The sequence below is a fragment of the Fundulus heteroclitus genome, chromosome 2, assembly GCF_011125445.2.
Source record: "Fundulus heteroclitus isolate FHET01 chromosome 2, MU-UCD_Fhet_4.1, whole genome shotgun sequence".
In the NCBI taxonomy this organism is placed as follows: Eukaryota; Metazoa; Chordata; class Actinopteri; order Cyprinodontiformes; family Fundulidae; genus Fundulus; species Fundulus heteroclitus.
Genome location: NC_046362.1, coordinates 3,842,943 through 3,987,121, shown reverse-complemented (window position 1 = coordinate 3,987,121; position 144,179 = coordinate 3,842,943). Strand labels below are relative to the sequence as shown.

The window sequence follows — 144,179 nt, the reverse complement described above, 5'->3', positions numbered from 1 at the left end:
TAAGGACAATTCTCACATTTAAAACCAAAATGCGTTCCTTGGTAAATGTTTTTTTTTTACTAATGTTAAAGCATTTTGAGAAAATGTATGTGAAAAAATATCTGAGCTTTAAATCTAAGATTAAAACCCACTCCTTAGTTGACAGGTAATGTGGTCTGAATCTGTTTGTGGGGATTATGTCAATCTGCTTTTGGGAACACAGAGCTGCATTTTAAAGTTTTAACTTTATATAGTTGCATGTTGCCCTTTCAGATGTAGTGAGCATACTTTTAAACATTGTTATATAATTTTTTTTTATATTAGGAATGTCCTGATTGGATACTTTGGATCAAATCAGTAAATTGTTAAATAACTGGCATTAGATTGTTTGAAAATTAAATCAACTCTCGATCCCTGTCATTGGTGCTGTCTCTGATTTTATACCAGTCTCTCCTTTGGTGTTAGCCAATGAGCAAGTTTTCAAAATTATGGCACATGTTCATTTCTTGCCAAGTGTATTAGATATATATTTTTTTTGTTCTGACAAAAATGACTAAAAGAAAGTGGAACACCCCTGATGCCAGAATGCTGACATGGAAAGTAAGAGGGTCTTTACCAAACCAGGCTGCAAAATGGCATATCACTGCCAAGAAATGTTTTGCCAAAGGTATTCACTCACACATCCAAATAATCCAAATCAGGTCTTCCAGTCATTATCATAGCCACAGGTATATAAAATCCAGCACTTAGGCAGGCAGACTGTTTCTCCAAACATTTATGACAGAACGGGTCACCCTCAGGAGCTCAGTGAATTCCAACATGGTTCTGTGATAGACGTTTCCACTCGTGCAACAAGTCCAGTGGTGAAACTGCCTCTCTCCTAAATATTCCACATTCAACTTTCAATGGTATTATAACAAAGTGGATTGGGAACAACAGCAACTCAACGCAGAAGTTGTAGACTGCATAAATTGACGGAGCAGGGCAGTGGATGCTAAAGCCCATAGAGTGCAGAGGTCGCTAACTTTTAGTAGAATCAATCGCTACAGACCTCCTAACTTCTTGTCGCCATTGGATTAACTCAAGAACAGAGCGTAGAGAGCTTTGAGGAATAGGTTTCCATGGCTGAGCAGCTGCATCCAAGCCATACATCATCAAGGGTAATGCAAAGCGTTGGATACAGTGGTGTAAAACACTGCACTCTAGAGCAGCAGAGGCGTGTTCTCTGGAGTGATTAATCGCCCTTTTGCGTCTGGTAATCTGCTGGACAAGTCTGGGTTTGGTGGTAGCCAACAAAGTGGTATTTGTCTGATCATTGTGCCCAGTGTGAGGTCTGTCACCCCCTACTGAGAATCAAATAAACAGCCTAGTTCAGAGTCTGTTACATGCTTACAAACTTCCTACTGGTTCCACATGTTCTTGATCTGATGGGAATTATTACTATTGCTATTATTACAATCTGTCTTTTTGACTCGAACATGAATCTTATCTTAATGCTAGGGACTATTTCTATGCTTTGAGCTTCTCATGAAGGGTTGTTGGTGCAATCAAAAAAGTAAAAGCATGTCTTGTGTCTCACAAAGTGCCATTATGGTAACACATAATGTCAAATGTCAATGTCATAATGACAACAACGACTTTTGATTCTTGATAATTGAAGTGTAAAGTTTGTTCGAGGGAGGATTCGGTGTAGGATTGTTTTTCAGAAAATGGGCTAGGCCCCTTATTTCCAATGAAAGGAACTCTGAAAGCTTCAGCATACCAAGTGATTTTGGACAATTCTATGCTCCCACCTTTGTAGGAACAGTTTGGAGATGGCCTCATCTTCTTCCAACATGACTTTGCACCATTGCACAAAGCAAGGTCCATAAAGATGTGGATAAGAAGGTTTGGTGTGGATGACTTTGAATGGCCTGCACAGAGTTCTTACCTCAACCCATGAGAGCACCATTGGGATGAATAAGAGTGGAGACTGAGAACCAGTTCTTTTTGTCCAACGTCAGTGTCGGTCCTCACTAATGTGCTGCCTGAAGAATGGTCAAACATTCCCATAAACCCACTCCAAGACCTTGTAAACAACCTTCCCGGAAGAGTTGGAGCTGTTATAGGTGCAGATGGTGTACAATTGTCTTACTGAACACTAGAGATTAAGAATGGGATGTCACTTAAATTTAGATGAGAGTCAAGGCAGCTAAGCAAATACTTTTGGCAATATAATGAATAAATGTAGTGAAAGTTGCAGTAGTAATCAGTTTATTTGGACTGAGCAGGTTGTGTATCAATAAATAAGTCACACATAGTAGCCTACTGTACATAGCCCTGTACTAATAATAATTAGTCTGGTGAATGAGAAAAACAATTTCCAGTTTCCAATGGCTTCTTTGCTTCCAATTGGAATGCTTTGAAGAGTTTTAGGACCTAATGGTGTGTCGTTCACATAAGATATACAAAGTATGCTACTCAGTCAAAGTTAAGCTGTTCCTTGAGCTATGTCCGAAGAAAGAGACAAACTTGCAAACTAGCTTTTACTTTCATAGCTTCTTAGCTAACAGACTGCAAGAAGACATTTTCTACTTCAGAGCTTATGATAAGACATGGTGACATCTCTCACATCAAGCTGGTTTGGCTTCAAGATGGAAGATGTCAGCCAAAACTCAGTCTAGCCCTAACCCTACCCCTAAGATGGCAACCAAGTCAACCAGAAGCAAAACAGTTTTACTTTCTCTGAACCAACTACAGTAGCAACTACAGTGTTACGTCTGTTACACACTCTGCATCAACCTCAACATTTGTTCTTGTTCTCGAGGTGGCAAGAAAAAGAAAACAGTTTGTTTTGGCTGTGACTATTCATAGGTCATGAGAAATCCAGCTGCTGAACTCCTAGAAAGCCCTGCCCACTGTAGCGTTTAGCGTAACACTCACGCTAAGGTTGTGGGAATTTGACAGACAACACAACAACACCACAATGGCAGCGAGGGCAGTTTTTGAATCAATGAAGGAAGCGCATGAGGAGAACAAAACGTCTGAAACGGCACAGAAAGATGATTTCCTCATTATATGTGATTGCTGGTGGCATGTGGCATGTTCGGCCACTCGAAAAGCAGCCACCAGAATTGAACAGGGTGAACACTGTGTCATAGTTTGAAAGATGTGTGAGGCATTTTCCACTTTTCCAACTTAAAGGTAGAGTAGACGATTTTTCCAGAAATGTATGTAAGAAATACCAAAATCTCTTTTTGAATAACTGCACATACGCAAGACCATTTAACATGCTCTTCCGCCTCTCAGGGGGCATGGCGTTAAAGAATCTCCAAAATACACTCTGGTCTTATTTCTTTCTTCTGAGGCCTTCCTCATATTCTCATAAACTTGTAAGACAGTTTGCTTCTTAAAACTCTCAGCCATTTTCAAAGTATTCAGTGAGAGCAGTGGAGCTACAATGAATGGCTGAAACAGAAGCCAACTGGATACATAAACACTAGAAGTGCAGACATGCACAGCCAGCAAGTGAAAGCTAACAAGGAACGCACATTGGGGTTAGGTGAGTGCGTCACAATGATTGGCATGTGGGACAACCAAGCGATAAGGTGATCCCTCTCGGAACTTGAAGCCGAAAAAGTTTGTCCACTATACGTTTAACCACACCCATCCAAATCCTGACCAATCACACAACAGCTGCAGACACCCTGTGAGAAGAAATTTCTGCCCAACTGATCTGTTAAGAACAAGCAGTGAGGTCTACCATAGCAGGGTTGCAAGAACAAAATTATATATTTTGCTGTGTGAGTTAGAACAGGTTTCTCGCTTATGCATTGTATGTAACAGTCTCTACTCTTTGCATGGTTTCCATGGAAACAGAAAGTGCTGTTCAGTGCACTTCAGATTAACAACTGTGCGTAAACATCTTACTGTCAGTGAGTTTGCGTCCGCTGTTTGTGCTCGATCTCTTGATCTGCAATAATGCTGTTGTGCGACTGTTTTGTGTAACATTTATCACTAACGAACACCCCTAGAGTGACCTCCTTCTAAGTAAGGATTTCTAAGATAATTATAATTCCCCGTTTAAACCAACAACTCTGTTCTTGGAACGAATGTGAAGAAAATTGGTACTCGTAATCATACTTTAACCAGTGTTACACTGGCTTTAAGCTGTTTCTTTCTCCAGGCCAAGTCAGAATCCATTGCCTTCTTATTATACACTGCTTTATGCAGTTTAGCTGATACCTGATAAGCCTGCTAGCATTAAGCATATTTTAGATTTTTTTGAAAAAGTATCTAAAAAAATCTGACCAGCAGAATTACCTAACAGACTCTAGCTGAGCTCGGAGATAATCCAAAAAGACGGTCAAGATGGGACAATCATGTAAAGCTCATTGCTAGAAAAAGTTGAGAACCATCACTTTAGATTGAATTGTTGACTTTTCTGACTTCAGTAAACTGTAACTAAGGGAATGTTAATCTTTTAGTCCTTTTGTCAACAGTATTGGACTTTTAATAATTCAGTCAAGTGTTTGCTGACATCTTTCACCTCTCCTTCTATTCAGGTGGACTTTGAAGACATCATCGCAGAGCCTGCAGGAACCTACAGCTTCGATGGCGTGTGGAAAGCTAGCTTCACCACCTTTACAGTCACCAAGTACTGGTGCTACCGGTTGCTGACGGCCCTGGTCGGCATCCCCCTGGCGTTGATCTGGGGAATCTTCTTTGCCATCCTTTCCTTTGTGCATATCTGGGCTGTGGTGCCTTGCGTGAAGAGCTACCTTATCGAGACCCACTGTATCAGCCGTGTTTACTCCATCTTTGTGCACACCTTCTGCGACCCGTTGTTTGAGGCTATGGGCAAGTGCTTGAGCAACATCCGGGTGCGCGCGACAAAGGAGGTGTAGCATCCAGAAATGTGAGGAAATGTGAGGATTATTGGAAATTAAAGGAGGGAGGAAAGGTGATATGAAAAGAAAAATTAAGAAACGGAAAAATATAGCCCTCTGGAAAATAAGGGGTTGAGGGAGGTTTGGAGGGCAAGAGGCAAGGTCACATGGCACCTGATCCTACCCTTCTGTCATCTGATTTTTCTTGATGGCAACCAGTTGGGCACAGAAAATTCAAAGGGTAATTCTTCTGGGTTTTTTGACTATATGTTTATAGTTTTTTTTTTATCCCTCATTGTTACTTTTGTCAAGCAAGCAGTCAACCAAACTTCACATCTTCTCAGTAGTTCTGTAGAGTCCTTCCATGTAATCTGTCAGGAGGAGGTCAGGCTCTACTGTTGACATTTCTCCACTTTGTTCATGTTTGCTGTTTTGGAGCCGTGGGCTAGGGCACCGTGGTCAGATGCCGGGGGGTGGGGGTGACGGGTGGGGGGTGGGGGGATCGTCTAACCAGAGATAAAAGAGCCAGCGCTGCCGGATTCTGTCTGACTCAGCAAACATGTAACAAGCGCTCACTCCGAGCAGCAGAACAACGTCCTGCTACTTTTCTATAACACCCCCAGCCCCGGCAGAAAAAAAAGAAAGCAAAAGAAAAATCCCAATTCACCAGCCTTCACTCTCTAGCCCTCCTCCTTCTCCCCAGCAGTCTGACACACTGAACCAGTCCGTCTTGCTTGTGCACACCTGTGTTACCTTGCCGTCCGCCACGCCCACCACGCTGCCCCAAAGGGTAGAAAAACATCTCTTGTAGGCATTCCTTCTCTCCACCACCTTGTTCCTGCACCAAATCCTACAACTCCTTTTGAGCACCACAGATTTCATCACCATTGCCTTCAAAGCCACACGTGTTTGTGTGTGAGACGGGATATTTTGAATTGTGCCTGCCTTTTTCACATATTTTTGACAAACTTCCACCTTTTATTGTGCAGATTATCATAATTCCCGAGTGTTTTTTGAATATGAAGAGCTTTGAGGTTTTTTTTTTATTTTGTTTTATTTCAAATGCCATTGTTTTATATGCTACATGTGCTGGATGTGTAGTTGTGTCACAAACGATGGCCTTATATTCCAGTGCACTAAACTCTGGGAAAGTATTAACATGTCCTTTCTGTCTTTCTTTCTTTAGCACTGCAATTTGAACTTAGACTGTGCTGTATTGAGCTTGTGTGAAACCCTGTGTGCTACTTCCATAGGTTAATGCATTGGAATTGAGACAATGTGAGGCAGAATATATGCTTTTTTATGATGCATTTTTATCTGTTACATGGACTCCATGGTGCACCCTGTTTTTGTCCTCTGCTCTGCATCTTGTCTGTGGATGTGATGCGAAGAAGCATGCCCCACCCCGGAGGAGGGTGGCTCCATGGACCCGATGGGGTAACTGGACTGATGCTGGGTTGGAGTTCTGTTTTATTGAGACACTAAGCTTGCTTTCAACATCTGCCACCTTCAGTTTACCTGCTGTCTTTTCACAGGATTTGATATAGTATCCCAGCACCTGTTTCTTGAAAATGAGCTTTTAAGTTCTGAAGGGGATATTTTTTTTTTTTTGTAAAAAAAAAATTGTTTTCCTTTCTTGCTTCTTTTTATGTACATTATCCCGCTGTGCACAAATAAAACTTAATATAATCCATCGTGCAGTCGTTATTATTCTCGTTATTTTCTGTTTCATCGGCCAGCTGGACAGAGTAAGCAAAAACGTTGCCTCTTTAAGCAAGAGAAGATGGAACAGTGGCTTTTTTGTTCTCTTTTTCTTGTGATATTGAGTCATAGCAAATCTAATTGTGTGATGATTCATGCAGGATAGTTGGTGACTGTTTTTCCTTTTTTTCTTTTTTGTCCCTCTCCTATGCCACATCAAGACAGATGACGCTGCTTTGAGCAAATCCGGAGCCACTGAAAATTTATTTCACGCTGCAATCCCCTTAAAGCTGCAGCATTTGAATCTATGTCGGTTTCAGTAAGATCGGAATCCTACAGTGGCACTTAAACTTCATAAAAGATATATTTTTCAAGCCTGTCATTATATTTCCATGGATACAAGACAAACAAACAAGCATGTTGAGCAATGCTCATAGGACTGGAAGGCAGTTAGCTTTCCTCAGGTTGTACACTAACACTAAGCACATGATTATTCAGCCTGAGGGAATTCACCATCTGATGATACACTTTCCTTCCTAACATGAACATGCTAGGAATGAAATGAAGTCACCCCAATGTGCTTTGTTCTTTCATATTTCAAATTCATGTTAGAACCACTGAGATACCAGTCAGCAACAACGCTTTGAATAAAGTTTGACATCGAAGCGATTAGAAGGCTCCCCATTCCAGCTTTCATCCTAAACATGTTGCAGGGTAAGTCTGGGCACTTTGAAAGTGGCTTTAATTGCAAAGAAGCAGTTCCAAACATGGGCTTTGTGGTGCAAATAGCGCAAAAATCCAAATAAATCCAGTGAGAATAAGCTAGGAACAAACCCTGTGACAATCCAAATTATATCAGAGAGTACCAGAAACTGGTCTGAATAAATACCAAAGGCAGGATGGCAAATAAGCAATCGGCGAGGAGCAAACGGTGTCATGTTACATCTGACCTAAAACTAACACAGCATTTCAGAAACAGACCATAGTCGTAGAGCTTGTGGCCGCTTTGCTCCTCAACACCTGGACAATTTATAATAACTGATGGATCCATGAACTTTGCTCTCCATGAGAAAAACCCATCAGTACAGGACCTCAAACCCTGTCACACTTTAGCAATGTTTTGGTTAAGGTTTGGAGTGACCTAGTTAAAGTCTGAATTTAAATCTGATCCAAATACTGTAATATGGTCTAAAACTCGCTGTTCAAAAACACTCCAGCGTGGCTGAATTAAAACATTTCTGTAAATGAGGTTGGGCCAAACTCCTCCACAGTTATGGTAAAGACTGCATTCACGTTCAGTTCACATTTACCCATTGTGAAACTTAGGTATATTTTTACAGTACAACACCGCCCTCTTGTGCCACTCTTTGAGAAGCACATTTTCAACCAACAAACGATCAAGTTTGAACAATTTCATCTAGAGCAAGATTTCAAAACACCTCCGTCGTTTAAATGTTTCACATGTTCTGTGTTGCAGCGTGAGAGCAGATTATTATTCGTTGGCAATAATAATAATCTATATTAGTTTTCTATAGGTATAAAATGGAATCATGACTAGGATTTTATCACGAGGTGTGGTTGAAAGTGAAAGATCCAAGTGCTGAGTCAACATTCAACAAGGAAACACAAGCTGACTTCATATAAAAATAGATCAAGGTGCCAAAGCGGCACTTCACACACAACAAAACTGTTACAAAATAATAAGGAGGTGCACTCTGATTGAATATAGTGTGCACACCATTAAACTAACACTATTAAAGCACCTTTTGATTCAATTTCAGCTTGATACACCTTTGCCTTCTCTGCCTTGCAAATATTTTCCCTAATCATGAGATTGGAAGACGTCTCTTGCCCACTGATCTTCTCAGGTAAACCCTGAAATCAAGGATTTTCTGTCAGGTTTAGTTCTGATCATTCTAACATTTTAATTTTCTTTTGGTAAAGTCAATCAGCTGAGCTTGATGTTTGATTGGACTCACAGTCATGCTGAAAAATGAAATTCCTATTCTGCTTTCTAGCAAACATCTAAAGGTTTATGACCAAAACTAACTGGTTTTTGTAATTATATTCATTAATCTTGATAAATACCCAAGTCCCATCTGTAGAACGGTATCCTCAAAACACATTGCTCCACGCAACGATCATATTTGACTTCAGTTACAGTCCTCAGTGTACAGACATTTGGTATACATATATAAACAGTAAGCCTATATAGGTTTTTTATGTAAACAACAGGAAAAAGGAGGTTGTGAAAGTGCACTATACTTATTTGTGTTAAAGCACCAAGCTGTTCATCAGAGAAACTCTCTCTCTCTCTCTCTCTCTCTCTCTCTCTCTCTCTCTCTCTCTCTCTCTCTCTCTCTCTCTCTCTCTCTCTCTCTCTCTCTCTCTCTGGTGGCTTGTCTTTGCATATAGTGATGTGTAGTACAAACCTGAGGGCAAAAATCTAAACATTTTGAGTGCAGGGTGTGTGAACAAGTCCTGGGTGGAGGCAGGCCCGTATTAAGACAATGTGGCACTATACCTCAAAGCACCCCCCCCCCCCCCCCCCCCTTACCCGTGCTGTCCTCCGGTCAAAAACATCAGACATAATCAAGGGGATTTCTGTAATGTAATTTACTATTAATTAACTTACACAACTACATGTAGGCATATGAGCAGTGAGCAATATTCAAATATCTCATTTTAAAATGTTGAAATAAAAATTTTTTTGATTTATTTATCATTTATTATTATTGTGACATCAGTGTTCACAAAACGAATAATGCATGGTCTTTCAACAATTTCAAGTAAATAATTTAACAATTTATGAAAAATATATTTTTAAAGCATGTGTCATGTGGTGCCCCCACTGCCCCCCCCCCCCCCCTCCCCCCCATGGTTGGTGCCCCTGGGCACTGGCCCTTATGGATAATCTGGCCCTGGGTGGAGGGTAGGTCAGCCCCAACGACCCTCTCCACAGACCTAATTGTTCGTTGCAGTTTGCATGTGGCCTGTTTTGTGGATGGGCCAAACAACACAGCGATGGACAAACACTGAACAGACTAAATGATGGTAGTGTAGAAGATGACTACTAGCTCCTGAGGAAGGTTTTACTTCTTGAGTTGCCGCAGGAAGTCCAGTCTCTGCGTGGCTTTCTTCAGTATAATACAAATTACATATTTTTGAAAATAAAAGCCTATTTTGACTACCCACCTCTGTTTTATTTTATCTCAGTGTTCACTCTGTGCTAAATATTAACATGAAGATGTCTCCTCAAGAAGAGCTACTTGTAATTATTATAGTGTGGTGTTTGAAATTTTGAGCTAAGATGAGTTGTTTTTCGTCATAAAACGGACATGTTGTGTGGACATGAAGGCATACGGTTGCACTTCAGCTTAAGTCTTGATGTAGAAAAGCATCTTCTCAGTCAGCCAGGCCAGAGCATGACAAACACAGGATGATTTATCATGGTCTCATGATTTTATTTGAGATCACTGTTCTTGGAAACAACAGATTATAACTTTTCTATTATGGATTTCAGGTTTGCATACCTATCCATCTTTTGTTCAAAGGCAGAATATACTGTATTTATCATTCTTTCGCATTTTATTTCATTGGTACCAGTGTTACACTCAGGTTCTGGTAACACTTTTACACACACACACATTACCATAAAAGCCTAAAGGATGAGTGGTTTTCCCACAAAGTAAATCTAAATAGATACCTCAGATATTACCTATAATAGCTATGTAAGATAATGTATGGTTTTGTGGAAGCATATACATTAAAATGTGGATTTTTATATGGAAGGAAAAGTCAGATAGTCCTGATTTTACTACTTTTTTATTTGTACCTCGTCTTATTAAAACTGGAGGCATAATACTGATGCTCTTTACAGGAGGGGTCAGAGCAGACTTTACCTGCTGATCAGGCTGAGGTCTTTTGGAGTGCAAGGGGCGTTCCTGAAGACCTTCTTTGACTCTGTGGTGGCATCAGCCATCTTCTGTGGTGTGGTCTGTTGGAGCATAAGCTTATCTGTTGCCAAGAGCAAGCAACAGATAAGCTTATTAGGAGAACCAGCTCTGTCCTGGGAGGCCCACTGGACCCAGTGCAGGTGGTGGGAGACAGAAGGACTGTTATAAAAATAACAATTTACGGACAATGTCTCCTACCACATGCATGGAGCTGTAGCAGAACTGGAGAGCTCTTTAAGTGACAGACTGCTTCATCCCAGATGCTCAAAGGAGCGCTTCCACAGATCCTTCCTCCCAGCTGCTGTTAGACTTTATAATTTCTGCTGCTCAACTGTTTACAACTTTCTAAAAGTTCTGTGGGTTCTTAAACTGATCATCTGCTCTCACATGCTAATGTCCATTTGCACACGTTTAAGCTTTTTTGAGGTGTTTTCTTGTAAAATCATGCATATTGCATCATTTTCACACATTGTTGTGTAAATTGGCTGCTGTGTTTCCTCTATTTAACTTGAATATTGCTATTTTTATCTGAACGTGCCGTATTATCAATGAACAAATGTGAAATATTTTTTCCCTTTCTGATGTTTGTTTTCTTCCGCTTTTCAATTTAACTTTAGATTAGCCATTTTTATTCATATTACTTAATCTAGTATGTAACTCTTGTGTGTCTTGTCTATGTGTTTTTGCCACTGTCGGGCCTGAATTTCCCCATTGTGGGTCAATAAATTTAGTTATAATCTATTATATTTATCTAACTCTTTGAGTTGCATTGTGAATGACTGAACACATATCAATTGTTGTTCTGAAATAGTTAAAACAAAGTTGACCTAATTCCAAATTCTTTCAGGTGAACTTTGGTTCTCAAACATAAAGATACTCACTAAGCTAAGCTTTTTTATGGGGATGGTTTTTGAAGCGGTTTTATCTGTCCTTTTGTGTATAGATAATTAATTAGTTTATTTAATCTTAATTTTACTTAGTAGTTTTAGTTACGTTTCGCTTAACAGGCTAGTTATAGAGTAGTTGATGGAAATATGTTTAACTTGAAATTGAATTATTTCTGTTTAGAAATTTTTATATTTGAAGAGAAGTTGTCACTTATTCTTTCCATATGTATGCAGAGTTTGCTTGAGAATGCCAGAGCTCAAATCACTCTTTCACCCATGGTCCTTCTACCATCACCAAATTGAGCTGGTATTCACAGGACAATACCTGACAGAACCCAGGGTTATTTTGTTAAACGCTAAATAACTTAAACGCATTTAATTGCACAACACCTCAATTTCTTTCATTTAACAATCTTTCCAGTTTAACACTATAGAAGTAAAAAGCAAAACAATTACAATGACTGTGCCTTGATAGCATGCTGTGTAAGTAAAGATTAAGCCAAAGTTGCTCTATCTTCTGATGTGGAAGCTTCATGTGGTGAAGGAGGACGCTGGAAGCTAATGACAAATGTATAAAACATAAGGCAGACATGTTCCGTGTGTTCTTGCTACCTGAGGTCAGAACGAGTCACTCACAATCAGAGGTGTTCGTCACTGGGTTCTGGGATCAGCAGCTGTTTCTTTTCACAGCACAGACGTCATAGTCTTCGTGGGTTTGTGACATGCAGTTTAAAGTCAAGGCAGAGGTAGCGAAGGCCATGTAAACTTTTTATAAAGTACTACAACACACCCAAATACACTGAAGTATTTGGGTGTCAATGAGCGAGAGGCGGGGTACATTATAAATATCGGCACTGTAGCTCATCACCAAAGATTAATCATCAAACTACTAAACACGCAAGAAGTTACTCAGCAGTAATTAGACATGTTTAATGGCTTCAATGCCAGTGATCTACATTGGTGTTAAAGAAATGCAAATAACAGCTCGATAAGTTTTTCAACATTGTCAATCTTTTTCAATGTTTTATTCATTTTTACAGATATGCCTAGCTTATCTCCTGTCAGGATTAAATGTCTTAGTGGAATAAACAAAGCTTATTTTCATCTTATTTGCAGAGTAACATGTTGTGTACAGCTTGCTGCCTCACCTGCTGCTCATACTGGCAGCTTCCTGTGACACCACCACAAAGAAGCAGCTGTAGATACTTCATGTCCAGGTGGTGGGTTTTAATACATTGTGATAATAAATTTAGTGATTCATTTATGCATTCACTGCCTATTTTAATTTATGGCCAGCTTTCTTCCTTCTCATTGTGGCTGGATATTTTACTCCAGTGCCCATATTCAAAAATATTCTCAGAGTTCTCTCAGAGAGCTCTTATCTTAGCCTGAAAAAATCCTACCAAGGATTCAGATAGATGCTCAGAGCGACTCTTCGTAAGGAGATGTAGTTGACCCTGTTGATATGTGTGACGCTGTCTTTTAAGAGCTGTGATTTTTTTGATCGTACAAGAAAAAACATACAAATGCACTCCTGGGCCCTGTTTCAGAAAACTCGATTAATGGTTATCCAGGAGTCATTTCTGAGGTAAATTCCTGCTTATCCTGGCTATTCCATTTCAGAAAACTTGGAAGCCTTTACCCTGAATCAAATTATGACAACAAATTACTCCATAAACAACCTTGCTTAGCAGCAGGGTTGTTTGGGCAAACTCTGAGTTTTTCCTCCTTTTTTAGCTGAGAGCTACATAATGAAGGCAGGTCTTTTTCTGGAGGAGCCTGCATGCTGGGGCGCAAATATTCCACTGAAATCTGTTTGGAGAGGCTGATCAGATCATGATTAAATATCTGATCATTTTTGGATTAATTTAGTTTCAAGCGTTACCGTTTTTCACACCACTGTCATTGATTTATCTCAATATTCTGAACCTGCACATCACTTTTCTAACACAAGGGGATGCGCTATATCTGAACAATTTCTTTGTGCTCCACTTTGTTTTTATGCCAATAGCAGCTTTTTAATAACGTAGGAGACGCAGAAAATATTTCAGAGGCAGCTGTATTAATGTTACTATTGCACTCAGTTATAATTGAGTTCAAACGTGTTTCATAGTCAGAGAGCGATAAGATTAAAAGAAGAATTGCACAGAATGAAAGCAATAAACTATTTTGTATAAAATTTTAAGATTTCCAGCTCTAATTTTCCATTCATATATCTTTCCCCCAGTACCGTTATGGTTATGGCTATGGCGCATTTCTTCACTTAAATAATTTACATCAATTTAAAATATAAATATACCCTATATGATTAATATAAAATGAGCTTGGCACACATTATACACCTACACAACAAGCAACTAATTTTTAGAAGGATGGGTAAAGCCAAATTTTAGCAAAAAGATGAATGAATAATGAATAACACCCACCATCCTATCGTTAATTACAAATGTTGAACATAGCCAATTAATACTTTAGTTGATTACGGTTAAACATAAGAAAAACTTATAACTTAACCATACCTAATTAAACTGCATTTTCATACTTCATCTTGATTTGCTGCTACGTCCTTTTAATACCTGTAGGGTTGCACCAAGACACGTAATCAATGCCTCCCCCCTTCTTTTTTTGGGGGTTGAATAAGTGTAGTGTGAGAATACAGCTTTCATTTTCCATCAAATAACAATCATATCACCGATGCGTTGAGTTTTTCAGCCAATTCTCTGCAAATTCTCTAACTTGCTTTTTCTGCCGCAACAGCATTGTTTCGTTTCGTTAATATGGTTTGATATTCTCCATATGTCTTCATTAAAGATTTCTAATTCCACTCGCAGGAAACGCGCACTTCCAGGCTTCTTATTTCATGCTGTTGCCATGGTGAATCCTGTTATCTGCATTCCATTGACGAGGGCTTCTTTCATGCTCGTGATATTGCTTAACTCAGGGTTAATAGAACGCTGAGTTTAGTTACTTGTCTGATATGACTGGCTCTCAAACCGAAAATGCTCAGTATGTTACATTAGGGATGAAACGGTACAAATATTCAGATTCAGTTATCAATATATTGTATAAGGGGTTGCCAGGTCATCCGGATCCATACTATTTAGCCCATTAATGAGAACCATATTCTCTTCAGATAGGACAGTCTAATCATTTCCTCCAGCTACATTTTAGTCGAAGGGACCTCTGCGTTTTTTCCAAAACATCAGAACAAGCTTTTTTGCTACAATAAAGGCGGAAGATAAAAGATGTTTTTGACACTTGTTAAGTTGTGAAAACTGATCAGATGTCCCATGCACAACTAAAAGGGGATCCAATATCAACTCAATATTCAACATAACCGATAAATTTCTAAAAATACAAGAGATTAGTTTAGGAAGCAAGAACATAGGAATAAAGTAGAGTAGTTTCTGCTGTAATGCATTTGTCACATAGTGGTGAGGTGTTGGGACACATTTTCTGTAATTTTGTTTTGGAGTAGTGTTTTTTTAGCATTCAGGAGAGTCACAGATAAATTGAGTCATGTTTCTTTAAAAATTTCTGAGGTAAATATATTGGGATAAATGGGGGGGGGGGAAGAATTTGAGGAAGAAAACCAGTCTTTATTGCATTAATTCTACTCACAAGGGAAATAGGGACGGACCTCCAAATTTTTATTTTGCAGCTTTGCCACTAGAGGGAAGAAGTTACTTTCATAAAGTTACTGGAAGTCTCTTGTCACCTGTGCTTTTGCAAAACTGAGGTGTCACTGGTCCTAATTGGCATTAAATCACTCTTACACCAATTAATGTGATAGCCTGAAAATGTACCAAAATGAGAGATGGTGTCTAAGATGACTGGTATCATGCGTTGAAGATTGGTTATGTAGAGTGGGATGTCATCCGCATACAACAAAATCTTACTTAATAGTTCTTTAGTTCCGTATCCCTGTATACGAGAGTTGGATCAAATTAAGTGGCTCAACGGCCAAAGCAAAAAAGTACCCTTGTCTAGTGCCCCTGTGTAACTGAAATGTGGGAGAGAGTGTCTTGTTAGTGATAAAGGACTTTTAGCCATTTTTCAAATGTTTCACCAAGGCTGTATCTGTTTAGTATGAAACTAGTCTAATCAGGGGGAACAAGTTTACCAACTAATGAGTTTAATTTTCTGGCCAAAGTTTTGGCAAGTAGTTTCTGATCATATGTCAACAATGATACTGGTCTGTAGCTACCTTTTGTTGTATAAGTATCATAGAAGCTTCTCCCATGGTGGGAGGCAGCGTGTTATCTACCTTTGATTGGTTGACCATTTTTAACAGAAAAGGGAACATAATATCAGCAAAGTTTTTACAAAATTACCCATGAATGCTGTCAAGGACTGGCTACCTTTCCACATTTTAACAATTTAATTCAAAGACTGAAAGATCTGCATTAAGAAAATCCTCGTCTCACTGCATTAGAGTAGGAAGATAACAACTGTCTAAAAGCGTTTGTTTAGATGATTCATCCTTTACTGCCTAGAGGAGTACAATGTTTCATAATATTGTTTAAATCTCTTGTTGATTTTCTTTGGTGCTGTTAAAATGTCCCCATCCTCTGATATCACCTCACTAATCATACATTCACTTTCCAGTTTCCTTAGTTGTCTTCCCAATAACTTGATAGGTTTTTCACCAAACTCAAAAAAGAAAATCCTGTTGCATAAAAAATAAATGACCTTGTGATACAATCTGAAAGCAGTTGATTATATTTGTATCTCAGGGACAGGATTATATTTATGTGTTGCTGTGGAAGGACGTGCAGCATCATCTTTATCCAAACAATTAGAGTTAAAGAAAAAGTTACGATTGTTCTTTAAGGAACCTGTTAAATTCTGGTTCCTTCAACAGTTGTCGATCCAATTTCCAAGTCCTTATAGATTGATTCAATTGTTTTTAAATTTAAAAATATGCTAACAAACATAGGAATGGAATGAGCAGGTTCTTCCCTGTGGGTTAAAAATTCTTCAGCTATCAAAAATATTTCTAAGATACTCCTTTGAAAATATGTTGGCATTCGAGGCTGATGTTCTAATAGTCAAAGAACGGTCCAAATATGGGTCTAATATAGTATTTAAGTCCTCTCCTTTCATTAGGTGGAACTGTGACTGTCGGGAATTTGAGCTAAAACATGGTTAACAGTGAATCTGTGTTAGAGCTAAATACGTCAACTAGCATAATAGGCATGGGATATAATTCCCCCACTAGTGTTACATACCTACCCTCCCTATCTGAAATAGTTAATTTATGGACAAAAGGGGTGCCTTTCTTGAATATAATAGTCACTCATCTGGCTGTAATTGCACAACTGGCATGAAAGGCTTGACCCGTCCATCTACATCTCAGTTTTGTGTATTCTCTCTTATTAAGGTGGGTTTCTTAATCTCAATAAACACTAAGAAACTTGTGTTGTCTGAGATAAAAACAAAAAACAAAAAAAACAATTAAGAGCTGATGAGCCACAGCTGTAGCGCCTGCAGAGAGCTCTATTTAAGCTTCAGGTGCTGATTCACCATTCAGTTGTTGCAGGAACCATGGGAGGAATGTGGCTTCTGGGGTTTTGTGCAGTCGCATTGTGGATTAAAGGTTTGTGTAGTTTCTTTGTTTTTATTGATTTTTTGTATATTTAAAAAAGTCAGAGCAGTCAATTTGTGATCACAAAAGATTGCCAATGCAGTTGTGAAAAAATGTTATGAGAAACAAATATGCTATTCAATTCACAGGGTCTTGTTTACCAATTGATCATAATGGAGGAATACACTATGAACCAAAAGGGATTGGAAACTGTAAGCTAAAAGAGGGTTTGGATATGCAAATTGTTAAACAGGCCTACCTCTGGCTAAACTGACATTTGTTTTTTTTAGCCTTGTCCCAAAATGAGATTCCTCTAAAGAAAACAGTTGCTTTACTCCAGTCAATGGATTCCAGGTTGCTGGGAACTTCAAAAGAAGGTAATTTGCTGAAAATTCTGTCAAGCTTTTCATTACTTGGACAATTATTATAATTAAGACTAAAAGGTCTGTGACTGTCTAACAATAACTTGTTTAAGTGCAACTGGAAACAAATGAAGTGGAATTAGACGTGTCAAGCGACGCCTCCCACAACGTGTCAAGCGACGCCTCCCACAACGTGTCAAGCGACGCCTCCCACAACGTGTCAAGCGACGCCTCCCACAACGTGTCAAGCGACGCCTCCCACAACGTGTCAAGCGACGCCTCCCACAACGTGTCAAGCGACGCCTCCCACAACGTGTCAAGCGACGCCTCCACAACGTGTCAAGCGACGCCGCCCACAACGTGTCAAGCGACGCCACCCACAACGTGTCAAGCGACGCCTCCCACAACGTGTCAAGCGACGCCTCCCACAACGTGTCAAGCGACGCCTCCCACAACGTGTCAAGCGACGCCTCCCACAACGTGTCAAGCGACGCCTCCCACAACGTGTCAAGCGACGCCTCCCACAACGTGTCAAGCGACGCCTCCCACAACGTGTCAAGCGACGCCTCCCACAACGTGTCAAGCGACGCCTCCCACAACGTGTCAAGCGACGCCTCCCACAACGTGTCAAGCGACGCCTCCCACAACGTGTCAAGCCGACGCCTCCCACAACGTGTCAAGCGACGCCTCCCACAACGTGTCAAGCGACGCCTCCCACAACGTGTCAAGCGACGCCCTCCCACAACGTGTCAAGCGACGCCTCCCACAACGTGTCAAGCGACGCCTCCCACAACGTGTCAAGCGACGCCTCCCACAACGTGTCAAGCGACGCCTCCCACAACGTGTCAAGCGACGCCTCCCACAACGTGTCAAGCGACGCCTCCCACAACGTGTCAAGCGACGCCTCCCACAACGTGTCAAGCGACGCCTCCCACAACGTGTCAAGCGACGCCCTCCCACACCGTGTCAAGCGACGCCTCCCACAACGTGTCAAGCGACGCCTCCCCCACAACGTGTCAAGCGACGCCTCCCACAACGTGTCAAGCGACGCCTCCCACAACGTGTCAAGCGACGCCTCCCACAACGTGTCAAGCGACGCCTCCACAACGTGTCAAGAAGCGACGCCTCCCACAACGTGTCAAGCGACGCCTCCCACAACGTGTCAAGCGACGCTCCCACAACGTGTCAAGCGACGCCTCCCACAACGTTGTCAAGCGACGCCTCCCACAACGTGTCAAGCGACGCCTCCACACGTGTCAAGCGACGCCTCCCACAACGTGTCAAGCGACGCCTCCCACAACGTGTCAAGCGACGCCTCCCACAACGTGTCAAGCGAACGCCTCCCACAACGTGTCAAGCGAACGCCTCCCAACAACGTGTCAAGCGACGCCTCCCACAACGTTCAGCGACCTCCCACAACGTGTCAAGCGACGCCTCCCACACCGTGTCAAGCGACGCCTCCCACAACGTGTCAAGCGACGCCTCCCACAACGTGTCAAGCGACGCCTCCCACAACGTGTCAAGCGACGCCTCCCACAACGTGTCAAGCGACGCCTCCCACAACGTGTCAAGCGACGCCTCCCACAACGTGTCAAGCGACGCCATCCCACAACGTGTCAAGCGACGCCTCCCACAACTGTCAAGCGACGCCTCCCACAACGTGTCAAGCGACGCCTCCCACAACGTGTCAACGACGCCTCCCACAACGTGTCAAGCGACGCCTCCCACAAACGTGTCAAGCGACGCCTCCCACAACTGTCAAGCGACGCCTCCCACAACGTGTCAAGCGACGCCTTCCACAACGTGTCAAGCGACGCCTCCCACAACGTGTCAAGCGACGCCTCCCACAACGTGTCAAGCGACGCCTCCCACAACGTGTCAAGCGACGCCTCCCACAACGTGTCAAGCGACGCCTCCCACAACGTGTCAGCGACGCCTCCCACAACGTGTCAAGCGACGCCTCCCACAACGTGTCAAGCGACGCCTCCCACAACGTGTCAAGCGACGCCTCCCACAACGTGTCAAGCGACGCCTCCCACAACGTGTCAAGCGACGCCTCCCACAACGTGTCAAGCGACGCCTCCCACAACGTGTCCAGCGACGCCTCCCACCAACGTGTCAAAGCGACGCACTCCCACAACGTGTCAAGCGACGCCTCCCACAACGTGTCAAGCGACGCCTCCCACAACGTGTCAAGCGACGCCTCCCACAACGTGTCAAGCGACGCCTCCTTACTCCCCAACGTGTCAAGCGACGCCTCCCACAACGTGTCAAGCGACGCCTCCCACAACGTGTCAAGCGACGCCTCCCACAACGTGTCAAGCGACGCCTCCCACAACGTGTCAAGCGACGCCTCCCACAACGTGTCAAGCGACGCCTCCCACAACGTGTCAAGCTACGCCTCCCACAACGTGTCAAGCGACGCCTCCCACAACGTGTCAAGCGACGCCTCCCACAACGTGTCAAGCGACGCCTCCCACAGACGTGTCAAGCGACGGCCGTCCACAAACGGGTCAAGCGACGCCTCCCACAACGTGTCAAGCGACGCCATCCCACAACGTGTCAAGCGACGCCTCCCACAACGTGTCAAGCGACGCCTCCCACAACTGTCAGAGCGACGCCATCCCACAACGTGTCAAGCGACGCCTCCCACAACGTGTCAAGCGACCGCCTCCCACAACGTGTCAAGCGACGCCTCCCACAACGTTTCAAGCGACGCCTCCCACAACGTGTCAAGGCGACCCCCCAGCGACGCCTCCCACACTTCACCCTCCACCGTGTCAGAAGGCGAACGCCTCCCACAACGTGTCAAGCGACGCCTCCCACAACGTGTCAAGCGACGCCCTCCCACAACGTGTCAAGCGACGCCTCCCACAACGTGTCAAGCGACGCCTCCCACAACGTGTCAAGCGACGCCTCCCACAACGTGTCAAGCGACGCCTCCCACAACGTGTCAAGCGACGCCTCCCACAACGTGTCAAGCGACGCCTCCCACAACGTGTCAAGCGACGCCTCCCACAAACGTGTCAAGCGACGCCTCCCACAACGTGTCAAGCGACGCCTCCCACAACGTGTCAAGCGACGCCTCCCACCAACGTGTCAAGCGACGCCTCCCACAACGTGTCAAGCGACGCCTCCCACAACGTGTCAAGCGACGCATCCCACAACGTGTTCAGCGACGCCTCCCACAAACGTGTCAAGCGACGCCTCCCACAACGTGTCAAGCGACGCCTCCCACAACGTGTCAAGCCGACGCCTCCCACAACGTGTCAAGCGACGCCTCCCACAACGTGTCAAGCGACGCCTCCCAACAACGTGTCAAAGCGACGCCTCCCACAACGTGTGCAAGCGACGCCTCCCACAACGTGTCAAGCGACGCCTCCCACAACGTGTCAAGCGACGCCTCCCACAACGTGTCAAGCGACGCCTCCCACAACGTGTCAAGCGACGCCTCCCACAACGTGTCAAGCGGACGCCTCCCACAACGTGTCAAGCGACGCCTCCCACAACGTGTCAAGCGACGCCTCCCACAACGTGTCAAGCGACGCCTCCCACAACGTGGTCAAGCGACGCCTCCCCAACGTGTCAAGCGACGCCTCCCCAACGTGTCAAGCGACGCCTCCCACAAACGTGTCAAGCGACGCCTCCCCACAACGTGTCAAGCGACGCCTCCCACAACGTGTCAAGCGACGCCTCCCACAACGTGTCAAGCGACGCCTCCCACAAGCGTGTCAAGCGACGCCTCCCACAACGTGTCAAGCGACGCCTCCCACAACGTGTCAAGCGACGCCTCCCACAACGTGCAAGTCGACTCCTCCCACAACGTGTCAAGCGACGCCTCCCACAACGTGTCAAGCGACGCCTCCCACAATGACAAACGTGTCAAGCGACGCCTCCCACAACGTGTCAAGCGACGCCTCCCACAACGTGTCAAGCGCTGCCCTCCCACAACGTGTCAGCGACGCCATCTCCCACAACGTGTCAATCGACGCCTCCCACAAACGTGTCCAAGCGACGCCTCCCACAACGTGTCAAGCGACGCCTCCCACAACGTGTCAAGCGACGCTCTCCCACACGTGTCAAGCGACGCCTCCCACAACGTGTCAAGCGACGCCTCCCACAACGTGTCAAGCGACGGCCTCCCACAACGTGTCAAGCGACGCCTCCCACAACGTGTCAAGCGACGCCTCCCACCAACGTGTCAAGCGACGCCTTCCCACAACGTGTCAAGCGACGCCTCCCACAACGTGTCAAGCGACGCCTCCCAACAACTTGTCAAGCGACGCCTCCCACAACGTGTCAAGCGACGCCTCCCACAACGTGTCAAGCGACGCCTCCCACAACGTTCAGCGACGCCTCCCACAACGTTCAGCGACGCCTCCCACAACGTGTCAAGCGACGCCTCCACAACGTGTCAAGCGACGCCTCCCACAACGTGTCAAGCGACGCCTCCCACCAAGTGTCAAGCGACGCCTCCCACAACGTGTCAAGCGACGCCCTCCCACAACGTGTCAAGCGACGCCTCCCACAACGTGTCAAGCGACGCCTCCCACAACGTGTCAAGCGACGCCTCCCACAACGTGTCAAGCGACGCCTCCCACAACGTGTCAAGCGACGCCTCCCACAACGTGTCAAGCGACGCCTCCCCACAACGTGTCAAGCGACGCCTCCCACAACGTGTCAAGCGACGCCTCCCACAACGTGTCAAGCGACGCTCCCACAACGTGTCAAGCGACGCCTCCCACAACGTGTCAAGCGACGCCTCCCACAACGTGTCAAGCGACGCCTCCCACAACGTGTCAAGCGACGCCTCCCACAACGTGTCAAGCGACGCCTCCACAACGTGTCAAGCGACGCCTCCCACAACGTGTCAAGCGACGCCTCCCACAACGTGTCAAGCGACGCCTCCCACAACGTGTCAAGCGACGCCTCCCACAACGTGTCAAGCGACGCCTCCCACAACGTGTCAAGCGACGCCTCCCACAACGTGTCAAGCGACGCCTCCCCAAACGTGTCAAGCGACGCCTCCCACAACGTGTCAAGCGACGCCTCCCACAACGTGTCAAGCGACGCCTCCACAACGTGTCAAGCGACGCCTCCCACAACGGTCAGCGACGCTCCACAGCGTGTCAAGCGACGCCTCCCACAACGTGTCAAGCGACGCCTCCCACAACGTGTCAAGCGACGCCTCCCACAACGTGTCAAGCGACGCCTCCCACAACGTGTCAAGCGACGCCTCCCACAAACGGGTCAAGAGCGCACGGCCTCCCACAACGTGTCAAGCGACGCCTCCCACAACGTGTCAAGCGACGCCTCCCCACAAGACGTGTCAAGCGACGCCTCCCACAACGTGTCAAGCGACGCCTCCCACAACGTGTCAAGCGACGGCCTCCCACAACGTGTCAAGCGACGCTCCCACAACGTGTCAAGCGACGCCTCCCACAACGTGTTCAAGCGACGCCTCCCACCAACGTGTCAAGCCGCCTCCCACAACGTGTCAAGCGACGCCTCCACGACGCCTCCCACAACGTGTCAAGCGACGGCCGCCCACAACGTGTCAAGCGACGCCTTCCCACAACGTGTCAAGCGACGCCTCCCACAACTGGTCAAGCGACGCCTCCCACAACGTGTCAAGCGACGCCTCCCACAAACGTGTCAAGCGACGCCTCCCACAACGTGTCAAGCGACGCCTCCCACCACGTGTCAAGCGACGTCCTCCCACAACGTGTCAAGCGACGCCTCCCACAACGTGTCAAGCGACGCTCCCACAACGTGTCAAGCGACGCCTCCCACAACGTGTCAAGCGACGCCTCCCACAACGTGTCAAGCGACGCCTCCACAACTGTCAAGCGACGCCTCCCACAACGTGTCAAGCGACGCCTCCCACAACGTGTCAACGACGCCTCCCACAAGCGTGTCAAGCGACGCCTCCACAACGTAGTCAAGCGACGCCTCCCACAACGTGTCAAGCGACGCCTCCCACAACGTGTCAAGCGACGCCTCCCACAACGTGTCAAGCGACGCCTCCCCACAACGTGTCAAGCGACGCCTCCCAAACGTGTCAAGCGAACGCCTCCCACAACGTGTCAAGCGACGCCTCCCACAACGTGTCAAGCGACGCCTCCCACAACGTGTCAAGCGACGCCTCCCACAACGTGTCAAGCGACGCCTCCCACAACGTGTCAAGCGACGCCTCCACAACGTGTCAAGCGACGCCTCCCACAACGTGTCAAGCGACGCCTCCCACAACGTGTCAAGCGACGCCTCCCACAACGTGTCAAGCGACGCCTCCCCAACGTGTCAAGCGACGCCTCCCACAACGTGTCAAGCGACGCCTCCCACAACGTGTCAAGCGACGCCTCCCACAACGTGTCAAGCGACGCCTCCCACAACGTGTCAAGCGACGCCTCCCACAACGTGTCAAGCGACGCCTCCCACAACGTGTCAAGCGACGCCTCCCACAACGTGTCAAGCGACGCCTCCCACAACGTGTCAAGCGACGCCTCCCACAACGTGTCAAGCGACGCCTCCCACAACGTGTCAAGCGACGCCTCCCACAACGTGTCAAGCGACGCCTCCCACAACGTGTCAAGCGACGCCTCCCACAACGTGTCAAGCGACGCCTCCCACAACGTGTCAAGCGACGCCTCCACAACGTGTCAAGCGACGCCTCCCACAACGTGTCAAGCGACGGCCTCCCACAACGTGTCAAGCGACGCCTCCCACAACGTGTCAAGCGACGCCTCCCACAACGTGTCAAGCGACGCCTCCCACAACGTGTCAAGCGACGCCTCCCACAACGTGTCAAGCGACGCCTCCCACAACGTGTTCAAGCGACGCCTTCCCACGAGACGTGTCAAGAACGACGCCTCCCACAACGTGTCAAGCGACGCCTCCCACAAACGTGTCAAGCGACGCCTCCCACAAACGTGTCAAGCGACGCCTCCCACAACGTGTCAAGTCTACGCCTCCCACAACGTGTCAGCGACGCCTCCCACAACGGTGTCAAGCGACGCCTCCCACAACGTGTCAAGCGACGCCCCCACAACGTGTCAAGCGACGCCCTCCCACAACGTGTCAAGCGACGCCTCCCACAACGTGTCAAGGCGACGCCTCCCACACGTGTCAAGCGACGCCCTCCCACAACGTGTCAAGCGACGCCTCCCACACGTGTCAAGCGACGCCTCCCACAACGTGTCAAGCGACGCCTCCCACAACGTGGTCAAGCGACGCCTCCCACAACGTGTCAAGCGACGCCTCCCACAACGTGTCAAGCGACGCCTCCCACAACGTGTCAAGCGACGCCTCCCCAACGGTTCAAGCCGACGCCTCCACACGTGTCAAGCGACGCCTCCCACAACGTGTCAAGCGACGCCTCCCACAACGTGTCAAGCGACGCCTCCCACAACGTGTCAAGCGACGCCTCCCACAACGTGTCAAGCGACGCCTCCCACAAACGTGTCAGGAGGCCGACGATTGCCGTGGTCCCACAACGTGTCAAGCGACTCCTCCCACAACGTGTCAAGCGACGCCTCCCACAACGTGTCAAGCGACGCCTCCCACAACGTGTCAAGCGACGCCTCCCACAACGTTGTCAAGCGACGCCTCCCACAAGTGTCAAGCGACGCCTCCCACAACGTGTCAAGCGACGCCTCCCACAACGTGTTCCAAGCGACGCCTCCCACAACGTGTCAAGCGACGCCCTCCCACAACGTGTCAAGCGACGCCTCCCACAACGGTCAAGCGACGCCTCCCACAACCGTGTCAAGCGAGCCCTCCCACAACGTGTCAAGCGACGCCTCCCACACGTGGTCAAGCGACGCCTCCCACAACGTGTCAAGCGACGCCTCCCACAACGTGTCAAGCGACGCCTCCACAACGTGTCAAGCGACGCCTCCCACAACGTGTCAAGCGACGCCTCCCACAACGTGTCAAGCGACGCCTCCCACAACCGTGTCAAGCGACGCCTCCCACAACGTGTCAAGCGACGCCTCCCACAACGTGCAAGCGACGCCTCCCACAACGTGTCAAGCGACGCCTCCCACAACGTGTCAAGCGACGCCTCCCACAACGTGTTCAAGCGACGCCTCCCACAACGTGTCAAGCGACGCCTCCCACCAACGTGTCAAGCGACCGCCTCCCACAACGTGTCAAGCGACGCCTCCCACAACGTGTCAAGCGACGCCTCCCACAACGTGTCAAGCGACGCCTCCCACAACGTGTCAAGCGACGCCTCCCACACGTGTCAAGCGACGCCTCCCACAACGTGTCAAGCGACGCCTCCCACAACGTGTCAAGCGACGCCTCCCACAACGTGTCAAGCGACGCCTCCCACAACGTGTCAAGCGACGCCTCCCACAACGTGTCAAGCGACGCCTCCACCAACGGTCAAGCGACGCCTCCCACAACGTGTCAAGCGACGCCTCCACACACGTGTCAAGCGACGCCTCCCCACAACGTGTCAAGCGACGCCTCCCACAACGTGTCAAGCGACGCCTCCCACAACGTGTCAAGCGAGCCTCCCACAACGTGTCAAGCGACGCCCTCCAACAACGTGTCAAGCGACGCCTCCCACAACGTGTCAAGCGACGCCTCCCACAACGTGTCAAGCGACGGCCTCCCACAACGTGTCAAGCGACGCTCCACAACGTGTCAAGCGACGCCTCCCACAACGTGTCAAGCGACGCCTCCCACAACGTGTCAAGCGACGCCTCCCCACAACGTGTCAAGCGACGCCCTCCCACAACGTGTCAAGCGACGCCTCCCAAAACGGACGTGTCAAGCGACGCCTCCCACAACGTGTCAAGCGACGCCATCCCACAACGTGTCAAGCGACGCTCCCTCCACACAACGTGTCAAGCGACGCCTCCCACAACGTGTCAAGCGACGCCTCCCACAACGTGTCAAGCGACGCCTCCCACAACGTGTCAAGCGACGCCTCCACACACGTGTCAAGCGACGCCTCCCACAACGTGTCAAGCGACGCCTCCCACAACGTGTCAAGCGACGCCTCCCACAAACGTGTCAAGCGACGCCTCCCACAACGTGTCAAGCGACGCCTCCCACAACGTGTCAAGCGACGCCTCCCACAACGTGTCAAGCGACGCCTCCCACAACGTGTCAAGCGACGCCTCCCACAACGTGTCAAGCGACGCCTCCCACAACGTGTCAAGCGACGCCTCCCACAACGTGTCAAGCGACGCCTCCCACAACGTGTCAAGCGACGCCTCCCACAACGTGTCAAGCGACGCCTCCCACAACGTGTCAAGCGACGCCTCCCACAACGTGTCAAGCGACGCCTCCCACAACGTGTCAAGCGACGCCTCCCACAACGTGTCAAGCGACGCCTCCCACAACGTGTCAAGCGACGCCTCCCACAACGTGTCAAGCGACGCCTCCCACAACTGTCAAGCGACGGCCTCCCACAAACGTGTCAAGCGACGCCTCCCACAACGTGTCAAGCGACGCCTCCACAACTGTCAAGCGACGCCTCCCACAAGTGTCAAGCGACGCCTCCACAACGTGTCAAGCGACGCCTCCACAACGTGTCAAGCGACGCCTCCCACACACGTGTCAAGCGACGCTCCCACAACGTGTCAAGCGACGCCTCCCACAACGTGTCAACGACCGCCTCCCACAACGTGTCAAGCGACGCCTCCCACAACGTGTCAAGCGACGCCTCCCACACGTGTCAAGCGACGCCTCCCACAACGTGTCAAGCGACGCCTCCCACAACGTGTCAAGCGACGCCCTCCCACAACGTGTCAAGCGACGCCTCCCACAAACGGTCAAGCGCGCCTCCCACAACGGTCAAGCGACGCCTCCCAACAACGTGTCAAGCGACGCCTCCCACAACGTGTCAAAGCGACGCCTCCCACAACGTGTCAAGCGACGCTCCCACACGTGTCAAAGCGACGCCTCCCACAACGTGTCACGCGACGCCTCCCACACGTAGTCAAGCGACGCCTCCCCACAACGTGTCAAGCGACGCCTCCCACAACGTGTCAAGCGACGCCTCCCACAACGTGTCAAGCGACGCCCCTCCCACAACGTGTCAAGCGACGCCTCCCACAACGTGTCAAGCGACGCCTCCACAACGTGTCAAGCGACGCCTCCCACAACGTGTCAAGCGACGCCTCCCACAACGTGTCAAGCGACGCCTCCCACAACGTGTCAAGCGACGCTCCCACAACGTGTCAAGCGACGCCTCCCACAACGTGTCAAGCGACGCCTCCCACAACGTGTTCAAGCGACGCCTCCCACAACGTGTCAAGCGACGCCTCCCACAACGTGTCAAGCGACGCCTCCCACAACGTGTCAAGCGACGCCTCCCACAACGTGTCAAGCGACGCCTCCCACAAAACGTGTCAAGCGACGCCTCCCACAACGTGTCAAGCGACGCCTCCCACAACGTGTCAAGCGACGCCTCCCACAACGTGTCAAGCGACGCCCTCCACAACGTGTCAAGCGACGCCTCCCACAACGTGTCAAGCGACGCCTCCCACAACGTGTCAAGCGACGCCTCCCACAACGTGTCAAGCGACGCCTCCCACAACGTGTCAAGCGACGCCTCCCACAAAGTGTCAAGCGACGCCTCCCACAACGTGTAAGCGACGCCTCCCACAACGTGTCAAGCGACGCCTCCCACAACGTGTCAAGCGACGCCTTCCCACAACGTGTCAAGCGACGCCTCCCACAACGTGTCAAGCGACGCCTCCCACAACGTTGTCAAGCGACGCCTCCCACAACGTGTCAAGCGACGCCTCCCACAACGTGTCAAGCGACGCCTCCACAACGTGTCAAGCGACGCCTCCCACAACGTGTCAAGCGGACGCATCCCACAACGTGTCAAGCGACGCCTCCCACAACGTGTCAAGCGACGCCTCCCCAACGTGTCAGCGACGCTCCACAAGTGTCAAGCGACGCCTCCCACAAACGTGTCAAGCGACGGCCTCCCACAACGTGTCAAGCGACGCATCCCACAACGTGTCAAGCGACGCCTCCCACAACGTGTCCAAGCGACGCCTCCCACAAGTGTCAAGCCGCCTCCCACAACGTGTCAAGCGACGCCTCCCACAACGTGTCAAGCGACGCCTCCCACAACGTGTCAAGCGACGCCTCCCACAACGTGTCAAGCGACGCCTCCCACAACGTGTCAAGCGACGCCTCCCACAACGTGTCAAGCGACGCCTCCCACAACGTGTCAAGCGGACGCCCTCCCACAACGTGTCAAGCGACGCCTCCCACAACGTGTCAAGCGGAACGCCTCCCACAACGTGTCAAGCGACGCCTCCCACAACGTGTCAAGCGACGCCTCCCACAACGTGTCAAGCGACGCCTCCCACAACGTGTCAAGCGACGCCTCCCACAACGTGTCATCCTAGGCTTGCACTCTTGAATAAAGGTTATTTTAATTCATCTCGTTGTGTGACACTTTCATTTCCCTGCTTAGCAACATGTCACAATGTGGCACCTGTGCATAGGGATACCATGCAAATCTTGCACTCAACTGTCTCAAATAGCCACACTCTGGTGAACAAATCAAACTTTTCTGCAATGTACAACGTATTGATTCTGCACTTTAGAACCATTGGGGGGGGGGGGGGGACATTTTACAAATTTTTCTGACCAGTACAACATTGTAGCAATTACAGCACCTGATGCAGGGTGGCACAAACCTGGAAGTTGGTACTATACCAATAAAGATTTATACCAATAGAGTAAGGTAGAGCTGAATCCTCCAAGTTTACTTGACTTCAGACTACCAAAAGCAGTTTAAAACCTCAACAGTAAATTTTTGAAAATGGTGGTTCTGTCAGTGTAAGATTTAAGATTTTTTTTTTTTTTTTTTTTTTTTTTTCCATATCCCCTAATAATTGAGTAAAACCCTTGCTCTTGAATCCTGTAGCTATTTTAAACAGTATCTGCTTCAAGAAAATCTAACATGACCAGCTGTTGAAATTTGTGTTAAGAGGACAAGGAATCTATGTAGAGTTTTAATTTGCAAAACACAGCCATTCTCAGTTCGTTTTAGGTCTGGAGGTTTACTGCCCAACACAAATGTTATGATCAAAACCCTTTCAATGTAGCTCTGGCTGTACATTTAGTGTTCTCCTGAATTATCAGCCTTGAATGACATACAGGATTGTTCCATCGACTATGACCAGCTTCCCTCTTGCTTCCATTGATGTTCCCTTCCTTCCAGCTCAGGTGAACAATGTGGTTGTAACATGACATTTTAAAATGTTTTTGTAAACTTTTACAAGAAATTTAATTCTACAGGCTTTTCACCCATGCAGCAGATGTAGTTCTGAGTATAGATTTCTTGGGGCTTTTACTACAATCAGCAGTCTGTGAAAGAGGCCTGATCAAGTAAAAGAATCCACTTTTAATTGATCAGGATTATTTTTTTTTGGATTGACAAAATAAGGTTTAATGACATTTTATTAATCCATCCAAACTATGCCTGAGCATAATACTGCATAGCAAGATATTTTAAAAATCTGGCTAGCACAGGGTCGTTACTGATAATTTAGCTTTCAATCTGTCACACAAAACATCCATTGTTTTGGTTTGTCGTTTTACAGTTGTATGCAAAGTTGAGTGAGGATTATGGAAATGCTTTCCCAGCTTTGTTTGAGCAACAGTGGTTTCATATAGTTCAGTGATTTACCTGCTCATTAGTTTGTTTTCATTGGAAAAGAGATCATCTATATTCTTTATGTTGTGTGAAAATTACTTCTCGACATCTTCAGTGTGAGATCCAATCTTCATTTCTTTAATTTCCCATCTGACCAAAGGGGTAAAAAAATTTAATCACAATTCCAATAAGATGTTTAGACAGACTTTAAGGGCTCTTTGGTCAACTTGTTTTGAAAGATGTTGTACTGACACAACTTGCAATATTTAATTTGGTCATTTCTTCTATTGTGTTTTGTTTTTTTAGAAATGCCCCGCTCAATGTTTAACCCTGTCCCTTTCTTAGACATAGTTATTAGCAGAACTTTTACAGTGATTAACTGTATGCACTCTTTTTCATTCTCTAAACTTGAAAACTGGTTATCTGCTTAGCTGTGTTTCTAATTTGGGCGCATGCTCCATCTTCTCAAATCCCCAGTTGGTGTTCCCCATGTGTTTATGGCACATGGCCATAAACACTGAGCCTGGTTCTGCTGGATGTCTCTTCCTGTTAAAGAGGAGTTTTCCTTCACACTGTCGCTACATGGATGCTCTGTATACAAGGGCAAGCCCTCAGAATCTGTCAGCAACCACACCACAGATCCTGCCCAGAACCACCACAGTGCACCTGCTCAGATCAGTCACAGAATGCCTGCCCAGAGCTATCAGCCTGTGACCTGAACCAGGGCTTGTTTATTTTGTAAATAATTCTAAAACGACGTGTCAGACTGAATTTATGGTTCTTTGCCTTGTTGGTGCATAACAGTTTTTATAGATGCTTGTAGTAACACATTGTGAATATGGGCACTGGTGAATGACAAAGAATCCTAAGTCTAAAAGTAGTTCTTAGTGACGTTATTTCAGGGAAAATCTTCTGAGTTCTAAATTTTTTCTTAAGATTTTACATCGGCAGGATAAATGTTATTCACACAGCATCCAAGGCCTTAAGAAATATACAGCCAGAGCTACGCTGGAAGGCTTTCAATCAAAACATATTTATATGTTTGGCAGTCAAAGTCCAGACCTAAAGAACCTGTGGCCCTTGTCATCTAATCTGACTGATATAGAGCTTATATATATATATTGCACGCAGAAAAGGGCAAACATGTCAGTCTCAAAATGTGCAAAACTGGTAAAAAATACCCTCAAAAGATTTGCAGCTATAACTGCAAAGAAAGGTGGTTTGACACAGTCTTGTCTGGTACACGAAAAGCTGCTCTGTCAGCTGCTGTAAGAATGATGGAATCTGGTTGACTACTAAAAAACAGCAACACCTTAAAAAATTTAAACTGTCAGAAAAGCCAAAAAAGCTGCAACAACATACTGATTGGGTTGCTCTTTAATTTGTGACTCATGACGTTTCCTCCATTTGACCAGAAAAAAGGCTGTGCCATTCATTTTAAAGTCCTTAAATCATTTTTGACAAGGCTATAATGTTCAGCCGTTTAATGTTTTGCTGCAAAGTTCGACAAAACACTTCAAAAGGACTCAATAATATTGTTTCTAATGGCATCCAATTGATGAATCTGCCCCAGAACTATTTTAAAAAAAATTGTCTTTAGTGCCAGTTTAGATCCATGGATGGACAGGTTTATCAGCTTGTGGATCATGTTAGATACTCATTGATATTGGTGTATAGTTGGTATATCAATTTTTAACTAATTCATTTCCCTATAACTGCATCTCCTTCTTAGTGATGGTTATATTCTTTGTTCACAGAACTTTCTTACATCTCTTAGTTTCCGGTTGGCCCCACAAGTAATCAGACCACAGATACTGGCTTCCAGATTCTCATAGTGTCAGAGGGATCAGTGTTCTCATCTTCCATTACCTGTTTTTTTAGCTGCAACAAGTAATGCTGAAAAGGAAATCAAAGCTCACAATCTGATTCCTGCCAGGAAATGGGTGAGAAAACCGTCAGTCAATAAGTCGTGTGCTGCATCACTATCTGACCATCTATCAGGATCTACTAAACATAATCAAGGGAGGTCAAAATAAAATAAAGAACAAATGTTCAAAGCTTCTGAAAAGACACAGGTTGCTTCTTTAAGGTTAAGACAAGATACCCCCCCCCCCCTCTTTCTTTGCAGTGACTAGAGGGAAAAACAACTAATTTCATTTGACTTGAGTTCAAGATCATAAGACATAATAAATATTTATATTTTTTCCAAACGTATATTTTAAATATTCTCACCACGCTCGTGTTACAGATCTTATTCGCTGTAAAAAATATATATTATGCTTATAAAGTAAAGGGTTACATTATGTCAAAAAATATTATTTTAACAGCAGATGCCTGTTGACCAGAACTACCCTCACAAAAAATAAACAGTTGAAATGGATTGGTGTATGTGTTGCACAGAAGCATAAACAGGTCTCATCATAAACAATACTCCTCTGTGTAGAAGCAAATGCTGCAAGACTAGGATTTCAATTCAGCTATTAATCATCCACTTGTGTTTATCTAATTTATTATGGAGGACAGTAATTATTTTTAAATGATTTTATTTTTGTTTTATTTTTTTACTTTAATTCAAACAACAACAGGAGTTCATTTTCAGACAAAGTAAAAAAGGTTTTCTTTATATCATGCGGTCTCTCGTGATTTGGGCCGACTGTTATTGTGATCATTTGTGTGTGCTTTTGTGTGCTGATAGCAATGGATTTGGACCATATCATGAAGTCATAATTGTGTCACATAGAAGAAACTGATGCATGCATGTATTAAATGGAACAAACCATAATTTGTCTGGAATTCGTTCAGATCTGGAAGTATGATTCTAAGGCGTTTTTTTTTTTCCAGTGCAAATACTCAGTGGCATGACTCAATGTCTATTGCGCCTACCTGGCCCCAGGTCTCAACACATGGCACAGCTGTTAGGTGTTGAAAGATGATGTCAGAGGAAGCATAAAAGGTGTAGCAAGATGTTCAAAGGAACATGAATGTTTTCACATCTTCTTCAAGCTGCTACTTTGAAACAGGGAGTGAGACTTCAGCTCCCAACAGGAGAGTATTACAGCAAAGGTGTTCCGTTTCATTCTATTGCGCTTTTAATCTTAATTTAAAAACTTACTGGATTTAGAAATGTAAAGCAGCTTTTCATCAGAAATCTCAGTTTAGCAAGGATATAAATTTGTAAAGGAATTTACACAGAAACTGCTGTTTAGTTACGCTAATGGCTGATATGGAAAATGTTAAAGACAACGTTAAATGTAATCTGAAATAACTAAATGGGGTATCTTTTTGTATTCCATCTGCATCCATGGCACATAAATGATTTCCACGTATATATTATCAATATATTTTCCCATTTTCTTTTTTTATTAATGCCAATGTTAACTTATGTCTTCCTGATACATAAAAGGTTGTGGCTTTTCTGACTTTGTTAGCCCTGTTTCAGCAGCAACATTGATTCTTTTTATTTCTTACTTCCTAAAAGTTGTCCAAAACCTGATAGTTCCTTCCATGTCAAATTTACAAATTGATAGATTTACAGTAAATTTAAAAATCTTATTTTTGTTGAAAAATATTTAATTTTGAAGGGATTTCCATGCCAAGACAGGACAAAAGGAACATAAGTTGAACCAAATTGCAACGAAAAGATTGATCACAAATGCATTTTCAGTAGTAGTCATCTGCCAAACGACACAGATTTCCCAGGTAAGTTTAAAATGCATATGAAAGACCTGAAAAGAAAATTATGAAAAGCCTAAATCCATGCTAAAACACAAAACCTGGCCAAATTGTATACCAATTCCTTGAACACAGCTAAGGTATTGCAAACCACTATATATATATATATATATATATATATATATATATATATATATATATATATATATATATATATATATAGAAACCATAAAAACTCTTTTGGTATCAAAGTTTTTATGGATGAACCTGTAAATGGGCAACATGATATATATTAAACACTTCTTGAATTATATGGCATTGTCTCAGGAGACAACATAGACAACATAGCAGCCATAGATAAAGACCTCACTGATTGATCACATTTGGTTCTGAGGCTGTTGGGTTTATCCACAGACTTAGATCTGGCTCCTACTACATCCATGTCTCTGGTTGAGTTGAGCTGTTATTTCAGAGTGCAGTCGTCGACTGGGAGAAGCAGTTGTTTTGAAGGGAAGAACATCTGGAAAGGTCTCCAGAGGCAGACGTGGAACCAGAGGAGATGGATCTCTGCCAGGCTTCTCCCTGCTTGATGTTACAGATTGCTTCATTAGTCTCAGCATTCACTGCTGCAACAGCTGACAGAGACAAAGGCCAATAGCTCAGAAAACAACTGCATGTGGGTTGTGTATGAAAAGGCATGCATTCTTCTAAGGCCTCTACACATACGAAACTTTATACGTAGCATCGTATCAAATATATCATGTAAGAGCTTGTTTGAATTCCTTTTAGGTACAAAGCTGTGAAAAAGAATTTGCACCCTGACAGTTTTCTTCTGTTTTTGCTTTTTTTCAGCTTTACATTGCCAAGTTTGTCAATGTAAAGTTCTTAAGTTGTTGCAGGAAGTCTAGTGTCTGCTGGGCCTCCTTCTGAACAGTGTCTATGTGAGGATTATCTCAGGTCCGGAGAAAGAGTGGTTCCTCGGAACTGGAAGTGATCCACAGCAGACGCAGTGTTGTTGAGGGTGGTAAGGGGAGGGAGTGTGGGGGGTCTCCTCTGCAAGTCCCCCTTATTCTCCTCTGTCTTGAGGTTTGGTTTCAGGTGATTCTGACTGCACCGTTGGACCAACCAGCCTACCTACTTTCTATAAGCAGACCGTTACCATCCTGAATCAGACCAGTAACACCTGGTGCTGCTGGTGAGTCAGGCTGCTGCTGATCCACTGACAGGTGGAGGCCGGCTCTATGAGATGGGAAAGCTTCTGGTGGAGGATGTCTCGGCTGACGGTGTTAAAAGCTGAGCTGAAGTCCACAAACAAGGTCCATGCGTATGTCCTTGGGTAGATGAGCTGGTGCAGGATGAAGTGCTGTCCCAGGTTGCCAACCGGTTTTGCCCATTAAGCAAACTGAAGAAAGTCCAGCAGGGGGCCTGTGATGTCCTTCAGATGCTTCAACGCCGGCCACTAAAAGTATTTCATGACGACAGATGTCAGGGCTACAGGCCTGTAATAATTTAACCCCATGGTGGGGCATTTTTCAGGGCCCCCATTTTTGTTGGTCAGCACAAGCTCTCAGGCATGAGAGGGTAACATTGTCTGGTCTTTGAGTTTTCCTGGTCTTCTGACACTGAAAGACCCTATAAACATCTTTGGATCTTCAAAAAGATTGTCATATCAAACAAAGATAATGTGAATAAATGTGAAAAATGGCTTTTGAATGGATTGTGATGGTTTAATTTATTGAAACCATTAAGTGAAACAGCTATCAAAAGCAACTTAGGTCTAAATAATTGTGTAATTTGTTACCACACAAATTAGCTTTTCAACCAATCACAGGATTATGACCAGTCCTGTACAATCAAGAAAACTGCATATGAAGAACCCATGAAATAGGCTAAAAGACACAACCCACTGTAGGCAAACAGTCTGTGAGTTTGTTGTGGGTGAGATCATGGTAAACAGCCTACTCCCTGAGGGTTTATTTGTTGAAATCACACAAAATGAGAACATGCACAGGAACACAGAGAGCATTGTATGGGATCTGACTCAGGAGAACGAGTTTCATGAAAACCCTCAGATGTTACAGCTGCAGATGTCTGTCAAGAAACCAAGATGACTTGAGGAGGCAAGAGCTCTGAGGCTGATTGCTCATGTTCAGGCAGTCAGCAACAAACTGAGGGCAACATGAGAAGCATTAAAAAAACAATGTAACAGCTTTTTCAATGCATGGACTATCAGACCAATGGCAACCTGAGCTGTAAAAACACAAAAAGATGTGGCAGTATTACATAACGCAGCATTACAAAGACAATGCCATCATTGTTCTTTAATGAGCATTTAGAAGTATAGCATAGATAGAAAACAGTAAAATTCAAAGTACTTCCACGTGCAATTGGATTTTGGACTTGTTGACCAACAGACCCCAGAATGTCCGATCAAGCTCCTACTGCTCCATGTCCATCACACTGGTGTACCACAGGGCTGTGTGCTAAGCCTGTTTCTATACTCCCTCTTCACCCACAACTGCAAGCCTGTGTACGCATCAACTCCATCATCAAGTTTGCGGACGACACTACGGTGATTGGTCTCATCGCCAACAACGAGGAGACAGCCTACAGGGAGGAGATCAAGCACCTGGCCACATGGTGCACTTAAAATAACCAGCTCGTCAACACCACCAAAACGAAGGAGCTCATTTTGGACTTCAGAAAAGAGTCAAGAGGCACGCACAACACTGGAATGGCTGTTGAATGTGTCTCCAGTTTCAAGTTTCTGGGGATCCACATCTCGGCGGACATGTCCTGGTCAACCAATACCTCCTGCCTGGTTAAGAAGGCTCACCAGCGCCTCTTCTTCCTGAGGAAACTGAGGAAGAATCAGCTCTCCTCGACTATCCTGGTGAACTTTTATCGCTGTGCAATAGAAAGCATCCTGACCAACTGTGCAACAGTGTGGTATGGGAGCTGTTCTGTTGCAGAGCGCAAGACACTGCACCGGGTGGTGAATGCCACCCAGCGTATCACTGGGACTCCACTACCTGCCATTGAGCACATCCAGAGGAAACGCTGTCTACATTGAGCTTGCAGCATCCTTAAGGACTCTTCTCCCCCAGCCCACAGACTGTTTTCTCTCCTGCCCTCAGGCAGGCGTTTCAGGTGCCTCCGGACCAGGACCAGCAGACTAAAGAACATTTTTTTCCCCAGAGCTGTCTCTTTATTGAACTCTAATCCTCACTGATCCCATTCCCTTCATATACTGACAGATTCTCCTCTTCTTCCTCACAATTGCCTCCATTTGTTGTTATTTGCAATACTATATTGTTTAATTACACTGTTGACTGTTTACATGTACATTGCAATACCATACTTTAACTGTAATATGCAATCACCTTCCAGTGCTTTTTAATTCGGATAGCATCTGTCCAAACTTTTTTTATTCATTTTATAGTAATAGCCATCTGTATATTATGTTTGGACAGATAGCTTCTGTCCAAACTTTATCTATTCATTTTATAGTAAAGTTTATAGAAATGTTTATTCAATTTATAGTATAAACTCTGTTATAGTAACAACTATTGTATATCCTGCACTTGCTGTTATTGCAATTCTGGTTAGACTTAAACTGCATTCCGTTGCCTTGTATCTGTACCTGGGTAATGACAATAAAGTTGAATCTAAATCTAAAATCTAAATAATCACAACATATTTAAAATAACGTGTTTAAAGCATGTTATTAGATATAATCAACATGAAAGTATTTGCACAAGAAAAAGATAGATATTTCTCCAGTTTCCCCTCCATGAGCCCAATATGTGATTGAGTAGTGAAAAAAGGTATCTAAGCTACAGGTGATAAAGTCAGGAGCTGATGAATGGGAAAAAAGGTTGGCAAAAGGAATGTTGAAAAGCTTGTAAAAAGACATTTTTTTTACTGTTGTAGACAAAAAAAGGCAGCAAGGCATCATTTCACATGAAGTTTTTCACTAAAGCAACAGTAAACTTTTTTGAACAAATGAGAGACATGAAAAATGATTAATGTAAAAGTTACAAAGACATGTACATTTATCCCACGTTCAGCCTGTTACATCTGCTCTAATTCAACTGTGATTTACTCTGAACAGCAGTGTTAAAATAATTTGCACAAGTTATGCAGACTTAGAGGATCTTTAATTTTAATGAGCTTCTCCTAATGAATCTCCAACAGGACAAGAAAACTTGTCTTGATCACATTGTTCAGTTTCCTCTGGAAAGTCAGACATTTATGATGTTTTAATAGGACATTTCCTAGTTTTTGTATGAGACTGCCCATTCTTGCATTTAATTCATTGTACTTCCTCTTTTTATTCCCACTTAAAATTTGTTGTCTTAGGTTAATCAGTTATTTTGTAAATATGCACACAGTTGTTGATACAAAATTAAATTAAATTCAATACAATGATATTTATATAGCGCCAATTCATGAAACATGTCATCTCAAGGCACTTTCCAAAATCAAATTCAATCAGATTATACAGATTGGTCAAAGAATGTCCTATATAAGTGAACCCAGTCTTGACAAGCAGCATTCACTCCTCCTGAAGAAGCTTAGAGCCACAGGGAGAGTCGTCTGCATTGTCCATGGCTTAGCAGCAATCCCTCATACTGAGCAAGCATGAAGCGACAGTGGGAAGAAAAACTCCCCATTAACGGGAAGGAAAACCTCCAGCAGAACCAGCCTCAGTATGAACGGTCATCAGCCTCGACCGACTGGGGGTTACAGAAGACAGAGCAGAGACACAACAAGCGAGACAAACAAGCACAGAAGCACACATTGTTTAATATTTATTCAGGATTTTAATTTCTCCTTTTACTTATTGCAATAGTTTTCAAAACATAAATATTGAGAACTTATTTTGGAAATAAAGAGAAAGACAGACAAATCCTGTATTATTGTTCATTTTCACATGGGAGGTACCACACAGCATTTGTGCTCAGGGCCCCCAAATGGGGGGCAGCAACAGGTCCCCTGGTGAATGTGCCAGCTGAGTCCGACCTCCGTTTTCTTTTTTTAGTGTGGGACTGTTCCAAGTTATCATTCAACTCTGCTCCAGTTCGGAGCCGTCTTGGAGCCAAGGAAACATCACAGTATAGTAGGACTATAGGCCAACTCTGGAGACAACAATGCAAGAGCAGGCTGAATTGGTGAGTCATTCACATGCTTGACTTGGTTCCTTGGGATGCCTCACTGCAACATAACAAAGCCACTTCTCAACAGGTTTGTTGTAATCATTGTCAGTCAGCTTTGGGTCAAACTGCCGAGCAGTAGCTGAAACACACAAAAATAAAAGTTAGGAAGATAGTGTATTGTTGTACCATCAAGCACTGTTTAAGTTATTCGATGTTTAATAAATAGCTCTCGGTCTGTTAGGTATTGTCCGGTGAATATCAGCCCAAACAGCTGATATCAGGACAATAGTTGAAAGGTAAGAGTCGAGCACTGTCATTCTTTTTACAGCAAACTCTGCACATATATGGAATAAATGAGTGACAAATTATCTTAGGACACTTGATTTTATCAATACAATTATTCCTCTGGGTAGCTAGAGGCGCTGTAGCAATTGGTCAATAAATTGACTTGCTGTCCAGCAAAAAGCCTGTATTCGTTTTGAATCCCTACTCCCTCATAAATTATCTCCACCTGGTAATAATAGCTGTGCCGATATAGCCTCTCGTTTTCTCAAGGTTATTACTTTCTTTTCTAGGTTACTTTCTCTTACGTCTCACTGGGCAAAGAGTATGGATGGTCCTGCATTTCCACAGAAAATTTACTTGTTTATACTCCACCGACAGCACATCTTCATATAGGAGACAGATACTAAAAACACATAAGGCTAACAAGTTCGTCCCCTTTTGCTAATAAAATCAGAAATGAGGGTCTTAAGTGCGCATATAGTCTTTAGCAGCAAATTGACTAATTTTCAGGTAAAAAAAAAAAAAAAAAAAGACAGCAAACTGTGAAGGAATTTTGTTACATGATTATGCAATTTACGTGGATTTCTAAACAGACAGTTCTTGAGAAATTGAAGTGTGTGAATATACATTTGCAAGTAACAGGCATAATACATTATTTGATTTACATCAGACCAGAAACCTGTGGAACCAGTAGTTTGTTTGTAACATGTAACAGACTATAAACTGGACTGATGGTTTGTTGATTCTCTACAGGGGGTGATAACCTTCACAGTTTTGGGAAAGAAACTATTTTTGAGTCTGTTAGTTTTTGATTTAATGTTCCTGATGGAAGTTGGACAAGGTGCATTGCCCTGGTGGGATCTGTGGCAACATGTCTGGCCCTATTCTGGACTCGTGCATCACAGACTGAGTCTGGGTCCTGTAGAAGACATCCCACAATCCCCTGTGCCGTCCTCACCACCCGTACTAAATCCTGCACAGAATGCTCACAAATAGGAGAGAAATACAGATAAGCAGATAAGCTTTGAGCCAGTTTAAGTCTAGAGGACGAAAAGGAGCACATACAGTGTAATTAATTGCAGTAAAAGCTCAGCAATTAGCTATGTCTAGCAAATGGCCTGTCCTTGTATAGCAATGTATCAAGCCCCGAGGACCCCAAAGCACTTCAATCTACTTTCAGTCATCCCCACGCCGGCGGTGGTGAGCTACATTATAGCCACTGTTGCCCAGGAGCAGACTGACAGAAGCGAGGCTGCCATACATTGGCATCACCAGGGCCCTCTGAACATCAACAGCAGGCAAACCAGATGATTTGTCTTGCCTAAGGACAAAACGACTGATATTAGAGCCAGCAACCCACCGATTACAAAACAAACTCCTAGCTCATCCACCACTGTTACCCACAATGAAGGGACAGGATTAAACACTGAAAGACAAACAAAAACCAAATAAGCAGATTTTGTAAATTGTTGCAGTCGATACATCTTTCAGATAAGGCTGACCAAAAACACAACTCCTGACTGAACATCTTCCTGGAATTTTAATTTCATTTTTATTTTGGTCAGAAGGGAAATGAGGTTTGGCTCTCACATTGGAGATATCGAGTAGTAATTTTCACATGATGCAAGGATATATGAAGAACATAGATGATCAGAGGATGTCTGTTTTTCCAATGAGCATAAACCAAGGAACAGGTAAATCACTGAGCTGTGTGAAAACACTGTAGCTCATAGCTAGGGAAGTATTTCCATTATCCTCACTCAACTTAACACACAATTGTAAAACAAACAAAAAACAAATCAATGGATGCTTTGTGTGACAGATTAAAGACAGAAAAAAGACAACAAAAATTTAATCACCAAAGAACTGCGTTTTTTTTAGCAAGCCACGTTTTTAAAATATTTTGCCATCCACAGTTTTATGCTACTGTGTAGTTTGAATAAATGAATGAATAAAAAAACATGTTAAGCATTATCAGGAATAAATTTTTTACAGTTGGTCAAGCTAGTCAATCTAAAAACCCTCCATTAAATGAACTCTGTCGTTTTCTTTCTCTTGGCCAGGCCTTTGACCAGACTGTGCTGATTAAAGAAGAAGTAAAAGCCTCAAGGGATCTAAAGTTAGGACTACATCTGCTTCCTGGTTGAATAGCCTGCAGCGCTTAGTGCCTTGCAAAAGTTTTATTACTACTAAAACGTTTTCACATTTTGTCATGTTACATCTACACACTATAATTAATTGGATTTTGTTTTTATAGACACTTGTAACACATTGTCGTTCACCTGAACTGCACAGCAGAGCCAGGGGAATATTGATAATAGGAGCAGTCAAGAGGGTCATAATAACTAGAGGAGCAACAGAGATCCAAAGTTTAGGAGAGATAATTTGTTAGTGCTCATGGACTCCACAGATCGGGCTTTTATGGATGAGTTATAAGAACAAAGCGATCGTTGAAAGAAACCATAAGAAGTCCTCTTTAAAGTTTCTCACAAGCAGTAAAGGGAAAAAATAACATCAAACTTGTGAAAGAAACTACTTTGGCCTGTAGGGACCAAAACTGAACTTTTTGGCCTACATGAAAATAGCTATGCGTGTCCTAAAAAATAACACTTTATAAACACTGTTAAACATGTCGGTAACAGTATTGAGCTTTGGGATTGTTTTTCATATACACGGAAAGCTAGAGAGAGTTGATGGAGCAATACTGGATGACAATCTCTGAGTTTCACTTTCCAGCAGAATGACACTAAATATACAGCCAAAGTTACAGTGAAAGGGTTTTGATCAAAACATATTTTTGCGTGAATGTGTAAATCAAAGTCTAGGTCTGAGTCCAGCTGAGAATCTGTGGCCCTTGTCATCTAATTTAACTGAGCTTGAGCTATTTTGCACATATGAATTACCCTGGCCAGCCAGGTTGATAATGTGTAGAGCTCTAGTTCTGCACATTATCAATCTGGGACTGCTTCTATCAAATCTGCTTGGGGAAAGGAGGGACATTCAGCAGAACTCTCTGAGCTTATTAGGTGAAGCGACACCTATTGCCCGCCTACCATAGGATGGTTTTAGCAGATTACCGTATCAAATTAAAAACAACTAAACAGCAGGTGTTATGAGAAACCACAAGAAGTTAAGCTAGTTAAGGCACTTTTTACTGTTCTATCAAAGAAGAAATTGTGGATTCTTACAAAACAGATGTGATAGCAGCAGCTACGCGTGCATCCTCCTGTGCTGCCATGATTGTGTTGGTTCAGCTGTGGGTTCAACCGCTCTTGCTTGTGTCGCAATGGCATGTCCCGCTTTAAACATCAATACTGCAACATCGTTGGCCTGAACAGTTTTTGGTTCGGACAAAAAGGGTTGAAACCGGAGCGGTACATGGTGGATTCTGGTGCGTTTGTGAATGTACAAATATCGTGAGAATTCATCTTGCAGGCAAGGTTACAGATGAATGGGCAATGTCATCTCAAGATGTGTAAAGCTGATAGAGATATCCTAGATATTTTGCAGTTATAATTGGGAAGGTGGTTACACCCAGTATTGTTTGGTATATAAAAAGAATCCACCTTGCAAAGCTGATCTGTCAAGAATATAATATGCTATGATAAAGTAATGGTTGCTGAACAATTCATGATTCATCCTTTTCCCTCCATTTGGTCAGTGAAAATGGTTTGCCGTTAATTTTCCTGGATTTACTTTGATGAGGCTACAATGTTAAGGTATTTACTGTTTTGCAAAATAAAACCTTTTATGTTCTCTTTTCTGTCATCCTTTCATTAAATGAAACTCATTGAATGTACCTGAGAACTAATTAAAAGTTGCTGTTTTTGTCTAAAGCCAGAGCTACACTGAAAGGGTTTTGATCATAACATTTGTGTTGGGCAGTCAATGTCTTAATCTAACATGAACTTGGAAGCTATGGCCCTGTTTTGCTAATTAAAAAAACTCCATGTCCTCTTAAATAAAATTCAAATATGTGCCTCAGAACTAAATTCAATGTTGCCGTTTTTGTCTTAAAGACCAGTCAGATCATAAATTTCACAAGTTTAAATTGTTGGCCCAGAGATTTTCTTGGTGAAGCAGAATTAAACCAATTTCTAAGATCCAGGGGATATTGTTAAAGAAGTCTTTAAGTGTAATCTTCTGAGATGAAGTGGTAACTCTCCCATTTCTATTAATAAAGCTGACATTGGAGTTGTTCTGATGGCTCCTGTACATAACTTCAAGGCTTGATACTGAATATTATCAAATTTTTTGAGTAGTGTTTCTGATGCTGATCCAAAAGCTATACTGCCATAATCAAATACCGATCTTATTAAACCAGTATATATTGCTTTCAATGCTTTCCTCTCAGCACCCCACTCACTCCCCACCAAACACCTCATTCCATTTAAAACTCTTACAGTCATCCACTACTTTTTGAATATGAATTTTCCAATTAAGTTTTTCATCCAACCATAAACCCAAAACTTAAATTCCTTTACCCTCTCTAATTCATGATTATATATTTGCAGTTTTTAATTTTCAGATACTTTCTTTCTCGTAAAAAAAAATAAAGTCTTTGTTTTGTCTATAGAAATTTTAAATCCCTATTTAAAAGTCCAATCTTCTATATTATTAATCGCTTCTTATATATTTTTAACAATGAAAATTAAATTTTTACCCCTCTTCCAAATTGATCCATCATCAACAAATAAAGAAAACCCCATTCCACTCTCCAAATTGTCAAACATATCATTATTCATAATAGATAAAAAACAAAGGACTCACTATACTTCCCTGTGGTGTACCATTTTCTACAAAAAACTTTTCTGACAAATGTTGTCCTATTCTTACTTGTATTGATCTATTTTGTAAAAAACATTTTATCCAATAAAATATTGATCCACTAATTCTAATTTTTTTTTTTCAATTTGATTAAAAAACCTTCTTTCCACATCATAGGCTTTCTCTATATCAAAGAAAGCAGCCACCACACTCTCCTTATTAACTTGCCCTTTTCTGATTTCATGTTCTAAACATAGAATAGAATCCATAGTGCTTCTACCTTTTCTAAATCCACTTTGAAATGTTGATAAGTATCCCCTCTTCTCAATGAAATAGCTCAATCTTTCATTTATCATTCTCTCCATTATTTTACATATGTGTGAAGTTAAAGCAATAGGCCTATAACTAGCTGGATTTGACCTCTCTTTACCTGGCTTTAAGATTGGAACTACGATTGCTTCTTTCCATGCCTTAGGTAAAAAGCCCACTTCCCATATCTTATTATAGAATTATAATTAAACCTTTGTAGATTCATCACTAAACTTACTAGCCATAATATAATATAAGTAATATTATATTTTCCTGGAGATGAATATTTTGATTTCCTTAAAGCATTACTTAATTCTAATAAAGAAAAAAGGACAATTTAATAAATCATTATATCTTACATTTTCTTCTAATACATTAACATTTTCATTAATTGTACAAACTCTTCTACGTTTCTCTTCTGTACTTAAACTATTACAACTATGAACTTTAACAAATTTTTGAACCAGCATGTTTGCCTACTCCTCCTCAGTCACAGCAATAACATTTCCATATTTCAGAACTGGATATCCATATTCACGTCTCATTCCATTCATTCTCTTTATCATTCCCCAAACTTTGGACATTTTAGTTTCCCTACCTACCGAATTACAAAAATTTCCCCAATAAACCTTTTTTGCATTTTTCACAGTTCTTTTAACAAGAGCTTGTAACTTTTTTATATTCAATAAAGTTCTGAAAATTCTGATTTCTCTTTAACCTAAAAGCTTTATTTCGAGATTTAATTGCAACATCACATTCCTTTGTCCACCATGGCACTATTTTCTTCTTGTATTTTCCACTTTTCCTTTGGATTGTTTCATGTGCAGCACCTAAAATGGCTTCACAAATAGAAAAATTAACCCTATCAATATCCAAATTTAAGTTAACCTTTTGCATTTTTTTATCACTTAGTAATTTATATTTTTCCCAATCAACATTTCCAATTATCCATCTTTCTATGCCTTCATTATCACTTTTTCCCACTTCTAAACCAATTTCAATAAGTATAGGATAATGGTCGCTTCCTATAGTTGATTCTCTTAATATTTTCCAATTACTAATTCCGGCAAGTTTTTCTGAGACTAAAGTTAAATCTAACGCAGATTCACATCCATTTCTAATATTAATCATTTTCCCTTCTCCATTATTGAGGCAAACTAATTGATTTCTATCCATTATTCAATCCACCACTTCTCCATTAGCATCATTCCTATTACCCCACAAAGTACTAAAAGTATTAAAATCCCCACAATAAATTATCTTTCTTCCTATATTTTTAAACATTTCCTCCATTTCATTCAAATACAGTTTTTTACATGGATTATAAAAATGTAATATTTTAATACTTTCTTTATTAATCCAAATGTCCACAGCTAACCATTTTAGTGTTGTTCCTTTTCCTAGAAATCTATACTGTATTCCTTTTTTTTAATAAATATTACACATCCTCCTCCACTTTCTTGCCCCCTATCTCTTCTAATACTATCATATAGTGCTATAACAAAATCCAGCTCTGGTTTAAGCCATGTTTCTTAAACACAAATAACTTAAATATCCTTTAAATTATTGTCTATTTGCTAATAAACTTCTTGCATTCCACTGTAAAATAAACATTAAAGTCTTCCTCCACCTCGTTTTTCATCTGTTTCAAGCCTTTTATTTATCAACTCCCAAGATAAATCTTTCACAGCTAAAAATGTTTCTGCACCTTTCACTATAATTTTGATCTTTTCGGTTTTCTGCTTCACTTGATCTGTACAATTGATGACATACGCCATGAAGAAGATTAATTTATCCATTGTGATTTCCGTTCCTGCCATTGTTCTTTGACTGGGCCCAGGACTTGGACTAGAAGACACTTGTTGACTTTTCTGAATTATTCTTTTTCTTGAATACTTTTTGCTGCCTCTGCATAAGTAATATTTTTAACTGTTTTCAACTGTTTCTGCTGCCTTTTCCTTACTTCACAACCTCCATATGCTACATTATGTTGACCACCATAGTTACGACACTTCAGCTGTACGTCCGCTCCACATTGCTTATACCAATGATCTCCACCACATTTTGCACATCTTTGCTTCCCTTTACACACTGCTGCAATGTGACCATACCTTTGACATTTGAAACATCGTAAAGGAGGAGGGATATAAAGCCTAACAGGAAAACTCATGAAGCCAACCTTTACCTTATCAGGAAGAATGCCACCTTGAAACTCCAGAAGTACCGAGAGACTCTATTGGGTGTATGTATAGGCCATAATTACTTAACAAAATGTTGGTTAAAAAAAGTTCCAATAGTTGTCAGCAGTTGGATTAATGAAGGGTTACAAGATTTTATGCTCAACAAGAGCCCTACTTATTGAAAGGCATACAGACACTGTGAGATCCAAAAGGATGACAAGAGTTGCAGGAGTACAGAGATATAAAACATACACTTTCAATTTATCATCTCGGGGTGACAGTGGTGCAGGAGCAAGGAGTTGGTCTGCTCCAGGAGTCTCAGTCATCGTGTCCATGGGCAAGACACTTTACCTGCTTTGCATGCTGTTGATGGTCAGAGGGACCGGTGGTGCCGCTTCTGTCTGTTTGCCCCTGGGCAGCTGTGGCTACCATGTAGCTTACCTCTGCCAGTGTGTGAATGGGTTTGGCTACTCAGGACTTGATAAAGCGCTATGCCAGAGATGAAGGAAGAACACACCCACTCACTGTTCTGTTAATGAGCTAAAAGAGATGTGGTGTCCATTTGTAGGATGAAGCTTTAAGGGAGGTTGACAGCATCAGTCAGAGTTTCCTACCCTGATCAGCAGAGAATAAAGGCTTCCTCTGATACCAAGGGTCATAAATATTCACTTTTGTTTGGTTGCAAAAGACACAAAACAATCAAGACTGATTACCCAATAATGTTTCACTTTTGTTTGCGAGAAAACTCCATTCAGCCTTTCTTCAGGCACCGGTAAATATGAACAAGGATCTTGTCCGTTTCTCAATAAAGGTCAGAATGCCTTTTAACCTCAAATACCAGCAGGTGGTGCCATTTCAGATGCTTTCACTGTATGTAAGATACTTGACATTTAGACTTTTCTCCTTACAAATTTGGAAGAGGGTTTTTTTTTTATTATTCTTTTCTGTTTTTAGAGCAAACATTAGTGAGGATGTCTGTTATATTTAGCTAAGTTGTAATTAAAAAAATGACAATTAAAAAAGAAATGGTAAGCATGGGTAGAAACCAAACCATGAAAATGTTACCTCCTTGTTCTGTTGCAGGTGTTGTGGTTGTGGTGATGCGAATCATTCCTGAAGCACGTGTCATGCTTTTAGATGCTTTCAGATAACCACTTTATGAACGCGGCCATGTGCGAGGCTAACCACTGAACCTCATGGTATGTTATCCATGTTTTTCTCCTTCTCCTCCCCCTCCTTCTCCTCCTCCTGCTGCTGCTCCACACTCGCACGGGAGGCTGAGCCAAAGCGTAGTTCACCACCACTGGAGCCACACAGACACACCCATGGGGTATACACTCACACACACACGCACACAAACCTGTCTACGACACACCCCTTTGGCAAACGTGCTCGAAATGCCCTGAGGTATAGCAAACACAGTTCCTCCAAAAAGCAACAACGCTGCAGTGGGTGAGGGAGGGCTCTTGTGAAACTCCTGGTTCATTAAGAAAAGAAAATCTCCTTGTACATAACAGCAACATCATCCAGTAAATCGCCTTGATTCCTGCGCTTATTTGAGCCCAAACATGCTTAAAGCTTGTTAACCATCAAAGCTTTAGACTTTGTTGGGATCTACTTCTGTAGAAACACAGCACCGTGTGGCCTTTGCTTTTTGGTTCTAAGGCTTCTTTACAAGTTAACTGAACAAGTTTTCACAGAACTTACTTTGTCACGATGCTATCTAGCAGATCGGGGAAAAAAAAATTAACCACACTCTCACCCTCAGTTCGGAAAAAAAATGACGTGGGTGTTCAGGAGCAATAAAAGAACCATGAAAGTTCAAGCCCTACGTGTAGTGGAATCTTCTGGAAATTGAGTGTTACTATCTAGAGTGTAGTTGTACATCAAACTGGACTGACAAGATTCAAAGCAAGAATCAATATCCCAATTTGACATCTTCATGGTCAGTCAATGTGAGGTTTTCAACCTCAGAACACTGCACCGACTTGTCAAACACAACAGTGGCAGCATCATGCTGTGGGACCTTTCCACTGCCAGTCCTTTTCTCAGAATGGATGGAATAATGATGCAGGACTACCTCCAGTCTCTTCAAGTCTCCCCCAAATAACAAGCCAAATAGTTTAAAAAATGGATAAACATGGATGTTCTCATAGGTCATTTATTCTAAATTACACGGCACAGTTGTTTTGGGAATAGGATTAGCAAGTTATCATTAGGGTTCTGAAATGACCTTCCTAATAGACTGACATCTGCCCTGTTGAAAATGTGTGAACAGTGTGTAAAAGCCTGGTCCACGCCGACCAATTTAAAAAACACTTTACTGATTCGGTCAAGAAGAGTGGTCCAATAACCGGCCAGAGCTCTGCTTGATGAAGGCTTCAGAATGAAGGTAAAGAATGTTTACATTTCTAAGAGCCTTCTGAGAAAATTAGTGGATTATATTTTAGTGTGTATATAAATCTAAGTAAACATCTGAGCACAACTATGCTTGTTCACTCTGAGAAAGGAACAGTTCTTTTAAAGTCAGGACTATAAAGGAAGGACAGAAGAAGCTCTACTCTGTGATGGCACTTTAAATCTCTGAGAGCGACAAACAGTGACATGTCCAGTCTTGGTCATCTGTCTGATGAGATCCCACAGAGCCCTGTCATGTCACCGTGCCAGGCAGAAAAGCGAACCCAGACAGCCTGATCTTACTCAGCCTGCATCCCTGCTCTGTTATCAGACCCTCCAGTCTTCAATCCAAGTGCCCTCTGTTGTTCAGGAAGTGGCACAAAGGAATTTTTTTGTACTGCCCACTGTGATTCACTGCTGAGACATGCTCACACATAGTTGGTTTACCCTTTAGAACTAAGCTCATTATTTCTGGCTGAGTGAGACGTTTTGACATGAGGACCAGAAGTCTGACTCAGAGGGGTGCAGGAGGAGAGTCAGGTGGAGGAAGGAGCCTGTTTGGTCTCATTCAATCTTTTGAAACTAAAATAAAGCTGTAATAAAGTGGTCCACCCTACCTAATTGATATACCAGTTATTTTTTTTCTAATTGAAATGTTAATTAACCGTGTATCACAGCAAGCATATGTATTTGTTACAGTAAGTAGAGGGAGCTCTTGATATGGCCAACATGGCTTTTAGTTTAGTGCAGCACCACCTGAGGGGATAGCAGGAGGTTGTTGAATCTTGAGCACTGACGTTAAGTAAAGAAAGTGAGCCCAAAACTGGCAGGTTGATCTTCGACCTCCTAGAGGAGTCATCGATGTGTTCTTGGAGTCTTGGAGACGTCACTTCTGGGAGGGTACACTACTTTTGGTTTTCTCCCTTTGTGGATAGATGTTCTCACTGTGTCCCAAACAAATGTGTAACTCCTTTAAGAAAGACCGATTTCAAATACTTTGTTTCTAATCTGTTTTTGAATTTTATTTTAAATAAGGTCATTAAGTGTTGTCTGAGTTTTTTTTGCCTACTTCATGTTGTCAAATAGGCTCTGTTCAAGTGATTTCTTGTTTCTGAAGGTCATACAGTAATCCAACCTTTTATGAGGGAAAATTAAATAAAAAATGTGTTTAATTGCATTTCAATCATGATTTAAAGTAGCGGCGTGGAACTTTTTGCTACTACAGGTGCTAGACCTATAACTTCCAGATTTAGATCCCCCGAAGGCTATTAGCAATACTGGACTTTGACAAAATTAAATAGTCTCCTTCCACATTTTGGAATCTGATAGCAGACCACGTTGGACAAGCAGATTGAGTCAAGGAGTTTCTTGTGAAGACAAAGCTACTTCACCCCTCTATAATAAATCCTACATTAGAGAACCAAAAATATGTCTGATCAGATGTCACATCTGTTTTTTTTTTTTTTTTGGTATTGTTACTTAGACTGCCATAACCTAGAATGGGTCATGTGATCTAGTACGTCACTCTAGGTCACATGGTCCATTGACTGATGGACCCGACGCTCTCAAGTTACATAGGTGAGTTTTTGAAAAGGGCAGCCCCCTTCTCAAGGGGGCTGCATATTGAACTGAAAAATATTTTAATATCTCTCAAATTAAGCTAATATCTGGTTCAAAACTTACACTGTGCTGCTTTAAGTGAGTATCTTTTTCTTTGATGACCAGGTTAGTTTGGACTATTTTTTTCCCTTAGTAAAGGAAATTATATTATTTTAAAATGAGTTTTTCTCTCGTTTTTGTGTGATTATCTGAAGCATATAAGTTACATCAAAAATGATAGTCTTGTCCAAAATGGACATGGAGCCACGATGAGGCTCTCGCCCAGGGCGCCATTCATGAAAGACCCGGCCCTGTCCGTAAAAGAGAAATGCAACTAGTATAGATTGAACCACAATAGACATCAGTAGTGTCTCTAAGAATATTCAAACTGTATTCAAAATTTTTTTTTTTTTTTTTTTTTTGCTTACCTGAGACACTCACCGTGTCGGCCACAGACCGAGGACCGCGCGGCGCGCATCACCTGGACTCGTCAGGAGCTCGCGCGGAGGCAGAACGAGGAGAGGGGCGGGGCCAGCCGAGGGCAGCGATGTGAGCGTAGCAGCAGCTCTCTGCTGGATGCGGTCGGTCAGAGCTGACTCTCACGCGTTAACCACAGCCAGGGATCCGCTCACTGAATTTCACTTGTCGAGAAACGAGCAGGCTAGGAAGACTCGCGTTATTTGCAATATAACTGCGTTAGCCAAGTAGAATTATATCTTGAGATCACTGTGGAGTGAAGGAACAATCCAGGGAATCTCATTCTTGAAGAGAGAGACTACCGATAATATGATTTGAATCAAAGGGAGGAACTGAACTGTTGTCCCCTAACAGGTGAGTTTATCTCCTGTTTATTTTGTCTTTTAGTTAATCGTTTTTCTATGCGTAAATACGCAGAAGAGTGAGCCTTTAACTCCAGTCCATCCACTTCTCTTCTTTAAAACAGGACAGAGTCGGTTGAAATCTTTTGGGGGGTTTTCACAGCAGCACCTCTGTCAATAAGTGCCATAACAGTTTTCTGTGACTTTATCTGTATGAGTCATTTTCCTTTCGAGCTGCATTTTTTTTTTACTGTTTTCCTTTCTTTTGTTCTTTGGGGAAAAGCTCAGGCTATTTTGTTTTTCTTTCTGTGCAGGTGTTCATAAATTTGACTCCATCACTCGTCCTTCTATGATAGAGACCCTTCTTTTTTTATAAGAAATGCAACTTACGCTGGCTCATAAGAAACAATTCCGTTTACTAACGTTACATTTTCTCTTAAAAGCATGCATCTTTTATTCTTTATTTTCTGTTAGGCTACTCGTGTTAGAGAAAGTATATTCTTCTGATTGTTCACTAAATAAAATAGTTCAGTGACTGAGACACGTGGAAACTACACTTCAAAAACTGCTTGGTTAAAAACAACCTAATTTAAGTTAGTTTGCTAACACAGACCTGGGTTACATTTGGTCAGTCCAGTGCCTGGGTGGATTTAGCTCTATATGACTGGGAAATGAGCCTGACCCAGCATTCTGGGTCAGATTTCCAACCCAAATCATGGATTAGAGCAGTCAGTGTCTGATATTTAGTCAGCCAAAGAGAGGCTGGAGAAGAATAAACCACAACTTGCATAACTAAACACGTTCTCTTTGTAAAGTGATTCTTATTTTAATTCGGTGTTGAAATATAGCAATCATCTTTATTTCTCATAGCAACTTTGTCCATTCCAATGAAACGTCTTAACTTAATTTAACCCATCCCTTAGGGAACTGTAGGCTGCCATTGTGTGGTGTCTGGCCAGCATTCTGGGGCCAAGAGCCTTGCTCAGGGACCCAGAGTAGCAACCTGTGGTATTCGCACCAGGGAACTTGCAGTGTTCCAAGGACACTAAGCACCCTACTGTAACCACTAGGACACCGCTCCTGTTGTCTTTTTTATACCTGATTTTAAAAGATAACAACCTCATGTTATCTAATGAAAACATCATTAAACAGATAAACTGGGACAATAAAAATCATTCTCAACGTATAATCTATAACATACTGCAATGTAAATATTAAAGATGTGATTACTTAGCAGGTAAAAGACAGTGTTAGCATCAGCGAACAGCTGTTCTAGTATAAACTAAAGTCATTACGTTATTTGTCATTTGTTGATTTATAGTTCAAAATGGCAGTCTGTGAGGAGGCTCCTTCTAGCCTCTTCTCCTACCCAACAAGCTGGGTCGGATACAATATTTGGTCAAAACGTTGGTTAAATTGGGTTTGAGAAATAATTAAGTATTCTTTTTTTGTGCAGCTGTCACTGTGTGGAAGTAAGCAGGTAATCCCAATAAATGCCTACATTGCAATGGTCATCGCTACAAAAACACAACTGGACTGCAGACTTATTATTTGGTTCTGGTGTATGTCAGGGTGTGGAGTTAAGATCTACTTCGCACAGACAGAACATGCAAATGTACATTTTGCAAATTGTCCGTACTGACTCTCCTCTTTTTTCTTCTACTCTGGCTGTCTTCTCTTAAAAAACATCTCCCAGTGGATTACCGTTTAACGAGCAGGGCTATTTATCATTTTACCTCACCGTCCCTCCAGTCCCGTCTCCCCCCCTGTCTCTTTTGTTTTAATTCAGTTTATCTCTACTCCCTTGGGACTTTCACCATCTAAACTTAGTCCTGGCAGCAGGATCACTGTGCAGAGCGCACTCCTCTCAGGGTGATTCACTCCACTGGCTTGCGCTGTGGTCACTTGGGAATAGAGCTGAGCAACTCAGATGTGCTAGCCTCATTCTCGCAGCTGCTTTGCTCGTGGTCAGTGGCGTGTCTCATCAAAAGGTGCCCTTCATAAGAAGGCCGATGGCTTCAATCATTGGAGCGTTAGTAGAGTCACTGATCGTGGTGATGTGAGCAAACCCCGGCTTTGCTCTCTGACACAGTTCTATTTATCAAACTAGATTGCAGTGTTCCACTTGTTCTCCACCCTTGCCCCTAATCAACCAAGGCTCTCAGCTTTTACACAAAGAGAACCCCTTCAGAAAGCTCTATAATGAAGGCGTTTGTTACGTGTGAAGCATTTTACTTACTCTTGTCTCGTGTGTCTCGTTTCTGGAACAGGATGAACCTCCTCCCGCTTTATGCCGCCGTGTTGCTGTGGGCTTTGAGCCCCACTGTGCAGAACCACTGTGATAAATCGCCTGAGATAAGCGGACTGAATCTCTCTGTGACCTACGAGCTCCCAACCTTCACCGCAGACTTCCCCATCCAAAACATGGTCACGCTGGACGGCGTCATCTACGTCGGAGCTGTGAACAGAATCTATGCCTTGGCGCCGAACCTCACGAAGCTGTCTGAGTACCACACAGGGCCGCTGCTCAGCAGCGAGGCTTGTGGCCGGACGCAGATGAGAACGGGCGGTACTGGCAGGGTTGACAACCACAATATAGCTTTGGTGGTGGAGAACATCTACGACAAGGGTCTGTACAGCTGTGGGTCGGCGGATAACGGAGTGTGCCGCCGCCACGTTCTGGACGAAGGTTATAGCCTGAACGCTGTCGACGAGGACGTCTACTGCTTCGCGGACAAGGTGAGGCCGGGCGAGGGTCGACCCATTGATCCAGACGTTGTCGTCAGCCCATCGGGTTCCCAAGTGCTCAACGTTGAGAGCAACATCATCAATTTTTTTGTGGGGAACTCTGAGATCCCAAACTCAGGAAACATTTCTGACCATGACACGCGTCCACACACCATCTCCCAGCGCAAGATGAAAACCAGCCAAAATGGCTTCACTTTTTTCTCCAGCTTTTCATACATGGACCTGATCCCCTCCCTCCAAGGAAACTACTACCTGCGGTACGTTTACTCCTTCCACAGCGGACCCTTCACTTACTTCCTTACAGTGCAGCAGGTGAGCAAGGACACCAAGGCCTACCACACCCGCATAGTCCGGATGTGTTCCTCAGACCCCGAGATTCGCCGGTACGTGGAAATGCCCCTCGAATGTATTAGCACCGTCAAACGACGCAGACGCTCCACCGAACCCATGAAGGTGTTCAACATCCTTCAGGCTGCCTACGTCACCAAGGTGGGCAAAGACGCAGTACTGCAGATGCAACAGAAGGTGGAAGTAGGTGAAGATGTTTTGTTTGCCGCCTTCGCTCAAGGCAAGCCAGACTCCCCGGAACCGACCCCCAACTCGGCCATCTGCGTCATGTCCCTGAAAAACCTCAACGGCATGTTCAAGATGAACCTGGAGAAGTGCAACACCATCGACCCGTACCACTTCACCGGCTCAGACGAGAAGTCCTGCTACAATGTGGTAAGAGCCTGGGGGGATATCTATTGCCCTGGTGGAGTGGGGGGATTGTCGAAATCTCACTGTGCATAGGCATGTTTTTGCAAGTTAAAAATTATTAAATTTTCTTGATCAAATCATCTAAGTTCAAATACTGTTGGAGATGAGATAAATTCTACATTCCCATGTTTGACACTAAACCTCTGCAGTTGGTCTCTCTTTGTTCCTTCATGGCCTTTAAAATGATTTGTCCTAGAGACTTTGAGTTTGGGGGCTTTTCTAGTCAATTCATCAGCAGTTGTCTTCGGTTTTTTATTGTCTGGGGTTAAAGACGTCAACTGTTTATCTGATGCTGGCAGTCATAGGATCTGGGTGGTCCCAGCATTACACAGGCACTGCGTCCAGTTTGTCTGTGCCACACCGTTTTTGAGCAAGGCACCAGAGTATAACCTGCCCTCAACTAGGACCACTGGGCACACTTTCACATCAGCTCCTAAAGTTCAGAAAACTTCTGAATACCGTTGGTTTATGAAGCATTAGCTCGAGTGCCAAGCACCACTTCTGTGCCAAGGCTTTATGAATAAGTTGATTAGCAGTTGTTTAGGGGTGAAGGATGTTAATGGAGCATTTTGTCATGATATGCACTCATGAGAGAAAGCCAGTGAGGCAAGCGTGCTGAACCTTGTGTTTGCTTTACGTTAGCTGGGCTCTCTGTTTCTGTACATATTTGGTGAACAGCTTCTAACTTGTTGCCAATTTTGAACTCTCTCCTCCAGTTTTTGGACAAGGTGCCAGGGTGATAGTTCTAAATATACACATTCTTCAAACAGAAAATAATTCTTTGCTGGCAAAGTCAGTTACCTGACCTGGTTCCTCAGATACAGAACAGAAGAAAAGGATCTTACATGCCCTGCATACAAGACACCTCACATGCTTGCCAACTTTAAAACTGGTTGCTTTCTTCGAGTATGATTTAATTCCTCACAAATGTGTCACCTGTTTGACAACTCAAGCAGAAATTCAGCACAGTACCATTGCAGTTGTGGCTCAAATGTTAATCTAATGTCCTAGGAAGTAAGTGTTCCCCATCTGCAGCTTGAAAACAGTTGTTAGTCTGCCAGCTTTTTTGTTGTTGTTGGTTTTTTTTTTTTGCCTTGCTTCTGCCTTTCAGTCCATCACTAACAGCCCCCATCAATCAGCTCAATCGCCTGATCAATAATGAGACACAGTTAACTGCTGACCACCCCGCCAAAGGAGCTGTCAATATGTGTGTTTGGCCCCTAGCCTGGCTTCATCTTTACTTAAACCCAGCATCAGTCAGAAGTGTACAGTGCATCGCGGGGGAAGCACAGGATTACCTCGGTCTCCTTAAGATTTCACTCAGTCAATAGGGGGCTTAGGGGCAAGCACACACAGGACCAATGATAGATACATGTGGAAACACAGCACACATAAGAGGAAAACTCCCAACAAAACATTTGCCCTTTATTTTTGTAACCAGGGAGGTGACGTTTGGACTCCATCGCTAGAAACTGTTATGATGCATGAGGAGATTAAGGCTGGAATATATCAGAAGGGCTGTAGGGTTTACGAAACGGTATCATACACATGTAACGCACATTATTATCTGGTTCTAACAAATTGAATACATTTCCCCTGCCGGTCTGTGTTTTTCACCCTGTCTGTTGGCTGCAACAGTTTCTTGAATGTCTGTTTTTGTCTGTCTTTGCACATCTCCCCAAGCAATTGTTGATGTAGCTGAGAGTGATGCTCATAGCCAAGTCCTGAGTAATCTGAAGCTGCAGGTTCATTTATTCTGTAAGGCCCTAGCTGCAGAATCAACTCATCTTTATTTAGATGCCGTTCCCTCTGGTCTTTTTAAAACCTCTTCCTCTACATGATCTGTTGGATTCCAGTTAAAGGGGGTCACGCCAGCAGGTGGAGACAACATTGACATTAACTGCATCAAAATTCACAAGAAGATTTGGAGTATGACCGAAGTTTCTCCCAAAGCAGTTGTAGTTCGTACTTCCTCTGACACGGGTTAGCATTTCTTCTCAGTCATTAATGTCTTGTAACAAAGTCAGTACAAGTCAGCCAGATGAGGAGGAAAAACACAAGAACGGGTACAATATTGTTGTGAATTCCAGTGTGGATATGGGTAATGGACATGCACAAAGGGAGGTCTTACAAAAAATGGTTTAAAGGGTTTTAAAAAGAATACATTTTTCAAACCAAAAGCCCATTTTGTCTGCAAAAGGGTGGCACCAAAGCAGTGCGGTGGTGGCGTGGTAGAGCTTGTTCCCATCTCCAGAAGCCATTGGGCGAGTGGTGGTACACCCAAGACAGGGCAGGACAGAGGCATACGGAACAAAACCTTTTAAGCACACAGTCGCTCAATCATGAAGGCAATTTAGAAACGGCAATTAGGTTAGACTTTGGGCAGAAGCTGAAGTACCTAGAGACAAACCAAACATGTACAGGGAGAGCATGAGAAATCCACGAAGGAAGGTCCTTCGCCAGGATTTTAACTTAGGACCTTCTTGCTTTAAGGGAACACTGCAAAAAATTCTGTCACCTGTAAAACTAGTCAATTTTAGTAAGGCAAACATGCCTTTTGTGCATGTGAGCCTCTTCAGTAAGGAAATAAAGGCAACAAATGCTAAACTCAGCTCTGAAGAGCTTCACAGGGTGGCTTTAATTTGATTGATCTGCACGATAGGATAATGTGCAAACTAAAATAGAAATTACTTACTGTACGCAGCGTTCACTCTGATGCATCACACAACATGAACTGCCCTTAAACCAACACTGTTAAGAATGTGGTGTTAGTTTTACAGAATCAAACAGCTTTTCTATTCAAGCCAGCTTCACAGATGCATGCATGCACGCGCGTGCTGTGGTTGGTTTGTGGTTCCGTCGCTGCTCCGCTGACAGCTATCACTAGCGTAGATCTGCAGGGGGAGGGGGGGGGGGACTGCGGAATGCTGGGGGGGTTTAGGGTGGGGTGGTGGGCGACAGTGCATATCTGACTTTCAGCGAGCCGTGATAAATGACTCTGGGATAGCTGGGCATCAGCAGCTGGGCGGAAGATGAACCCGCCCGAGCTGCTGTGGCAGCCGGCCACGCTGGCCAGGCTTCATCTCCGCTCCTTCAGCCTTCACCTGTTACCAGCTGCTGTGGGAAAAACGCAGCACCGGCGGCACCTTGAAACCGCGTTGGGATGTTTAATCGCAACGTCAGTTTAGATAAAGACATGCGTTCGAGCACTGAAACCGGCGGCTGCTGTCATAGTTGCCCAATTTTTGGTTGTAATTTAAGCAAGGCTAGATTTATTTTATTTTATTTCTACTTTTACTGTTACCAGGCAACTTCTAATACATCTTTTGTAGCGTTTCAGGGTAAAAATCTGACTTTTAACAAAGGTGGACCAAAAAAGCTCAAAATTGGTTCACCATTAGCTGTTCTCTTTTCATGCAAAAGATAGAAGCAGTTATTTGCGGTGAGCTGATCACACATGAAGCCTGCCGAGCCACTGTGCACATGACCAAAACAGAAAAGGTCCGGCTGCAAATCAAACAACGCTGTATTTTCAGCTTTCAGTCCCTTGTCATTTGAGACCAGTTGCGATGAACTTGACAAACAACGCATTAACTCGAGGCGGCAAACTGGATCTGTCCACTTTATGGCTTTAGTTTGACTAGTTCCATTTAAAATGAAGGGAAACGGGATTTGATCTCCCAAAGTGAGTGTGTGCAATTTTATTATTGGACATTCCTTCCTGCTGACTCATTTGATTATGGGGTGACATCCAGTTTTCAGGAACGTTTCAGAGCTGTATAATTATCAGAGCAGCCATTCCTTATGTTGCTGCACGTGCATTACCGCGCCTTTCAAAACTCTTCACCGCCCTACAACTTTACGTTTCTTACGTCAAAACTATAATCTTCGGTGTATTTGCGGGACGATTTTTTTCTGATATACCAACAAGAAGTAGAGTCATAATTGTGAAATAGTGGAAAGATTAGACTAAGTTCTCAATTTTTACTAAAAGAAATCTGAAAAATTTGCCTGCTTTGGTATTCAACTCTTTTAAGTCAATACATTCTAGAAGCACATTTCAATATGATCAAATCTTTTGGGGTATGTCTCTATCAGCTTTGCGCATTTAGATACTAAACATGTTGACTACTCTTTGTAAAATAGCTCTACTTTAGTCAGATTAGATATAGAGCATATTAGAACTTAAATTTTTAAGTATTGCCACATATTGTCAATTGGATTAAGGTCTGGACTTTGACTAGGCCATTCTAACACAATAATATGTTTAAATCTTAACTATTATTGTAACTCTGGCTGTATTATTTTTTATATATATAAAATCTTTATTTGTTCCTTAGATGCATGAGTGAGAGTTACCTTACTCTCCTCCATAAGTAGGTCAATAATATCCGTTTTTAGAGTCAATGAGCTTTTTTGCTATTCTTGTTATTTTGGTTAAGGATATTAATTTTTAACATGTAATAAATAATAGCTATGTAATAGCCCTGCGATAGACTGGCGATCTGTCCAGGGTGTACCCCGCCTCTCGCCCATTGACAGCTGGAGATAGACACCTGCACCCCTCACAAACCCAATAGAGATAAGCGTGTCAGAAGATGGATGGATGGATGGATGGATGGATGGATGGATGGATGGATGGATGGATGGATGGATGGATGGATGGATGGATGGATGTTTTGTAATATAATTGGATCCACACAAGAATCCTTGCATGTTATAAAGAATTGTATTTTTACATTCCTAAAACACTAGAGATATTTTTAAAATTTTAAGACAATAGCACAACAGCAAGAAAACAATCTCAATATCCATTTTGTGTGTCTAAGTGAGTGTAAGAGCATGAGCGTACATGTTGAGCAGTATCTGCCTGTGTGTGTGATTGTCATGTACCCTTACTGTACTGTGGCAGGCCTCTTGTTCCTGACTGTGATCATTTTAATGCAAGGTACATAGCATTTCCCACACCGACTGCTGGGCTCTTTCTTATTTGGGCAGATCTGGTACCTCGTTGGCTTAGGTTGGCCCCGTTCATGTCTGATGTGTGAGTTGTGGCCCTGGTCCCCACACACCTTCCCTTTGCTTCAACAGTTTAGATTTGCAGATGGGGGAAACTTCCTAGTTATCTTCTCATGTGGCGTTGCAGATTTTCTTCCTGTTTTTTTTTTTTTTTTTACTCCGTCCATATTTCTCGATCAGCACTGATAATCTTCCCTGTGCGTGCTGAAGAAAAGTACTCCTACAGCATGATGCTGCCACCACCATGCATCACCATGTGGATGAACATTTTGAATGCAAGACCAAAAGGTTCATTCTGCTCTAATTTGACCAGTGCACCTTCTTCCATATGCTTGGTGTCTGTCTTACGTGACTTGTGGCAACCTTTAAAAGAGGATTGGTTGCGTGCTTAACTGAGAGCTGTCGATTTCACAGATTCTCTTGCCTGGGTTGTGGACCTGCTGTTTCTCCAAACTCACCATGAGCTTCCTGGCTGCTGTCTTTTCCCATTGCTGTCGTGCTATACTCTTTCCATTTGTGAGTGATCTCTTGAGCTGTGCCCTGTGAGAGGTTCAAAACGTTGGCTGCTGTTTGATTCTGTAATTTCCCTCTGGGATTATTAAAGTATTTCTGATTCTGATTCTGATTCTGATTAGGACTGCTTGGTTTGACCTGAACTTCCCCATTGTGGGACAATGAAGGACTTCTTACTATCCAGCCCCTGCTGCAAATGTCTCCATGACTGTATCTCTGACCTACCTGAGTTGTTCTTTGGTCTTCATGATCTTTGTTCAACCTATGTTCTCTCACAAACCTCTATGGTGTGATTTAAAGGTTAATTGAAAACCATAAAGACCTGATTGGAGCTTGTACTGCTTACTAGTCCCTGTTTGGTGACAACAGGCGTAGAACCATGTTGTTTTAAAATAGTTCCTTTGCACAGTTTGAAGCTCCTAATATGCAGACTCGTCAAGTCGAGGGGCTGCCAAAAGAGCTTTTATCTTTTGGAAATTCCTTTTCAAAACACTCCATTTTATTGCTGTGAGTCTCAATTGTATCCTCCTGTCTTCAGTGAAAGGACAAGAGGATAGGGAGGGGAGGGGAGGAAGAAGCGAGCTTTAACCACAAAAGGCCATCAAACAAGCGGCCGCCTGATGCTGGCGCTCTGAGCCTGGAGTGCAGCTCTGTCTGTGTGTCGCAGCAGCGCAGGATTTATGGCGCGCATCCAGTCGCTGATGGCAGGTAGACTCTAAGTAATTGCGAGGTTTGGGAGCGATAAGCGCCGTCGTAAAGTTATGAACGTTTTAACCGCTTGGAGGGTACATACTTCAGCGTGCAGATGGTTGTTTTGGGGTTTTTTTTGTCGTTTGTTCCACCTAACTGTGTTTCCCAGTTGGGAAGTGGATAGGGTTAAATGCTGGGAGTAAGGGCACGTTTGAAGTTTTTAAGTGGTGGTTGTCAGTTCGGACGTGCCTCTTTGCTCCAGTTCAGGCCGTGAGATAAGATGAATGTTGTAATAATGAGTGGCCCTCTTTTCAGCTGTCTCTCTGATGGAGGAAATCTGCTTTTTCTCTTGCTGTCTCTGGGAAGCTTGGAAATCAAGAGGATATGGCTTATTAAATTCTTCCCAAGATTATTCATTCCGCTTGAACCGTCCACCAATTTATTTCACCTGCCTTTTTAAGCGACAAACTGACACAAAGTGCTATTTGTAAAATGGAAGAAAAACAATTAATGTTTTTTTTTTTCCATCGATGAACTCTCGGAACTCTGCTATGTTTGTATACTCAGCCCCCATTACTGTGATACCCCTAAATAAAACCAAGTGGAGCCAGCTGCGTTCAGAAGTCACCTGAGTGCATTTTAATCTCAGTGTAAATCCAGCTCTTCTGTCAAGGCCTGAACATTGGTGAACAAACAAGATCATGAAGACAAAGAAAAAACAGCAGACAGGTCAGGGAGAAAGAAATGGATAGGTTTACAGCAGGAGCAGCTTATAAAACAATGTCACAGGCTTTCAACAGCTTACAGAGCTCTTTTCAATCCATCATCTGAAAATGGAAAGATGTGGCGCAACTATAAATCCCACAGAGAAGCACCCAAGAAATCCATGATGAACTATTAGTCACGTACTTTACAAATCTGGCCTGCAGTGGGAGGAAGAAAGCCCTAGTGGAAAAAAAGACATAAGATGTGCTGTTTGTAGTTTTCCACAAGTCATGAAAGGGAAAAGAGCGAACATTTGGAGCAAGGTGCGCTGTTGTATTAATCCAAAATAAAACTTTCTGGCCCACGCACCAAATTGCGGGGTGTGGTGGAATGATAAACAGCATAAACGGTGATGGTTGCAGCATCATGCTGTGGGATTGCGTTTAGGTTTCTTTCCTCCAGGGACTGGCCAGATAGTCAGAGTTAATGGGCGAGATGGTTGGAGCTAAATAACGGCAAATAGTCTGAAGTAACCTGTTAGCCGCCGTCAAAGATTTGAAACTGAGACAGAAGCTCTCGTTGAGGAAGGACAGCAACACTAGACGTCCAGCCAGAGCTACAGTAGAATAGTTTAGATCAAAGCGTGTTCAAGTTTTTTTTGCATGGCTCCGTCAAAGAGCAGACCTTGAGAATGGTAAGAGATGAAAATTGATTTTCAGATCGGCCTTCTGTCTAATCTGACTGATGTGGAGCAATTACGCAATTACTCACTTTATGTTGGTCCATTATATAAAATCCCAATAAAAAAACATTGAAGTTAGTGGCAGTAAGATTAAAAACAGGTGAAAAGGTTCAAGTACTATGAATACTTTAGTAGTAACTTTGTAGCAGCAAATAATTAGATAGGTATATTCTGTAGATGGTCTTATTTTCATTTGAAGTGGAGAGTACAGTTTTGAGCACTCAAAAGTCCAGTCTATAAAAAAAAAAAAAATAATAATAATAATAATAATGATAATAAACAATTAGTGTTTTAAAATTCAAACAGTGATGAGCTAAGCCAACTTTCTCTGTAGCTCTCCACCTTACTGAAATCCACATCTATCAAACACACGCTTTAAACTATTGATCCAGGTCATCACGGGTAGCTCCCGCCTGATGGCATTGCTTTCTAAACAGAAGTGTAAAGCCATTTTCCGGGGTAATGCAGTGTGCAGAGTCGCAGCAGGGATTTGGGGCCTTCCCATCCTGCCTGGCACCCATTCCCATCAGTCCACAGAGAGAGCGGGAGCACAAGAGAAACAGAGCGGTCACATTCTGGGTCAAAATTATCATCTCATTACCATTGATCTGAGAGAAACGGCCAAATGCTGATTGCTTTTAAATTGAATTTCCAGCCTGATTGATTACCGCGAGCGTGTAACATAATTCCGGCTCGGAGACGCTTTTGACCAACAGTCGTTTTAATTAGGCTGCTCGTTTTAATGAACATGTTTCAAACGCTGGCATGTAAAAATACAAGCAAACAGAGACTTATCGATTTTCAGCTTACGTCCCTGCTTCTGAATCAAAATAGATTTTTATGTAGCTTCGACTATTTATGCCAGTTAGACCATGTGGCCCCAGATGCAGCAAGGCTTGGATTTGCACATAAGACAGACATCTGCTTACAACATAAGAGCTGATGACTTAATGATGGAGAGTCTAAAAATTCATAATTGCAAATACTCAACAATGTTCTTTTGCTTTACCCCCTTGCAAATTTTTCCGTCGGAGCAAAGAAACATCTAGGCTGCTTCATCATTTTACACATTTTGTTCTTATTATGATATTTAGGAATTTAATTGAATAAAAAAAGTTTTTCTTTGTATAGGGTTACAGATTAAGTATTATTAAATAATATGCACTGTAATATTTATAGCCTAAGGTAATCTGCCATGTCTATCCCTCACTGGGCTTTCTGATTAAAAAGGCCTTGCTAAAGATGCTAAATAATTTACTTTGTCCACATTTTGCTAAATATTTACAATAAAAAGACTTCACAACTCAAAAGAACATAAATTATTAATTGAATTGAAAACAAAACGCAAATTTGTTTATGGAAACAACAGTCAAAGGTAAGGTCTTTAAAGGCTCTCATTATGTGTGGTTGATGTTAAAATGCCTAACATCTAAATTCAAAATAGTAATGGCAGTAGACAGTATATGTAGGTTTCTGCAAAGTTTCCCATATTAATAAAGAAATAGCAGTGATCAAAATGGAAAATATGATTACTGAAACTTGGGGATCAGAAATGTACGTGCTTCTGTCATTACTGTTATCCATTTTTTCTGAATCTTTAATTTTTTTTTTAGACCAGGTCCATATTTATTTTCAGAATATTTCACTTTCTCTCACAGAGCACAGGGACGACACTTATTTCATGTCCATTTCTCAAAACCAGTAATGTAGGTCAGAAATTGTAGTATTTTAACTAAAATATCATGCTGAAACGTTCCTGGTATCAAAACAGGTGTATATAGATTTCATTTTACAAAAAGGGAAAAAAAAGGACCTGGTTGCCCTACAGCTAAAAAACACTCCACACATTGAAAGCAACCGGCATCCTCCGCTGTGATTGGACACGTGTTGTAATGTGACAGCAGCAAGCCATCCATCAGTTCTTGCCATAAGTGCTCCTGATCTTCCACACGTTGTGTAGTTTTCCACTGACATAATGAGTGGTGCAAGCGACTAGGCCCACAGCTGTCTGACAATAGCACTTAATGCTGCTGATTCACAGGGTTCTGCTGTAGGTGTCATGCTGTTGGAGCTCCGCATGCTGCAACCTGCTGATGGCATCACTAAGCAGGTATTTGTTTTCCATGAACAGGAGCCAGATGTGCGGAACAGCAGGAAAAGGGGAGGCTGGGAAACACAAGAGTAGCATCAACATCATTTTGATACAAGCGCTTCGTCTCCTGCCTACTTTTTACATGTGAAACAGCAGAATATGGTAGACTGGTTTCCATGTAAAAAGTGTCAATCTAGTGCTGAAGAGCGTTTTAGTCTACAGAGGTCCAAAGGTTTGTGGCACAACTTCACCCAGCTCCCAAGACGCATGGAGATGGTGAAAGAGTTGATGCCACGAAATGCCTTGGTCTGTTAATAAAGTTGTTTCCTATTTCATCAAATACAGCTCATGGTGCATGAATATAAGCTTGTGATGCTGCACAAAAAATAATGAAAACACACTTTAGATCGACACTATGAAAAGAGTAAAAAACAAAACAACTGGACTTGTTTCCCGTAGTTGAAGACGTTTCGCTTCCTCTCTTGGAATGACCATGACCTGGATGACTGAGAATCTTCACCAGCACTATGAAAAGAGAGCTTTTACGATTTTAAAGTGCCATGAGGCACACCTGATGAAAGTCCAGTCTCTCAGACATGTCCTGTAATGCTTACACAATGATCTGTAGCAAAATGCGTCTCAGGGGTCACACGTTGGACTGAAATCTCAGGTTTTGCTTCTTGCATTAATGCATCCATCACAAAAGCCTCGATAAGCTTCCGATGCCATCAACGAGACAATGTGGTCTGATTATGTTCTGGGCAGTCCTTTTCATGTTTGGGCTGGTTCTTCCTACACGTGTCAAACGCCAGTGTACAGAGAAAGAACACTGGAAAGGGTTTGATGCGATCGGGACCACCTTCAAGTGAAAAGTCAAGCATCGGGTCGGGTGACAGTTTACATCACAGGTGTCAAGTTCTAGTCCCCGAGGGCCCGTTTTCAGCAACCTTTAGACCGGTTTCAGTGTCAACACACCTGAATTACATAATGACATCATTAGCCTCAACGCAGTTTTCTATTAGACACTGGTACTCGGTCCCAACTCCTTATTTTAGTAAACACTCAGCCAGGGTTCCAGGCTAGCCAGGACAAGGTGAAAATGCTACATCAGAAGACTCCTGATGACTAATTCTAAACAAAAGTGACCTAGAAAATCAAGCCAGCCATTTTTAAAAACTTGCAACCATTGTATTTGGCCAAACGGCAAGTCAGACAGCAACATCGTTGTCCAACGATATGGTGCAGAGATGGATCTCTCCACTCTTCCTCCAGACTCTCAGACCTTAATTTGCAAATGAAGTAGGCTGCAGCTGTCAGTTATATATATTTTTTATTAATTGATTAATCTAAAATATGCTTCCTAAATTGCAGCTATAGGAGGTAATCCTTTTCAGACACGCTTTTTGTTATACTGGGTGACATGGTCCTTCCATCCTGACAGTAAGCAATACATTATGTATTCAGATAAAGGAGGTTAAAAAATGTATCTCTGTGAGAGATGCAGGCCTGTAAAAACTCTAAGCATTCCAATCAGATGTCTCCATGTCTCCCCGGCCCCCCCCCCCCCCCCCCCCCCCTCTGTCCCCTGAGTTCCGCTAGTATGGCCTTATCTATTGGTTGTCCCACATGACATCATTCTGATGTGCCAATGTAACACCATTGTGCGTGCTCGTTCCTTGATAGTTTCCGCTTGCTGGCTGCGCACTTCTGCTGTTTATGCTTCCGGTTAGCTTCAGTGTTAGCCGTCCATTGTAGCCCGGCTGCTCTCACCATATTTACTTTATTCTAATCTGTTGACAATTTTTTTCAGATATTCTATTTAGTTTAGGGTTTTTATTGGATTTATAATCGAATAGCAAGGAACTTAATACGGGTGTTTTTATTCTTACAGCATTTGAACCTGGTAAAGCTTAAACTATGCCACTTGAGTTCTGGATAGAGCATATTTACAAATAAAGAAGGTTTTTTATTTTAAGTGCAAAATGTATATAACAGTTTTGGCTTCTCTGAGTGGGTTGTTCTTTCAGCAAATGGGATGTTTTAGAGTCTGTATACTCCAGTTAACAATCATTAAATAGCGTACCACGCATGTGACGTCACCGACTCAAGAGCAACGCCCCTTTTGCCTCTTAGGTAGGGCACACAGGTAGAGAACGCCCGTAGCAACCAGCTATTACACGCACAACAGAAGCAGCGATATGACCGACTTTGCAGCCATTAAACTTTCCCAAGACGATGTCCCAGGCGCACGAATTACTGGTCGAACTGTCGAAGAACACACCAACCTTCAGCTCAAACGATGGCTTGAGTGTCGAGGGCTTAAAAAAAACGGAAAATGGGCCGAGTTGATCGAACGGTAAGCTTTGGTTTTTTTTTCCTGCGCAGCGGTCATGGCGTCGTCGGCCGTTTTTTTGTTTGTAATCACCGTCCAGGGATCGGTATATGTTTAATGTTTGTCTTATTTGAAATGTTTTTGAGTAAGCTATCCTGGTAGTAGGGTATCAAGTTAGCGCCTGCTACCATGATAGCCTATATGCTATCATGGTAGCAGGCGCTTCATTGTTAACATGTCGACCACCAAAAAACTCTTACCTGTTCACTACTTGATGTCGCTGGAATTGGGTCAGGATGTTCTTCGGTTGGGCCCTTTCCTCCGACAAAATGCTTGCTACATATGTAGGTGAATTTGGTAACTTTTTCCGGGTTGAACTGTTGTGTAGGGCGACCGCACCGGTGAACCCAGCGCACACATTTCTCCTTGGCAGTCTTGAAGAAAACATCCTTCATATGCGGCCGATCAGCGTACCTCGAGTCGCTGTTGCCCGTTCCATAGCAACAATGTTTAAAAACCATGGTCTTAGATTTGGAAAAAGCAGTCGTTTACCGAGTAAAACCAAGGGTAACGCACGCCTCTTTTACAGCGAAACAGCGGCAGACTATGCAAGCTTGCCCTACTGCGTACCACGTGATGTGACGTCATCGTGACGTCACGTTTCTAAAAATAGCTCGCTCGCCGTACGCCATTACTACATTGATTGACAATTATGTCAATAACCGATTCATTATGATTAATCCTAGGAATTGTTTCAGCCCTAGAAAAAAGTGCAAACAGAAACGATAGGGCTTTGAATTATTGACAGATACGATACTCCTAATGTTGTTTTTGGTTTAGGAGTGGCTTAAGAGAAGGAACATGACTAATGAGGTTTTTGTTTCCCAGAGCAGATATATGTGTAACAGCAGGAAAAGGGGAGGTACATTCATAATAAATGGTAACAATGCCAGCAGAAAAATGGAAATCAGGAAAATTTGCATGGCATAAGCCGTTTTTTAAATTCCTTGATCTCGCAGGTGTCACACATGCCTGAGCCTGTCCATGCTATCTCTAGGATGGGTGCAGAATCTGGCAGAAAAGTGGGAATTCACGAAAGAAAGTTAAGACAGTTATGTGGTCTTGTCGGCTCCTGTCCCTTTCATTCATCTGGTCGTTGGGGTAAAGTCAAAGAGATTAAATCTTGCGAGTTCTGTCATCAGATGATGGCACATATGTTACCATACGCATGCATACACATTGGCAACAAGAAGCAGATGAAGAGAACAACAACAATTCAGATAAAAGAAAATGTACCCGATTGCATAATCGTGACTGAATATGAAACTTTTCTTTTCACCCAGTTCTTGGGGTTCAAACTTTTCAAACATTTTTCAGCTGTCAATCATTGCGGAACATAAAATTACACATTGAATATGCAATAGTAATGTTTCTCTGCAGCTCCACAATGTTTACATGACCCCCCTGTTTGAATTATGAAATGGCAACAAAGTGCTGAACTTGTTGTTTCTGTTAAATAGTCCATGTTAACTTAAAGGACGTGCCCCCCACCCCCGCCCCACACACACCACAAAAAATGTATCTAAAACAGGCTTTAAACAGGCTGTATTAGCACACTGGAAATAATGAGACGGCTGGTCCTTCTTCTTGTTATTTTTTTTAAGTTCTTCCAGGGAAACGTATTGAAAATTAGTATGGCCACCTTTGGATTTTGGTGGCATTGGGGGCCTTTCATTTTTGGAAAGGGGACAGAAAAAGAACAGAAGGACATGCAGTAGTAATCCCAGACTGGAAATTGAACTCAGGGCCATTATATTTTGGTGGTCAGTTTGTTGTCCTCCATACGTAGTGAACCAAGTCTTTCCACTGCTACATAGACCTTAAAGAGTTCAGATGGGGACACAATACACAACTTTTTGCTTGAGTTTAAATCTTATTCCCAATCAGACCATAACTCCAGTCTGCTGGAGTTACGGTCAGCTGACAAAGTGATTAGGCCTGAACCCCTGTTGGTTCCAAAGGATGTGACCACGATATTTTACAGGTGTGTGTGGGGGACCAATCTGAACTGAGGGATTCGTTTTTAACAAAGAGAGAGAAGAGGGAGCTTTCCTCTCCACTGTTGCTACATGCATGCTGGGTAGGAGGGATTGCTGCAAAGTCAGCGGCACAATAGCAGCGACTGTCCACTGTAGTTACCTGCTCATCCAGGGGAGGTGAATGCTGCAAGTCAGTGATTGAATGCAAAGTTTTTAACAATCTGTCTGATTTGATTGAGTTGACTGTTTATTTCATGTCTTTGTTTGTAATGTGCCTTGAATCAGCATATATCAAATTGGCACTATATAAATAAACTGAAAATAACTGCGTTGTCAGTAAATAGGTAAGTTATGATGAACAGAAAGAAAAAAAATTCTAATGTTTCAGATAGGACTAAAAATCAGAATGATTAGTTGATGGCAAGTTATAACCAGTGAAAATGGATGCCAAATTCTCTGTAAGCTGCCTGCCTTGCATTAAAGCCCAGGTCCATATGATTCTGCCAAGTTCTGATGAGTGTATACCTTCCATTCGTCCATCCTCTAAAGTCAGGCCAAAGTCAGCGTTCCCCACATCTGGCTGTTTGCCACATCAGACGTAAAACACAAAAACCGATATGATGGTTCACAGCAGTTGAATGTCTGAATGTTCTTAATGTACTTTGAGCAGCACCAGCCGGAACAAACCATGCTTCAGAGGAATTCATGAATTTCAATCAATGCTCACCTCACTGAATCTCTAATATCACAATTCTTTGTGCAAGAGAACACTCTCATACAGCGTGCGTGAGCTGTGTTTCCACACTGCCGCAGCATCTCTGCGGTGCTGCCACTGCCGTGAGCCCGCTCACAACTGCAGGCATTTCCTGCCGATTTTCTACATGATTTCACATTTGCTCAACGCCGCTGTTTAGTTTTGAAGCGGTCGGGTTAATAATTGCCTAAGGAGTTCGGTTTCTTGTTTTGCTGCGTTGCTGGAAGCGTGCGTAAATCCTTTTACATGGGCTTTTGTGTGCACAACTTATCTGCCTGTGTTCCCTAGATAAAGAGTGGAGTAAATATGCAAACCGTCACAGCCTGCAAGATGTCTTTCAGTAAGGCTGATACTAAAAGTTTCTGATAAATATGGTTACATTTCCAACATAGCTGACAGGGTCATTTAGAGCTGCTAAATAAGGATTTCACTCAAAAAGCATACTGTATTTTCTCGCTATATAAAAGTAAAATGTATACTTAGGGCGTGCTGTTAGTTTGGGATAACAAGAAATGTTACAGCCCTTAAGCTGTTTTCAAAGTCGGTGTTTTTATCTTCCAGGAACTTTTAAGTGGGAAATTGCCTTAAGGCTAAATTGTTAATTCTTTAGTTATTGCCTTCCAGTGATCAGCAACCCGCACAAAGCCCGTTAACTCCCTTTGTACTTAACAGAGGACTTTTTTTTCTGTAGATCCTGCTTATTATTTAGCTGTTGCCTGACAGATCCGTGTTTTACTATGATTGCATTCAGAGATATAACAATTGTGATAATAGATTTATTTCTTTACACTCCAGTGTCATTTTTTGATATGGGTGATTTGGCTCCCCACACAGGGCGCCATTCTAGCATGGAGTGGAACTGGATCCCCCAAAAAATTTCACATTAACAGTACCAAACAAGTTTTCTCTTGCTTATACCTCTGTCACACTATTGTGTTTCTACCTTTTATTAGGAAGACATGAGTACACTGGGAAAATTACACTCTGACTATGCCTTTTTAATGTATTTTCACACTGTAGCATGCACATTTTGATCAGTTGGATGAAATATAGATGGATGGCTGGATAGACCGATTATAACATCATTCAGTCTGTCACTGCATTATGCAGACATATTACTTCACTTTACTGCAGAATATTAATGTCAGAATGATGGTCTGTTCTGGTTCTACCCAAAATGCGTTTTTTTTTTACAGCGCCATACTAACCACTTGAAGCATTCACACTAGATTCACATTAATTTAATCACACTCACAAACATCCATACACCAATCGGTAGGCGACCTCGGGGTAGGTACCTTGCTCAGGTGTCCAGGGACACGAGTTACTTGATATAGAACCAGCACCTTTCAGATTACAAGATGACTACTTTTCCCACTGAGCCACAGTACCCCAGCCAGGATGATTGTGTTCCCAGTCAGAGATACAACAAGTTAACATACATATTAACTTAAATACACCAAATACAGATACATAGCATGTATAGTTATGTTAAACAAATACTCATGCACACAAATAAACCAAAAAAGATACTGTTAATACCTATTTTTTTAGCTGCTGCATTTTTTTTTCTGTGGGTGTAATTATATGGGTCTCCCTCCATCTATGTGTACTGTATGAACTCTGTAGGTGAGTTGTAACCTCTCCTTACCTGTAAACAGCGTCTTGTCCACTCCTGCTGGCTTCTGCTCTTTCTATTGTGGCAATAGAGATTTATTTTGAATATGTGGAAAGCCACAATGAGCACCAGTTCTACACAGAAATTCAAGAGGTTTGTGTTTATTCTCGCCATAAACTAACCAACAAAGGATGCAACAGAGGTAACAATAGTATCCTTGTTTACTAGCTCAACATGTTGTACTGGCATGTATTAACGAGTCATCATTCAGCTAACATTATGTGCAATAGCATTACTCAACTTACGCGGTTTATTTGGAAAAACAATTGTTAGAGTTTTTTTCTGCCTTCTTCACCGTGTGTGACCGCTCAGCGGCAGCACCTCTCCCGTCCACGCAGATCGCTTATGGCGCATTTAAAAATGGCTGGGAAAAAACGTGTTACCTCATGTAAATAGCGAATTAAACAGTTATAGTGGCTGAGAAAAGTGTGGATAGGGGGTGGGGGGGGGTGGGGGGGCAAAGGGCAGAGTATTATTCATAGGTATTTTTTCCAATTCTTTCTTTTTTAACCATGTTTTATAGTCAACATAGTTCCAACAGTCGCAGACCTAAAAGACACTTGTGGCAGTGAGTTATTGAGTTCATCTTTGGTGGGTTGATGTATCATTGTGGGAAAAGAAAAACAAATTTTCCATCCAATTACACAAAGTGCTTTAGGTGATCATTGCGGCAGAGCCATGTCATCTCTCTGTTTTGACATTGTTGCAAATAAGATACTTCTCCCAAATACCATGCTGCCCAGTGTTTTGGTCTGATTTGAATTTTTAAACGCGTTCCCTGCCAGCACAAAGCCACTTGTCAGCAGCGCTGGAGGCCATTCATGATGCACTTGTTTAGAGCTTATGATCCAAGCGCAAACCTCCACCCCCAGCCACCCCAGGTTATTTCCTAATCAGACGCATGCCTCCTACACTTCTATTTCATCACATGCTGATATCCTGCTCTCGACTGAAACGAGGCATGTGGATGCTTATCTGTCAGCCCCCGTGCTCTAAATGAAGGACCAAAAGCAATCTCCTCTCCTCCTGCTGTCCTGAGCGGCGGCCTCACCTCGACCCCGGATCATTCTAATTTCCTTGGCTCGGGGTCTGCCGAGCTTTGTCAGAAGGTTTAAGTGCACTTCTTTGAAAAGCTCATAATCGCAAGGTTCGCTGAAGCAGCAAATGGTCCTAGCAGACCTGCCGCTGGAAAAAGGGAAGACAGAAGTAAAAGTGTGCCTCATCCCTATTTGACTCAAGCTTTGGGATTTCTTAGATAGGTTGGACATATGGGAAGAAGCTACTTCACCCTGGAGAAGTTTAAACTTTGATTTGGTCAAAACAGGAGCAGGTACAAAAGGATGCGCCTCTCTGTGTTGGGTTCAGTTAGCCATAGCTGCCTGTTAATCATAGACATACAGACACTATGAATAATTTTACCACAGTATTTTCTTTCCTTTATCTCTGGTTATGCCAAGTATTGTACTGTGTATGTTGGTGTGTGTAGTTGGTGTATGAATGTTATTATGTACTAGCATATACTGTATACAAGGAGTAAAGTTGAAGCAAAGATTACCTGGAGCATAGTGTGGGGGTTGTCACAGTCACCACGAGTGGGGGTGGGCGGAACAGACCACAGCAGCACAGGGTGGACGAACACAACTTCAACCTCAGGGCGAACAAGAGCTTTTGTTCTTTTAGAGCAGTGGTCTCCAACTCATATCCTTGAGAACCGGTGTCCTGCAACTTTAGATGTGGTCCGTTTCCCTACACACCTTAATCAGATGGCTAAACTGGCTCCCCAGGTTGCAGTCAATCTCCATAGAGCTCTGCTAATCAGCCAATGTTTGAGGTTGATGTGTTGAAGCAGAGGCACATCTAAAAGTTACAGGACAACCAGACCTCTTGGACTGGAGTTTGAGGTCACTGCTTCGGAGTTTAAACGCGTCAAATGTAGAGACGTACATTTTGGTCTGATATTGCTGCTAGTAGTTGGCTCCACAGCAACTAGAAACTCACGCTGAAACTAGAACTATTTGTACACGGGTGGACCATGGGGACTTGTCATTTAAATGCAGCAGACCAACAAAAACCTTTAAAATCAATGAAATTTAAATTTTAACCCTCACTTTTAGTGACATCATTAGTTTTTCTGAAATAGTTCAGGAACCTGTAATGTATCATATATTTCACAACATATGGATGGATGTATCAATGTACAAAGTTAAATAAAAGTTCAACAAGTTTAATAATTTTAAAGGTCTTTGTTGGAAATGAGAAAACTTCTTGACTTTTCCCTACAAGCAGGTGTGTGATGTCGTGATTTAAGGAGAGAATCTCAAACAACTGTCTCAGACCCAAGCATGAATAGCACGAATAGCTCTTGGCCAAAATCTCTCGCATACCTGTAGAGATAAGGGAGAACTGTTTAAACACCCAAACTAACAAAAGGTTCTTGTTGTTGGCTCGAAATGACCATTAAAGTCAAATTGATCTCCTGAATTTCCAGTCAGAATTCCAACAGGTTTGAAGAATTCAAACCAAAAACAATTGCACAGGAAGCTTTGACCTGCGATGAGGACTAATCCTCCCCATTCCCTTTAACAAGTCATCCCTACACAATGCAAGCAAGGGATTGTGTCTGACTGTGTACTTAAGTAATGAAGGTAAATGGGGGTTTGGACCTTTCTCTCCCTCTCTGTATTCGCATACACTTTTTAGGGCTTTTGTGACCCTGCTGTGCTCCCATACAATGCACCACAAACAAAGATGCTATCAAGTCACTACCCGAGACAGCCCAGATAGTGTCTCTGCAGGCTTTGATCTTATCCTCCCCGCCAATGATTCTGACTTGAATGGCTGAACAAGAAGGTTGAAGGTAAGCTCACACCTGAGGGCTCAGAGTAACTGTTCCTTGGCTTACAAATAGCCAGAAAAGCCGCTCTAAAATCTCTTCATTATGTTTGGTCCTGAGCAAATGTTGAGGTATTTCTTGCAAACCCGGATAAAATTCTGTTCTCACTGATCCGTTTCTTGGTTGTGTCATGTTGCTAATTTATCTAAAGTAAGATGTGGACCTAAGCCCTCATCATTAAGGCATCTTCCAGCCCTGAGCACTGCAAATCCTGACTTTAGGTGCTACTTCCCTGCAAGTTGTGGCAATCAGATGCATCAAAATGTTTCCGAGTACAATCCCCAAAGACCTTTTTTTAATGTGTAGAGGAGTGCGAGGAGTGCGAGGCTGAGCTGCACTAGTACAGCCTGGGGCCAACTTCCAGAACTTTTACATGTGGGAAAAGGTAGAAGAAAAATGCATTGTTATTTTCATGGTCAGTCCTCTGAGGAAGGGACAGCTCTCTGAGGAGAGAGTGCTCGTTTGTCCTTTGTTTGCTTCGCCATACAGACTTCATATACTTGTACTAATGGATGCCACCTGCAAGCTGCTGCCACATGTGAAACCTTATTATGGAGGTTTGCTTCAATGAACAGCATGCTGGTTTTGTGATGTGTTTTGATGAGGTTTAGACGGTGCAGAAGTGGGTTTTTTTTATTTCATTATATTTTGCTACTGGAAAATGACATTTGAACTTTCTGAGAAGGAAATAAAGGAAAATATCCCTGTGACGGAGACATAACCGTTGTCTTTCGGGTCAATAACTCTTTTTTCGCCGCAGCGTTTTGCCACCTTTCCAATTCCATCTCAGGATTCTGTCTCTAGAAGCTTGCTGTCGGGATCTTACAGTGCTGGGAAAAGTGATCGTGATTGTCTGGTGCTGTGATACATAAGTTCAAGCTTACTTGATGCAGTTCAGAACTACTTTATATCATTTGGCAATTGTAGTTTTGAATAGATATGAGTAAATAAAGATCATGTGTGGGGCTCCTCAAGGCTCTGCTTTTAGCCCAACTTAATTATATGGTCATCCTAGCTCCTGATATGGAACACTGTGGGGCAACGGTGGCTCAATGGGTAGAGTAGTCATCTCCATATCGGAATGTTGTGGGTTTGATTATAGCCCACGACCTGGGGCCATGGGCAAGGCACTTAACCCCAAGTTGCCTACCAATCGGTGTGTGTGTGTGGATGAATGTGGCTATAGTGAGTCAGTATGACTGGAAAAGCACTATATAAGTTCACTACAGCATCTCTCACCGTGTTATGCCGGTGACACATAAAAACACAAGTTACTGCAGTCACTTGATGGCAGTATGTGCTACCACGAGTGACATAACTGGTTACTACGTTTAGAGGATGGTTACGTCATCACTCGGACAAGTTTTTTTTTTTTGGATAGGATTGTTCCCCTTCATAAGAGAATTCATCATTTACTCGTTCTAGCTGTCTCTGACTTCGAAATTTATCTAATGATCTAAAAACATCAAACTCTGACAAGACGGGCTGCATGGTGGTGCAATGATTAGCACTGTTGCTTTTCTGCATGGACTTTTTAGTTTCATTCGGTGCAAAGGTGGCTAGTCCTTCCTCCCACAGCCCAAAACGTTAATGTTAATTTGAGTATGCCACCCCCATGCGATCCTGCATGGATTGAAAGATATAGAAAATAGATAGATGGGGGGAAAAAAAGAAAAGCATGTTTTATAATGGCACAGTAAGCTTGTCCTGCCTTGCCTTGATCTCAGCTCTGCTCCAACATGATGCCTGCCGGTGGTGTGCTCCTATACAAGGACACATGTTCAGACATTATGTTGACCCTCAGCTGATAAGCGGCCCTGCTGCGGAGCTACAAACGGTTGCTGTTTACAACCTGAGGTTATCTAGCGACTCCTTAACGGCTTCTATTGAGCTGCTGCTCACCAGCTGCTGTTTGGCTGTCTCTCAACACGCATCAGAAAGAAAAATGAAAACCAGAGCAACACTTGCAAACCTATGCTTTAAATGGTAGCAAAAAGCACGGAGCAGCATTTTTTTTTTTTTTTTTTTTCTGTTTTTGCTGTGAAGCTTCTGCCAAGTGTCTGCACCGGTGGATGGAGTTGATTATTCCAGACTGCCAGGACAGAGGAATTTTAGAGAAAAAAAAAAATCAAGATTGGGCCGAATAACTCTGAATTATGCCTTTTGTATGTTTCTGTGCAACATTTTAACTTTGGAATAAATGAAGTTCTTCTTAGCATAAAACCATGTTACCTTTTTCAGTACAAGGGATTTCAAAGAAGTTATAACCATCCTGCTTAGTTGCCAATTGAAAAGGCTAACACTGACTGATAGAGTTATGTGTGCAGTATATGATGTGTATGAATAACTCCCCAAAGCAGCTCTGGCACTAAATCGACCATCTCTTCATGTGCATGTGTCTCCATAATAAAGAGAACATGTAGGAATAGCAGCTGCAACAGTAAATGCGACTGCTCAGCTGTCCAATTGGAAATCAGTGTGACCTCAGGAAGACACTAATGCTTTAAAGAAACATCCTGTTAGAGTAACGTAAAGGCTGCAAAAGCTAGACTACGGGATCTACCTCTGAAGTTTATACCTCGGAGCTGCATCTCAAGCAGTAATTACTGCTTGAGATGCAGCTCCGACAGGAAGTCTAAGCACAGAATGTCTAATTTTGTCCACATTCAAATATCAGTGTTACTCTTGCCATTTTTGTTTCTAATTTTATCAGCTATAATTGCATGTTTTCTCACAAATGGAAATTGTTATTTAAGAAGTTTAATATTGTTTTCTGTGACATTATAGTAAAGAGGAAAAGTATATATTTAGTATTTAGTATACTTTTGCTTTACTCTATAATATTATTTGCAAAATCCTTCTGATGCTGAGACTAAATTGATTCTTCATCCATTGAGTAGAAACATGCATGTAGCTGTTGTCACCTGTGAGAATGGTGGCTCTTGCTAAAAGTGATTTCACTATTAGTGCAATCCATTTGTCCTCGTTAGTCAGAAATTCCAGCCTCTGGTACAGCCCCTAACGTCAAAGTTACGACTTGGAAATATGGTGCAGGACCAACAGGACCATCCCTGACTCCTGCATTCATGATTGTCATTGTTATTGTTTCAACAACAGTGGCCATAGTGGGTTAACGAGCAATTAAGAATCGCCACCTATTGTTTAATGTTTCATGTTCATTGGAACAATCCAGCGTGTGTAGTGCGAGCATCCATGTTTTTTTTCCTGCTGTCTGACAAGAAGGAAACTGGAACCTAAAAAGGAGGAGATGACAAAATCTGCTGCTTGTTAGTTTGGAGGCAAATGGAACGTACCACAAGGTTAGACACTTTTCAACATGACTGAAAAATGTATCAAAGTAAAATAGAAACCAGGAGTTAATTTTGTTTGTCCATTAACTGTATGTATGAATTGTGTACTTTACTGGAGCTACTGGACAAGGTTTTTGCCCAAATCCATGTTTGCTTCTCCACTTTTATAAATGAAGAGCAGTTCCTCCACTTGCTTTTATGATCAAATGCTTATGCTTATTGGGTAGTTTCCGTTTATCTACGCTATATTTATAGGCTACCAATGGAGTACTTAATTGTTATCTACAGAAGTAGGAATGGGGTACTTTGTAAGTAAATACAGATAACTTGCAAGGTACTAATGGTATCCAAAGGGTACCTAGATTGTACTTCCAAAGTACCCATGGGGCTGCTCAGTGGTACAGTTGGTATCCCTGTTGCCTTGCAGTAAGTAGGTTCTGGGCTCAAATTGGTCTGGATCTTTCTGCATAGAGTGTGCATATTCTCTATGTGCATGCATTGATTCTCTCTAGGTACCCCAGCTTCCTCTCAAAGTCCAAAAACATGACTGATGGCTTCATTGATATCTCTAAATTGCTCCTAATTGTATGTGTGTGCATGGTCGTTTGTGCCGTGCCTCTTGGTCAATGACTACTGGAGGTAGGCAGCAGCACCCACCCCGACCCTGCACAGAGAAGTGAGTGCAGACATTGGACGGATAGCAGTAGAAGATGGCAGCACTACTACTGTAACACTGTAACATCCAGTATTCCTATATCTGACAGCTGCATTGGCCTGTCTGCAGCTGGAATTGTGAAGGCGTTCAACCGCTTAGTTTTGAAAGTACAACTTGTTGATTTTCTTTTCTTTTTAAGTAGCTTCACTATAAGTCAGCATAGTGGAAAACAGACTTGTATACAAAAACCAAAAACTTTATGTTGATGTCAAATCTTGATCGTTTGTCCCTGAAACATAGTTTGAATGGTTCTGAAATGGCTAGGAAATGAAACCTTTAAATTCCGATCAATCTTGGTGCAGTTTCCTCTTGGAGCATAAAAACATTAAACCAGTAGCAGCTCCCATGATTCTAGCTGTGCATGTCACAAATATCAATGGGACTTCGTCGTTTAAGCAAATAAAAGTCGAGAAGAAAATAATGATTCCAGCAGGAGTAATTTACCATATGTCTGGTCTGGAAAATGTAGGCCTCCCTTGACTAGCTAAGGTTTATATGGTGTAATGTATCTCAAATGTCTGAAGCTTTTATGAAACACCTAGGACAAGAGATGCATGGAAGCTCCTTCAACCAGGCCAGCCTGTTACATCACTGCCACTGAAAGAAGCCTGAGAGTATCAGTTTAGAAAATATTTCTTATGGTCTGCTTTTCTTTAGATATGTCTTCTTTGTAATTAGAAAGAATCTGTTAAGGAGTTGACCCTGCTAATCCCCTTTGATCTGCAGATTGAAACTTAAGCTGCAGTGTCAGCCTGACCGAAAGATGTGTTTGCAGGACAGTTCTGGAAAGCTCATCCTAGAAACCTCATTGCCTTCTAAAAGCAGTGGGCTCAAACTAATTAGCTGGGAGCAGCTTCAGCGTCTTTTGGCCTCCACCACAGTCTCAGCGGTCTGTAATTCCTTTGCCTTGTTTTGGATCACATAAATCTCCTATCTCTGAGAAGAGGAGGTGAAATATAAGTTGATTCCTGCTGTAGCAGAAGTTGTCAAGCAGAGGTGAAAAATCTTTCCCAATGTGCTCTCAGGGATGATATTTCAGATTTTTAAAGGGAGCGGCGGATGCAGAGTAATGACTCACCCAGCCAGGTTTTGTCCCGTTAATGTCAGTAAGTAGCGCTGAGGATTGTTTCTGTGCTGGAAAGGCCTTACAAGCTCATTCAACCGTACACATTCTCTTGAAGAAACATATTTCCCTATGCTGAAAAAAAGAAGAAGAAAAAAAGAGACACATAGGCTTACCTTTTCTCACTGTCTGACCATAAATCAGACTGACCCTTGTTTTGGGTCAGTGATGATTGCCAAAATGATCTCTATTTGCTAAATGCCAGAATGATGAGAGATTTTTATTTTTTTTGGGGGGGGGGGGGGGGGGGGTTCTTTTAAACTCTCTTTAAATTCGAAAGTTTGCATCCATTTCTCTATTACTTGGTAGATTTGCTTTTTAGACTTTGGTCAAACATTTTTGGGAATCTTTTTTTTTTTTTCTCATAATGGTTTGCTGGAGTCTTGGCCCAACCAAAACTGGCGCAGCTGAGTCAGGTTTGTTGGTCGCCTGGCTTTCAAACTATTTGTTAGCTCTTCAAACACAAACTATCTATGGAACTGCCATCAGCGGTTTATGATGACCTGTCCAAGACATTGACTTTGATATCCTTGAGCCACCATGTAATACATTTTCCCGATGATTTGGGTCATTTTCCATTAGGAACACACATTTGAGGCTAAGCTTTACCTTCCTGGATGATGACTGGAGATACTGCTTTGGTATTTTCACATGATGTTAACTCCTTTTGATACCATAAAGTGGTATCTTATTAGCAAAAAAAGTGCTAGCACAATAAATGCAGCGAAACAGCCACACAATGCGATAAAAGCGTCCAAGTTTCCCCCTTTTCTTCCAAATGTTACAGTGGTCATTATGGCAAAACACTTCAGTTTTAGACTCATAAGACCAAATGACATGGCTCCAAAAATGTTCTTCTTTGTCTAAGAGTGCTTTTGCAAACTGTAAAGGGGCTTTCTTCACATTTCTTTTGGAGTTGTGACTTCTTCGTTGGTGAATGGCCTTTCATCTCATGTAGGTACAAGACTCCTTTCTTGGTGGATAGTGACACTCACCATAGTTATGCCTCTGCTCTTAGCTTAATCCACACAAAAACATACTCATCTATGGGACACATAAACAGTTGATTGAAAACTTAAAGGTGTATGTTTTCGTCGAGTGTGAGGGGTTAGGGAAATAAGAAAACACAAAGAAAGATGGCAGGCGAATAGCAGATGTATCAAAAGTATTAAAAATCATTATTCAAGTAGAAGTATAGATACTATGGTTTAAAAATACTTATGCTGAAGTAGAAGTATTAACTCAAACCTTTTACTCAAGTAAAAGTATAAAAGTACCAGTTTCAAAACTCCTTAAAATAGAAAAGTACTATAATGGTATATAATGTTAATGTCGAAATATCTTGGAATAGGCTGTTTCGCCCACATATATGTCTATTGGAAATAAACCATTCAGTACAATGCAAAAATATATAAGTACCATATAGGTGCAATGCTGAGCATCAACATTGGTTTCATGGAGAGGACAATCTGGTGTCTGTATTGTATTTCTGCAAAAAGTCAAACTTCATCATCTTGCTTGTTATTATTGGAATTGACTTCCAAGTCTAGCTGCAGGAATTGATGAGAGCAACAGATGTCAGATAAAACTGGGCATGAAAATGAGTGAATTACCCTCGTATAACAATTACCCTTGTATGGTCGTCTATGTATAGTAGACAGTGTTGTCAAAATGAATGATTAATCCAAGCAGTTAATCAAAAAATGAAATAATAATAATAATAATAATAATAATAATAATAATAATAATAATAATAATAATAATAATAATAATAATAATAATAATAATAGACAAATAAATAACAATCCCAAAATGCTATGTTGTTCTTCTACATTTTCTTCTTCTTCTTAAGATTTTTTTATTGTGCGTTTGGCAAGCAACTTCGTGCAGTACTGCCTCCAACCACATTCAAATTCACTCTGTCTGGGTGGCATTATTTATCTGATTAGTTGTTGTTGTTGTTTTTTTGCCAGAACAAAAACAAGGTGACATAAAATAGAAGAATATTTTCAAAATGTAAGGAATACAAAGTACAAATAATTGATAACAGATAAAAAAAGGAGTAGAAGTAAAAACTTGGCAAAAAAATATTACTTTGGTAAAGTATAAATAACCAAAATTCCTACTTAATTAAGATAACAAAGACTTTTGTACACAGTTACTTGACACCTCTGGTGAAAAGAGCGATTGATCAAGTCTGGGGGACAATATTTGTTTCATAGTTGACTAGAGTGGCTTTGAAAGACTGCTGCTTTCATGAAACAATGAGATTATATTTTTAGCATCCGCTCTCAACAAGGGTATATCCTTTTCCCTGTGGCACCTGAGAAGTGGGAGTTTTGGCCAGAGAGAGTCTCATGCAGGAAGTGACTTGTTAGAAAAGTATAGAAAACATTTTTTGTGTCTTTCCTCCCAGAAAAACCTGTTCAGGCATCAAAACATTGTTCAAATGAGATGCATGCTCAGATGTAATTTCCTTGTTAGGAGGATGAAACCAAGAATGTATTCATTGGTAGAATACCTTAATAACAAGGGTCTTTGTAGATTTTTCCACTTGCTGTGAAGCGTCAGAGTTTTTGGCTGAAATAATGCTCCAGTGGTGGACAGTCTGCTGACTTAGTTTAAGTCTGTGGATAAAAAGGGACCTATGTCCCAGGACACATTACAAAGATTAAGGAGGTATGAAATCCAATTTACACTTTTTTATTTCATCAAAGGTTTTTCAAAATAGGCCGGATCAGATTAGCAGATGAATGTTATCCAGTGCTTTGTCTTTGCATCAGTATTTGCGCTGCTTGAACTTTCTCAGATTTTTTTCTCCAATTTAGAACCACACCATTTAGTATGTTTTATTGCGTTTTTATGGAATAGACTAACAAGAAGAAGTGCATCATTGTGAAGTGGGACAAAAATAAAATAAAGGTTTCAAATATTTTACAAAAAAATCTCAATCTGAAAAGTGTGGCACACATTCAGATTAAGCCCATTTACTCTGACTGCCTTAAATAAAATCTAGTCGAACTAATTGCCTTCAAATACCTAGTTCAAGCAGTGTTTTCCTTCACACTTTGAGACAGGCACTTGAAAGGCAGACATAGCTTAGAAGCTTGAGCATTAACTTTAGCGTATTTACACCTTCAGAATTTTTCAAAAGGTTTTAGACATTTGAACATACCTGTTTCAAAATCATAAACACAGCATTTCGATAATTTCAGGAGCATCTTCTGTGGCAAATGATTGTTTTCAACTTAATCTAATGTGAACTGAATTAAGCTTTTTTAGCAGTCCTGCTCACAATACATGCGTGCACCCCCACCGACAAAGGGGGGTACAAACAGGGCCAGGAGAACGGGGGAACCCTGAACTAAGACTCTGACTATTACGTGATAGGCAGGAATCATTTTCAAAACTGTTATGATACATGTGACAAATGTTGAGTTAATAAAACCTTTATGTATGATGTATTTATATTATATTATATATGTAAATGTTTTTTCTAAATCAGGAGAGAGAGAGAGAGAGAGAGAGAGAGAGAGAGAGAGAGAGAGAGAGAGAGAGAGATACAAGTTTTAGAAAATCTATGTCAAAAATCTTCTTTTGCATCCTCTTTGCCTCACTTTTCACGCTTAGAGCAAAGACCACACCGATGCTGCTACTTTCAACCTCAGGGGATGGTGAACGTCAGTTCTGGAATTCCTCAAGAAAGATGTTTTTTGGTAACATCCTGCTCACAAAAAAGTGACAGACACGGCTACTGAAAGCATTTTGGCCAGTTTTCGGGCCAGTTTCTTTGGACACGTCAAAGCTAAGACCACATGTTAATCCACAGATGCAGACAGAGTGTCCTACTGCTCAACTAGTTTCATATTGCTGGCAATCATGATGCATAAATCTTAAATCTAAAAAAGACATATCTCAGGCCTACAACCTTTCCGTCTTGATATTCTTTGCATATAATGCCTGATTTCTGTTGATGTATGCTTGATTGTCATTTCTGCCCATACCCAAAAAGTCACCTCAGCCCCCAACCACCCCCCCCCCTCCCGATTGTAAAACGCAGCTGTAGTCTTTCTTGACATGTTGAGGGCAACCCTAGGGCATTGTTAGCGCCTGGCTCTGTCCTCACCTTATTGTCAGCGCTTCTCACTCCCCAACAATGGGTTCTCCGCAGCACCTGTACATGCAAACAGACATCAACACATGACACCATGTACTGCAGTCGCGCTGCCACCTGTGAATGCAGACACACAAGCCTGCACATCACGGTAATTACAGCTACACACTCAGGTTGCAGAACATCGTGCATCTGAGTCCAGGTGGAGTTTAATGTTTGCTCCAACGTTTCAATAACGACCCCCAAGCCCCCCCCCCCACACACTCACAAGCACGTGTGCGTTTCAAATTGTTTTGGATTTTGCAGTCTCTAAAATATGCATTTTCACACACCCCGACGACAACCAAAGCTCTCGGCTGCCCGGAGTGCAACATTGCACAAACAATCCACAGGTCAAAGGTCTGTTATTCCATCGAGACAGCCAGCTGAGCGTCCTGCAAACGAGACAGACTGTGTTCGAGCATGTGTGCAAGTCTGCTACCTCGGAGCCAAGCCTCAGCAGAGCAGTGTATTTTAGTACATTAGTGGTACTGGCTTTACCCCGCTCTTGCACTGCAGCTACAGTTTGTATATGCTGAAGCACTTTTCCAAGTAACCCAGTCCATAGCTTCTCTTTTAGGCATTAGTATGTTTATTCGCTCAGCACCCAGAGGCCACAGGGAGAGTAGGAAAATGACATTAAGCTACAGGGATCACCTTTCACCTCTGTCTTGACTCTCCTAAACAGTGCCGCTGGCTTTGGGAGCTCCACGACATCGAAATCCAATCGCTGGGCCGTTGTTTTGGGGACAATGGCTGCTGGTTAAGTGTGGGGCCAAGAAGTGTACTGTATCTTACACATGTCCCTCAGGGTTATTGTTCTATGGCTCAAAGACTCCTTTACAAAATGACCTTCAACATGTAGAACATCAGAAGCCTTTCCAAACGGCAAACCCCACCCCTCCCAAAAAGATAAATGTATTGCAATAATTAAAGATTCACAGGAGAAAGAAGCAAAGGGAGGAAAACCGGTCTGTTGTATGTTTCCTAGCAGCCTAAGACAATATCCACATAGCAAGAGATATCTCAGGGTAACCTAAGACCTTTAAAGATCTCCACACCTGTCTGGTGTCTTCCTTCGTCTATGCAACTCTGTTTATTCACTAGTGCTCTATAACAAACCCCTCTATATATTTTTCTCCAGCCAGCCCTACCTTTTTTTGGTTCTTTTTAATCAAAATAATATATTTGGGTCTTAAAAACGTAGTGCATGACTTGTTGAGCCTTTTTTTTACCACTTTGGTATCTGGTGTTGGGACGCCTCAAAAAAAGCTGTCTTCAAGCCACAAAACAGCCAAGGATAACAGCAGCGCAGCTTCAAACAAAGCTTGTCAAAACAGCTTTACGCTGTCCAATTTCATCGTCTTGATCCACAGGAATACCTAAACAGAGGCAGAGGAATGCCTCCTATATGTCTTTGCCGCTCTTCGTCACATCAGACCGCTCGGCTTCAGCAAACAGAACAAAGTCCTGTTTGTTTGCTCTGAAAATAATCAGCCCTGTGGCTGCTTTCTGATGCTTCGTGGCATAATTTCTGCAGTGATGATGTGTCTGTGTGATGTATTTTTAAAGAAATCAAACAGGTTTTTCTATGGTTTTATTAACCACTGGGCGCTCGCTGTTTTCTTTAAAAAGGGCAGACATAGTTTAAATGGAAAATCCTAAAAGAGGTAGATGTCACAAAGATGTTCTTATGTGCGCAGATTACATGTGCCAAATTACACGTTTAATTTATTTCTTTATTTTGCCTTTTTCTTGTGTTTTTCTTCTCTTCTTTGCTACGTGTCTATTCTGTCATCCAGCCTTTAATGGGTTTCAGTCGCAGACTGTCATTCTTTATCCTGTTTAAACCGTATTTCTTGTTTCTGACCCCGGCTAATTCAACACATATCAGCTGGCCTTTTTGCTACGCAGCTGTGCAACATGAGTGGGTTCAAAGGTTCTGCCAAATTTCAATTTCCTCCACCTTTTCCTTGGGTTCGTGAAGCTTACAGATTCTCTCTAGAACTGCAGCCGCTGAATTTGAACATATTTTTAATTTGACCGAGGTTTCCTACTGTGTGCCGGTCAGTTAGGACCGTTTCTCTGCCCTCTTTGGCTTATCCTTTACGATTATCTGAACAAGGTGAAGTCACAAGGAAGACTAAAAGAACTTTTCAGATTTATTACAACCCCATTGTTCTCTTCATCTTCAAAGCCTGTCTGCCTAAACAAATGACCCAACAAGGTTCACACAGACCACAAATAACGGAGCTATTACCTCATTACATGCATTGAATTATAAGGGTTCTTAGAGTCAGTTTGGTGTGTTGTGGCAGAAAGATCAGTTTTTTAGCTTCAGCTCACAGTAAGAGGGCATCTTTAGCAACCTGCCATGGTCTTTTAACTTGCTCTTTATACCTCGTTTCTTGTGACTGCAGTGAAGAGGTTATCCGCCGGAGCTGAGTAAACAAAAGAAAGCTACGGCTTGGTCAAGCATTCAGGTCAAGGACCTAAAGAGCCACAAGAGATTTGGCACCCCCTGGGTCATTAATAATTAATGAAACCCGAGGCTTGGACAGAATGCCATGACTAAACATGTAACGAGCGAATGGCGTAAAACGTAACTGGCCAGGAAGGGAAGGGACTGGGGAGAGGAAGGGAGGTGAAGTGGGTATTGATAAGGCTTTGGATCAAACCCTGGCCACAAACTGTGCTTTCACTGTATGCTTCAGAGGCCCCAGACATAACAATGTGCACAAGCCAGTGATATTCTGATCTCTGGATAGAGAGCTGGGTCTTTTTTCTTCATACGTGACAAAGCAGTGAGTTGGAAAGAAGGGGGGGGGGGGGGACTTGGGTTTCCAAGTTGGAGAGAGGAGAAGCAGTCAGCGGAATGAAAGACTGTATGAAAGCCCAGCCTTTTCCCATGAAATCGTGCAGTCCTCATTCCCACTGTCCAACAAAACATGGTCTTGCCCTAGAGGTGCTATCATGGAGAGACCTCCATTACGAGCTCAGCCTGATGAAAGAGTAGCTAAGGGGGGCTTAGCAGGTTTGGCTTTTAACCCTCCCCCCACTGGGTCAGATATGAAAACAGATAGTTCTGCACGATATTATATAGCAAGTGGTTTTTAAGCGGGTGTGTTTGAACAATGAAATGCAATCCCTGTCTCCTTCTCACCAGTTTTCAAATTATCCCTGGTGATCAACAGCCTTTTGTGCTAACTCCAGACCGTATTCGTATAAAAAGTCTCTCGCGTTTAATAGGTAAACTATATACTCAGACAAAATGTCCCGCACTATTAAACATGATGAGGCTGAAAATGCTCTGTCCCACTTGAAACTACAACAGGAAGCAGTTTTTCCGTTGGAATGTTGCCTGATGCCCTTGGTTTGTTTGCAGACGTCCTCTGATGACTGCGACCCCCACGAAGGCATCCACGAGGGGAGAGAGGGAAAGTACCGCTTGCAGGTGACCCAGGTTGCCCAGAGGCTGGAGTACTGGCACAAAGACTTGAAAAACACCCTGGTCACCTCGATCACGGTGGTTCCAGTCAACGATCGCACCGTGGCGTTCCTGGGGACAGCAGACGGGCGACACATACAGGTAAGGAGGTCAATACCAGGCACCTTGCAGTCCAGTCAGCTAACAGTTAGCCTGTCATTTTTTGCAGTGCTTACTAAGAATTTGAGTCATGTCTGTCACTGTATCTATTTACACTGGGCGCCCTAAAGGCTTCCATATGAACCTTTTGGTCATTGAACAAATGTTTGTTTAATGTCGGATCTGTCAACACTGTACAAGACCAACTTCTTGTCTTACTTCAAAATAACCTTTTAATACATAGTAACGAAATAAAACACAAGAAAAATATAAGTAAATTTGATGTTAAAATCATTAACAGTCACCAATACTCGGTTTGGTATTATTTTATTGTATCAGAAACAGCGTACTTGTCAAATCATAGATTCAGTGATAATGTTTCTGTTTATGCTGGAGAATTAGTTGCCATTCTGTTAGTGTTAATGTGGATAGAATCCAATAAACCTCAGCATGTTGTTATTGCCACAGACTCTAGCAGTGCGATTTACAGCAGAAACCTTGATCAAACCCGGTCGAGGCAGAATTTTTTAATAGAAATTTTACTGGCGGCGTACAGAATTAAAAGATCAGGAATTTTAGAGAGATTTGTGTGTCACATGTAGGAGTTGTAGATAATTAGCTTGCAGATATGTATGCTAAAGATGCTATAAAGGAATCAGAAATCCCTCTGGCAGTCTCCTATAGCAAAACAGAAATAAAATCTATAGTAAAGGAAGAAATGAAAAAGAATTGGCAGGAAGGATGGAATAAAGAGCTGAAAGGGAAACTATTCAAAAACAGTGGGAAAGATGAAGGAAATGTCAAGGAGAAGGAGGGAGGATGAAATCCTATATTGACTTAGATTTGGTCTTACATATTTTAATTGTAGTTAGAACAGGACAGGAAAGCATGCTACAGGACTTTGTGTGTGTGGTCCGTCACTAGAGACGTGCTCATTGACTGGATAAGGTATCACAAAGAAATACATATTCTTCCGTGTAAGTTTAGTGTTTATCTTGGTTGAATTACTTCCTTTAAATTCGGAACATATCTTATACATTTTTTTCAGCTTTTTACCGGTTCACACTCCAATTCAGAAGGTGGCGGTAATACGCACCAATAGTTGTTTGCCAACCGCCAGTAAACTGGATGAAGAAAAGAAGAAGAACATAGTGGCTCCATCCAAATACCCTTTATTATAGCTCCTATATCCTGTTCCTTGACCTTCAATGAGGTCAACAGTAAGATCTCTATTATGGGGAGGAAAGGAGCTTCAGACTGCTGTGCCGATTTCGGACAGCCTTTAACTCTGACCTCATTACATGACGGAAACACATGGATGATGCGAGTCGAGTCCGAAAATTAACTACAAAATGCTGCCCCTCTGCTTTCCGGACATTTTCATTCATTTACGTAAGGTGGGCTGTGCTAGGTCATGTTGCTCAAAGGATTGTGGGATTCCTTATAACTCCTTAGCACCAGTAGGGGATATGGCAAGGTTCCTAAGCTAAATTAGCTGTGAGAGGAAGCATACGGGGTCCTTTTCCTACCTCTTTCCTTACTGACTGCACTACGCAGACAGCACTTATCATGACGACCGCTGATGCACTTCCTCATTGGCTAAACAGTCCTTACTCAACAGAGGTATTTGGATGGAGCCAGAGTCAAGCTGCACATTCATTTTTTGGCCTCATAATAATAGCTTAGGAGTATTTCTCCACAGAATTACAAGCTAACAGTAACTGGATAGCACTTTGCAAGACATATATGACTTTGACGAGATATTGAGGTGTTTTAACATTTTGTGCCACGAGTGGAAGTTAGTCTGCCGTCTGATCAAACACCTGCTAGAAGTAAATGACGGTGGATTCCTATGTATAAGTACACAGCTGTACAACTCCCTGAGAATCTTTCTTTATGATTATAGCAAGACATTGGTTACTCTTAAATTGTTTGATTTCTTTACATAACTTAGCACAGTAAATTTGGTTCTTGTTAGTCTCTAAATTTAAGTTCACATGGAGGCCACACTATCTCTCTGAACACTCGCTGGCTGCAGCACACTGATTCAGGTGGTGCATATTCAGAAAAAAATATTGCAGTTTGTGATTTAGTTCAATTAACTCACAACATCTTGTTTGCTTTTTGCGTTTTACCCCCTCATTTCAACAGTGAAACACAACGTGCCAGGGTTGTGGCCGCAGACTGAAGCCCGCTGTTCATGTTGCATTGCTAAAACGCCATTGCAAATGGAATGAATCACAAAAAGTAAACGAACTGAATTACATCCCGTGTTTTTGAAACTCAAGGAATAAAAGAAAAAAAAAAATCAACAGAGACATGGAAAAAATCTGTGACAGCTGCAACGAAAGGCAGGCAGGGTAGAGACAGCGGCAGTGGGGTGCGAGGGGGGGGGGGCTTACAAGCTGAACGGAACGTTAATGGTGAACTGCTTCCCTAACACGTTCCCTCGCACGGCATTTTGCAAGTCCTGTGCAGCTGTTGCTGTGTTTCTCCTTTACAGTCAACTACCGCTCCACTCCTGAGGCGAGCCGTGCCTATCGCAGTTGGGCCTTCTCTACCCGATACCCAGAGCCCAATTCCCCACCACCATCATTACCACCACTAACACACACAAACTCAGAGACGACGTTTAAGCTCAAGCTATAGCAAGGGTTTAAGCTTGACTAAACTAACCTCTTAGTTAGCAGTGGCTCTGTGGTTAACTGAGAGCACGACCACAAAGCCAGACTACAGACGTTTATTTAGTCGTAGCTCACAACAGAATTACACCCAAAAAGACGTACCAGAGCTTCTGCTATTTCAAGCAATGTCACACAAGCACACTCTTGAGTTATCCCTGGACAGCAGGGCAAATTTCAAGTCTCACATTGTAGACTCAACCGGAAAGGCAACAGGAGACGAGTGTTGAGAATGCGAGCAAATGTGGACAACTCAGCTCTAGGGATTACACTCTGTAAAAAAACAACAGATCTGAAATGCTCCACCAAACTGCCGGTTAGGATGAATGGTATGGTATGGATGTCAATAATACAGCCATATGTTTTTTTTAAGTGTCCTAGTGATCTTTAGTCCAAAACATCCTCCTGTGCTGTTGTTTTTTTTACTGCTGCTTTAAAAATCAGCTCTTCCAGCAGCAGAACCTCTTGAGGCAAACGGAGACTGAGAGCCGACCACTTCACCTTCCACTCAACCCAAAGTCGAAGCTCTCTATAAGAGCATCAGAATTAGTTTGTTCAGGCTGGACGATCGCTGAACATGTTGCTACTTTTTCATAGTCTGGTTGTCGTTTACTACATTTCTCAACACCCGTTTTTTTACCCTGCACTTCCAAGTTGCTAAGCGGCTTCCTTGCAGCCAGATGGAAACGTATAAGCGATCGTGGCTGCAGTATTTCTTTCACTTTTCTTCTCCTAAATCACTGTGGTATGCGTTTGACCTGGTGACCCTCCGGCCACCTGTCGTCTCCTGCTAAAGCCACGCAAAACGCCAGCTCCACTACGCCACGGAAGTCCAGATCATTGTTAGCTGGGTCAAAAGAACCTGTCAACTTTTCATGCAGTTCAGTTTCCTTGTCTGTCTGAGCGGACAAAGCGAGGTGGAACGCAGGGTAGGGGCAGTGAAAGAAAAGGAACGTTGTTTCCCCCCCAGTGGACTGACTCAGGAAGTGTTCCCTCGACTTCACTCAGCCCACTGTGGGAATAACACAGTGCCAGTGTTTATAGGCCAAACTTCCCCCCCAGCCTCCTTAATACAATAAGCTGTAATTTACACCGCTATTACCTCCAGAGAGATGGCTGTTGTGTGCCCTCGTCCCCTGCGGAAAGCCAGCCATTATCCCCGCTGTCACAAAGCTAACGTTGATCATGAGGTTCAAGCAGTGAATGGGATGACGCTAGAAAACAAGGTGTTTCTTGAGCTGAAGGGACAGAGGGCAAGCTGTGGTTCAGCCAACTGAGCAAAAGTACAATTAAATCTCACTATGCTGAGTGTGTCACGTTTTTTTACTGGACGCCCTGATGCGTAGTAGGTTTGAACCACTCTCCAGTAACCCATTGCCCAGTGCCATAAATCCCACACATACCACAAGTCCCACCACTGGATTGGCGTCGCAGAAAGCCAGGTGTGTTGCTGTGTGCGTGCTTCCCTAAACGCATGCCTGCGTGTGTGCGTGTATGTATGTGCATCTATTATTGCGAGCGATTGTGGGCGTGTGTATAATTTAGAAAGGCCTCACGTTACTGGAGTAACCACATACCCTGTTAATAGCCCTGTTCAGTTTTGTTTGCTCCTAGGCCAAAAGCTGCAGCATAACCACAAGTGATAAATGCTGCACCAGGTGTGTTTCACTCTATGTGTGTGTGTGTGTGTGTGGGGGGGGGGGGGGGCTTTGGTGAAATCCTGGATGTTTGCCACCAATGTATGTGAACGTGGGGATACGGGTTGATGTTCACCATCTATTAACATACTGAAAGTTGACCACATGTTACTTTTGCCTGGCTGAAAATGACTGATCATCAAAAGTGAAGTTTAGCTAAAAAAAAAAGTCATGAATTAGTGCAAACATACGCTTTGGCTTGCAAAGGTATTCATACCTGGTGACACAAGCACAGCCTTGACCGCATTTGTGTGAAAGACCAACACTAAGTAGCTCATAATTGTGAAGGAGGAGTAAAATGATTGGAGCAGGTTTTGTGCAAATGTATTCAGGCTCCTGGAGTCAGGACTGCTGGAGAAGCACTTTTCACATCTAGGGACACAATTGTTTGTCCATCTTTAATACAAAGCGTGCTTTCTTTTTTTTTTTATATAATTTTTTTACAGTAATCTTCAAGTTTTAATGCAGATTCTAAACAGTACTTAGGTCCAGACTATTAAATGGGCATTTCTTTCACAATACACACAGCGTTTGTGCGTCAGTTTTTGTCATTCCCGTTTGCTGTGTTCTCTACAAACAGCAGACAGGAATTTGTATGACTGTCTTTCATCAACAGCTTCCTCTGCATGTCTTTCACAAAAGCCAGATTTGAGGAATGTGCGCCTAATAGTTGTCTACTCTACAGATTTTTCCCACAGAAGTTGTAACGTGATAAAATGTGAAAGGGTGGAGGAGTATGGATGCATTTGCAAGACTCTGTACATGTTTGGTTTATCCAGCATTGGTTTATACCAGATATAAAGCATCTCTAGCGTACACATGGATGATCTTAAGCTGTCCTTAAACTAAAGTGGTCCTCATTTTGCACAAGCTGACTTGTCAAGCATCATGGAGCTTTCAAAAGTCTTAACATTTACAGCAATTTATTAAAAAAAAAATCTACTCAGCTCTGCTTTACACAGCTTATGAAAGAGGGCAAATTAGAGGCCTTTGCCAAGGAGGGATGACACATTCTGGATCGTCTTTCTGCTCCAGCTCCCTGTCAAGGTGCGCTGGCAGAGCGCCACTAGAACTTATCTATGTCCTCTAGCTTTTTTTCTCGTTCCATTATATAGACTGCATATGATATGTCCCACTTTTAATATTCTTGGCTTTTATCAGAGTACCTCTGCAACAATGAAAAGGTGGTGAGTGAATAAAATCCCACCATCTGACAGAGTGTCCTGTTCTGACCTCCCTTTCTGGCTTGAATATACGGTGAATAGGGACAGCTAATGTCTTTGCCAGCTATGAGACAAAGACGTTTTACCAGGTAAAACAGCTTAGCTTCCGTTTTGGCTTCTTCATCCAATCCGGCTTCAGTTTTGACATTCCTCTTAGACGTAAAGGTTGACAATTATGAACATTGAGCGATTCAGTTCTACTAACTCTGTTCTTAGTGAACATTTTGACATTTTTGACATATAATGAACCGATTTTCCCAATGAACCTTTAAAACCAAAACAAAGTTTGGTGGTTGAATAGCTCGATCAAATTATCTTGGGGCAGAAAATTCTATTGAAAGTCAAAAAAGGGTCACAAAAAATAGCTTTTCTAATTACTGGAAGTATATTAATGTTAGCAGAGGAATTTCAAGAGGATTTTAAATTGTTCATTTTCTTCCAGGTACTGTTCTCCCGATCGGCCTCTCCCCACGTGAACATCAGCCTCGACTCGAGTCCTGTCTCTGCCAGTGTGATACTGCCGAGACAGGAAGCCACGGGCAGTACTCCCCTTTCAGAGGGAGCCGTGCTGATGGCCACAGGGAACAAGGTAGGAGGGAGGCCACAGATTGATAACATTAGAATCACTGTTTTGGTTTTTTGTTCTGTTCTTTGCCTTATAAAGTAAAAAAGAGAAACACTAGGACACGTTGTAGGCAGTGTAATCGTATCAAATTCATTCATTGTAACACGATCGTAGTACACTTCCTTCAGTTATGCAGTTTAGCACAAAACCCTAGGAATGAAACTTGGGGTACTTTCTTCTCACCGTAATTGTAACTTTAACAGTTTAAAAGAGTATTAAAAGGTGATAAAAAAGCCCAACACCCATTAAATATAGTTTGACACAAAGGCTGTGGAGAAATGAAGATACTGATATTCCATTCTTGTCTTAAAATGTTTTTGTCATTTTTTTTTTGTTCTAAATTCTGTTTTCCTCCTAGATCACCAAGATCCCTCTGATTGGCCCGGGCTGTGGTCAGCTGACTAACTGCACGTCTTGCTTGCTGTCATCAAGCGTGACCAAATGTGGCTGGTGTGATGGCCGCTGCACCAGAAGGAACCAGTGTCCCTCCTCCTCCACGTGGGTTCAGGACAGCTGCACACCCGTCATCACCAAGGTATACAACGCTTTTAAGAAGTAGAACCACAGCACCCTTGTTGTCATAATTCATCACTAATTATTCTTAACACTGCCCCCGCAAAGAAAACTGAAAAGTTACTTGCCATCTTTCTCTTAGCTCAGTCTGCAGGGAGTTAGTTTTGTGTGATCTAAATGGGCTCAGCTGCGATTTTATTCATACCTTCTCTACTCCCCTCTACAGTACTGCTGTATAAAACACAATATAATGCAATCTATTGTGTTACTGGGTCTGTGTGGCTGGTTTTAGCTCTGTCTAACGTGATTGCCCCATCGTGTGTTGCTTCACCGTCTCCAAATAACTACAGAGCAATTCTCCATCCTTACTTTGCTTCATGAAGCAAAAAAGATGAACATTACAGGAATGAGTGAAAGTCCTACCTTATCTGGTGTTATTCATGCCAAGGTTCTTGAAAATGCACAAATTGTGACAATATTAAAATCTTACACACACTTTTTTGACCTGAAAATGGCAATTTTAGCTGATTCCTTTTTCTCTACTTTATAATATTGAGTATTTAAAAAAAAACATTGAAACATTGTGTCGGCCTTCCCAACAGGTAGTCCATAATTTTTACTCTAAAAAGAGAGGATGTTATTACAGAAACTACATTTTAAACACATTTTAGGACCTTATAATTGGACTTAGCGCTGTTAGCAAGGCTAGCATCACAACAGCACCAGGCTCTACAACAGAACCCTGAAATTTTCCAAAATGCTGCCAACATTTCCAAATCAGGCATGTTCCATAACGGACTTACGTTGACACATAAGGGCAACGCAACTTTGCTACATTCAGTTTAGTCTTCCTGTTATTGGCTCAAAGTTGCACCGTTCTCATAGATCGTGGCTCGAATTTCAACCTTGAACACGGGTCACATTTAATGAAAAACAAAGACCTCTAATGAGACTTAGAGTTGTGCCCTAAACACGTCACTTGACTTGGTTTGAGACTCAGATCTTATTCCAATCTATATATTATGTAATCAGTAGTAAGAGCAATCCCCCATGACCTACAGCCTGGAGCTCTGACAGCACAAGCAGTATTTTACTGTTAAAGCCAGTGACATTTGTTGTTGTTGCCTGTAAAGTCATAATCATGATGAAAGTGATGTCTTCAATTCAACACTGTAAGAAATGAGTTTAGGTTTCATCAGAATAGATAAAAAAAGTCACCAACTCAGAGTAGAGAGGGAAAGAAGTATTCCAATGTTCTTATATGATGCAGTATAGTGAATGAATGAACAATATTCAAACAGGTATTAAAATGTATCAACTGCATCCTGACAGCAAACAAAAATGTTTTTCAGTGATATGTCTTTCAATTATTTCTCCTTGGACATAAATGCTGATTTATTTCAGAAGGGATACAAATTACACTTAGCATTTTTGTGGATGTTAAATAAAATTTAAAGAAAAAAGATAATTGTGTAGAAATGTCAAAAGATTAAAAGATAATAGTTACATATTTATGTTTTAAGTTAAGCTTAAGAAGAAGCAACCCAAGTTTCTAATTCCTTACCTACAGCATTGCGGAGTTACAGGCAGTCTAGATGGAACGCATTTGATGACAAAAGGTTTATTTCATTCATTAGACTTGAGATTTGATTTGGACTTACTGCTCAAAGATACAAGACCAGAACAGCAACAACATTCGCTATGAAGAGTGTTTGTTAGTGTTTAGGTATGCCGTTTTTACTAATTATAAAAGTTCAGGTTTTTGAGATTCTGACCGTCCAATTAGGGGTCAGGAGCGTTCAAGCTGAAAGTCGTCCGATTCCCATCAGGATCCTGTTTGTTGGTGCATCTTTACCTTAAAATAAACAGCTTTTTAGATCAGAGCTAATACAATGACTGTAGCAGCTTTTAGTCAACCTTTATATCTGACCTTTGTGGGGAAGATGGATGTGGGCACTTAAAGCACAGTTCTCTTCTGCACTCCCCTAAGGTGTTCCCCTCCTCTGGACCAATCAGAGGCTCTACAGCTGTAACGATTTGTGGACGCAACTTCGGCTTCGACAAGACAGAGAAATTCAAAGCCTCATTGGTGAACGTGGAAGTGGCCGGAGCTCCGTGCAAGCTGAATAGACAGGACCATACAAACGGGTGCGTCTTTGTGTGTGTTTGGTTCTGTAATCAAACAGCTCTTTAGATTGGTTAAATGTACATTTTTCTGTCACTCTGTGGTGCGTGTAACCGCTCACTAACCGGGTTTAAGGGGTGGGCATTTGAGAGGTAAAGGGACCTGGAAGCTGGTGTCCTGTAGGGACATCTATAGCAGGCGGGACTGGTGTGGAAGGAGGAATGTTAAAAAACATCCAACCCCACCCCCACCCCCACCCGCCCCTGCCTGCTGCATTCAACATATGACTACCTTAACTGAAAAATTGCTGGGGGGGGGAACACTGAATGCACACTTCTCCCTCTTCCAAATCCACTGGGACCTTGTCCCATTCAAGAGCTCCTTTTTACTGCAAACAACTTCATTATAGGGAATTAAAAAAATACGGCCTACATAATTTCAGATAAAGATTGAGTCTTTGTGCGTTCCTGCTGGGAACTGCATGATCATTGAATTAGGCTAAATGCTGGGCGCTGCGCTAGGGAATAATGCCTGGTTTGTGTGTTTGTTTGGGGGGGTCTGGTGCAGATTGACTGAGATCCAGTGTTCCCCAGTGTTCAGTGGGAACTTTACTCCATCAGGACACGCGGTGAAGGTCACCAGTGGCCACAAGGTATCCAAACTGGAGGGCTTCAAATTTGTGGTAAGATGTTTTCCCTCCTTTTTTATTTTTATTTTTCATTATAATTTGACGGACCTGAATGTAGGAAATGACTCCAAAAGAAAAACCAGAAGCCATTTAACAGTGCTAAAGGAAGACCTATAAGTTTTTGATCCCTTTCAGTATAAAAGCCTTAATGCCTCTTAAACATTTGTCACATTAAAAGCAACACTTTAAAGTAGCTGCTTCTTCAGGATTTCATGTGACAAACCAATAAACCGTAGGGCAAAATTTCAAAGATCTTTACAATCCAAAATCTGAAAAGTGGGGCTTCCACTTGTGTTCAACCCCTTTACTCTGACAACGTTGAATATATTCCAGCAAAACCACTTTAATTTCATCTCGGTGTAAAGATAGCAGTTCCTTCTCAGCATTAGTGAATAAACAACATCACAAAGACCAAGGAACACAGGTGAGGAACAGGGCTGCACATCACCGTGGAAATATCACCCCACATTGAGTCGTGTTGGGGTCTGCAGCATCCTTTGCAGAGGCTTTTGTTCAGCTGGGACAGGGAGGCTGATCAGAGTTGATGCAAAAATGGATGGAAGCAAATATAGAGTAATCCTGTAAGAAAACCTGTCGGAGGAGCAGACTTGAGATGGGTGTGGAGCTTTACTTTCCAGCAGCCGCAATGTAATAAAGCTTTGTTTTTACTTTCAATAAGGCAGTTTATCATATTCACTAGTGAAGAAAAAAACAGCCAAATGTCTGCATTAAGGAAAAGAAAACTAAATGTGCTGTTGCCCTCTCTTGTTCTCTGATTTTTTTTATATCTAAATAATCCCAGTAAATATATATATACTTTATGAAACTGGCTGAGTTGGTTCAGTTTTACATTATAAGAAATATTAATACAGTAAATCCAATTTAAAAAAAAACCTTTCTGTGCTCTCTCAGGTCTTACCATGCAGTGTTTCATCTGTAACCTGGAGGGGTTTTCTTAGACTTCCCAGTGTCTACTTGTACGCTATCTTATGACTGCAATATCTCTAACTTGTCTAATGGATCTGGGTCCAAAAGAGACCCCATTTAGGTCCAGACCCAGATGACTGTCCCCCTTTTTGGCATTTCTGGTTTAAAAAAAAAAAACGGTCAAACTCCAGACTTAAATCCAATTAAGTATCTGTGGAAAAAACTGAAAATGGATTAAATCCATGTATTCTACTCCATCCACATCCTAATTATGCAGCATTCTGTGTTGATCTATGACATAAACTCCCTGTAAAAGAGAAAATGTTCTCTTTTACAGGGAAAAGTTTTAAAAAAATATGTTCAATGGGTAGCCAGTGCAGTAATGGCTACATCATTCTGTGGGGTTGAAAACTTTCCATTAGTAATAGTCGTGACAGATGCAGCACATGACCATTACTGTGTGTCAGTCCAAGGTCTGTTACTTTTTATAGGAAATGCTTCATTTGGCGTGGATGTAATTCCAGACAGCACCTATATAGAAAGATGTCGCCTCACTAAAACAGCTTTTCATAAAACAGTTTTTCCTACCATCCATCCAGGACCCGGTGATCAGCGACATCTTTCCCACATTTGGCCCAAAGGCTGGAAACACCAGGTTGACTATCAGAGGAGCTTTTCTGGACACTGGAAACAAACGAGTGGTGACTGTAGGAAAGGAAATCTGTCACATCCAGAGGTCAGCACTGGCTCACCGACTCACTGAATGAAGTGCTGATTTTTGACATTCTTTGTGCTTTTATTCTTGCACACACTAATTTGTCCTTCTTTTTTTCCCTTTACTTTGCTGTATACGGTACTTTTCTTTATTTTTCGCTGCCTATTCTTAAACCTTTCTTATTACTTGCAGGACTGAAGAAAATCAACAGCAGTATACGTGCCAAATGTAGAAACTTAATACAAAACCTTTGTGCCATTCCACCTGCAGCCAGTCACCCAACATGCTGATCTGTCAGACGCCGTCACACACTGCTCCCTCGGAGCAGCCGGTGAAGCTGACGGTGGATTCAGTTGAACGTCGTGCGCCTGTGCTGTTCACCTACAACAAAGACCCCATCATCAGCAGCATCCAGCCGCTGCGCTCCTTTGTCAGGTTAGAATCTGGCTCTTTCCGGTTTCAGTCCCCAAAGTCTCCACAGTTCAGTGTTGGCCAGCACTGAGGTATCTAAATGTTTGTATTATCATGAATGCAAATTCAAGCTCGTCCATGTTTCATCACCTAACCAGAAGGTGCGGGCAAAAACAGAGATTGAGGGGTTTGTTGGATGGTCTGAGACAGATTAATGCTGGAGTTTTACCGCAGTAGGAAGTGAGTGGGAGGTGACAAGTTGCTAACGCGAACAGCAGGTACCTCCCAGTGGGAATCTCCTATGTCTGATGCTAACGCTTATACCCCCCCACCCCACCCCACCCCATCTTGCTGTAGTGGAGGCTGCACCCTGTCAGCTCATGGCTTGTACCTCCAATCCGGCCTCCAGCCCCAGATGGTCCTCACCACCGATCAGGATGATGCTGCAGCCTTCTATGTGGTGAGTACAACATGACATTTCTCCATCAAAATCAAGCATTCATTCACAGTAGCCTCCATCACCAGTAGGCAGTAACCTAATACATATCAGCCCCTTTTCTTTTAAGACTCAGGATTTAAAGACCCAGGATTTGTTCTCCCAGGATGAATAAAACTCTGGGGCTTTTAAGAAGGTATTTTTCCACTGCAGCGGGTCATTTATCTAAATCTGCCAAATGACGAATGGGGAAGTTGTGCGGGAAACTGCATTTCACCTTCAGTCCAGCGGGTGGCACTAATCAGAAACCAACAACCAAAGGCCGATCATAGCCATATCCTTTTCTCTTTTTTTCAAACTTTAGTAAGACCTCTGTAGGTAGTGGTTAGTGGGATAGAACCTTTGGAATATTGCACAGTTCTGTTGATTTAAGGTTTTCTTCTTTACTCTTCGAAGGTTTTCATCTAAAAACCTCTGCCTGAATGTATCAGTACTCTACAAAAATGTCCTGCTGTGGAATATGCCTTCTCGTGAGTGTCTTTATTTGCTATTGGGAGTATTTTCTTTACCCTTGACTGATGGCATTCTGTGCAGGAACTGAGTCTAGCTGCGCCTTTTCCATATTCAAACTCAATTTGATTGAGAAAAAAGAAAATGTGAGCTAATAAACATTTCACTACCGCAAACACATGACTGGTATCCTCATTATACGTTGCACTTGAGAACGCGTTTTGAAGAAAAAGAATTTCTGACAAAGGAGAACAGCTACAGTTTCAGACACACATGAGAGGACAGGAAATGGAAAATCCACTGTCTGATATGCAGGATCCAGCTGTCACCCATGACTCACGCACAGTAGCAGAACCATTTGGACCCGCTGGCTCCCCTCACCTCCACCAGGCCGTACGCTACGACACACACAATCATGTCTGAAAATCGTCATCTCTGCCTCAGCACAGCTGGTTTTTACAGCGTCAGCCTGGAGCTGTTTTAAATTATCTGACCTAACGTGCTCTGGGCTTTCACCACGCTGCTTTTCTAAGCCTCCAAGATTGATCTCGCTCAATTATAAACGCAATGAAAAGGTGTTTAATGCATGTAAAGTCAGAGGCAACTGGCCTTAGTTTGAATTTTCTTGGTTCCTAAACCCAACATAACTGTCCATGTGAGCCTCATGCAAAATGTAGCTCACAACAACTCTTATGTCTTCCTTGTGCTTTACTTTGTCTTCTCGCAACAAGGGGAAATAAATCTTTATGGAAAAATGCGGACCTCTAACATGCCTTTGGTTACGCCAGTGCTGTGTAAGCAGAGTTTTTATATCACAACTGGAAATGACAGCGAGCAATAATGGTGATCATTACCCTGACCCTAACCACCGCTCACTGGCCGTCTAATGCACTATCGGCGATTAAAATGTCTCCATGCAAAGGTTTTATTGCTGCTGCTGCTCCACATTTACTCTCTTAGATGGCAAAGTACAAAATTAAGCACAAAAATAGAATATTGTATGTTTTGAGATTCTTTAAGGAAGCGGAACAAAAACTTTAAAGAATACATATGCAAACTGCATTTACTGTCACTTTTTTTGAAAGCATTTTTTCACTTATGTTCTGACAACATGTCTGATTACACATTTTGTCAGGGTACGACTAAGGTTTCCTGTATTTCACGGACCTGGTAGGTGTGCTGCTGTTTGCCTGAGGGAGACGCTTCGAGGACAAGCAGTGCCTTGTAATGATGCTATCTGTCATCCTGACGCGCACGCCGCTGCAGGTCCAGTCAGGAGATAATAATATGCTCCGTAAACACATGCTTGCAGGACCCATACTCTCATCAAATGAGAGTTTCTTCCCAAGCCTTTGTGATGGAATATCCCTTTTTATTGCCCTCACACATGCATACACACAAAGAGCCCCCGGCCTCACTGTCTCATATTTCAGTTTCCCTTTCCCTGGTCATTGACCTGTGTTCAGGTCAGTGGTTGATGGGTCTCGGGAGGGCTTAGGCTTCATTACGCACAAACAATGAGGGCAAACTGAAGTTGAAAGCTCTAAAATCAGGTTTATGATCCCGAGAATTCAGATGATCCCTCCACAGCTGTTGTTATCAATGCATCTTTAATCAATTAATGCCCAGCCTTTCCAGTGGAACTGACAGACAACAGCAGCCACTCACTGCTGGACCCAGACACTTCTGGGTTGGAATAGACGCATCTGTGTGAGCTGAAGCAAGAGGTTTGAGCAACCCGCTCTGGATAAAAGCTCAACAGAAGCAGCCAATGTTGCTCTAAAAACACACGGATAAATTCAGTATTTTCATGCTGTGAAAAGCCATACTCAGTTTGAATGAGATATAAATAGTAGATTTCTCTGACGTGGCAAATATGTCTAGTTTTTAAATGTTCAAAGTTTGTGTGCAGCTGTTTAAATTCCAGCACATGAACTCAAAGTCGACCCTGTTTCGGTGGTTAAAGGACCTGATCAGGCCCAAGTCATATAATCATTTATTGTCATCATGTAAAATTTTACCTGTCTGAGGAAAACCAGCTGATTGCTTTCAGTCTTTGCAGTAATCCCTCATCTTAAGCAAGCATGTGGCGACAGTGGAGTGGAACCACTCTTGTTTTAACAGGAAGAAGCCACTAGCAGAACCATGTTCAGAACCAGCTGCCACTAGTAGAGCTCATAGAGGAAACACAGGTACCAGTGACTTAGGAAGTCATTTTTAACATTTCCGCTGTACATCAAATGAAACAACCTGAATTTATAATGTTTACTGTTAGTTACTTTCTCAAATTCTGCTTTTAGCATTAGCTTAGGAAAGAGTTTGTTCAATACCCTAAAACTTCAAGTGCAGAGCTTCTCTAACTGGACTGTATACTAGACATCCAAAAACAGCAAAAAGCACAGACAAACCTGATCTCAGACCCTTGAAATTTGCTGTGCTACGTTAGAAGTTTGAAATCCTACCGTACCCCTCAACTTTACCACTAACCCTGGTCATGTGTGACCAGCGTGTTTGTAACATGAGAGGAATTTCACTTTTATCTTATGCTGACCTGTGTACCTTATGTACTAATGTGTTCATTGGGTGAAATTGCACCTGCAACCTTGTGTGACAGAGGTCAGTAAGAAAAGTGGTCTGGTGCTGCAGCACATCCACCCAGATCGTCAGGACCCGGTTCACTTTCAAATAAGATTCAGTTCACTTTCGGGTCAGCAGCAACCTCCTAACAAACTGTGTGTATAACCGACCCTCTGCAGCAGTATTTTATTCTCCGTTTTAAAATTTGTCATAATTTTGCCGACCAAAAAGGGAGATCAAGCTACAGGCCAGGATAAGATGAGTCTGTCACTGCTAATGATTTAGGAAGGGATCGTGTCCCAAAGGGCCTCAGCTGTCGCTTGTTACATTCCATCCAGTCAACGGGATGAGTTAGAGCTCAGTCTGGGAAGGGACAGTATGAGTGTCTTATTGTCTTAACCCCTGCAAATAGATATTTCACAAATGGACGTCCCAGAGGGCCCTCTCACTTGAAAATTGGTTCACGTGAGCTACCCAGAGTTGTGTTAATAAACCTAAATTGCGGGTTTGCAAGCAGTCTTTCAGAAAGCAGTGCAGGAAGAAGAAAGAACCAATACACTCTTTAAGATGTCCAGGCATCTCAGCCTGGACCTCTGGCATTAAGGCATAAAAAAATACGTCCATGCTAGCTTGATATCTGCTCCTCGGATCTCTGCTAAAGCCTGGTCTTAGTCAGTCTAAGTTTTCCCACAAACATGAAAGAGACTTATGTTACCACCCGTTAGAAAAAAGTTGCCACACTAGCAAAGCCGAAGAAGTCTACTGAAACTTTCCCCATTGCCACAGCAGGGATGCCGGGCCTCACTAATACAGATATTTCAGTTTAACAGGAGCACTCACCGTAACCAGGCACCTGTCGCCTCCACTCATATATTGGTTGGTTTCGTGTCAAGGTCTTCCCATCTTTTCCCAGAAGACTAAATCCTCCCAGCCAACACCTGAATACCTCATGAATCTCCTTTACTTTCCCATGCCCCCCACAGCTGGGGGTGGACAGAGGGCAGGAAGGGAAAAACTGAGAATGTGTAACTTTTTCCTCGGGTAAGCTGTCAAGGTATTTCAAAGTTCCCACCAGACTCCCTGGTTGGGAGTTTTAGGTAGACTTGCTGATGTCCACAGAATATGTTCTCAAAATTCTCAGTGACCATCAAGACATTTTTTGGGGCAGATGTGAAATGGGTATTTCTGTTGTTTTTAAGTTAGCAGTGGCTTTGACCCGTTAAAATTGCCATTGATATTTTCTGTCCTGTTCAGTCAACAATACAGACGTTAACAGAAGCAAGTGAGGTTTGCACTGCCTTAGATGTTTTTATTTGTTCCTTTGTGATTTCCAGGATATCTTGGAGATGAACGCTTAGAATAATTTAGGTGGGCTGGCCACTCATGTAAAGATTCAATACTTTCTCCATTTGTGGATAAGGTCTCTCATGTGGTTTGCTAGAATCCCAAAACCTTAGGAAATGGTTTTGCAACTGATAGACTTTCTTATCCGTTCTTTCTTTAAACTGTGTCATGATCTGTTACTGTCTAGGATCTTTTTTTTTTTTTTGCTACTTCATGTTGTCAGGCAGGTACTTCTGAAATGGTTTCTTCATTCTACTGGTCAGGCAGTTTATCAGGCCTGGGTGTGGCGTGTCAAGCTGAACCAAAAACACTGTGGGTAATCACAGTTAATTTATGATTTAACAAGGGAGAGTAATTCCATTTTTCAAGCTTTTTTCCCCCCAATACAGAGTATCAGAATTTGAAAACGTATCTTTTAATTTACTTTGATTATATTTCTCTGATAATAAAAGTAGTTTAATGATCTACAAAAAATAAATGTGACAAGAAAGCAAAAACAAAACAGGTTCATAAGGCGGCAAATACCTTTTGACGGCATCGTATGTGTCTGCCTCATTTGTGGCATACACTCTATCTGACGCAGCTTCCACTTGTGTTAGATATATTCTCTTATATATGCAGTTTTAGGTGGGTTGAAAACATACCAACATTCATCTATAGTGGAATGGTTAGAAATCTTTATTTTTATTGGCTTCCCTAACTTATTGGGCCCTGGAGAAGATAGTGAGGGGAGCTGAGGTCTCTACACTTAAACCGCTGTCCACCCTCCATTTCACTGCCCGTGCAGATTTGTCATGCACTCTTAATAAAGTTTTACCACTGATGCCATCAGGCAAACAATTTCATGATGTCAAGAGCAAACTAACCACACAGCTTTTAGCCTCAGGCAGCTTTTTTCTTTCTCAATAATCTGTTATAGATCCCCAAAATTGTCTCATTCTATTTCAGGATTTTTTTTTCAGTATGCAATGACATAAATATTCCATTAGAGTTTGAATAATGGAGTGCAAAATCCAGAACATTCTAAAGTAAAGGAAACAAGTCTGACCCAAGGAGCTGACCACACAGACCAGCACAGAAGAAACAGTAAAACTGCTCCATTATAAATCACTTTAGATTTGACAACCGCTTTTGTTATGACTTTTGGCTTTTTCGCAGGCTGTTGCCACTAATGATCCTTCAGGGATGGCAGAGATTTGGAGATGGCTGCTTCTCTCATCACCCCACGGTCAGGCTCCGGGCCTGCTAGCTGCTCTTGCTCGGCCAGCGATTGTATTTACAGCTGCTCTCAGCTTATAGCCCCACACCTCCTCTCCCCAAAAGAGGAGACAGCAACTGAACAATGAAAATGACTGAAGTTTCCTCTAATTCACTGGATATTTTTCCTTTTGCTGCACCCATGGGGGGGGGGGGGGGGGCGGTGTGCAGAATGGGACAGAGGTAGCCTACTGTACCGTACGGTCCTATTTGTTCTCTGCTGGCATGTGTATTACTGGGGCTAATATGGGACTGTTTTTGTTCCTGGTTGGGGGACTTAGTGCTACCCTTACGCACATAAACATACAGATTTTTTATGCCTGTATGGTTTCGATGTGTTTGTGTGTGTCCGTCTGGAGCGTTAAGGCTCACTCCGGGTGTCGGAAGTTTCAGCCACACAGGAAGTGCTACTGCAGTCTGTGCAGCTCTCTGGGGTGTACAAACCAGATCTGAGTGTTGGAAATCAAATTTTAGCCTGTTTCTCAAGTGCTTTTGAGTTCAACTTTAAAGAATCCAGCTTTTACAAATAGGCCACTTTCTGTATTTTCACGGGTGAGAACAATTAACAAAAATACTTTGTTTTCACAAAAAGGAAAATTATGTAAAACGTCCTTCCCTAGACAGATAGTCTGCCTGTAGGTGGGCTACAACATACATAAGAGACGGCAGTCACACATAGATTACCAAAGGCTAACCACCTTTATCGGCATCATCAGTGTGTATTTGTTTTCACATGTTCAAAGTTTTACTGTGACTGCTCTGTCACACAGAATGACGCTTCCCTATGTTAGGAAAAGCTTAGAGAAATAAACATTTTTTTGTCAGTACACGCATGTCAAAGCCATTGACATTATAAACGTAGACACGTCGTTGGGCGGGTTCTGCCTATGCTGCGGATGCGTCAGAGCATCCGCCATGTTGGATGTGGCAAATCTGCAGTTAGACTCAGTCACTTAAACAGTATCAGAGGGACTTCTCAGAATATACTTTATATTCGTGATATTTTTTGTTGTAATATTACGAGTTTATTTTCATATCCTATTGGCTTCAGTCTCCTGACTTTATTCACATGAAGAATAAAAATAATGAAAAGATTCTAACCTGGCCCTATTACTCCAGGACTAAAATAGTTATGCAAACTGTGACTATTCTGGAATTGTTTCCCCTTAATTCTCATAATATGACGTTTTTCTCATAATAAAAACACTTTTTTTTTTACTTTATTCTCCTATGACTTTTTTCTCATATTAGTAATTTTGTCTCTTTAATACTTCCCCTCTGTTGCTAATCTGTGTCTATACCAGATCTTAAAAGGTTCACATGGTTTTATGAAATAATGAAGACCACAATGTTTGTATTTAACCAATCGATTTTTATATTCATAACACACACACACACACACACATATATATATATATATATAAATATATATATATATATATATATATATATATATATATATATATATATATATATATATATATATATATATATATATATTCTACATCTATAATCGGGACATATACTAAAATATAAACACACACCTATTTATTTATAATACCTCAATCCAAAGCTCTCTGTTCTGCCAATCTCTATCAGTTAATCTATATATAATTTTTTAAAAGTATGTGTGAGCTCCATCTATATCTTTCTATCTGAATACTTAAAACATATACACAGGGAACATAGACGTTCACTACTTTCTGCCACATACAATATGGCGGTGATGTCGACGTGCAAACCTGCGCCCAACGAGGCGTCTACGTATATATGTCTGTGGTCAAAGCTCAACAAAATTCCGCCAAGCGTAAAAGAAAAAATAATCTGAGAGAGAGTTTCTTTAAAAAAAATCACTTCTGGAACAAAACAACTTTTGTACCACAGTGTTCAGAAAGTGCCCACACCAAACAGGGGTATAGGTGTCATTGCGTTTGTCCCAAGGTTAAAGGAAGCATATTGATCTCAGCAGTGGCTGTGTTTCACCTCTCATACACGTGGGATATTGACTGATGGATGCTTGTAACTCTGGAACCCACAAGATAAACACGAGCTATCGTGTGTTGCCGCCACAGAGCAAATATAAACATTGATCTTTCATCATGCACGAAAACACGCGTGCTGTCTCCACAGCGCACCTGTGTGTACCTGAAGGATCCGTGTCCTCGTATTTGGTAACACTAACAGATATTTACACTGTGTGTTGAAATTTCTGCTGTTGTCATGCTGGCCTTCCTACCTCATTTGACTGAAAGCGAGAAGTTGGAACAGAGGTTGTGTCAACACAGCTACCCTTCTAGCAGTAGACATTAGTTTAGCTGAATGACAACCGTTTTCATGATGGTGTGTAACTTAAACACCTTATTGCTTAAGAACCCTAAAATATTTAAAACAAGTTTGTGATCAGAGGAGAAATCCCTGCAAGGTGAAAGGACAAAAAGCGCTGAGCAGTCATACGTTTGATCCTCTCCCTGTTAGAGTAACTTTGCCAGCTTTTCCTGGAAAGGATTACTGTTTTTGACTATTTCTGTTGTTTTATCTTATATGCAGCACTCAGACTAGAGGGCAAGCGACCGCCGTCATTGCCCAGCGTTGTTCTGCAGTGCGACGTACATGTGAGAAAGTAACATTGACAAAGAGGGAGGTTAAGCATTTCTGGATGTAGAGCTACAGGGAGAATAAAAACATTCTATAATATATGGAAATATTTTACACCACCCACCCAACACAGTAGCTTGTTTCAGGAAAAATGTGAGGTGTGTAGCAGATGATTTACTTGCACGCAGACATTTTGATTGGAACTACATCTGGATCCACAACATTCCAGTTTCCACTAAGTCAAAAGTAAAACACATGCTGTACATTATCACAATAAAAAAAAAAAAAACTAAACACATGCCCCATTAATAACACGGTTACACAGTTTTACGGAGGTTGTTTATAATCTGACATTTTTTTATCAAAGTTCTGAGGAATAATGGCTGAAACGTCGAATCTCGCTTTCAATTTAGGAAAGTAAAAAGCTTTGGTATAAATTTTGATGGATTATATACACGTGCCACCTGTTTACCCATCTGGGCCTCAGGTGTGCATAAAAACACACCCTCAATAGATCTAACAAGTCTATGATATGACTGCTTAAGTTCACGTATGTTTCTGCTCATTGATTCAGTCATTAAACAAAATGTATTTGAATTGAAAAATGTAGCTTATTATGTAGAATACATACATACATTTATGTGAGAAGCAGACCACCAGACTGCTTCTTTTTGTTGAGAATTTATTGGAGACTCAGGATGTTCGGTTGCAAAAGGACCCCCTCACTTCTCAACTCATACGTACACGCTAAGTGACAGTATCTGGAGTTAAGAGCCTGGATCGTACTATGCATACATGTTTTATACAACATGTATGGTTTGACAGCGTTACAGTGATTGGTTATTCCTCTTAGAGGAAATGAACAGTACTTCATCTCTGCCAGATTATTCTTGATCCTGCAGGTCAGACCATCTGTTATGTCAGGTAGTTGATGTCACAAATTATCATTGATTATCATTACCAGATAGCTTGTTGACAAATGGGTCTCAGAGCCTGCGTAAGAGTAAGTGCTTATCAATTTAGGTCAAATATTGCCACAAACATTGTAGCTGAAAGCTGTTTTGGGCTCTGAAGAAGTATTCACTTCACTGCAGGTGAATACTTTTTTCCGCTTATCACTAGTGCTACTTTTCCTACCACACGTTTTTCTTCCACTCGATTTTCTATGAATATACTAGGATAGCCATCTTCTTTAAATTACATTTTGTGGCTTACCCTCCTTCTGGAGGGTGCCAGTGAGTATATTCTGTCATCTGTAAAGTCAACTGTCTTCCTCATAATTGTGGAGGCCAAAATATGACAATTACATAACAGTTATACAATAAAAACCTTTTTTCAAAAACAAATGTAATATTCAAATTTTCTGGGACAATGAATTTGGAATTTCAATATATCTAAGCCATATTAATAAAAATTACAAGAAATTATTACCATGCAATATTTCACTCTATGTCTAAATAATCTATATAGAATATTAGTTTCAGTTTTCAAATGAGTGACAAAAAATAATGAACTTCTTCACAATATTCTGTTTTTTTTTTGTTTTTTTTAATGTACCTGGGATATATATCTATGTTGACCTCCATATGTCTATGGAGAGAAAAAACAGAGAGATAACATAATAATGCATAATTGAAGAGTAATAGAAAAAAATAGCATAGTCAGAAAGCGTGGTCAGTGTGTCATCCAGCAGCCTAAGCAAATAACAGCATCATTTAAAGAGAACACTCCAGATAACTCAAACCACTCTATGAGCTTTATAGGAAAGGAACGTTTTAAACCTAGTCGTAAATGTAGACTGGGTATATTTATTTATTCCTTTATTAATTTAACAGACTCAGGGTCCACATAGACATAGATACACCGGTTACATGTATTTAGCTATTTAATATAGGATTTAATTGATGTATCCTGGTCAAAGATGACAACTTCTGGCTTTCCTAAATTTAAAAGAGGAAAATCTAAAGTTATCCACGTTTTAGGTCTTAAAAACAGACCTGTCATCTACCTAACTGACTGGGTTAATCAGGATTTATGGATAGATATAGCTTAGTGTCATCAACATAACTGTAAAAATGTCCATGCTAAATTTACCAACTGGAAGCATATACAATATATTTAGTTAAGAGTTAAGGGTCAAGCACAGAACCCTGTGGTACTCCACAAATTACGCAGGAGCATGAAATAAAATCATCATTCACATTAACAAATTAGAATCTGTCAGACAAATTAGGATTAAACCAGCCTTGTACTGTTTCCCAGATCCACAAAGCATGTTCTGGCCTATGTCTAACATTTAGAACATTTTTATTTTGAAAAAAGAAATTCCCCATTAGTAATGAAACTTTAATGCCTTGGCCTTCGGATGCAGTCACTGGAAAAGACCACATTTTACTGATAGTGCCAGCATTCATCAACTGGAATCTGTGCAGAGTTTTGGGTTATAGGTCTTTTCCCTGGTGCACTATTGCCAAAAAATGATGTTTTCCATTCTTTAATTTGTTTGTGTGTCACATGAAGATCCTAATGTGAACAAAAACTGTGAACCCCACATGGCAGAAAACTCCTAGGCAACAGCTGTTGTCTTATGTCATGTATTTGGTATAAAAGAAGTTGCCAAACTGTGAACACAGAAACTTTGTTTTTGTTTTGTTTTTTTCACTTCTCGAACTTCTGTTTTTCTGACAGTTTCTCTAATGTTGGTTTATGTGTCTTCTTCAGAGCTGTGTGTATGGAGAAAACCAGACCTCCATTCAGTGTACCACACCTTCCCTGGCTAAGCTTGGCCTGCAGCCACCAGTGGTCACCAAGGTGAAGTTTGTCTTGGACGGCTTCGTAACAGATAAAAAGGACCTGATCTACGTGGAGGACCCACTGTTTCACGACCCCAAGCTTACATCCAAGGACAACAAGAGTATCGTGGAGCTCAAAGTGAGGATGCTTATACATTCTTTTATTTTAGGGTGCTTCTCCAAAAGTATTCATACCCATTAACTCTTTCACATCTTCACAGAGCGCAGATTCTCCCGGTTAGGTTGAGGTTGCACTTGTGCCTTACGTGTTCTGTTTTCACTTGGAGGATTCAACTTTTAAAAAATGTCCATAAACTTGAAACATTGTTTTCTAACCGAGCCCCGCTTTAAACTCTCTCCCTAAAGTGTCTGCTCTGTTTCTTGGACTTCATGATGCTCATTGTTCACTAATGTTTTGTAAAAAACCTCTTGAGGTTTTTTTTATGGGTTTCTGAAGAAAGGAGGCTAAATACAAATGCAAAAAAAAAAAAAAAATCTAGGAAAAAAAACATTGAGGTTTGTGGTTATAATTCCTCAAAATGTGAAAAAGTTTGAAACGATATGAACACTTTTGGAAGACCGTCTAACAACTTCTTTACCAGACTGAAGAACAGCAGAGATCTGTTGCAGCGCAGTAACCTTTAGTGAGGTTCTAGTTTTACATCCTTTCAGCAGGAACAGGTGCAGAACTAGAAATACTGCTGAAAAGTTTATGGATGTTTAGCAAGGAAAATCAGGATTTATGTGCTGTGGCTAATTTCAAAAGCAGATGCACAGGCTGCTAACCATGACCAATGCCAACACTACCATCAGTTTGCAATGGGGGTTGCTTGACTCTCTAACTTCCATGAATCCAAATCCGTAGTTTGGAGCAAGGCTGAAGTTCACACCCCCAGGCCACTGCCCTGTCCCTCACAATCTTCACACACATCCACACGTCCAGCCATCCACAGTCCAGGTCAAGCTGGGAAGGAAACAATACCGAAAGAAAAACAGGAAGTGGAGTCTGTTTCCCATCGTTTTAAACCCTCCACCGCTACCTCCCCATCTCTCCTCTGTGGCAGCACCTCTCCACGTATGCTCTCTCTGTCGACTTGTATTGTTCTTGCTGAGGTCAAACCTCTTGACATAATAATGCCCCTTTTCCAAACAGGCCACCGCAGTCCCCAGACCCTGTTTTGGGAACACAATGAAATACATTTTTCTCCACATTTCTTTTTTTTTTAATTGTCTGCACAGCCCGACAGTTTGTGGCAGCTGTGCTGAGCCTCTCACAAGGGATCCGGACTGTTCTTTCTTTCTTTCTTTCTTTTTTTTTTGGTGTTCTCCTTTTTTCCCTCTTTCCCAGGCATGACCTTGGTCCCCATACTAAACCTAGCCAGCCCAACATTTATCCCCTCCAGTCCAACCGTACCCCAGAGAGCCCCCACCCCCACCCCCCTTCTCTCAGAGGGGGCGGGATGGTAAAAGTCAATGCACCGAAACAAGCCACATTTAACGCCATCTGATAACCCTGCTTTGGTATGGCCACTGGTAAAGCAGTAAACGCAGGGCTGATTAGGCGCTATCTGATAACGTTAACCTGAAAATTCTAGCAAACAGCCACACAAAACATTTGCCTTTGACTGACAGGTCTGAACTTGTATGCCAACACGTGAAAAAACCCCAGGTTGTTGGCTTTGGCTCAGAACCAGCCTCTTATTGCTGCCAATTTGTATACAGGAGACTCAGGAAACCCAGTTCTAATTTTAATCCTGGCAGTTTATTTTCAGGGACTGTTATCATTGTGACACCTTTCTGCTGCCTTTAATTTCTCGTTTGTCAAAGGCAGCGAAAGTTGTTGAGTTGTATCTGGTGAAATTTTCTTTGTGCGCTACTCAGCACAAGTGTGGCTGCCGCTCGCAAGGCGTGCTGCGTCTTTGTGCACGAGAGAAAATGTGCGTGCGCACGGGAACAGGTGCGAGGCTCGACTCTGTGTCAAATTGGAAAACCCCAAACTGTCATGCGAGGAATGTGATTATTCGCTTTATTGCCCTGTGCTGCACTCAGATAACTGTGTTTATGTGCGTGGCCGTGACAGGGAGAGAGAGGGAATGAGAGAAACAAAGGATGACGGACAAGGAAAGTCAAAGAGCAGAACATTGGAGGAGACAGAAAATAAAAGCATGATTTTTGCATTCTCACAGCTTTCCATCTAACAGCATAAACACGTTGTACTATTCCATTACAGGGCCACATTAATATACTGCATCTCTGTGTACTTCCAGTCACAGAGATGCTGTCTGTTGAACACATTGCTCAGTATTGCTCATATTCTACTATCTTAATTAATCTCCTTTAAAATAGGGCTCCATTCAATACACTTTTTAAGGCTGTAAATGTGTGGCTAAGCACGATAAAACACCAGCTCACTTCTTGTAAAATACCATCATTTTCAGCTCAGTTACCGTACAGAGTGCTTTCTAACAATTGTGTTTGAATTTTTTTTATTAATATAAATCTTAAAAGTAATATGAAATATTAGGATAAGCAGAATATTATACAGAATTAAATTTAGCTATACATGAGATTTGAACATTTAATGATCATCTCCAAAAAAAACTACAAGGAAAAACAAAATGTGTTAGTACAAAATGGAATTACGAATTGGTAAATCATCAGTAGACCCGGAAAGTCTGTCTTTAAGGCCCCCCCTTGCCAATTTTTCTTGGTAGCTAAATATTTCTGTTAAGATGTTCAATATTTATTAAACCTTATTTACATTTATTTCGGTTCTGATCCCCATTTAGGTTAGTTGAGGCTTGTGCAATATGGCCTAAATAACTGAGTGACCTTCTGCTCGTAGATATGATTTAACCTTTTATCCCTATAGGAAGATTATGGAAAATTATTTTAAATCATTAGTTGTCAAAGCATATGTCAACTAATTGTCATTAGTTGTTTATGATGTGGAGGGGACTTGAGAAGCGGCGAATAAATCCAGAGCAAGTTTGAAGCAACATCATGGGAGGAATTTTGATGTTTCTGCAACTCATCGCTGAAAAAACAAAGCCAATTGTGCAAAGTTCTTGGTGAGAATTTGCGCAAACATCTTTCTGTTGAACATGTAAAATGTGCACTTTTACCATATTTTGAATTGGGCTATGAAATCAACAGCAGATGAGTTCCTTGTGGGGGCACCTCTAACCCAACAAGTAGGGAAACGGAATCTGGCAAATTTCCAATGGTTTTCACACTTGAACCCCAAAAACATGCTGAGGCTTAAGATTTAAGTGTGCTCTTGAGCTACAAATCAAATTTTAATGAAACGCAGCAAAAAAAATTTTGCTTTATTGTGTTCTCATTTCTACTAATGCTTTGTTTTTCCTTAGTCGTATTCTTCTAATCTCCATCCTTTCCGTCCACCTACTCTCCTCTGCAGGGTGATCGGATGGACAGGGAGGCAATGAAGTGTCAGGTCCTGACCGTTTCCAACCACAGCTGCGAGAGTCTGACCATGGTAGGAAACACACTGGAGTGCACCGTTCCCACCGAACTGCAGGCCGCCACAGCCAAGGAGCTGCAGGTGGAGGTGAGACACACCTGCGCCCCACAGACGGGACACAAACGGCGTTTACTTTCTCCGCACACGGGCTCTGTAACACCTGTGCAACAGTCCGTAAACACGCGCACTTGGATTAAGACAGGCCTTTGTTTACAGAAGAACTCGGGGCACCACAAAAACACGTCCCCGCCCTGACTGCATGTTTGCACAAAGTAGCACATGCACGCACCTACATCCTCTTCGCTCAAACTTGTTCCCGGGAGTCTTCTGGCAACAACAGCCGAATGTAAACTGATGCTTTTAACGCAAGTGCAGGCTGTTTGTATACGTGCTAATCTAAATCTGGTCAGGCATAAAATGAATCGCTTCTTGAAACAGCAAAAAAAATGAAGACAACGTGAAATACTTTTGCACAAATCCTGCCCCACTGACAATGCTAAAAAATCCAGTCCAGACGTCCCTTGATCCTGGAAGCGTGATCGTGGCTCTGATACTCACTGTCATACATCTTTTCTAAAGTGGATATGAGAAGAAAACCTCAATAAAGCCAGTCACAATGTATTTATATGAAAATTCCCATCTGTTACTACCGTTAGGCTTGGAGAAGGACTTTATCATCACTTCATATCTCTGTGCCTGCTTGTGACGGACAAACAGGCCGACAGGTCTGCCGGAAATGATCAAATACACTCAGATAACAAAAGTAGTGGGAGTAGTCTTTTCAGTCCATGTTAATATTTTTCAAGTATATATTAACAAAGCAATAACATGTGATTAAGGTTCTGACATGTATTTCTTTTTTATCTGTTTAACATTTCTGCACTGGAATAGAAATAGTAAGAGACCCAATGCAACAAATGAAAGCAAACTTATCTAGACTGGCTGAGCCACCAGAAGGCATAGTGAAGGCTCCGTAAGCTCTTCATACTGAACTCTGGGAAATTTGGGGGGAATCACCACATTATTCATGTGCTCTAGATCATTTACAAGAAACTTCAATAGTTCCATGCCCTAATGTAGTCCTTCATGAGTAAGGAGCTCAGAGAGAATCCGCTACGCAGTGTGATGAGTGACCGGACTTACTAAGCAGCTGTCCATCTTGTCACTTGAACGTAAGGCAGGCAGCTTCTGAGTAGCAAGAAAGGCATGCACAGACTGGATATGTCAGCGGGCATAACTCGGAGCCATTTTACACACATATGTCTTTTTCTCGACGATGAAGCAAAGAGACAAAACATAAAAAAAAACCTACAACAATGCTAAGAAGCAGGTGCGAGGAGGGAAAACGTGTGTGAACTGTGACTGAAGGTGCAAGGACACGTCAAAACATGTAAGGGTTCATATAAAAACTTAGAAATGGCACACAGCTTGCAACAAAAAAGCTTTTTGAAGGGGCTGGTTTTATCATTAAGCATGTGATATGCCTCACAAACCCAAGTGTTTGTCTGTTTTTCAAACTAAATTCCACACCCTTGATCCCGATATACACACATGGTTCTGGTGTGTAACAAAAGCGACACAAACCCGTCAAAGACATGACAGGATTTAATGTTCCACATAACCCTCATCTTTTCCTCATGCCTGGACCCACGTAGCACCCATTTTCCAACGCACCAACACGCATGGCAAGATAGGAAATGGTGAGAAGGCAGCTGAAGGTGTGACTATCTCCACCAAGTAAAAGTAAACGATGTCTTATGAAGTTATTGTAAAAATTAATTAACTGATTAAACTATATTGTCAACATTAGCATTTTTGTGTAAACTAATTGCTGAGTTTACACAAAAATGTAGAACGCTTAACTCCTAGCACCCAACCGCTTTCATGTGATGAAACGTCCACCACTTATAGTCCAAACCAGCATTGCTGGTCTTCAGACTCCTTCAGAGATAACATCCTCCAGCCGTCTCCAGACCAAACACTATCAGGCTCATCAGTGTTGACTCGTGAGCGGGCCTTCAGAGAAAACTCCTTATCTCAGGGTCAGCCAATATCCCTCTGCTGCACAAAGCAACATCAAGGCTCGTCCAGACAGTCTTAATTTACACACCCATCGTTCCATCTGCAGCAGGCGGCTGTAGGAACTCACTTTCAGCAAAACCTAATAAAAGCAGGAGCAATATCCCTGATATAATCTGTCCCCAGACTCTGGCAACGGACTGATGTGTTATTTGTTCATAGGCATGATTATAGCCCATCATGATGCCTGAATGCAAATACTGTAGCATGTCGTGTGCCATACACGATTTTTAATGGGTTATGAATACTATCAGGGCCACTTTCCTCTCATGGAAAGTGTCACCGGAAAATTAAATGATGGTTAACACGACCTGAAATGAAGAATTAGGAGTGTGTCATGTATGTCTTACAGAGTCAACACAATTAGAGAGAGTTTAGGTGCTGAAAGGATGCAGTGTTGGGTGAAATGCTACTTAAAGTCCTGGATAACTTTCTACAATTGGTGGAACGTTTGCACAGGTCTTTTAGGTTGTTGTTGTTTTTTTGTCACACTTACGCTTTTTAAATCAAGCTAATTTTAATATTGCACAGAGATAACCTGAGAGAAAACAAAATTCTGTTAGTTTTGCTTTTTCCAAAAAGTGGTACGTTTTGTCCACAGATTCCTTTCCTTTAAGTCTTGTGGATCATGTGGATCATCTTGTTTTTGTGGGGTAAACGTGAGATGGGCCTTTGTGTTCTCTTTGATCAGCAGTAGTTTTGGTCTATGATCTCTCCAATGGATGCTAGTCTCTTTTTTTATCTTTGAATCGTGAACACTCAAACTGTGGCAGGCGTTGTTGAGCTCCCACTCCATGTTATTCCTTTTTTTTTAAATAATAGCTTCCACTGTGGTTCTTTCTCTGAAAGGGATAGAAATAACTATTCCCAGCAAATGAGAAAGTGAATCAGTTTTCACAGTCCTGTATTTCAAGGAGGGCTCTTCAGTCGTGCTGTTTGACAGGCCTAGATAATAATAGTAAATATGAAATAAACACGATGACTCTTAAAAGAGTAATGCTCCTACTACCACTGCTTCACTCCCTTAGTGTTCAGTCAGAGGGGCAACATTCGCTTGCAAGTTGCAGCCAAAACGTTCATTTGCATTTCATTCAGCTTTTTCCTGTAGATTTGAAAGCAAGTTGCCGTGAAAACCGAGTGCACACCTGAGCCCCCTTGAAACAGAAACTGAATTTGCTGCAGTTTTTGAAGTTCACTTCCTTCACTCCTTACACGCCAAATCCCTTCCCATTGTTCAGTGGCGCCAAGCGGACTCCATCAAGCATCTGGGCAAGGTGACGCTGGCGCAGGAGCAGGACTACACAGGCCTCATCGTGGGCTGCGTCTGTGTCAGCCTGCTGCTGCTCTCTCTGGTAACGCTGCTGATGTGGAGGAGGAGCAAGCACATTGACGGTAAGAGCAGAACGGTGTCCGTGGGTAACATCGGGACATGCAGGTCCATACCGTGACTAATGCTGATTATGCTATCTTTCATAACAATCTTTCATAACAGTAAATACAGCGAACAGGACACAACTTTCTGGTTGATAGATTCTAAATGTCTCTGCCCTTGCATACTATTTTTGAATGCTACAGAGAACTGTCTCTCATCCTGTTTAATTAGACACAAATTCTTTCTTCACTTAACTTTGACATGCACTTTGAACATAAAAAGCCAGGGTTTTGTACTTTGTACAGTTTCAATCAGAAGTTTACACACGTTCATCTTCACCATTACGGGAATTTATTTTTGTTTTTTAATGATGCATTTATAGTGTTGTGAAACAACCAAAAAAAAAGCTTAAGTTTCCTTCAAGCTGAGTTGTGCTGCTTTCAGAGTAGGTGCTTTTTAGTCGGTGTCCTCTTGAGCGATGTCCCTGTGGACAGTGATGCAGGCAAGTTAGTGACTACGCTTCAGAGCTGGGTCTGTGGCAGGAAACCAACAGATTTAAAATGAAAATGAAAATTAATGATGTTCCCAGGTAAAATTATGACAGGGTTGGTGTGTGGGATTCCCTGCCCCCAACTAAAGAATTTCGTACCGTGTTTACATTTATTTCATTGAGTCCTGTGTTCATCACAAACATCTATAATAGAAACCTGTGACCCCAAATCTTGTTTTTAAGATTCATGTAAGCTGATTATTGTATCATGCTGACCCTGCTGGAAAAAAGACTGGCTCAATAGAAGCCCACTATTAAGGTTAGTGTATGTAAACTTCTGGTCGACTCTGTACACGTGATATTTGGAACAAAGCGGTTCAGCCCGACTGCCCTGGCTTGAAAACACGAGGCCTTTTCTTAATGCTCCTTCTATACCCAAAACTGGAACTCTATCATAACTTTTATCTGCTGGTTGTTGAATCTCCTGAACTTTATTTTATATTCTCTGAATCTTTTCCCTAATAAATGTTCCTTCTGTCGCTGGCACTAAATTCTAGTTTTAGTTTTTTAAACACATTGGCGTTAGACAGTGCCATAAATGTGTTTTTATTTAATTTTTTTTGCTTCGATTTATGTCAATTGATTGTGTTCAAATGAAGTTCATTGATTTGTTTTGTTTTTCTGACCTGTGTGCATGTGTCTGCTGGGGGGGTTTGCCTGGTGGGCTTAGAGGAATTTCTTATGTGGGATGCACTGGTGGAAACACTTAGCTTTTTTTCTATGACTTATATCTATATTTTCTCCCTTATCTCTTCCTATGTTACCTTTCCTTTTTGACGTTCTTTTTTTCTTCCCCCTGTTTATTTTTCCATCTCCTCCCTCTTATCTTTCTGTCTCTGCAACATTTGTTTCCAGATCTGTCTGAGGTGTGGTATGATGGCCGGGGTCACATCCAGCATCTGGACAGGCTGGCTAACGCGAGGAGCGTCAGCCCCACTAACGAAATGGTCTCCCACGAGTCAGTCGACTATAGAACAACCCTGCTGGAGGGTACGTCAGATAACCCCCCCCCCCCCAATCCCATCCCATTCTCCACCTGACTCCCTGTTCTCACTCTTCCCCCCCTTTCCTATGTGTCTCCTGCCTTACCTGTTGGCCTCAGTGGTTAGCTGTGCATGCCTTATTATAAATGTTTCAAACTAACAGCAGCCGTCATCTGTTAAATTAATCAAAGGTTGTTTTTTTGTTTGTTTAGTTTTTTGGGTTTTTTTGGGCAGGGTGGGAGGGGGTGTAATTTTCAGCAAAAAAGAACAATGTTCCATGAAAAATTTGTTACCTACATAACGACAGACAATACATTCTTTTCAAGTGAAACACTATGGCAATCGCTGCTGCCCATCAATTGTTCAACCTGTTTGAACTCCATTCTACAGTGAGAAATATTATTCACAAGTGCTAAACATGACAGACGTCCCAAGAATTTCACCTAATGTCAGATTGTGCCTGGCTCAGATAAATTGCATTAAAAAAATCAGGCTCTAAAGGCCAAGTTAGCATGTTGAGTGTTTATGTTTATGACGGTATAATCAGAAAACGCCTTTTTTTCTATGTAAAGAATATGGCAGTAAGACTTAGGTACACAAAGTTGCATCTGAACTAACCGCAAGACTCCATGAAACCCGGTGAGGCTGCCTGGTGACGCAGTGGTTAGCAGCTCTCTCTGCATGTTCTCTTTATGCATGCATGGGTTCTTTCCAGGTACTCCAGCTTCCTCCCACAGTCCAAAAACATGACTGGTCTCTTTAAACTGCCCGTAGGTATGATTGTGTGCATGAATGATTGTTGTGTCCTTTGTGACCCAGTTATGGACAGACACCCTGTCCGGGGTGTACCCTCCTCTTGCCCAACGACTGTTGGGGATAGGCGTTGCCCCCCATGGACCTACACAAATAAGCGGCTATAGACAATGGGTGAATGGATGAAACAGCGTCCTTTGATAAAGTAGACCAAAGTAGAGATACTATTTGGCAGGAATACTAATGTATGTATGTATGTATGTATGTATGTATGTATGTATGTATGTATGTATGTATGTATGTATGTAAAAGGTATGAATTGGTGTTGCAGGGAGCAGGCCAGAATTCCTCTGAAACAGCGTGTGAGAGAGATAAAGTCATGTGAAAAACAGCTACTTAAGTTCATGAGCTTCAGAATCATGGGATGTACATGGCTTTTTATCTTCCAGTTTTATATTTGTTTAATAAATACTGCCAATATGGAATTTGTTGCGTTTTAAACACTTGAGGTGTGTATGCGCATGTTTTTTTTTTTTTTTTTTTTTTTTTGCCGTATGCCATTTTCGTTTATTTTATTTATTTATTTTGGCGAGTGTACACTTTTAGTAGGGGTTCTACACAATGTTTTGTAAATGGGACCCAAGAACATCACAGAATTGAACACAACCCAACGTGTGAATGAAATACAACGGCAAAAAGGAGGCAGAGAAAGTCAGAAACAGGAGAGGGAGATAACGGGAGGTAAAGAGACAGAAAGCACAAGGCTGAGCATGTTAAAACAGGAAGCTACAGACGAGGAACACAGAAACTAAAATCTCTAAATACATGAAACTTCACCACATAAATGGAAAAAGTACAAAGTAGAACAACTCATCATATACGAGACATCAATGGTCTCCAATGTCATCTGCAGGGCCTAGTGCGGTTTCTGTCCTGGTCCTGGGGGCCACAGAGAGGCTCCCTGCATTATGATCCCCAGGATCATAGCTGAAGCCATTTCTGTGCTGGCCTTAAGTCTACAGAGGGTGGATTTACTAATGACTTAATGCTTCCCTCCAGGGAAAGTTTGCTTTCAGGACATTAGACCTTGCTCTCTGTCTTTCAGCTCTGCTTCTGTTCTGGCGTTTCTGGAGGAACCTTTACATTTTATTAACGGTCCACTAATAGGATCAGAAAAGAAAATCAGAAGCTTTTTCCCACCATCTCTCAGTTCCTATATCTGTCTCAAATTTCCCTCCATCTTTGTAGCTGTCCCTCTCTGATCATGTAACACACCTTGACATCTGGAGGTCAAGGTGTTCTGATAAAGCGACCAACCTCTGACCTTGTTTTTTTTTTTTTTTTTTTTTTTTTGGTTTCCTTTGCCTCTCCAGATCAGGGTGTCGACAGGCCCGAGACATGTCGGGCAGCTCCTCCCATCTACAGAGCCAATGGGGAGCTGCTGTCTCCCAGACTGGTCACGGTGGGACGTGGGATTGGCCTGGGCATGGAAGGCGAATTGGTTTCACCCCTCTTGATGGCTCCGGTCCACATCGACCCGTCCTGTCTTCACCCGGACCTGCTGACTGAGGTGCAGCATGTGGTGATCGCAAGGGAGAAACTGCTGCTTCACGTCAACCAGGTCATCGGCCGAGGTCAGTGATCAGCAGAGAGCAGCGTGTGCTGAGATGAAGCATTTCTGTTGTATATTTTCACACTGGAGCCATAATAAGAATTATTTTACTAGGTGGTAACAGTAACTAATCTGAACTAAAGTGTACAAAAGCACAAATGAGATTCAATGTCCTTTATTTGTCCCTGGTCCAGACCAAAGGTTTTCAGACACTAATATCTGCCCACCATATACAGTAATTTCTATCAGATTGGGGTTTGGACTTTGGTAGGATCATTACAATATCTTGGCTTCTGCCATGTTGCGGGAGATTATCTGCTGTACATTTGATTCTAGGGTAGAATCAAATGTACATGTAGGGTTCAATGACTAAATATGCACAGGAATTTCTGGTCACCCCTAGACTACAAGGACACAAGACCCCGTGAAACAAGCCCACATCATCCCCCCTTTACCACCATGCCTGGCAGCTTGTATGAGAGGTTTCTGCCAGCATGCAATGTGTGGCTTTAGCATGACATGAAGACGTGCAAACATCTCTGTTCTGATCTCATTTTTCCAAAAAAAAATATTGTTCAAGATGTCTGGTGTTTTATTCTTGTCCAGTGTTGCAAAAAGCCCCAGTCCTGCTGCAAAGCTGGATTTAGATACAAGAGGAATTCTGCTGGTATCTCATAGAAATACTTGTTTAGTGTCTTTTAGCCTATAGAGTCTCTTTGTGTAGTTATGGCTCTGTAGAATGATTGGCTTCAGATAGTTTGGAAATGGCCTTTATGATCCTTCCCAGATTGATGGGCAACATCTGTTGCTCCTTTACCCCTTTAAAGCCTGATACAGGTACAGTAATTGTGAGGAAACATCACATTTAAAAAAAGAAATAATCTTTTTGGTTATTTTAAAACAATGAAACGTCAGAGGAGATGAACAGAGGACTACTATTATTGTGCAGATAAAATGGAGCATGTCTAAACCATTAAAAAAAAATTCCTTGGAAAAAGATTGAAAGAAATTAGAATGCATCAACGCTGCTCTTCGTGTTCTCATTAAACAGCTTGAGGAATTTTAAAGCCTAAAAGACGAGCATACGAAGCAAAGCTGGAGACCAACGGTCCGATCAGCCATTCTGCTTCCTTCTAAAGCTTAAAGCACCACATAGGAAAGGCGTTACTTTGGGAAACTTTTTTCCAGCACTGCAATGCTGATAAGCATACAAAGCTCAAAAAGAGCAAACAAAACAACATTACTGTAATATGGTCCTTCTTGTTATCCGCTTTAAGTCTGGCTCTCTCACAGCCTGAATGAATCTCATATGTGACAAATAAATAGTTTCCTGTAGAGCAGCATCTTACATCTTATTTGTTATGTGTCTTCATTTTTAAATAATGTCACTGATACTTTCTCAGTAACAGCATTCACACCGAGGAGTGCTGTTAGCGTGACCTGTTAGCGTGAACTGTTAGCGCTCAAGCGTGGCACGTTTTCAGACAGACATCCAGTCACCGTTCACGGCCGATCGAGCTGGAAATCATCTGGTTCAGTTCTGAAAAGAAAGTTTCAGAGCTAAACTTAGTTTGGGGCACATTTTAAATGTTGTAGTCTGTTTCCCACAAAGTCAGACATTATAATCAATTTACCATCTTTGCTTTGTGCAGTTAATCCAACCTGATTTACATGACTTGAGAAAAGAATCTGGCAGCCTAAGAAAAAATAATTCCGATTACAACTGATTGCTAATAATACTGTCATGCTTACATGCTATACTGCAGGAGATTTACGTTAAGTCGGGCAAAAATATAATGTGTCTCCTAACAGTTTAATTACTTGCGTTACAAAACGTCCAGCTTGACATACAGACATAAAATCAGCCCATTTTACCACATCTAATAGGCGCTGTAGCCCGGATCACATTTAACATCGAACAGACAAAGACCATAAACACTGTAATGGTCCGGAAAAGCAGCACGTTTGCCTGAGTTATCCCCAGAAGCCTGGATTTGGTGGCCGCCCGAGTGCTTCAAAGTGGCGTAGGATGATTTGTTCCCAGCTAGTGTTCCCAGGGTCTGTGGCGCAGAGTCGTAATCCAACACTGCCAGCCATCTGCAAGGACGTGATAGCAGAACGCCGCGCTCATTTCAACCCTGCACCCTTCTCAGTCGAAACTCAGCCCACCCCCTTCTGAAATAAGGGATACCGTTCAATAAAACACGCGATAACTCAAAGGGGTTTGACGCTGCTAATTAGTGTCGGTATATTAATGAATAAGGCCTCGTACTGGGTTACTTGGTAGGGACTGATTTAGTCCCTTCCAAGTGGCGGCAACTCCAAAAAGTTTAGGAAGCAGAAGGCTTACATTTTTTATTCAGTGATTGATGAAATAATTGTTACAGAGAAAAAAAATACACGTTAATATCTGCAGAGCAAAACAGGGGCTGCAGAAGTTCTCATTGCAACATAAGCAGGAGGTTTTAGTTTTACAGACAGTGAAGGCCTCCTTCACATTACCTCATAAGTTTTGCACCCCATCTAAATGACTGTGGTATGACCATGTGACCCCTGCCTAGGCTACAGACGTGTTACATGGGTATCCTTCACAGGTTTGAACAGGAGCGTTTGAAGCCTTGATTCTGACTGATTCTGACTAATGTACATCATGTCATAACCTGCAGGCCACTTTGGCTGTGTTTTCCACGGAACGCTGCTGGAGTCGGATGGGCAGAAGCAGCATTGTGCCGTCAAGTCCCTAAACCGTGAGTAGAAGCTCTTTTTATATTTAGTAGGTCATTCGTGTCCTTATCCGGTAAGGGATGAGGAAACCAGTCAGGAGGAACCGACTTAAGAGTTTTAGGAGTTTTGGGGAAGGTTGGGAAGGATTAGGTTCTTCATCTAGGATATTTTTGATGACACCAGCATGTTGTGATCTGCATCAACTTTCCCCAGGTTATGCATATCAATACTCTAAAGTTCTGCGGTTCAGGGCATTATAAACATCTCTGATTGGGTGGAAACAAAGTGAGATACAGTGAACAACACCTGAAATCCCAGACCAGCACACTAACACCTCATGTGTCAGACATGCTGGTGGGGGGCTAAATATTTGGATTTTGATGTCTAACGGAGCGCACATCAGCCATGAATTTTTCTTAAAAGCAGATTTTTATTCACACTGGATCAACAGACACATAACTTCTTTTCTCACTGTCTTACATTAAAGGGTCAGTTCGGATTTTAAACCGAGGTTCTGTGTAATTGCTCTCTTACCTTTAGCAGAACGAGGGCATATCAGCGCAAGCTTTTTGGAAATGAAGTGAAATCCTTTCAAATGCGAAAATGGTTGCTTCAATGGGAAACAATGTTATATTAGCAGATAATAGCTGCCTGCTATTTTGCTTGGTGCTGCTGTGTTCAGCCCAACCCGTCTCTCTGCGTGAAGTTACTCTGAGTCTGCAATAAGCCGCCGGATCAGCTGCATCTCTCTCTGGTGCGCTCCAGCTCTGCCACAAAGGGAAGGAACTTCTGGATGCTGCCTCAGTTGTGCAGCAGCATCAAACAAATATGCATCAGATATGGTGTGTTCCTGTACGTTTTGGCTTTCATAGCTGTTTGAAAATTAGCACACCCATCAGCTGATCCACCTAATGAGCCGGTGAGGCGGCTTGACTGTATCTTTCTTCTACAGGTGAGGGGAGCATTAACAACGATAACAACCTGGTTTCAAAAGGTCCAAACTAACCTTTTCAATCAGCCCAACCCTTTCCTGTTTTTGAGTCAGGATTACCAAAACTATTCTTGCTTACCAAATATTTGCTTCCTAAACATTCATAAATCTCACCAAATACAGTGGGCTTATAATGGAGATGCTGTTAGGGACGTTAAGACCAATATTTTGGGCATACTAACTGATCTAAAACAGAGGTCTGAATGAATCTCAGACAGTTGGGGCTAACGTTTTTGTACGGCGCACGTTTTAATTGTAATAATTAGTCCTCTAAATGTATTTCTTGCTTATGATGACTGATGCATCCTTGGTTTGAATATAAAAAAAGCGCAGCTCCCAGGAAGGCTTGGTGCACTTTGCTCTAGTCTAAACAGGCACAGGCTCATGTGTCTACACTGTCCTATATGCTTACTGCGGGATATCACAGCACCAGCACGGGGATTATGGATCTCATCCCATCAGAGCCCAGAATCCCTTTCAGCTCGAGCTGATGGTGATGAATGAGCGTCCAGCGGTGAGGACGACATTAGGGTCCCGGCTAATCTTGTAACCTGTCAGCTGGGCCGGGGAGATTGATGCTGAAGCCAAGCGGAGGACTCCCCCATGCAGTCAGAGGAGGCCACACACTAAAGGGAGACGGCCTACGCTCGGTCTGCTGTGGTCTGCTCCGTGGGGATTTGAACCTTTTCTTATTCCATTTTTTTCAACAATACGGGTCAAGTGCTATTTTTGGCCTTTGTTGCTTTTAAAGCCTTAAGAAGATGCTTTGATCATAATCTAGTGCTCTATGAAGATGAAAGTTTTAAGGAAAATTTGCTTTTTAACATCAGTAAAAAATAAAATTTCCTAAATTTAGGATTGAAATTCTAGAATGTTTGTGTTTTGTGACTCCCTGAGCTTTTCTAACCCATGCATGTTATTTATATCTCTGTCTGAGGTCTGACCGTTAACTGAAGCTAATCATCTTCCTTAAAAGCATCTATTTGTAACCAGATTACTGCAGAGTCAAAGAGGTTAAAGAGCAAGATGCCAGAAAGAGCGATGCATTCAGCAAATGGGAATTGGAAAACTGGTGACGGAGTCATTTTCCCTAGTTAGGTGTCTATCACAAATGCATCTAAGAAACAACCTCCCCACTGATGTTGAAACTGCAGGTATTTCATATCTGCAACTCCACTCTGTGTAGTGACACAGTGTAGTGTGTATTGCTAAAGGAAATTACACCTTTGTCAACTCTAAGGCAATATGTACACTACATCCCCAAAAGTATGCGCTCACCTATCCAAATCATTGAGTCCAGATGTTCCAATCTCCACCGTGAACAGAAATGTATAAACCCAATCACCGAGGCATTGAAATGCTTCTACAGGTATTTGTAACAGGATGGCTCTCTCCCTGGAGCTCACTGAACTCCAGGATGGTACGGTGATAGGATGACGCTTCTGTCAAGTCCACTCATGACGCGTCCTCCTTACTAAACATCCCAGAGACGACTGTTAGTGGTGTTAAAAGAAAATGGAAGTAATTGGCAACAGCGTCATTTTAGCCACAATGCTGTTGGCCATATGAAAGTACACAGTGAAGTCAGTGGATACTAAAGTGCACAGCTTTGTGCTTGGCCAATAGCTGCAGACATCCAAACTTCATGTGGCCTTCAGATTAGCCCAGGAACGGTGAATAGAGAGCTTCATGCATGCAATTATCTGGTTTTAATTGCAATAATTGGTCATCTAAATGTATTTCTTGCTGATGATGACTGATGCATCCGTGGACTCTGTGAGCGATCAGCTGCATCCAAGCCTTGCATCACCTAATAAAACTTAAAGAGCAAACCTGTGGGTCAAGGCAGGATGGGGCTCTCTTGGCTTAGAGACAGGAGAGAAGGATACCAAGCTTGTTCCTGATCTAAACATATTGAAGAATGTGTTTAGTTCATTGGTTCTGTTCAGTCTTCCTTCAATCCGATGCTCCTTCTGCCTGAAGCCTGTGATCCTCTGCATCCCTGACCATCTCTTGCTTGCTCTCTCTAGTCCTGACTACTGTGTACTCCTCAATAATTCGCCGTCTCCTTCCCTGAAGGCACCATTTTCCAACACAGAAGCTCATAGAGCCGCTCACACACTCAGTCATGGCACTGCTGTCCTCTCCCTGTGGCAGCCTGGGTGCATCCCAGTCTGCGTCCTCAGAGCAACACAGCAGAACTACTGCTTCCCGTGACACTTTCACACTTCCTTTTATCACAGGCTGGCTCTGAACTAGGGGGGTTTCACAGGTTTTACTGCAACAAGCTGTCACCATTATATGCTTATCTTCTTCAGCCTTTTTCTACTTCAAAATTTAAGAGTGTGTGGAGCTGGAGGTGAAGCACTTGGGATCTTTGCATTTCTCTGAGCATTAAATAAGGTTTAGTCTTGAGGAATATTTCCTGGAATGTCTACCTCTAGGAGGATTAGAAGCTGTCCTAAATATGTTTCCCTTTCTCCTAAATCCAAACTTGAGCCGCATTATTTATTTATTTATTTTATCCACAGGAATCACAGACTTGGAAGAAGTTTCCCAGTTTCTGAAGGAGGGGATCATCATGAAGGACTTCAGCCACCCCAACGTTCTCTCCCTGCTGGGCATCTGCCTTCCACCTGAGGGTTCCCCGCTGGTGGTCCTGCCCTACATGAAGCACGGCGACCTGCGCAACTTCATCCGGGACGAAGGCCACGTAAGGAGGCACACGGCAGCAGCGCCGGCGCCGACGCTGTGAAAACCCACAGCCTTCTGGTCAGATGTTGCCTTGCTTTGGTGATTGAGAAACTGGGAAATGTGATTGCTTCACAGAACCCAACAGTGAAGGACCTGATGGGCTTCGGGCTGCAGGTGGCCAGAGGGATGGAGTACCTCGCCAGCAAGAAGTTTGTCCACCGTGACCTGGCTGCCAGGAACTGCATGTGAGCTCCTTTTGGTTATGCACAGCAAGGCGCAGAACATAATCCCACAGGATGAAATAGAACCCCAAGAAAAGAAATAGATCTGCCCAGACATATTGATAGCGTGGGGACAAAACCTTTAGGATTTTCTTGGACACCACTAGCTGACGCTGTCCTCTTTCTTGCCACTGCACTGCAAAAACGGAACTAAAAATAAGTCAAATTTTCTTGAAATGAGTGTATTTGTCCTTGATTTGAGAAGGTAAATAAGATGATATGCCAATGGAATGAGTATTTTGACCCCTAAAATAAGATAATTAGATATTCTGCCCTCTAAATAAGATGACGGAGATGAGTTGTTCCTATTTTAAGTGCAAAAATCACATTCTATTGGCAAATCATCTTATTTATGTGCTCGAATCAAGGACATATACACTAATTTTAAGAAAATTTAACATTTTTTTTAGTTCTGTTTTTGCAGTGTGTGTATCCAAGGTTGGCTCCCATTTTGCACTTGTTTGCGTGTTCAAACTTTCCTAAGCCCTGTAAAACTTCCTCAGTTGATTAACGTCCTCCGTTTCCACAGCCAGCTGTACAGAAGTCAGTTTTTTGTTGTTTTTCTCCACCGTGACACGGTCACAAGCAGCTTTCAGGAGATGGTAAATATTTCATGCGAACATTGTGTCACAGATGGCTCTACTGTTTGAGAATCTGATGTTTAAGCTACATAGATGTGGTCTGATGGTTTCCTGCAAACGCATATCTTGACCGTCATGTAGAGCTTTTAAGCTAGAATGTGTGCCATGTCACCAGAAAGAGACGCCATGACCGTAGCAGCTCAAAGGATGTGCAGACCCTGCTCAGCCTGGCTTTGAAATGATTTATTTTTTTCATAAACACATAACATGCAACAAATTGCTGTTTTGTTGTTCAAATATGCAGAAATGCTGGTTTCCCTTCTGTTGCTTGTTATATTTGGAAGAAAAAGGAAATGAAGCTAAAAGCAGCAATGAGGCAACGTAACCAAAGCTAATCTCCTCTCTGTCGGCCCTGCCAGGTTGGACGAGAGCTACACAGTCAAGGTGGCAGACTTCGGCCTCGCTAGGGACGTCTACGACAAAGAGTACTACAGCGTCCACAACAAGAGCGGAGTCAAGCTGCCCGTCAAATGGATGGCTCTGGAAAGTCTCCAGACACACAAGTTCACCACCAAGTCAGACGTGGTGAGAAGCCGTTACGTCGTTATGGGTTTATCTTTGACACGCAAGGCTGTTACACAGCTCAGGTTAAAACAAGAACTACACCTTTATGTTTACACGTCCTAACAGGAGAGGATGCCAAATGTCAAAGTAAATGAGTGTAGTGTCAGAAATAAACGAAGCAAGTTTAGGTAGTGGAAGTGCTCAGAAAATAAAGACTTATCAAGGAACCTTGGGCGTGCAAAGTTGCATCTGCAAGACCTGTGGAACATTATTATTTAGCTAAATTACACTAAAGTGGGGATGTTCAGCTATATTTGCATTGCGCAGTAATTTCTAATAAACCGAACACAGAATAAACACCACTAACCACGAATAACGTTTATGAGCATGGTGGTGGAGGATGATGCTTTGGTCACAGCAAATCAGGGCATCTTGCAGTCAACCAGAAACTCCTCTCCATGCCAGCGGGTTGACAGGCGATGTAGTTGTGTGGTACAATTCCTTTTTAACTTTTTTTTTTTTTTTCTAAAATAGATGCCTAATTAAGGTCATTATCTAAGACCATATAGTCTTACCTTCATTTCTAAGGCCTTAAGGAATTAAAAGTCAATGTTCTGTTTATATATTAACTTTCTTTTCTGATTGTAATTTTTTTTTAACACTGTAATAAAGATGTGTTAATGGAGGAATTATATCTGACTACTTTTCTTACAGTGGTCTTTTGGAGTGTTATTATGGGAACTAATGACACGAGGAGCCCCACCGTACTCTGATGTGAACTCCTTTGACATCACCGTGTTCCTCCTGCAGGGGAGGAGGCTGCTGCAGCCCGAGTTCTGCCCGGATACTCTGTGAGTGTGCACAGATTTACAGATTTGTTCACGTCATGCAGCCCAGTGACACGGCTCACTTAGCATTAGTGCAGATGTGTTTATAAAACATTGGAATATGGTAGGAAAAAAGTTCAATATTTTTATCTCCCATTTCAGAAAGTGAAACTCTTTTGTTATACAGAGTGAACAATGTCTAACCTTTATTTCTTGTCATTTTATTGATTATGATTTATGGATAATGAAAACCCAAAATTGAGTGATTTTAAGAATTTGAATATTGTGAAATATTGAAATCTCACACCCCAATAAGCTAACTGCCTTATGAAATGCTCTCTCAGTCTGGGTGACTAGGCGACATAATCATGGGGCGACACAATCTGGGCTTCCAATCAACACCCTTCACAAGTAGGGGGAGACACCAAATGTCATTGCTAAAGAAGTTTCTTGTTCACAGAGTTCTGCATCCAAGCATATTAACAGAAAATTGAGTGGAAGGAAGATGTGCAGTAGAAAAAGGTGCACCAGCTACAGGGAGAACCGCCGCCTTTAGAGGATTCTCAAGTAAAATCCTGTCAAGACTTTTAGGAAGTTTCACAACAAGTGGACACATGCTGGAGTCAGAGGATCGAGAGCCACAATTACTAGACAAGTCCTACACTTCGGCAGAAAATTCAGCATTCCTCATCTCAAGCCCCTCCTAAACCAAGGAAATCTTCAGAAGGGCCTTACCTGGGCTAAGGAGAAAAAGAAGGGGACTGTTGCTCAGTGGTCCATCCATTATTTAACACAGCTATCCCTTGTGGGGTCGTGAGGGGTGTTGGTGCCTATCTCCAGCTGTTAATGGGCGAGAGGCGGGGGACACCCTGGACAGGTCGCCAGTATTGCTCAGTGGTCCAGTGTCCTGTTTTCAGATGAAAGGAGATTCTGCGTTTCATTTAGAAGTCATGGTCCCAGAGTCTGGAGGACGTTGCTTGTCCTCCAGACAAGTCCCGTGTGACATTTCCACAGACAGTCATGGTTTGGGGCGCCATGTCAGCTGCTGGTTCTGGGCCACTGGGTTTTCTGAAGTCCACAGTCAATGCAGCCATCTAGCAGAACATTCTAGAGCTTTTTATGGTTCCTTCTGCAGACAAGCTATAAGGAGATGCTGGTTTTATTTTCCAGTAGGACTTGGCCCCTGCCCACATTGCCAGAGGTACCAAAATCTGGTTCAGTAACGAAGTCGGTGTTACTGCGCTTGATTGGTCAGCAAACCGGACTGGCCTGAACCCATAGTGAATCCATGGAGTATTATTGAGAGGAAGATGAGTGACACCAGAACTAACAAGGCCGATGAGCTGAAGAACCGTAGCTTCCATTCCACCTATGCAGGGCCACAGGCTGATCGCCTCTATGCTACAGTGCATTGATGCAGTAGTTCATGCAAGAGGAGCACAGACCAAGTGCTGAGTGGATGGCAATGGACATCTATGACATTCTCATTGGAAATATCATCATATATTGATGTAATATTCTAATCATCTGATACATCTGAGGTTTTCCTTATCTTTAAGCCATAATCAGCAAAATTACAGGAAATACTGGTATTTGAAATATTTCACACTATGAGCAATACATCAAAACACCATATTAAAATTTCACTTTCTGAAATGAGTGATAAAGAACTTTTTCAAGATATTCTAATTATTTGAGATGTACTGCACATAAATATCGTAAAGATGTGCTTTTTAAGACATCATGCGTCATCATATGTTATCAAGAAAGAGCAGCCAGGAAAGAACGGCGTTACAAGGATGGATGAGCTGCATAAATAATGGAAGTCATAAATTTAGCCCATCAATCACGGTCAGCTAGAGATTGAAGTGGAGGTTACATCACATTGGTTGTTAGGGCCAGATTAAACTCCTTTTTCTGGTTTTACCGCATGTTTAGGCAGGAATCATCTAAAAATGTATGCCATTTATTTTCTTGCCCTGTGTTTATGATAGGTCCATGTTTCTGTGGTTGTTCCCACAGATCGCCCGTCAGTTAGACTGCTGCTGGCAGTGCTTACAAGAGATCATCATATTTCAGCTTATTTAGACATGGTCGCCAGTGTTTTATCAGCCAAAATCTTCTTACAAGAAAAGAAAGAAAAAAATCTGTATGTTGTATTTACGGATATGATGGTAAACTTAAAACTTCCTTATTTTCATAAATCCAGTAAACATTTTCAAGATCACAAACTAGACTAGGTTTGTAATTGATGTTGTAAGATAATCAAGACTTAATATGTCAGTTTTTATGCTTGTCTCGTTTCAAGGTGGTTTTAATGCTCCGTTTTGTTGTTTTTTGAATTCCAAACTGAGTTTTAAGAATCTCTGTTGGGTGCCTAGTTATCCTGCTCAGATTCTGAGCTAGACCAGAGATGGGTAGAGAAGTCAAAGGTTGTACACAAGTCAGAGAAGCATAACTTCAGTTTGTTTTTGCTAATGTACAAGTTAAAAGTAGTCATCCAAAAACATTAGTCAAAGATTTAAAAATGTATGTGGTCAAACAACTCAGCCCAAGCACTGAGTAACTATTTCATTGTTGCGTCTGATTTAATTTGTGCAAAGTTATGTCTATCTAAAGTTACGTGCAAATGAGTACAAATAAATACCATTACAGAATAACATAGTCAGGCAGAAGGAATAGACATGTTCATATCTAATTTTTTACATCATAAAGCTTTTGAAACCAGTACTTACAGTGGGTAATGTATGCAGTCACATTCAATAAATTTGAATATGGGTTCCAGTGAGGCTCATTTGTCAAATTAAAATTACATTTTGAAAATAACAATCTTTGAGCCAGTATTAAAACGGAGTACTTTGTGATATTCTAGTCCTAAATGTTGTGTCTTCATTGTATGTAAGCAAAAAAAAATCACTGTTAACAGAAATAAGATTTAAAACTTCAATTTTTGTAATCAATTGATATAATTTGTTTATCTTGGTTAAATGGGTTAAAGAAACAAATTGACTTTTTGATTATATTCAAATTTGTTGAATATGGCTGTATGTGTTAGAACAGTACAAAGTACTTCCAATGGTAATGTAAACTGTAAACTGTATATACTCCGTGTCGCTTGACCTCCAAATGGCTCAACAGGCCCATCAGATAGAAAACAACATCAGAACAATGGAGACTGTGTACACACCAGAGGTCTCCTTTCAACATAAACTGTGTGGGTTTGTGTCGGTGCCTGGTGCATTTTGGGTAAATCATGCTTGTTCTTCACTCAGTGACGTAACTAGAGGTGAGCAGAGTAGCCAGAGATCCAGCTCAATAAGAGTAGCGTCACTTCAAAATATTAATACTCAAGTAGAAGTAAAAAAAATAATAATTAAAAAGTACATAGTGGTAACATGTTAACCAAGTAATTGCAACTGGGTAAATATAAGTAGTCACTACCCACCTCTGGACTAGACACAACCAAATGTCCAGCGTAGTTTTGTCGCTGCGCTTTTTTTTTTGTTTTTCTACCTTTTCTCTAAACCAGGGGTGTCAAACTCATTTTGGTTTAGGGGCCGCATACAGCTTAATCTGATGTCAAGAGGGCCACACGAGTAAACTCATTGCAAGATTAAACAGAACTAATAAAAGTGGACTTGTTGTTGATTTTTATATTAAATTCATTTCACTTTTACACAATATATTATGAATAACCTCAGCGTTTTTAAGAAAGTATGTGCAATTTCAACAATACTTTTACTCAGTTGTGCATTATGCATAAGAACTGATCACAGTGATTGTACAATGTTGAAAAACATTTATTCACATTTTTTGGAACTTAAAAACACTGTTCTGCATGACAAAATGCATCAAACAGATACAAATTAAGAAATTATTTAAAATCAATTTTCTACATCTGAAGCTCAGTGCTACCATATGCTGATTAAAACACAGCGCCCCTCGTGGACAATATAGGAACTGCATATTTTCAATTAAACGAAGTACATGTTTTTTTCTATAATTGTTTTATCATTCTCTTCCTTTTATCTCCTCTTTCTTTCACCTTTTCTTTTTTTCTTCTTCTTCTTCCTTTCCTCTCCTACTTTCCCATTGTAGTGTCCATATCATTTGAGATATTCCCCGCATGAATCATAATAAAACTATTCACATTCATAAATCAAGCGGAGCACTATGGCAAAAGCCGTACTACTCCACTTGTGAAAGTTAAATCTGATGAGCTCGTTTTGGCATTAAGACAAAAATTCTTATTGCCACATTGCCAGACAGGACACTTTTTTTTTTTTTTTTTTTTTTTTTTAATAATGATTTTAGCCACAGGGCCGGACTAAATTGTTATTCAAAACTGGCAGAGGCTTCTTCCAAAGTTCATTTAACCAGTTGAATCACATGTCTTTATTTGTTAACCTGACAGAGCAAATCCAGAACGACTTCTGTTTTTATTTCAAAATAAGAGCCTGAAACTTAGAGAGGGGGGGTCAGGTTTAAAGCAGACGCCTTCATATCCAGCGCTCCTAATTACAGCCGACACTTCAGCGCACGACTTCCCATGCTGACAGCCACAGGACTGCGCCTTATGAGACGGCTTTCCCTTTGACACCAAATATCAAGTCATTTTAATATTGCCAGAGCAAGCTCTATTCTGGGAAACTTGTGAAAACAAGAGCATCAGTGAACACTCTGGCACTGTAAAAACAAGCGGCCACAATCATCTAGCAGCAGATAACATTTTGAACTCCCCTGTCAGCGTGTGTGTGTTTGAAAACTGGCCAGAAGATGGGAATGTTTGAGTAGGAGGAAGGCAGAGGCCCTAAAGCACACATAAGGAGGTGATGCATTTCTGCAAACATTCCTGCAATTCTTCCCTGCTGATGCTTCTCAAAGGGCTTTAGGTAGCGACAGGAACCAGTAAAGCACATGTTCTACTCCCTGGTAGAAACACTGTAGCACTCAGAATTGAATGATGTGAGGTGATATTTACTGACTGTGGTGACACCACTAATGGACCACCATCATTTTTCCTCACAGTCAGTCAAACAGCAGGTGAAGGCTACCACACACAGCAGATGTCTCCAGATGTGTTACCAGCACTCATGGTTACATGTCGTGTGTCGTTGCCGTCACATACCTACCGATACCAACATAAGCTCTCTGTGGCATTTGCACACCCCACATGCCGTTCAGACCACCTGAACTCATGCAAACCCAAAAAGTGATGACCGCCAAAGTCGATCGAACCGTCCGGTGTGTCTGGTAAACTTGAATCGCTCTTGTGACTGATTCTCAGACTATTCAGCAATTCCATGTCACACATTGCTCCACTTATGATGCCCCTACTGATGCCCTCTGGCGTTTACCCTAGACATGCCAGGTGCATGGAAACAATCCATTTATATATCCGTCTCTCATCGGCATGTGCACCCAGTTACATCCATATCCGAGCATCCATCCCTACCTGGAGAAGTACTTGCTTTGGCAACAGGAGGATTTTGAAGATTCCCCAGACAAAGTCCGTAAAGCTTAGGAGAGGACAGAAACTTGACATCCTTAAGTGGCTGTCACGATATTTTGAATCAACCATGTTATCTAGTCTCTAAAAAAAGCACCATAGTGGTTCACCTCGGGGGCCAGTGTCCTGCAGCTTTTACATCTGATTCTGCTTCAACACACAGGAATCACATAATTTGGTCAGGACTCCTCAGCACCAGAGGCTGCTGGCTGTACTTAATGGAGTTATGTGTTTGAGCAGAGATACATGTAAAGGTTGCAGGACATCGGCACCCCAGGCTAAACCTTTTCAAATCAAGCACATTGTATGTTATTGATGGATGTGTTTTTGTTTTGTGTGGTGCACACCCGTTGAAATGGAAGGATGAAGACGTCACTGTGTGCCAGGAAGGAGTACGTTATTTTGTTGTGATGTCATCATATAGTTTTTTCCTCTATAGTTAGAACCACCTGAAAAACATGGAGATGAAAGTTGGATGTTGTACACAGTAGTTGCCTTTCCATTACAAATGTGTGCAAAACATATATATTCTGCTAATGTCGATAAAACACATTTTCGCAATTGCGGTGTTTCCATTAAATAAGAAATAAGAAATGCAATTAAAATCATACATTAATATTTATAATAATAATATTTAAATCATACGTTAATAAATAATATTATTTATTCACGCGAATATCTCATTCATGAAGGAGAAGTATTTGAAACAAATGTTATCTTTTCCACTGGCACCACTTTTGCCGAGCTTTCTCTTCTCCAGCAGGTATTTCTGTTTCACAGTTTTCCAGTTTGAACGTAAGATTTGCGGATGTTGATCACGCAACTCGTGTGATGCGGAAAAAAACTGTTTCCATTGCAGTTTTGCAAAATATACCAATTTTGATATGGCTGAAAAACCACCTCATCCTTGCGTAAAAACCTTTTATCGAAAAATAGGAGTGTTTTTGAAATTGCCGTGTTTCCATTAAATACATTTATTTTTGTAATTACAATTTGCGCAATTTGTTGGTCAATGGAAACGCGATTACTGGCTGAGTGCCACCAAGAGGTCAATTTACCGATAGCTAAATTGATCACAATGTAGGGAGCTACCTTCAGTCGGGGAACCTGAGGGAATGTGCAGGGCAGAGCATCTTCATAAAGGAGCACAAGATTAAATAACATTATTGGGTCATTTCTGCAACATTTGAGTTGCATTCAAATACATTCCTTAGCGACGATGTATACGTGCAGGGTATTTATGAAATTTCAGAGTTGTGGCTCTCAAACTGTGACGTTTTTTGCCAGGTGTATAAAAATGTTAGGGAAGGTGATGGAAATGGGTCGTTTTTGCTGTGCCCTGGGAATGCGAGGCAGAAATTCACCAGTGTGCTTCGTATTTAAGGCAGCATAACATGAGGCATTTTTTTGTCACTGGTTCCCATGTCTATGCACGCACAAAATAAGATAATTTGATGTATTGCACTAGAAATAGGATGATAGAGATGAGTTGTTCCTATTTTAAGTACAAAAATCGTATTCCTTTGGCAGATTACCTAAACTTGCCTGCTCAAATCAATGACAAATACTCTCATATCTAGAAAATGGTTCTTACTTTTAGTTCCCTTTTTGCAGTGCAGAAACAGTGTTGAGCTCTCTGAACCAATGGCCTTTATTCTTCTGGGTTGGATAACTAGAAACATTTAGTCCATGGTGAGGATCTCTAATACTTTTGCTTATTTTCTGGAAGAAAAATCAGTTAAGCCCAAGGAGATCTGCATATCCATCAAGTTGACGTTTTGATGGTACAACTGGTTATTTTACAGGGACCAGGCACAATGCAACAAATGATTTCCTCATGACATGTACTATAATGTGTTGGGACAAAGAAATAAATGCATAACTAATATTTCAAAGCTAAACACAGCAGCTGTATGCTTCCTTGGACCTGATGCCTGTCTTCTCCTCCCTCAGCTACACGGTGATGATCGAGTGCTGGCACCCAAAACCGGAGCGCCGCCCCTCCTTCTCCGAGCTTGTGGACCGCATCTCCGCCATCTTCTCCAGCTTCAGCGGGGAGCACTACGTCCTCCTCAACACCACGTATGTCAACATAGAGAAGATGACCCCCTACCCTTCCCTTCTCACCTCCACGTCGGATTCCTCCTCTGAGCCCTCCACCTCCGCGTCCCTGCCCTCCCACTCCCCGCTGCTGTGCCGCGTGGAGCGCGACTGTTGCACCTGAGACGTGAGGGAGGAGCTGGCGACGGTCGTCCTGGAGACGGACTCAGAAAGAGAGAACTACTGTCTGTACTTGCCAAACACTGGACACTGCGTGCTGAGGACACCACAGACTGCTCCGGAGCGTAGACTGTTTCCTGGGAGTAGATAGATTGCGATCCTTGGGAAATCTCTACCTGACAGGGGGGGGGGGGCCGTCGAGAGCAGACCTGCTTGACTCCCACCACAGACCTCAAGGAGAACAGTTCCAGACTTTTACGGGTCAGATAAACGCCGTGTCAAAGATCTCCAGCTGACAAAGCCTTCCTGGCAAAAAGCACATCTCAGTGACCACTGCGCAAATATCTCCTTCCCCCCCGTGGTGGCACACGCTTCCAGAAGACAATGTTTCTCTTCATTTTCCGTACTCTGTAATGTGAATGCGTAGGAAATGGCCATGTGTTCTTGTTGTATAAACCTCTCTCTCTCCTCCATGAGCACAACTTGGGACACCGCAGCCTGCTTGGAGGGATTAGGGCGTCTCTGGTGCTGGAGGACGACTGCCGCAGGTAGGGGGGGGAAATCAGGAAGTGAAGAGCCCCCGCTGCTGTGTGCGTTTATTTGTACACTTACTTAGCCTTGGTCAAAAAGCTTTCACGTGCTTGGGGGCAAAAAAAGGTTGTGAGTGTGGTTGGCCCGTGTGAATCAGCCAGATGGTTTCACTGGGTCGGTTAATCATACGTCAAAAACGCTACAGTTGTCACACTTGAAAGAGCTTGGAAGCCCTCTAAGGAAGGATAATGCCATGTCCCCAGTTTTTTTTTATTTGTTTGGGGTCTTTTGTTATTGAACGAACCAGTGGGAAACTCAATGGATGTTGAGTTGGAATGAGATCTGCTAAGTTTCCAGGCAGGCTAACGCTTCACACCCGTGTTCTTCAAAACATTCTTGAAACGCCTTCTTCTAGGAAGGAGCAACTTTCTTCTGAATATAATGTTTCTAATAAGGTGTGCCTTGCAAAAGTATTCACAACCATTGATTTATTCCGCATTTTGTCACTTCACAGCCACAAGTAAAGTCTAAAAAGGTGTGGTCTGATGGATTTTGATGTGGCCTTTAGCATGACACTGCCATGACCGTGTTTCACCACAGGGACGGTGTGTTCAGGGTGATGCACAGTGTCGGTTTACCTTCACACAACATTTTGCATGTGAGCCAAAACGTTCCATTCTTCTCTCATGTTTTCTCTAATATGTTTGCTATGTTGACATGCTGTCAAGACAATGTGTTTCTTTTTGCCACTCTAAAGGCCAGCTTTATAGAGCGCGCAGCTAACATTTGTCCTGTCAGCAGACTCTTCTACCTGAGCTGTGGCTCTTGGCAGCTCCTCCTGAGTTACCATGGCTCTTTTGTCTGATTGATGCTCATCTTGCCCAGTCTGTCTGCATAACTAGCATATTGTTCTAGGTTTGTGGATGTGCCATACCCTCTCCATGCTCAGAAGATGAGTTTAACAGTGCTTTTGAAGATGTGGCTGGGATATTGCTTTAAAATGTAACTTTGCTTTAAACTTCTTCACAAGGTTATCCCTGACCTGTCTGCTGTGTGCCTTCATCTGAATGATGTTCTGACAAAGCTTTCAGCCCCACACACACAACAGCTGCATTTATAATGGGATTCCATTTACAAATTTACAAAAGCAACTTCTAAAGGTGATTGGTTGGTCTGGGTTTTATTTAAGGGTATTAGAGTAAAGGGGACAGAATACAAATACATGTCAAACCTTTCAGACTCTGCGTAAAACAGTTTAAAAAGCATGTATTATTTCCATCCCAGTTCACTAATATGGGCTACTTTGTGTTTTTTCTTTAACAAAAAATACGTTGATCTTTGTCATTGTAATGAGACAAAACATAGAAAAGTTCAAGGACTATGAATACTTTTGCGAAGCACTGTTCATTTGGGTTTGCTGTATTTTCATTTAAATGATCACTAACGGACATGAGCCTGTAAACCACTTTTATAATCAATGTTATGTTTATGATTGCTTCATGTAGCAGTTTTCATTGTTGTTTTTTTTTGTATATGAATGGCTGCCGGTGTGTTAGCCCAGTCAAACACGGACAGGTATGAATGTTTGCTCTTCTGAGAATTTTTTTTTTTTTTTTTTTTTGCTGAACTACATTGTTGTATCACAGATGAGCCTCTTAATTAAACACGTTCCAATGGAAAGGCCGGCGCAACATGATAGTCCAGTTGATCAAAGATTTATTTTTCTTTTTCTATAAGACAAATCACTGCCATTTTGTAAATAAAGACAATCGAACAATATGGTCCGTGTGGATGGTCGTTTGGCCTCTGGCCATTTTTTGCCGGATTATGGAAAAAGACTGAATGGTGGAGAGAAGAAAAAGAACTGGACCCACCTCTCATTTCCAAAAGACTGCTGTCTCTTTGATGATGTAGTTCTCCACCTGTTCGTCAACGTTTAACACTGATTGTTGTACAGTGTGTGTGCATATCATTATTTGTCTATAAAACGTTTTGAAGGTACATGTTCTTACATGATGTATAATGAACCTTGTAAGGGTAATAAAACTATGATTCAAATGTGGCTTATTTATTGACTTTCATGAAACAGCCTTGGATTGATCACCTGAAACTGATCAGTGTAAAAAAAAAAATCTGTTTTAAACAAACAGTTTAAAACAGGTTTTAGAACAAAAAGCGTAATGTTTTGTATTGTTCCTTAGGGTTACCCTCCTTGAGTTACTGTGCAGAAATCTGGGGCAAAGCAAACAAAACCTGTCACTGTCCTTCTTGCGAAAGGAACGAGTGTCCTAAATGGAGCCAAGTATCTAGAACACGCCGACCCATAATTCATAAAATCAAAACTAACACATATTACTGACAATATCAAAGTTCAAACAGCAGCAATATTATTTAAAACAAAACATTCATAATTTGTTTAATAGGCAGGAGGGACCTTATGAAACCAGCAGTCAGGGGGAATTCAAGGCTTGTAAGTTCAGAACCATCGCAAGAAGTTCCTTTGTTGCAGATTGTCAAGATGGAGGGGCAGACCATCATCAAAACCAACAGTTCCCAAACCCATACTCAGTGTGTACGGCCCCAACCGTACACTCCGATCCCAGCCCAGACAACCCATGAGCCCATCCACCCAGAGATGGGGCCAACATGAGCCGAATGGGACTGCCAACCAGAGCCCACCCCACAAACCCCACACCCTCCCCTCCATACTTAAGCCCTACCTCCATATTTTTTGTATTAAAAGTTATTTTGTGAATAGACAATGTATTATTATTGTTTTTGTATATTCTGTGTAAAATAAATCCAATAAATTAAATTTTATTTATATAGCACCACAACATATATCAAGTCCCTTTACAAAGATAATTCAATTAAATCATAAAGATAGATTGGTCAGAAACGTTTCTAGCTAAGGAAACCCAGCTGTCATGACAAGCAGCATTCACTCCTCCTGAAAGAGCGTAGAGCCACAGTGGACAGTCGTCTGCATTGTTGATGGCTTTGCAGCAATCCCTCATACTGAGCATGCATGAAGTGACAGTGGAGAGGGAGGAGAACCTCCAGCAGAACCAGAACCAGGCTCAGTGTGAGCCTCCACCGACTGGGGGTTAGAGAAGACAGAGCAGAGACACGAGCACAAAAGCACAAATTGATCCAGGAATCCTTTCTATAATAGAAGCCAGACCAGGTGTACCTACTATGAAGAAAAAATGACAGAGAACAAAAAGTTAAAAGTTGAAATAACAAAAAAAAAATGCTAAATTGGAGAACAGTAGGAGAAAAGTAGGCCGTGTTTTCCTCCAGCAGTCTAAGCCTATAGCAGCATAACTATAGAGATAGCTCAAGATAACCTAAGCTACGCTAACTGTAAGCTCTGTCAAAATGGAAAGTTTTCAAAGGTCAATTATTAAAAGTAGACAAAAAGTCTTTACATATAAGCTTGGACATTATAGGGCAATTAATTATGGTTTAATAAGGCGTGACAACGAAAGTGTCCTTTAATTATGTGTAAAAAAAAAAAGTACTCTGCTTTACGTTGCACTCACTCCCGTATCTTAAAATAACTTCAGTCATTTGTTCATTAATTTTATTTCAAATTGGGCCAACATAATTTGTCCATCAGGAACATTTCATTTTCAGTTTAGTCTCAGAGATTCACCCTTTTCATGTTGAACCCAAAGACATCATTAGACCCTTGCCCTCTCGTCCTCCTCTCTCGTCACAGCCAACAGTTGCAGTGTTGTAGACCTTGACTAACCCTACACACACATCCCAGTTCTAACTGAGCCATGACTGTGCATCACACTAGAGAGTGATGCACAGTTACTCAGGAGTTTAACCTGTATAGACGTTATATTATTTAATAAATGCAAACTCATGAAGGACGGAGCGCTACCTCCTCCCTGGGGTGTAGCAGATAATGGCCTATTGAAATGGATTATAATTACTTAGACGCCCCTCTTCAATGGAATCCAATAACCACAGGATGTTCTGCTGTTACTGCCCTCAAGGTCAGGGCCTTTTAAAGTCAGCAATATCTCCTAGGTTGGAACAGAGACGGTCAGAGGTATCAGCATATCATCAGTAGAAGCAATAAGGGAGTAAGATCTACCTGCGCTGTGGGTGCATCCACTCTGTGGGACTGGTTTACCCACACGGCTCTCAAACATAGCAGGTTTTCTCTCTAGTCTCCTTGTCAACTGTGAGTGCTTTTTCCACTACAACCCTGCGTTCATGTAATTCCTGCCTAGGGGCATTTCAGTGTCAGCCTAGGGCAAACAGTGGATTGAATTGTATAAAAGCCAGATCATCTCTCTTCCAGCTGAGTCACGTTTTTTAGAAAGTTGGTCCGATGTAAGGATCAATGGAACATGCGCTAATGTGAAAAGTCTGCTTTGAAACTGAATTTGTTAACCACATCACTGTCCTTGGCCAAGTGACCTGTAGAGTTCTCACTCTTGTGAGATTTTCCTCATGTCATATGGACATTTGTTACATCCAGATTTCTATATCCTTCCAAGAACCACAAGAACTGAAAATGTGTTGAGGTCACTAGAAGAGCCAAATTTAAGCAAGCCAGACAGACCTGTTGGAACTGGTCAGGGGACATGAGCCCCTTGGTTAATTGATGTTAGACCTGAAATTAATCATTGCAAACATTATGAAGCGCTGACCAGCCAAGAGTTTATTGTTTGCTCCACAAATAGACGGCTTGAACCGTGACATGTTGCTTCTATGGCACTGTAACAAAAATGTGTCATTGTGGTCTCAAACTTTAATCCTCGAGGGCTCGTGTCCTGCAACTTTTAGGTGTTTTTTTTAAACTACCTCACTAGCATGTCTTAAAGAAGTGATTCACGTTGTTTGGTCGGCAGGATTTAATATTGTTTTAAACATTTGTCGGTCCTCACTTTTATTCTGGTCTAGGGTTAGGTCCAGCATTATGGTGTCAACTAGGTTTCAATTGGGGTTAGGTATAAACCCGTACAGGTTAGGGTTAGACCAGCGGTTCCCAAACTTTTATAGCCGCACACCCCCTTTCGTGTCCCAACCGGGTTGAAGCACCCCCAATCTTCAAAAAATAAATAAATAAATAAATAAAAATAATAAATTGCTGTTGCAGTTACAACTCAACTATCATAACAAAGGTTATGGAAATAAAATAAGAACATAATTTAAATTTTTAAATTAAATTGCAGTAAAGTTACACACGACATCTACAACAGGATCCTGAGAAATTCTCAGCCTGCAGCCAGAGAGAGAAAGACACACTCAGATCGGTCACACCTCCACAGACAACCTGAAACGTCTCTGAAGCAGAGACCATCCAGGTGGATTCATGGAATAAACTCTGATCTACCTGTGTGTGTTCTCACTGTATTTATTTCATCTACCAGCTTCTAAATCTGAGTCTGAGTCCCAATTTATGCTGCAAAATAGAAACACGAAGAAGTTTAATTTTTTTTGTGTCTGATGGGGGGTGGGGGGCGAGAGAGAGAGAACGCTTTGGTAGAGCGGCATAGAGTAACAATAACATAGCTCCATAAAGATGTTATTAATCAGAGAAATAAAAAGTTATTTCCTGCTTGTTTCACAGCGGTTACCTTCAGCAGGTAAACACGCCCATGGCAACACACCTCAGCTCCCCGCTGCCCCACCTCCGGTCTCTCTGTGTCTGTCTGAATATGCGCTAAAACTACATCTTTAAAATTAACTAAATTAACTACGCCTGTCTGAATCACAATGAAACGTATTGCAGCTCTGTGCGTGAACATAGTCAAGAAACCACATCTATCACCATACAATTCTCTCATCTGTTGCCTCAGATCTCTCTCTCTCTCGGTTTCTCTCCTCCTTCATCACTAACTTTCACCTTAGATGTCTCACCTGCATGACAGAATTGCCAGAATGAATGAAGTAAATGCCACAAGCTGAGTGTGTTAATACTGTAACGTTCCGTTATGACACCCAAGCACCAGACCGAGGTTTTGCTGCTAACACTTCATTTTAGGACGAACAGAACAGCTTTCACAGAGTAATCCGCCAGTCCCCCGTACCACCACTCCTCCCGCGGAAGCCACACATTTCTTCCGGTATAACCACAAAACAATCTAACTTAAAAAAAACAGTAAGTGTGCAACAGCACTGAGCAATAAAGTCTAATACGGATGATTACAATACATTTTATTTATTGATTAAATTTACAGTTTTTGATTTTAATCTTTGCAGAGGAAATGTTTATTTACACGTCTTCATGGTGTGGCTGGAAAAAAACACTGTCAGACAGTTTT

At 42.3% G+C, this 144,179-nt stretch overlaps 2 protein-coding genes and 1 long non-coding RNA gene across 3 annotated transcripts in view; all 3 read left to right on the top strand.

Moving 5' to 3' along the window:
• cav1 (caveolin 1) overlaps positions 1-6,541 on the top strand; it is a 15,937-nt gene extending 9,396 nt beyond the window's left edge. Inside the window, exon 3 of the mRNA XM_012863657.3 lies at positions 4,524-6,541. Within this exon, the coding sequence (XP_012719111.1) occupies positions 4,524-4,865 (342 nt within the window). The 3' untranslated portion in view covers positions 4,866-6,541. The remainder of the gene's footprint in view (positions 1-4,523) is intronic.
• Positions 6,542-16,929: 10,388 nt separating this feature from the next.
• On the top strand, positions 16,930-17,558 carry LOC118565034. Its single transcript, XR_004932129.1, has 4 exons — positions 16,930-16,990; positions 17,128-17,190; positions 17,269-17,355; positions 17,454-17,558. It is a non-coding gene; the product is annotated as an uncharacterized LOC118565034 (long non-coding RNA).
• Positions 17,559-50,864: 33,306 nt separating this feature from the next.
• On the top strand, positions 50,865-139,947 carry met (MET proto-oncogene, receptor tyrosine kinase). Its single transcript, XM_012863644.3, has 21 exons — positions 50,865-51,179; positions 53,437-54,637; positions 86,818-87,021; positions 93,062-93,208; positions 93,603-93,779; positions 95,748-95,905; positions 96,450-96,564; positions 98,097-98,233; positions 98,483-98,647; positions 98,981-99,083; positions 110,064-110,273; positions 113,556-113,705; positions 116,936-117,089; positions 118,475-118,609; positions 120,729-120,989; positions 123,634-123,714; positions 127,214-127,395; positions 127,512-127,621; positions 128,658-128,823; positions 129,517-129,653; positions 137,092-139,947. Exons 2-21 carry the CDS (start codon positions 53,438-53,440, stop codon positions 137,360-137,362), a joined length of 4,263 nt encoding a protein of 1,420 aa, XP_012719098.2. The 5' UTR covers positions 50,865-51,179; position 53,437; the 3' UTR covers positions 137,363-139,947.
• Positions 139,948-144,179: the final 4,232 nt, after the last annotated feature.

What these genes read in the sequence shown, in the direction of transcription:
- met (XM_012863644.3), top strand. Translation starts at nt 53,438, where the DNA reads ATGAACCTCCTCCCGCTTTATGCCGCCGTGTTGCTGTGGGCTTTGAGC. An exon ending in CCGCTGCGCTCCTTTGTCAG is followed by an intron (nt 98,648 to 98,980) that starts GTTAGAATCTGG and finishes ATCTTGCTGTAG; the next exon opens with TGGAGGCTGCACCCTGTCAG. An exon ending in TCACCACCAAGTCAGACGTG is followed by an intron (nt 128,824 to 129,516) that starts GTGAGAAGCCGT and finishes CTTTTCTTACAG; the next exon opens with TGGTCTTTTGGAGTGTTATT.